The sequence below is a fragment of the Camelus dromedarius genome, chromosome X (assembly GCF_036321535.1).
Source record: "Camelus dromedarius isolate mCamDro1 chromosome X, mCamDro1.pat, whole genome shotgun sequence".
Taxonomy (NCBI): Eukaryota; Metazoa; Chordata; class Mammalia; order Artiodactyla; family Camelidae; genus Camelus; species Camelus dromedarius.
This window is the reverse complement of record NC_087472.1, coordinates 25423668-25542583: the sequence shown is the minus strand read 5'-3', so window position 1 is coordinate 25542583 and position 118916 is coordinate 25423668. Positions and strand designations below refer to the sequence as shown.

Genomic DNA, 118916 nt, shown 5'->3' with positions numbered 1-118916 from the left:
GCGGTTCTGATTTTTCATGTACTCATCAATAATTATTTTTGCCTTTTTATCATAGCCATCCTGGTAAGTGTGAAGTGATATCTCATTGTGATTTTGATTTGCCTTTCTCTGATGGCTAATGATACTGAATACCTTTTCACATTCTTATTGGTCATTTATATACCTTCTTTGGAGAAATGTCTATTCCAATCCTTTGCCATTTTTAATTGGGTTATTTGTCATTATATTGTTGAATTGTGAGAGTTTGTCATATATTTTGGATTCTAGAACCTAATCACGTAAATGATTTGCAAACAGGGGGCATCTTAATGATCCTGTTTGCCATAAGTATTGAAAACATCTTTCACCTTTCCTTCCCCAACCCAGAAACTCTCCCAGAATGCTCTTTGTAGGGGACAGGAGCCTGGGGCAATCTAGAATAAGGACATTGAGACAGTTTACATTGGATAATTTCAAGTGATGACACCAAAATAGTGGCTTTTTAACAGAGAACTTACTGAGGAAAGCAGGACCAGAAAATTGACAGGTTGGCTGGAAGAAATGTAGTGTTCAAGATACACAAGATGTAAACCAATGGGAATTTAAAGCAATCTGCTAGCCCCCAAATGAACATGACTTAAATAAAGTATAAAAGAAATACCAATTCAAGTCCTAAAGAATTAGTGTTTGCTCTTAGGTCTTAGTCCAATGTCATCCCTATGATTCTGTGTTATTCAGTATTTATTGAGCTGTGTGTCAGGCACTGTGCTATATACTGGTTGCATAGTGATCAATTAGAAATAGTCTCACTCCCTCATGTGGCTTAGTCTAGTGCAGTGGTGGATAAAGGGCTAGAGAGTAAATATCTCTGGCTTGGAAGGCCAAGAGGCAAAATCAAGAACATCATGTAGGTACTGATATAACAAGAGAAAACAAATTTCCACAAATGTTTTCTTGATGAAATTCAAACCATAATAATAATTTAGTATAATTTTTTGTAGTATAGATCTACTAATGAGAAGAATGGCATTCTTTTATGGAGAGGATAATATTTCACTTAATTAGAGTTCATAGTGAGTGTTTCCTGTCATTAAAATCAATTGCAATATCAATACACCTTTAAAAGTTTTTAAATTGTTTCAATTGGTCAAGTTGAGATTTTTAAGAACCTCATTTTTAATCTGTAATAAAAGTTTACGACTTAAGTTTTTCAAGAGTTAAGAAACTGCAAGCACCTGTTAATAAAGGTCATAATAAAAAATCAGTTACAAATATTTCTGTTAATGCTTATCTGTAATGAGATTTTATGTATTTCATCTTTGAAGAAAACCTTAACACAAAGTACTGCCATGTACTGATATCAATCCACGAGCATCTGAGTTTTAATTGAGCATATTCATCTCTTAAACAGCACTCACCAAATTCTATCAGATTCTTCTCTTATTATTTGCCTTTTAGCATGTTGAGTAATCACTTCCAATTGAAGTTTCAGTGGAAACTTTCAACTGCACAATTAAATTGGTTTTTTTAATTGAAATATAGTCAGTTATAATGTGTCAATTTCTGGTATACAGCATAATGTTTCAGTCATACGTATACATACATATATTCGTTTTCATATCCTTTTCCATTATAGGTTACTACAATATATTGAATATAGTTTCCTGTGCTATACAGAAGAAATTTGTTTTTTAACCTATTTCAAACATAGTAGTTTTGTTTTTGAAATATAGAAATTTCCTTTGCACTTGCATCAATGTCCAAAAAACACCACTGGACCTATAATCTGATCTTAGAAAATATATCCACTGCAAATTTGTGTGGGAATGCAAATCTTTATTTTTGTTTTAACTTTTGACAGACAGGAAGTGATTAAGTGTCATTACTTTTGATTCAAAAAATGTTTGTTGTCATTGAAATGTAAAATCTGTAGTATAAGTTTCACATATAAGCAGCATTTTGCTTTGTAATTTTAGGTTAAATTTATTAAGTAACATTATTAAGTCTGCAGCAAAAGCTAATTCCATTCAGTATTCAGTTATAGTGGTTGGGGGTGGTTCTTCTGGTTCAGAAAATTTTCAGTCCCAGCCATGAGCTATAAAACTAAACAAAACAAAACAAAACAAAAACCTCCCCAAAAAATCCCTTTACCACTGCTAAGCTATTGAACTGCTGTTGGTAGGGCAAGTCAGAATATTCAGCTTCTATTTCTGACAAAAATTCATGAAACTGGCAATGGTTTAGTCCATAAGATTGAATGAAGTTCACCGTTGACACGAATGGTTAAATAACACAGGATAGATTCAAATATTTTCCTGCAGAGTACCTGCTGTTTAATAGTACAACAAATAGCTACAGGATTTAAACAACTTAGATTTTCACAAACTTCGTACATTAAGCCTTTTTCTGCTTCATATTTATTTGTAATGCATCTTAGCAGACTCTACTTCAGGTTGTATTGAATTAGTGGTTTCTTGACTTTTTTAAAAATATTCTCATCTGCAGTCATCTATAGAATATCCATACAGGCTAATTCTTCCGTCACACTAAACTCAACGTGGACTCTTTGAGTAAACAACAACTAAGCGGTATTAAGATCTGTTAACTTATCAAAAACCAAGGAAAACCACTTGAAAATCATTTGCCCTGTTTTTTAAATGACTTGATGTTATTTCCAATGTCCTCAGCTTTTTGAGCCAGTGTTCTTGCTGAAAGCCTAACAGTCTTTTTAAAAGTTTTATTTATTTTGTTTATTTTTATTTGGGGGGGGTGTAATTAGGTTTACTTTTTTGTTTTTAGAGAAGGTACTGGTGATTGAACTCAGAACCTTGTATATGCTAAGCATGCATGCTATCACTTGAGCTATACCCTCCCCCACAACAGTCTTCAAAAAGTTGATATTCCCCAGGACACATGTCTTTGGCTTCTGCAATCAAACATGATTTAATTAACTCACCATCAGTAGATGGCTTTCCTTGCTTGGCTAACAAATGAGCCACTCAGAAATTTACTTTGGCTGCAATCACATTTTCATTTTTTTTTTTGTCTTTGTGAAGAATTCTGCTATGATAAGATATTCTATTTTAAACTTTCTAATTTTTCTAACCATTGCTTTCCTGTGAGCCAGGAAGATTGTGATGAGTGCTTATTATGGTGATGTCAATGTATATTGTATTTTTTAGCAAAGCTATAGTGTCATTGTGTAATAAACACAATGTTTGACATCTAAATTGATGACCAAGTAATCTACACTCCACTGTACCTTAAAAGTACAACATTCAAAATCCACTTTTATTTTCTTGATTTGACGTGATAGGTATGCATTTGTGATAAAAAAAAATTATTCCACAACATGGTGATACAAGTAGCACCCAAAACTTTGTCGAGTTATAACTGCATCACTGTGATTTGTAGTGTACCGGCCAACAATGGGAAGTGATGAGGGCACCACCAACAGTTTCTGTCACAGCTTTGCAACTCTGCCATTACAGCACAAAAACAGCCACAGAGCATGGCTGTGTCCCAGTGAAACTTTATTTATGGTGATTGAAATTTGAATTTCATATCATCTTCATGTGTCATGACATATGATGAAATACTATTCTTCTTTTGACTTTTTTTAAAAATTTAAAAATACAGGAAACCATTCTTAGCTTGCAGGCCATAGGGGAAAAGCTGCCAGGCTGGATTCATTTGTAGTTTGCTGGTGAATGTAGCTGGTTTGATTGAATTCCCACGTGCAACACCATAGCCATATATATTGGTTTCCTATTGCTGTTGTGACAAACTACTGCAAAGTTAGTGGTCTAAGAAAACCCAGATTTATTACCTTATATTTCTGGAGATCAGAAGTCCAAAATCAATCTCACTGGTCTAAAGTCAATTATGTCAGCCGGGCTGGTTGCTCCTAGAGGCTCTAGGGGGAAAGCCATTCTCTGTCTCTTCCAGCTTCTAGAGGCTGCCAGCATCCCCTAGCTCCTCAGCTGGTGGCTGCATCACTCCAGTCTCTGCTTCCATCATCAGATGGCCTTCTCTCTCTGAATCTGAACTCCTTCCCTCTTCTAAAGACCCATATGATTACATCAGGGCCACCAGTTGAACCCCGGATAATCTCCTTATCTCAAGATTCTAAATGTAACCACATCTGCAAAGTTCCTTTTGCTATATAAGGTAACATGTTCACAGGTTTAGGACATGGAGATTAGGACATGGAGCTCTTGGGGAGGGGGTGCATTATTCAGCCTACCACACTATGCCTTTGTTTTCCTTGATTCAGCTGTTCAGCATGAAGTGAATTCCTATGTTCATGGCCCTAATTTCCCCATTTCTCTAAGCTTCATCATTTCTCTCTCCTCTCTCCCTCTCTCTTTCTCTCTTTGTGTCCTAGAGGCTATAGATGGACAGCATACTACTACCTCTACTGCCAAGAACACACTGTGACAACTGTGGTTTTCTCTAACTGATTCTCTTGACTTCCAAGATTATTGGAGTCAAAAAAGCCTTTTGATTTTATTTCCTGTTGTTCCTTGGTCCTTTTCATTTGTACTAAATTTTCTCAATAGAAATGGAAACTACAGCAAAATAAAATTCCTTGCCTTCACTGGCTATCAGAAATACAAACTCACAGCCTCATAGGGCAGGAAATGCTATTTTATTTGGTCTCTCTCATCAACTCAAAATTGTTCAGGAAAAATCACAATCTATTCTGCATTTTGAAAGCATGAATGAAATGCCACAATTTCCCTAGTCATATAGTCCCATATTTTCACAGTCCTCCCTTTTAGGAAAAATTCTCACATCCTTGCCTATGAACAATTTGGAATTTTTTTTAATCTTCTCTGCAGTGGCATTGCTAACACACTTTTCTTTATATTGAAAAGGACTTCTAGTTTCTTGACCCCTGTTCTTGAGGGGAAGGGAGGATGCTTGCCTGTGAAGAGGATATTTCTTCTAGATGTCAAGGTGAGAAGGGGGTGGGAGGAATGCTTGGCCAGCTCCGCTCTAGTTAGTATATTCTAGCCCTATAATCGTCTGTGCTGGAGAACAATCTTCTGTGTGCCGCTTGCTATGACAACCCTGCTTCTGATGAGGAATGTGGGGGCACAGTGTTCCTGCAATGCAGTTGCACCATGCAGTCAGGGAATGCTCTCCCCAGACCCTGGTGCCACGGGGCTTCCAGACAGCTTTGGTTCACATCCCTGAGTTTTCCTCATTAGGTAGTCAAAGAGCTACTCCTTAGCCATAGAGCAAAGGCGTTTCAGAAACCAGACAAGCCCACAACGAGCTCAAATACATGTCTAGCCTTCAGTGAGTTTCAGACATTTCTATTCAGTCTCTTATATCTGGTATCTTATATCCCTTATATCCCAGACCCTTCCCTTCACTCTGGTACATTGTATACCACTTCTCAGTAGGCTGTCTTCAATACACATCTCTCAGGTTCAAACACCTATAAAAGCTGCCTATCATGCCTAAATTCCTCATCCTCACATCTAGGGGCATTGAATCAACTTCTGTCATCCTCACTTTTCCAAGCTGAGGTCCCATTAATCTCCATTAGCCACTTTAATCGACCCACTATCCCCAGATCCTGGTTAAGCTCCATGTCCATGTTCGCACTGTTGCCCTCACAGAAACTGCTTGAGTTCTTTTCTCCCAAGCCCTGCTTTCATCTCTTCTGAAACAACATTGAAATAGACCTATTCTAGGAAGCTTGTTCTAACCCCACCGGAAAGACGATTCCCCTGCTATGCAGACCCTCAACATTTGTGGATTCATGTGCTTCTGCTGCGTCTCTTGCTGCTACTCTGGAGGCAGAATTCTAAGAGGCCACCTCCTTTCTCAAGATTTCTGGTCACTTCTTCCAGGTATCTAGTCAAACACTAATCTAGGTTCTGCTATGAGGGAATTTTTCAGATATAATTAAAGTCCCAAACCAAATGATTTTAAGATCAGATTACCCGGGGTGGGCCTGACCTAATCAGATAAGCCTTTAAAGTGACCTGAGCTCTTCCTGAAGAGAGATTCAAAGTGTGAGAGGGATTTGATGGAAGAGAAGTTCTCTGTTGCTGGCTTTGAAGATGCAGTAAGCCACACAGCAAGGAATATGAGTGACCTCTAGGATCTGAGAATAATCTCCAGCTGGCAGCCAGTGAGAGAATGGGGCCTTCAGTCCTACATCCACAAGAAACTGAAGCTGGCTAATAGCTTGTGGTAATTTGTTAAACAGCAGTAGAAAACTAATGCATTTGCTTTCAGAGAACTTGCTTTTGTTGATTTCATATGTGTGCATACGTAGACTGGAAGTTCCTAGAAGAGAGGAAAAAAGAAGTTTTAAATTTATTTTTGTACCCTCTTCCAACCACAGCCATAATGGGATGCTATTAGGGAGCCTTGCCTTAACTGATATGTTGGAGTTAATGGGAGATATAAATCCTTGGCTATGGAGGTATCTGCTGTTAAGCAACATCTAGAATCATTACCATTTTCAAGTGCCTCCTGCCTCCCAGGTTAGAAACAAATTTCTGCACATCTAATATCTTCTGGACATCTTCACATGGATGTCTCACCAGTCCCATGAACTCAGTAAATCCCCAAACTGCCCCTCCCCAAACTGCCCCTCCCTCTCTATTCCCTAATTCGCTTAATGGCACCTTCAAACCCCCAGTTATCTTGGGGGTTAGAACTCAAGCTATTGTTGACTCCTTCCTCTCTCTTGCCCCCAAATTGTCTGTTGCCAGGTCCTCTCCATTCATCATTTCCTCTCCATTTTTATTGTCATTGCCTAGATTCAGTATCTCTCACCTGGAATACTTCAAGAGTCTCTTAGTTGCTATCCTGGGACCTATCTCTGATAAGCACAGCTCTGATACAGTCGCTTTTACTGCTCAACCACCTTCCAAGAAAGCCATGAGCCTGGCATTCAAAATGCTCCATGACTGAACCCAAACCTACATTTCTCATATTTTCAAAGGTTCTTAATATGATTATTTTGCCTGCCTTCTAAGTTATTTTGGGTTGACCTTTAAAAATTATTCTTTAAAACTGTTATTGCTTTTGCAGGTCCACATACTAACTGTGACTCTTCCCTGCAACCTGCAGCTTTTTCGCGTGCATCTTACTTTTACTTCAGACTCACTGCTCTTCCAATTCTCTGCAGTCGGATATTCTCATACCTTGGACTCTTCTGAACACATAGTAGCCGCTTGGCTTGTTGAACTGCCAAGGGGAAATGTGGTTCCAGAGCCAAATTGTGAGTGCCCAGAGCTAAAGCCTCATTCTGCTTGCCTCCAGCTCTCATTCCCTCCCTCAGGACAAGCAACACCATTTCCTTCTGCTTTGGGGGTGATCATTGGCCTAAATGTTGGGTTCCAATCCCTTACAGTTATCCCATAGAAAAGGGACCCACAGCCAGCCCCCCTTCATAGTCAAGGTCGATATTCTTTGGATTTTCAGTGATTTTAACGAGTCACACACCCTCCTCCCCAGCCTCCCGAGTCCGCAGGGGGTGTGCCCCCTAGAGTTCCGGCTTTTGGAGAACCGGTTTTGCCTCCGCCCACTCCCTCCTAGTCGAGTTCGGGACTTCCATCCTTCTTCTCTCCCTCAGCCACAGTGAGCACTTTAATAAGGGATCTGATCTCAAAAAAAAAAAGGATAGAAAAAGGAAAACAGAAAAGAGCTTCCCAGGGTTCGTCTTAAAATTGGCAGGTGGGGGTGGACCCCGTTCCACCACCCAATCCTAGTGAGTTACAGTCTATTTCCGATTCGGCCAGTACCTCTCCTCTCACCCCACTCAGTCCTCCCGCCGGCCGCCCGCTGCCCGTCTCCCGCCTCCCGCGGGGGTTTAATGACCTAAGCAACTTTCCTCCTCCCCCCTCCTCCGCCCCGTCTTGGTACGGCCTGTCCGGCTTTCGACGTTCCACCCCCGCCCTTTCCTTCCAGGTTGGTTCAGCCCCCGTCTACTCTGGGGTGGTGCTTAGCCGGCGCCAGACAGACCCTCGACTTCGGAGAGGCAGTGCTGTTCCTCTGGGCGCTTCCCCCTCGGTTTCTTCAGCTTCTTCAGCCTCCTCGGCCGCCTTACCGCCCGCGGGGACCCGAGAGCTCGGTGTATGCCCCACCCCTGACCCCGCTAGAGACATGTCCACCCCGGCTCGGCGGCGCCTCATGAGGGACTTCAAGAGGTAACCCGCCCGGGACTCCGGGGGCCGGGGGCTGCGATCGCAGGGCGGGGCCGGCGGCGGGCCGGGCGGGCGGCTGGGCTACCGACAGCGGGCGCGGGTGCTGGATCGCGGGGGCCCTTGTCTGTTTCCCTGAAGGTTGCAGGAGGATCCTCCAGCCGGAGTCAGCGGGGCTCCGTCCGAGAACAACATCATGGTTTGGAACGCGGTCATTTTTGGGTGAGTCTGCGTTCCGGGTGGTGGCGAGAGCTGGGGGACGGGTGTGCCCTCCGGGACCGGCCCTGTGTGGAGGCGGGGGGAGAGGGAAAGGGTTTGGGGCTGACTGGGCCTAGGCGCCTCCCCGGAGCCTGTGCCTCGATTAGCTCGGTTCCCGCTGCCAGGGGAACCGTTTGGGGTTCTAAGGGGGGCGGGGCGGGGACTGGTGGCGCTTCGGCGCGGCGGCCTGCCCGAGGTTTCTGAGCCCCAAACCTCTACGTGTAGTGGCTTTGCGACCCGGGAAGCGGTGGTTTACCAGAGATGGAGTGGGCAGAGCTCAGAATAGCCATCTCCTCAGATGAACCGGTGTGAAGGGAGCCCCTGCAGCAGGGACTGACTGGGTTTTCTCTGTGTTGCAGGCCTGAAGGAACCCCGTTTGAGGATGGTAAGAGAGTTTCTTTACCCACCTTTCAGGAGCCTGATCATCTGGGGAAAGGGTTCCCAGCCATCCTAGAAGTCCCTCCTACTTAGAAACCCGCTTCTCCCCAGCCTCTGCCTACTAAAGGCTTGAGTGGAATCCAGTATGTGGCATGTTGTGCTGGCTATTGTCCGCTTGACTAGAACTACACCTTTTCCCTTGCTTCTTTGAAAAAAAATCTGGGTAAGGCAGTCACTTTTTAAAAGGAGCATCGTACCACTGCTGCTAAGGGTTTGTGAGGTTTGGGTTTTGATTCTCATAAATTTAGCCGCCATCGAGATACTGAGTTACTATCAACCCAACCACTTGCTGATAGACTCAGAGACCCCAGGGACCATCTGGTTCAGAATTCTGGTACAAGGGCAGGAACTGTTTGTGGGATGGTGAATGGATGCAAGAATCCCTTGCACACAACTGCCTGCTTTCTACAACCTGGCACTGGATACCTGTCAGCCTCACTGCTTTAATGGCACCTTTAATGGCCAGTTTGAATATAATATTGTTTCTTATTTTTAAATGAGTTTTCAGCATGTACTTTTATCAGGACTTTATGGTCAGTAATCTCAAGGCAGCTTCAGAATTGAGGGTAGCCTTAATGTACTCTCTTGACCAGTGTCCAACCTCCTTGAAGGTACTACATGTACTTACAGGTACATGATTTTTAATGGGTTTAGGTTTGACTTTTAAAGAAACACATGTTAATGCTTTTTAAGGATTTTTTGGAAAAAAAAGCCCCTCCTATTTTGAGATAATTATAGATTCATGTGCAGTTGTAATAAATAATAATACGGGGGGACCTTGTATACACTTCACCTACCCCCCTACCTTTGGTAACATCTTAAATGACTGTGCTACAATATCACAACCAGGAAATTGACACTGACATAGTTTTATGTGCACTTGTGTGTGTGTGGAATTAATTGTTTTTGAAACTTTCATACACTTAAAAGATGATTAAAAGTATTTGAACTACTGATTGACATCTTTAATATTTGAGGTGTTTTAAAAAAGAAAACTATCTTTCTGGTTTATTGTCAATGATTTATCTTCCTTTGGTCACATAGCATTTGAGATATATATATATACAGATACACACACACACACACACACACACACACACATATATACATACATACACATATGCACATAACTCAGTTTGAAGGTGGAAAAAAACATTTCTGCAAACTGCTAGGTACATACTTATTTATGTTACCAAGTTGGATTGCTTTTGGATGCTACCAACCACAAGATAGTGTGAGGTAGGTCAATATCAACCAGTTTTATAGTTTGTCTCAAGTACTGAAATTTCCCTAGTAGACTAGACTTTTAGCTTCCTCTCTCCTTCACCCCCTGGGTAAACATCATGGCTCTTCAGTGCCACAATAAAAAGAAATGACAGCAGGAGAGTGTGATCCTGAAGGCATACTACTTTAGTGCAGTAAAGAATTTGAACTGATCTGTAGCAAGAGCTAGCTAGGCCCAATTTTTCTCTACTAGGTAGATTGGTGCTAGTTCTTCATACTTAAGCTTTATGTGCAGATTAACTGTGTATTTGCTTTAGCTCCAGCAGGCTTCATTTTCATTGGCTTCTTTTTTCCTCCTGATTTTACTCAGACTGCTTTATGCTGGGCACAGCTTTATTAATAGTACATCACTTTGCTGGGGGTAGGCAACTTTAAATATTTCAAAGGTAATTCTCTTGTTTTAAGTGGTATAAGCTGAAAAGGTACTTGTGTAATCCATTATCTACCTTTGACATGACTGGTTCTGTTTTTGATGATGTGTATCTCCACCCTGGCATTACTGAGAGGAATTACTCAGGCTACATGACAGTACCCTTTTCTGTTGATTCTGCTGAGCAGTCTGCTATCCATGGATGCTTCCTCAGGTGATGAGAACACTGACCGTGGCTGGAAAAAAAATTTTTTTTTCACCATTTAAAAGTGACTCTTATTTTACAGTGAGGGAATTTACTGGAAAAGCCTGATTAGGGACCAGTGGCATAGTTGATATTGCTGTTGCCAATGTATTGTATAAATCAACAGCCCCCAAACTACTTTTGTTGCTTCCTTGTAAACCAGTTGTAGTGCGAGTTTCTGGAACAGCCAGGCCCTAGTTAAAGAGATGAAATTTTAAGAAAAGGAACTCTTAAAGGTATTTTGATTTAACTTCACACACTTGAAGTAAGAGGACTGTGTTCCCAAGAGCTTACACTACCAAATAAGACAATACTTCCTCATAAAAATATATTGGTATGTATGCTGAATACAAAGGCTAAGGAACAAGGTATTCTCCATCACATCATCAGAAAATTGTTAATAGATGCAGTAAGATACTAGGGTTGGATTTTCATAATAGATAATATTCTTCAGAATTTCATGTCTTTTTAAAAATGAATCACATAAAACCCACTAGGGGTGTTCTTAAGGTAGATGAGTCCTATGATGAAGAACATTTGGGTATTACCTTAAAAATTAGACTTTTCCATCATCAAAAAAATTTTTTAAGTGCATGTACTTTGCTTTCTCCTCAGGGTTCACAAACTGGTAGCCTAGTGGCAGAAAACACCTGCAGGGGTGTTTTCTTTGGCCAACACAACATTTTCAAAAAACTGAACTTGTGACAGTCTTCAGCCATAATATACACTCTCTAGTTTAACCATGTCACTCCCTGTTGCCATACACCAGCCATTTCACACATTTACATAATTTTCCTGGTCCCTATGTATAAATGGATTAATTGATACTTTCCTTACAATGTTTTGGTCTCTTCAGGAGGATGAACAAAATCAGTACAGATTGTGTACAATAATGGTGAGGCTTAAGTTTTCAGTTATTTTAAAGCCTACCCTTCTAAATATTCAGAGGATGCCTTCTAGTCTCATTTGTGTCATACTAGTTCTGGGATTTTGAATTTCGTTAACATTTGTTTTAGATCTCAGAAATTGCATTGAGGGTTGTACTAAAGAGGTTCTCACTGTTTAAGGTAGCTAAAAGTATGAAATATCCCTTTAAATGTGTACTTTGAGTAAGATTTAGGTAAGTCCTAATTTATATTCAAGTAGACATAAGCAGGTTGTTTCACTCCTCAAGATATTAAATGAGCTGTTCCAAAAGACTTGATTAACTTCTTTAGTAGCTAGGTAACCACCTTGTTGAACTTTTGGGCAAGCAGTAGGCAGAAAGCTCACGTCAAGGGTTTTGTGAGCCACCAGCATATGTACTGAACTTGCATTTCACTGTGGTTGTTTGATGTAGGTCAGGAAGAAAAAGAACTATTTAATTATGAATTAATTAATTATAAATTCTGGACTGATAGTGAAGTTTGGATTTTTGGTTTTTGTCTCCTTCAGCTGGGTCTAGAGATGTGAAACTGTAGAATTATTGTAGCCAAAATATTTATGAAGACTTATTTTGTATCACTGTGCATCTTTCCCTCATTGAAACCTCACAGCAGTGTTATGTAGCAGGTGCTATTATAAACCCCATTTTACTGATGAGGAACTTGAGGTTTAGTCAAGTTTAGCAGCTTCCCCAAAGGTTTCACAACTAGCAAGTAGCAAAGCAAGGATTTGAACCCAGGTCTATCTGACTGCAAAGCTCTTCCCCATGGTGCTCCACTGTTTCCACTTATGTATGACTTTACCACCTTTATGTATCAAATGTAATGACGATTTTAATTTAAAGTACCTGGGAGCTTCAATTGCTATTAAATCTGACCAATTTTAGAGCAATTTTTTGATGATAAATCTCTAGGCTCTAATTTAAGTGGAATTCAACACTGAGTCAAATGTGTTTATACTTGAAATATATAAAGAAGCTCAAAGTTTTGAACTAACACTCATTCCTACTTTTTCTTGCATATTATAATATCAGTAAAACTGGAAAGGAAGAACTATGATTTCTTCCTCAAAAATAGGAAGAGTTATGACCAGGTGGTGATAAAGGTGAAGTGTGTTCTGATGGACTATAGCATGTTTTTCAGTTCCAAAATGTTTTTCTTGTCCTTAGTTGTAATACGTGGTATCTTTAGATCTGACTTTCAAGTTTAGGAAGTAACAATAGTTTGGGGAATGTAATATGTCTCTATATGCTGCATTTTAAATTATTCTTGAAATTTTGGAACACATTTTCATACCAGGGGCAACTTTGTTAACAAATTGTTTCCCATGAGCTTGCTGGTAGAAAACAAACTTTTTGGTACTGTTATATGTGACAGATCTAGCAGGAGAATGATTGTAGTCTTCTCTTTTTTTCTTAAATGAAAAGGAGGAATGGAAGTAAGGAGGAAATAAATTGCTAACTCTGATGGAACCAGTAACAAATTATACTCTGTGGTCTGTTGTATTAGAATAAGTAATTTATTAAGTGGACCAGAGTAATGTAATATAACATGCATCATTTTATACCTGATAGTAACTGATTCCTTAAGTATACTTGAAGTTTCAGTTAGGAAAAAACAATTGTCCAGTTGTTTTCTTGAATTTATTAAACCCAATGAAAAATGACATTTTGAAGAAAATTATCTCCCCAAATCATAACATCCAACAATTCTTGAATGAGATCCAGTTTGTCCATTTCTTAAAATAAGTCTATAACCTAGTGTGCTTTAGGGCCTCCTGCTACCTTAGTTGGCACATATTCAAGAAAAGGAATTCATTTCAGTAGTAACGTAAATAAACATCATTAGAAAGAAATTTACTGGAGACATGAATGCAATGTAATGTGATTTTAAAATTATTTCTGCCATTAATTCCATCCATTAGTGTGAATAATTGAGTTGGTTTTACACTGAAGTACCTTGTGAGTCATACTTAAGGGTTTTGAAGAGACTGAAGTTTTTTCTGGCTTACATTCAATTATGTTTTCATTATAGATTTGCTATCACATGAAAAGGAGCCAGTGAACACTTTTGTACTTATTCCTTGCTATTTTAAAAATAATTTGATTATTGATGTGTATTTCTAGCATTGCTTTTTGAACCTTTGTGCTCTCATTCTTTCTAGTCCATTTTAAAAATCACTGGATAGTTGAGGATAGCAGCTGATCAAAACAGGCCTTTATCATGGTCTTTTAGTTTTTCTATAGGAGGAAGGCCAAACTTTGGCTCTAGATGCTTGTCATTTTAAGGATGTCTTCTAAATGTACAGTGGCTAAAGTTATCCTGCAGGCAGTAATTTTGAGTTTAAGATAGCTGTATTTAACTTTGGGGGAGAATACTGGAAAAACAAAAAAGCAGTCACCTTTGGGTGGTGGTTCTTACGATGTTCATTTTTAGAGCAAACCCTGGAGCTGTATCTCTTACCTGGTCTCTTTCCTCTCTACCCTATATCTTTGCATTATGTTATTTAATACTCTTAAAAAAAAGTCATGTAGCATTAAAAACAAAGTACTATGGACAAAGTGATAAGTATGTTTTCTTAAACCTTTCTTTTCTAACTACAGGAACTTTTAAGCTTACAATAGAATTCACTGAAGAATATCCAAATAAGCCACCTACGGTTAGATTTGTCTCTAAGATGTTTCATCCAAATGGCAAGTATCACTTTTAATATAGTATTTTAAACTACTACACTGCTTATTTTGGAGATATTCCACATTTCCTATTTATTTGTCTGTAGTACCTGAGTGTTTGGGCCTCTTGCTGTTTCCTGAAAGCTGAACTTGTTCATGGTGGTCTGTTACTGTCTTGGTCTGCAGTCCGAGAACTGAAGCAGTGAAGGGACTTTGCCTTTGTGGGAGTCTCAAAGCCTCCTGGTTTTGATGATTTTATCATTTACTTATTAAACAAAAATAAGGATGCTCTTGAGGCTTCCTTTTAATGTAAGGCCAGATTGGGGTAGTTTTGTGTTGTAATTATTTTCACTAGCATTTAGAACAATAGTTTTCAGCTTTGGATGCAGACAAGCACTAGCACAGAACATCTAAAAGATACAGATGCCCTGGCCCCACTCCAGGCCTACTGACTGTCAGAGGCTGTGGTTGCGGCCCAGGTGTAGAGTAGAGTGGAAAAGTGCCACAGGTGATTCTAACTTACCAAATTGCTTTTTCGCTCTCTCTCTAGTAGTAGACCTACAACAGCTTGCCTTTTATTCAGGTTAATCAAGTATTTTCCAGGGTATCAGATCTTTTTATCTACATGCCAAAATGAAACCTTGTGAACTCTGAGCTATCTTCTGTTATTTCAGATAGGAGATAGAGTTTACAGATTTGGTGGAATGAATTTCCCAAAGTCTATGGATGACTCAGGACCCTGTTAGAAATGTGTGTGTTTTCCTGGATAGTAGGGCTATCTTTTCAGAAGAACAAGAACTAAGTATCTTCCAGTTTTATGCCAATTACATTTGACATTCTTCAATCATCCTGATGGTTTCACTAGTAATGATTATGACTCTTCTTTTAGGAAGGTAACTGAGAAGCATCTTAGGAATCTTTTTAAGCCTCAAAAGCAGTGTTCTTGACTATACTTGTGTTGACTGTGATGTTAAAACCTTAATGGTTTTATTATGTTTAACATACCTACTTCTATGCTCTTAAGTCTATGCAGATGGTAGTATATGTCTGGACATACTTCAGAACCGTTGGAGTCCAACCTATGATGTGTCTTCCATTTTAACATCCATACAGGTGAATTTTCCTCAATGTGACTATGGCCTTTGATATGTTTATATTAGCAATTGAATTGTTTTTGAAGTCGTAAGTTAAGTGAAAGGTAGGTCATTAAGACCTAAGCCACCAGAAAACATATTTATTTGCCTAGCTACTAGCAGATTAATGTAACTCTGGGTTATTATGCTAAGAGAGCAAATGTAGCTGCTGCTTAGGACAACTCAAGTGAGTGCTTTGAATATACATATAGTTTTATTTTTTGCATTGAGGAACTGACCTTTTACAAATTGTCTCTATAGTCTCTATTGGATGAACCCAATCCCAATAGTCCAGCAAACAGCCAGGCTGCTCAGCTGTACCAGGAGAACAAACGGGAATATGAAAAACGTGTTTCTGCGATAGTAGAACAGAGCTGGCGTGACTGTTGACCCGGGTGCAGGAAAAGCAGCAGCTGGTCATAAGAAAAATATATATTGATGTGTTTGTCACCTTCCTATTCTTCAGTGTCATTACATTTACTTTATTAAAAGCAAAATAGCTGTTGTGCTGTTTCCATCTTCCCTTGCCAAGGTTTTCCTACCCCTTCTACCCTCTCCTTAAACATCAGAAAACACCCTCTATGAGATCAAATGTACTGTACCTGGGTTACGTGCAAAAATTACTAATGCTTAATTCCTTTTCTGTTGTATCTCATTTCCAGTTGTAGGGCAGTATTGTGTTACTGTACTGTACACTAAGCTTTTTAAATGAATTGTTTTACAAGTGGTGCTTATGCATAGCTTGATGACCAGAATGTTATTTTTAACAGAATGATTGCTGAAGTGTTTCATCCTGGCTGGTCCTTCACTTGTGTTGGATTTAGAAGTGAATTTTTGGAATAAGGCCTATGGAAAACAGGAGAACAAATTCATATAAACATCCATTTTGAAAGAGCAGTGGAAGCTAAAAATGCTATGCTACTAAGATCTAACCAACACAGCTTACAAGACATTTTTTACTGGTAGGAAGGAGAATGAGAAAGGACTCAGCCAAAGGAGTGCATCAGTTGTAACTGACACATCCTTTCCTTGCAAGGTATTCACTGGACACAGCCATGCTAAGTTTCAGAATACTGAAGTCGTCTCTGGGTTTTCAATTTTTAAAGAGGTGTGGGAGCAGAGGAATGGAAACAATCAGTTTTTGACCTAGGGAGGGTTGGAAAATCCTTTAATCTTTTTAAAGGAGCAGTGCTACCCTAGATTAACAAATTTATAATCCCCCATCATGTTTTAGAGTTTTAATTAATCCAAGGAAGGGAACATATCTATAGCAAACTATTTTCCACTCAAATCCTCAGTTAAAGCTGCATGCTTTAGTTTCTTCCTCCCTTTCAGTATTATAAGAACCTTAAAGTCAAAGTTTGCAATCTTTCTTTGGATATTTATACTTTTAGATAGACAATACCTTTAAGTAGCAGTGTGGGACAAGGCTTGTAAATGTTTTTGTCTAATGTTCCATTGTTACCTTTTGTGCATTTATCACTCTTCTAAATCTAACTTTGCACAAGTAACCCATGTAAAAAATGTACATTTTTCAAAACTTGTAAATAAAAATAACCTTAAAATTTTGTAGTCAAGGTATAATTATATTTTAGCTCAATATGAACTTTTAGTATTAATTTGTGGGACTCTCATATCTACTCATTCCCCATCTTAAAACAAAAATTATGGTAGAAGCAAAAAATATAGATTCTGGGAGAGGGAGAAGAGTAGATACTGCTGGAGAGGACCTTTTTTTTCCTTTTCAGTCATAGCGTTTAATGCTTTTTAAAACATTCTAATCGACTGTAAAGCTACTAAATAAAGTTACTTCAGCACATATTATAGCCATTCAAGAGAATGAAATTGTGGTAAGGGGGAACAATTAACCTGGAGATTTACCAGCACTCTCAGAGAACCAAGCTCTAATCTGATGTTTCACCTCTTAAAAAAGCCCGAACTTAAAAAACAAACAGTGCCAAACTCCTATAAAAGATTTTAAGTAAGTCCCATGTAAAGTCTGGGGGTACAGGTATCCTCATTGTAACCTTGTTTAAACAAAACTCTGCTTTCTTCTGAGGAGCAACCTATCTCATTTTAAGGTGACAAGGACAGTGACTTTGGGGAAACACTTCTTTACTTGGGGAGGGGGGCGGTGCTAAATGAAATTAAGTCCTTAGTGTATGAACCCACTCATCTTTTAAGACATGGCACTTAAAGAAGCCTCAAGATTCTACACTGAACCACATGAATGGGTTAGTTTCACCTAGCAGCAACATCCTTAAATGTGCTTAATACTTTCACTTAAGTCCATTTCTGCTTCAAAGTAGAACCACATTAAATTGGTCTTTATTTGGTAGGTTAGCTTTACATAATTTTTTTCACCCTACTGTGGCTGGGTACCTTAAATATTGACAGTTAATCATACTTAAAAAGATTAAGGTGAGATTGGGAATGTGCAAATTTATTATTTTTTTCTTTTGTACACCTCCTGAGAAACACTATTCCCAATCTCTTTCACGGGATAATCCTTTTAAAACCTTACAGTAGTCAACAAGCTGACCTCCAAAGCAATATAGCCATGGTCAAAGGCACCACAAACCATTCATTCCAAAGTTTAATGCTAATTTGCCTTTTCCTTTACAATTTTTTGAAACAAATGCCACAGGATGCCTCTGCATATTCATAATTTATAACAATAATTACATAAAACAGATTTGCAAGGTCCCCTTTCAAATGGCAGATTTGAACTTCAATCTTCAATTCTGCACTTGCTGGTGTGGAGAAGAGGGTCTGATGAAGAACCAAAGTTGTAATTAAGAGTCCTTTATTTAGGAACCATCTCTAGCTTCAGGAGTTACTCATAGCAAAGTGAATACGCTGTATACTATTTAAAAAAGAGTCCCAACAGAATGCATGAAATTTCCATTCATTTTGTAATCAAAGGGGAGGGAAAAAATCTAGAAAGATCTGTGAGCCTCAATGCTATATATATATATATATATATATATATAGATATAGATATAGATATAGATATATATATATCTGAAGGCAGAGTTAGTTCTTCAGTGTAATATACTTAAGTAATTCAAATAAAACTTGAAACTGCTCATGTACCTGTGCAGGTTTGATGGCAAGGTTACTGGCTTAAAATGACTGCTGTTTCAAAGAAAGGGAAAATACGGGAACCAACAAAAAGGGTACAAAGTAGGACAGCAAGGTTGTTAGTAGTTCATTCTTGCCAAACCCATTTCTCAACATATTTTATTCTCAAGCAGAGTTAAGTGACTTCACCCTAATGCCACATCAATACTGAGGCTGATCTAAGAAGTTAGGAAATCTAAGCCTGGAAATCGAGAACCAAACATACACTTGGCCCAATTATTTGGGAGCCTTAACTGTAACTACATTATTCTGTTCGGTTGAACCTATTAGATAAACCAAATTTATGTAACATTTCCCTACTCCACTGACCCTAAATCATTTTGGGAGGAGGAAAGAAATGTGAAGAGAGAAATGAGATTTCATACCAAAGCCACTCTTACTCAAGAGACTTGAAGGCTGGCTTTTCTAATGCATTAATTGAATCATAGCTTCTCAAAGTTGGGATGAGCCTTGTATGTTAAAAAAAATCCTATAAAATCTATAAACATTTTAGCTTAGTTTCCTTTGTCATTGTTAAAATATTAAGTGCCAAAATAAAATACACACCTCATTTCTCTTCCTACCAACACTAGGAAAGGCCACACACTGTAGGAAGAAAAAGTTAGTGGAAAGCAAATATCACAAACTGTGTTAATCACTGTAAATCACTAAAAGTTACAGAGATCCAGGTATAAAAGTTAATCCCTTTACATTTTAAACATCAATTTAACTACAATGCCCAGCTTCTTAAAGTAAAATATAAAAAAGGGGAAAGCAAATTGTTCATTGTTCATTACATGTCAAGTGTGGTGCTAAATGCTTTAAGACACTGCAAACAACCTAATTGTTCTAAATATCAATTCATTAGAGGTGTTTAACTATCAATATTAATATTCATCTCTATTTATATTTGATTTATCTGTGATACAAAACCAAAATCATGTAAAAGCAAACAGCCTGGGATTTGGTTGCAGCCAGCATGTTGGTCCATAGGAAAAACGTGATGGGTGGCTGACTGGCCGTTCCCATCTGCTAAGTCATCATGTCCATCCACATGTGCTCTGATGTTGAAATATTTTGTGCAAACACCACTTCCCCTCTCCAAAGGCCCAAAGTGTCACTACTAGGCTGCTGCTCAGAAATAAGCACACTACCATTTTGATCAACTTTGGCTCCTTTTTATTCAGGAAGCATACACTAAGTCTTTTTATACGTTTTTTTTACATTCCAGAAATAAGCGAAAATAGCAGTTTTAAATATGTTACAAAGTTGGCTTTTTGGGCTAAATAAGTTTTCTGAGAGAGGGACCAGCCAACTGACCTTTTCATCAAAGCACCAGTGTATGCTCAGTCTTTTACCAAGCTCCACCACAGCTGTGGCTGCCTTGGATGTGCTGTACATCCAAACCATGTGAAAGCTATAATGGAGAGTTGCTGTGAGTCTCTCTGCAAGGCACCAAGAACAGACAGTTCCAGCTTCCTTTCTTCAGATTGAATCAAAGTTTGGGAAACTTTTCAATTGCTCTCTCAAACAGTGCTCTCTCAGCATGAAGACTAGAATTTGTTAAAACTCATATATCACAAGATACAGTAAATCACTTCCAATATTCTGGAAACCACATGGTAGAAGTTATAAATAAATGAACACTAAAATTACTTTAAGAAAGTTTTACATCATTTAGTTGGTAAGGACATTTACACGTACAGCACAATTTACTGTTAAACATTCTATAACTGGCTTCACAGAAAGATGAAAATAGATAATACAAAATGATCTGACATTTTCAGTTAAGTCTGGAATTAAGATTGTAGTTTTATTGTAGTCAGTATCAACTTTATATATTGTTGCAGATTGCTGTGATATGCCCTTTAAAATGGGAATTTCTTTTTGGGGTGAAATTCCATTTAGATATATGTTCTTGCTTTGTACAAACTACTAAAATCTGAGGGACACAGCAATATCAAAGACACAAACAGTAACTGCACAATATCATCTGCTGGATTAACCTAATACAAGTGGACAGGATTCTTCAGGTTCCAATATCTAATAAAGCACTATATGAAATGAACAAGGTGAAACATCTTATGAATGAATATACTCTGCAACCAGAACATGTATTATTTCTTTAATTCACAATCTGCCTCATTGGGCATTTACAAAACAAGTTAGTAAGGTCTCAATTTGCTTGAGGCATCACAAGCTCATAATGCCCCACTTGGCCTTCCTGTTTGAGCTGATCTAGTAAGTCTTCCTTCCGTCTTTTTCTACCCACCACCAGGTACCTATCATGGCCGACCCCATGAGACTTACTCTTAAGACCATACTTCTGGGCAATCTGATGTATTTGCTTCCGCTCATCATTAGTCAGCTCTGTAGAGAAAGTTAAATCCGTGTGGCTCTCGGAGCGGGCATAGTTTCTGATGATCTGTTCAATATCTCTCTTGGCAATTTTATTTACCCTCTCTACATCAAGACCGAGCCCTTCCCGCTTATGCTGCTCTTTGACAGAGATTGGCTCCCGAATGCCCTCACCAGACTTACCTAAACCCCCACCCGTCCAACCCATCTTTCTCAGCAGCTGATTTCCAATGTTATCTTCTTTGATTTGTTGTTTATAAGCCTCCTCTGCTGAGCGGCCCTGAATTTCATTTCTTGAAATCACATCTTCAATAGCTCCTTTCTTCAAGTTGTTAATGACAGTCGGCTGGGTCTTTTTGAGGGTTTTCACAGCTTCCCCAGCAGCTTCATATTTGACAGTTTTCTTCACTCCAACTGCTTCTGCAATTACTTCACTCTCTAGAATTACCTTACATTTCCATCGGAGGCCTGTCATTCTTTCATACACATATTCAACTGTCATTCGGTTAAACTGAGCTGTGTCGTTCAGCGTGCACACAGGATTCGAAGAATTCTCGTAAACTACGAGATCCTTTATATCTTTCTTCTTTCCAGATCCCCTGGGTGAAGAGCCTGTTTGGCATTGTGAACTTTTGACTGATGGGTAAGTGGGTTGTGTTTTTTGAAGGATTTTCAAAGCCTCATCAGCAGCTGCATGTTTACTTGTTTTTTTGGTTCCATAACCTTCAGCTAAGCAGTGGTCTTGCAAAAACACTCGACAACGCCATGTACGATTTGGCATCATCTCATATTTGTATTCAACAGACATTTTGTTGTATGAGGCAGAATTGTTAAGGATACCAATTGCATCGTTTGCATTTTCCGTAAGGATAAAATTGGTCCAGTGTTTGGCGGAAGCATTAAAAATCGGCTGCCCAGAAGCATCTTTAGCCAGCACCACCAGCTCTTCTGGTGGTTTCAGAGCCGGAGGAAATTCATATGAAGGCATGCCAACCTGACATACCACAAGGTCCTCTCCAATCGTGTGCTTGAATTTCCGTCGGACAACCCTAACTTCAATACGTTTCTGCAAGAGTTTCACAGCTAGCTCAGTAGCTCGATCCCTGGACCCATTCTTGCTGCCAGCATAACCTGTAGTTAAGTAGATATTTTGACATCTAACTTCACAAGCATAACCATCTGTTAGAAGTTTCTTATTTTTGGGGATGTCAGCAGGAGAGATTTCTTTTAAAGGAGCGTATATATATTCAGGATTTGTCTTACATGCCTGAATACAACGAGTTAACATGTATGTATAATTAATTTTATCAGATCCAGAAGTCATCTCTGGATTAGAAAGGTTCTTCCAGATAGTTGCTGTTAATTTTTCAATAAAATACTGCTTCTCAGCCACCACTGACTCAGGAAATGTCTGTGATGGTGAAGGCTCAGGAGCTGACTGAGAGTTTGCCTGCTGTGATGTGCTGCTGGGGGCAGGGTTCCCACTGTCAAAATACATGTTGGCTGTTACAGGCTGGTCTTTTGTGAAAATAAATCCTGATGAATCACAGTACTGAGAATTCCCATCTTGTATACTGAAAGAGTCTTGAGTATAATCTTGGTAGATGTCTCTTGGCATGCTGGCAAAATGTGTTTGTTCATTTGCCTCTTTTGTTTGAGGGCCATAAGGATCTTCCTGTCTTTCATCTTTTGAACTACTAGCTACAAAATGTACAGGCTCAAAACGAGGTCTCACATGGCATTTGGAACCGGCTTGCTTTTTAGGAGGATTTTGACCTATAGAATGAGTGAAATTTACAATTCATTAAAAAGGGAATATTTCAAAAGAACCAAGCAGGAAAATAGTACCAACCATATTATTTTTGCAAGCTGTATTGTTGGTACAAGATACTTCCCATCACAAAAAACTTCAGGTCATTTAGGTGAAGGGACTCAAATATCAATGGAAGATTCCAGCATAAGGAGGGTTGCTCCCTGTCCTTCCACATGTAGGGGAAGAGACTTGATAGAAAATATGTCACTGACTCAAGTATGCAGGTCACCACCACGCATGACTGATAGATGCTTCTGCATCTAATGAGTTAAAGCAAGGTGAAGTGTACTGAGTAAGAAGTGGTTCCACTACATCTCATACCACCTGTGCTGAACAGCTCCCTTCTTAAGGACTACAAATGGAACAGATGGCTCTAATGCAACAGAGGTGATGACCAGAGGCATTTACAAAGCTTTTTTTCTCTTTTGTATCAAAAGTGAGTGATTCTGTGATGGTGCTTTACATGGTTGTGACTAAAAAATCAAATAAAAACAATTGTCAAAAGATGCCAAAGGTTTTCAACTCCAAAATCTTAGTTCTGACCTATTCTACACAAAAAGGTATCTGCTGTATTTTATTTCTAGAACAAACAACAGCTGGAAACTAATGATTTATGATGGGTATCAGATTTAAAGCTATGGAAGAACCCTCAGTTGAGGCTATACCAGACACTAGAGCTTTCTCCCTTTTACACTGTTTAGTAGAAAGCTGGTCCATCTTGGACCCATCCAACAGCATTTAGTTACTTAGATGCTCAAATGATCAGAGTATAAGGTTGTTCTATTTAGAGGGAGGTTCCATGGCATGGACTTCAAGGATAGCATTAGAATGTGAGTTCAGTATTCTTAGTTTTCAGTTCTATTTAGCATCCTCAAAAAAAAAAAAACTATCCATAACTAAAAGTTAAAACTCTTTTACATCTGTGTAAGATCCAATGTTACCAATGTTGTTTAAAATCATACACCACACTCAAATCTTTTAATAAAAGCCACATTTTCTCTTTAAACCCCACCTTCCAGAAACAAGTATACTCACCATCACATGTTGAGAGGTGACGTTTTTGACCTTTGGAAGGTTTGGACAGCATCAAGTCATATGATGGCATCTCCCCAATATCAATACCTTCAGCCATTTGGAGAATTTTTTCCATCAAGCGTGGGCTGTACCTATTTAAATTAATATAATCTACAGTTAAAACAGATAAGAATGCAGTTTTTGAAAAAGCTTCTAAATGAGCCACCTTATAGTTACTCCCACAGGACTTTATCAACAGAGTATCTTGGCTATAAAACTGGAGAATCTACCCTAAAATACTTACCTATCAAATGAGTAATTATGTTACTGTCATTAGAAGACATACAAACATAAAAATCAAGAAGTTTAAGTGAAGATCTTATCTTTAATTTGAATTGAAAGTAGCCATACAAACTTATAATTTGTTTTTCTCTATCATATATGTATATTATATATAAATAATTATATTAATATACTTATAGAAGTATTAAGAATGTTAAGAGCTACTGGGTTGTTAACATCCAGATTTTGGTTTCTATCATTTCCCACAAAAAGGAATCAGGGTCCTGAGAGACATGGTTGGATCCAAGTCTGGGGAAAGAAATGTACAAGGTGCACCTGGGAGATATTTTTGTGCCTGGAAACAAGGAAGCTATCAAAGACCTCAGGGGTTGTGTCAAATGGACTCAGAAGCCAGTCTGAATAGATTTCTACTGGCAAAGTGAGCCACCTTGAGTATCAACAAGAACAATAACCACAGTGGACTGAGACACATCAAATAAGTTAACACTCCATTAGTTCATAATGATAGTTACAAACTCATTATTGATTACCTTTGGAGGATGGCAGGGAATCAACTCATTATTCAAAAAACAGGTAATATTAAAGGAAGAAACCAAGCACTCATCCAGCATTTTCCTGTACAAAATGTACCTCAGAGCAGCTAAAGAGTTGATAAGGAAAATCTCTTTTATAGAAGTATTCCAGCTAATAAATGAAGGAATGATAGACTACTGCCATTCTGCAACCCATAATGCAGCAATAAATGATCATCAATGGCTGCTGAAGCTATCAAGTGAAAAGTTGATGGGAAAGAACCCAGAAATAGACCCACACAGACATACTCAACCATTGACAAAGTTGCAAAAGCAATTCAATGGCAGGACAGCCTTTTTCAACAAATGGTGCTGGAGCAAGTGGGCATCCATAGGCCAAACAACCAACCAACCTCAACCTCACACCTTACAGAAAAATTAACCTGAAATGCATCACAAACTTATATGTAAAATGCAAAACTAAGAAGCTTTTATTTAAAAAAAGAACAGGAGAAAACCTTCAAGATCTAGGGCTAGGCAAAGAGTTCTTACACTTGATGCCAAAAGCATGATCCATAAAAGCAAAAATTAATAAAATAGATGCCATCAAAATTAAAAACTTTTGTTCTCAAAAGACCTTGTGAAGATGAAAAGACAAGCTACAGACAAGAACAAAAGATATGAACAGAACATTTCACCAAAGAGGATACACAGATTGCAAATAAGCACACAAAAAGATGTTCAACATCGTAAGTCAACAGAGAAATGCAGTTTAAAACCACAATGAGATATCACTACATACCTCTCAGAATGGCTAAAGTGAAGAATAGTGACAACACCAAATGCTTACAAGGATGTAGAGAAACTGGGTCACTTACACGTTGCCAGTGGGAATGTAAAATGGTATAGCCACTCTGGAAACAACTTGGAAGTTTCTCATAAAATTAAATGTGCAATTACCACACAACCTTGCAACTGCACTTCTGGGCATTTAGCTCAGAGAAATAAAAACTTATATTCACACAAAAACCTGTACACAAATGTTCATAACAGCTTTATTTGTAATAGACAAAAACTGCAATCAGCCCAGATGTCCTTCAACAGGTGGCTAAACTCTGGTACTATATACACCATGGAACACTTCTCAGCAATAAAAAGGAATAAACTATGATACAATATTGTGTACGAATGGGAAGGAGAGGATGTAGTTATAAAGGGGCAACGTGAGGGATTCTTGTACTGGAACTTCAATATCTTGATTGTGGTAGTGGATACACAAATCTACACATTTGATAAACTGTATAGAATACATACACACACACACACAGACACACAGACACACACGAGTACTACTAAAACTAGGGGAAACTGCGTATTATCAATGGATTGTAACAATGTTATTATCTTGGTTGTGATATTATACAATAACTTTGCAAAATGTTGTCACTGGAGGAATCTATAATTATTGCAATAAAAATTTCAATTAAAAAAAGTTGGTGGGGAACTTATAATCTTATCACTAAAAATGGACATGTGTCCCTGATGTGATATGATAGGATAGAGATCTATAAGGTGTTCCTGCCCACCAAATAATTGAACCCAAACTTAATCAAGCCCCTAACTCCTAGAAACACATTAAACACCACAAGAACATAGCCAGCCAAATCCAGAATGAAGGAAACACTATGTGACAAACCAATTTCTTCATCAAATAAACAGCATGAAAATAAAAGGAGAAGGGAACAATTATAGGTTAAAGGAGACAGGTCAACAAAATATAATGTGAATCAAACAAACCAACTGCAAAAAGACATCCTGAGACAAATGGAGAAAGCTGAACATGGTGTAGGCATTGGATGATTTTAAGAAATTATTGTTAATTTTGTTGATTATAAATAATGGTATTATGACTCTATTTTTAAAAATTCTTACTGGTACAGACATATACTGAGGTATTTGCAGGACAAATGATGTCAAGATTTCCTTTTTTTTTAAGTGATGCTTTTTTTTCTGGTTGAAAAATTTAAATTTTTTTTTCTTTTTTAAGTGATACTTTCTTTTTTTAAAAAAAATTGCGGGGTAATTAGGTTTATTTATTTTATTTATTTATCTCTTGGTAGAGGTACTGGGGATTGAATCCAGGACCTTGTGCACACTAAGCAGGCACTCTACCACTAAGCTACACCCTCCTCCACAAGATTTTCTTTAATATACTCCAGACTACCTCCCACAAAAAACTAGGGGCAGAATAAATTAATGAGAAAGGTAGCATGACAGACTGTTGATAATTGCTGAAGTTGGGTGACGGCACATGGGTGTTCAGTAAACTCTTCTACTTTTCTGTGTATTTGATTTTTCCATAATAAAAAGCTTTAAAATACACAATTTTAAAAAGTGCCCCTTATGAAGTAGATTGGCTGCTTGATAGAATATCAATTTCCTTCAGAGAAACAAAAATATGAGCTCAAGTGAAGTTTTGATTATCATGGGGATCTACTCACCCTTCCTACCTTCAGAGCCTTTCTCGGCCTATAACAAAAAAAGACTCTGGGTGGCTTTTGGGATGAAAGTTCTAAAAATGAGTAACTGTCACACCTCTTAGTGAATGGGTTCTGAACTTGGAGGATAATATTTTCCATTTTCAGCACGATAGAAGCATGATAGTTTCCACACCTATCAGATGTCTTTCCTTGCAAAACAGAGAAGTCAAGACATGGTGGCCTTCATGACAGATCACCTGGAAGCTAGCCCAGTTGTAACCCACACTTCCTGCTGATAATTGCTGCTGCCAACACCAGTATTTAAATGCCAAGAGTACTTTTATTTTCATTTACTCTTATCTAAACATTGAAAAGTACAGCCTAAAATGTCACACTTTCTATCACTTCCATTCAGATCTGGGAGTCCAGTTTCCAAGGTATGAGATGAAAACAACAGATTATGAAAATGAGATGAAGTCTTAAATCTCAAACTGGTAGTGCCACTTTTGCTACCAAAATTGGTACGACAACCATGCCACTCACCTTGAATTGTGGTCAGAATTCTCCAGACCTTCAATTATAGCCTGATCCCAAATATGGTGAACAGCTTTTAATGATAAGAGCTGCCATAAATTGTGTACCCATAACGTGCGCAGCATGTGCCACCCCCCACCATGACTATCTTTCAGTATAGGTTTACTATACCCATTTTACAGATGTAGAATTTAAGATTCACAGAGGTTAAGGGTCAAACTCATGATTACACTGCTAGTAAGTAGCTCTGCTATTTTCCTGATTGTAAAGCTTAAATTTTTTAACAGCTTTATTGAGATATCACTGTCATATAAAAAAGTGTATTATATATTTAAGACGTGCAACTTGATACTGTTGTGAAGTCCAAACTCACTCTGATCACTGTATGAAAAGCCAATAAATTAGGAGATGAGGTGTTGGGCATGTGGGCCATACAGTGTGCTCGAACACCGCATCCGGGGCCCACTTCATTCATGCTCACTTTTCTCTCAGGTTTCTTCCAGTGTTAGTAATGATTATATCTACTTACTGTTCCCTATTCATTACATCTGCCACAAAATTCAACATCACCCATAGGCTATAAAAATAAACTTTTGTGGAGGTTGCCAACACAGTCATCTTCTCAGTCCTTTAATAGAAAGTCATAATACCGAAGAAGCCCAACCAGCTCAAACAATAATGAAAAAGACTATATAGTGCCTAACACTTGACTATTCAAAGAACAATGCAAATATTAATCTTTTTTATGAGTCTCTATTTTTTATTGCAGTATAGTCAGTTTACAATGTTGTGTCAATTTCCAGTGTACAGCTGCAAATATTCATCTTTGCATCAATCTTTAATACAAAGACCACTAGGATTTTAGCCTCATTTCTAAAATTCTCCAGAGAGTAGCTTTCCAGGGATAAAGAAGTGTTTCCACAAATTTGATATAAGCCAAGGCAGTAAAGCTTTCATTACAGTTCTCCATAGTATATTTTTTTGTAGTAGAATTAAAACACCTTTACTCCAGACACTTTAGAGAATCCACCAAGAAAAGCACCTACAAACCCAACCACTGATAACTTCATTAACAATTAATATTTGGGGGTTTACTTTTTATTCCTTTTCCTATGCTTTCCATACCACCTCCCTCCTAAAAAAAATACTAACAGGTTATCTATATTGTTTTGTAATCTGCTGGGGGTTTTGTTGTTGTTTTTCTTAATTTACTATGTCATAAGCTTTTTCTCCATGTCATTACCACATGAGTTTTAATGGCTGTGTAGTTTCTATCTTATGGGAGACCATGATGTAAAGTACTATTATGGCAAGTCTAATATAGTAACTTTAAGATACATGTATATTATATAGTTAAGTCTGTTAATTAACCCATTTGGTTATAAATGCTTAAAAGAAAACCAAAAGGCCCAGCAGGTCTTTAAGGTTTTCAAAGGTAGCTTATTATGTACCAAGCTTTTGGAAATCAGGATGCTATTAAACTGTCCCATGATACCTAGCATACAATAAGATGAGTTCTAATGGACAAAGACATCTGACCTTGTGAATTTTACATTCTTGAACAAAGACAGGCACATTTAGATGCATTCTTATAATACACAATGACACCTGACATTTAATAAACATTCAGTTTTAGATGCTTTTGAAACATTTTAAAATTTATTAAACTGCTCTCCTAGGTCCTAATAAAAAAAAGCTTAGGTTTAAAAACTAAGCAAAGATTAAGATTTCCAAGTATAAAATTATTTACACACAACTATTCATAAACTCCTAACATCATAAGTGAATACCATACAACCAAGATTATTGATTCATCTTTCAAAAGCTCCCACTCATACTTCATTAGCTGGTGACTGATGCAGTCTACCTACTAAGTGTAAAGCTGGTTTCACAACATGAGCCCAGCCAGCATCTACCTTCCAAACACCAGTCTCATATCAACAAGGAAGAGACAAATAATCAAGGTGGCAAAGCCAGTTTCATTTTAGGATATATTTTCTCTATTAATTAGTATCTCATCAAAGGTCAATAGGCCAGGTTTTCCGTTTCTAATACCATTGATGAAGAATGATTTGAAAACTGAATGCTCCAGTTAAAGAAACATTCTGCTATATTAAAAATATATATACATTATCGGCAATTTCAAGTAAAGATTGCACAGCTCCCTCAGCATTCATATGAATGATTATGCTATAGGTGTAGTTGATCAGAAGACTGTACTAACTTTTCATTAGCCACAAGATATATCTTAGAAATTGCCTGCAGAAAACAATCTTGACAGGTTGTTTACTTTTATGAAACAGGAAAAAAAGAGAAGAGAAATAATTTCAGCTTTTTGAGTTTCCTGGTTGCCTGGACTATGAGGATTAAAAAAATGGTCAAAAAGCAGATTGGAAAACATTGTTTTATTTTATCCTATAAGGTAATGGTTATATAGCCCCTGGATCAGCATTTCTTGATCACCGGTATTGCCTGGAACTTGTTAGAAAAGCAAATTCTGGAGTTCTACCTCACACCTATAGAATCAGAAACCGTGGGGGTGGAGCCCAGCAATCTGTGTTTTGACAAGCCTAATATGTGATTCTGATGCTTACTTAAATCTGAGAAACACAGAGTCAGGAAGATATTCAAACAAGTTCAGTGAAAATCACCACTATCACCAAAAGGAATGAAACATGGTTTGCCTCCCTGCACATTTGAGCTCCTCCTGGCCTGGTCTTATTTATAATCAAGCAGTTTTCAAATATATCCTTGAGCTAGGAGTTATTTCAGCCCCAGCTAAATCAGAACACAGAAAAGTCCTGCGAGTGGGAAACAAAGTACAGAGTTCCCTTCTTGCTACTATTTACAATCTGTTCTAAAAGTTAAGGGACAAACTTTGAACAACAAATTGATAATTTGAGTTTAGAATGGGCTGTGTCACCATGTATTCTGCAGTTCCCTTGTGAGAAAAGAAGAGTCTTCTGTCACAGAAGAATAGACCAGAAAACAAGAGCTCTGCCAACATCAACATTGACAAGTATTGGAATATAGATTTTATCCACCTGAAGACAACTAACATAAAGCCTGCTTAAAGTGGAAGACTGCACTTGGCCCCTAGCTTCCAAGATTCTTTATTGTCCCTTCCTTTTCTCTTACATGGAGGTTATCAGATATAATGCAAACATCACTCTTCATTTAAGCTAGTTGATAATGCTATAGCAATTCTTGAATTGACTGAAACTGCAATGTAACATGACAAGTGCATGCACACATACACAATGCCCTGGATGCCTGAGCTTTTAACACCAACTACCACTGGCTTGTGTTTTTTAATGCCCTTGTTATGCACAAGGCTGCTGTTTTTGGAATGAAATCCTGAGGTATATATAATGATGTGGTTTGTGTCTGTTACTTGCTTCACTCCTGGTCCGTCCTTCCCAAACACAGCAGCTGTCTCAGTGGGAAGAGCATCAGAAGACCTGGGTCCTGGCCCCAACTGCGGGACTTTGGAAAAGTCACTTAACTTCTTGGCCTCCATTGATTCAGCTGTAAAAATGAGACACCACCCAATTCCCAAGGTTGTTGTATTAAGTGAGAGACATAAATATTTTAAGTATTTTGTACATTACAAAGCTATATTCATCTGTTTACTCCACACATATTTCCTGAGTGGCTGTTATGAAGAAGGCACTCTTCTAGGCACTGAAGATAAAGGCAGGAACAAGAAGCAAAAGCCCTTCCCCCATTCTAGTGGGAAAGTAAGATTTATCATTAACACAAAGGAGAGTTATTCTCCTTCCCCATGTAACTCTTTTTTTTAAGGGTTCAGATTCCCCCATGGCCTTCTTAAGATTAAGGAGACCTATGATTACAGGATAAAGGTACCTTTTCAACTGCCAGAACAATATCGTTAAGTGAAGGTCAATTAGATTTATCTGACTTGATTAATTACTGAGGCTTCCCCAGTTGTAACCAGTTCCTCCAGTGAAATAATCATTATCTAACTAATCTAGAGAAGACAGAAAAAATAATGTGTTATGAAAGCAAAACAAAGTGTCACACTGGATGCTGTGCTCAACAATTAAGCATTAACGGTAGATAATTCAATTTTTCTGTATCTGTTACAGTCATTCCTGGAACTGAACTGGCTGAATTTTATCTGATCATTTTCCAGAATTTCTCATCCTTCCTAATAAAAAATTCACCGTGAGGCAACTGTCAAAAGAAAAAAGAGGAGGAGGAGGAGAAGGAGAAGAAGCAGAAGCAGAAGAAGCAGAAGCAGCAGCAGCAGCAGCAGCTTCTCAGTCTATCAAACGAATGATTAGTCTGGTGTAGGACCCATTTGGGGGTTCTGAAGGACAGTGGTCCAAGTAGTCTCTTTTAAAAAAAAAATGCGTTGAAATCATACTGCGGTCTCCGTTGAATGCAAAGAGCTTTCAAAGAGGCCTGTTCAGAACACGCACCAGGTTCTACGAAAGGGGTGGAAAACAAACACACGCACACCTAAAACCTCACGCAGATGTCAAATGTTAATCCTTCTGATCACATTTAAGGCGAAAGGAGGGCAGTCTGTTTTTATAGTAGATATATCCATTTCTTTGTTTGCATCCAGACACATTATGCGCAAATCTACAAGCCAGGCGGACCCTGCGGCTGAGAGACCTCTTACAAACGGCCTCCCCAGAAGACAGTAAAACCGAGCTGGGGGCTGGTGTTGTTTAATTTAATGAGGATGGAAACAGAGAACAGTCAGGAGACCACTAGAATTAGAACCGCAGAGTCCCCTTCTTCTCCCCTCAACAGACCCTCGAAGCCCCGACTGTCTAATATTCTCTGCGAATACCGCATCCTTAGACGGTCCTACGCAGGTCCGAGGTTCTGCTGTTCATTTCCCACGCCCTCCAAAACCACCATCACAATGACTACCTCTCAACAATCCTATCCCTGGCGGTGCTTTATCTCCAACACTGGTCCTGAAGGGGCCGCTCCCCCGATCCCCGCACCCTTCTAGCTGTTTGATCATCCCCTTCCACCTCGCTTGGCCAACCCCCACCCCTCCCCGGGCCAATAGTGAGCCCTCTGGAGTCCTCCAGCATCTCCAAATCTCCAGCCTCTAAGCCCTCATCATACCCCGCCTCTGTCCCTATCCCGACCCCTATCACCGATCCCTCTACCCAGGTCCCTACCCCGACCCTCACACCTTACTCACCTGCAGCCCAGGAAAACGTGGTTGGTCCAGGCAGCCGAGAGCGCAAGGAGCTGGTCTAGGGCAGCCCCGGGATAGCTGTGCAGGTGCCGACAGATGAAGCTGCGCCGCAGAGCCCACTGCCAGTCACTTTCGTGGCTATAGCGCCACTGCTCCAGCACTGGCTCGGGCGGGGGCGGCGGGAGCGGCGGCAGCGGCGGCGGCGGGAGGGGGGGCAGCGGCGGCGGCGACAGGAAGTCGCCCCCCAACAGCAGACGTCCGCCAGCCATCTCCGCCCCCAAACAGGGACCCCAGGGATGAAGCCGACTCCAGACCAGGAGCTAGAGGGAACAGGGGTCGGTGGGAGTGGCCGGGTGAGGAGGGGCACGCCGAAGCGCGAAGACCAACTCTCAGGGGACTGGAGTGTGTGCGTGAGGGGCGACCGTTAAAAAGGAAAAGGCGAGCACAAGCCCACGTCCCGGCAACCGGGGCGCACGCCCGCTACACTCCTCCAACTCGTGGAGGAGCAGGAGGAGGGCGCCCACCGCAGTCACACGCGCGCCAGGGAGGCCAAGCCAAGCCCTGAGCGCCGCACCTCCAGCGAACCGCAGACTCACGCGCTGCGCGGGGAAGGAAAAAAAAAAAAAAAAAAGACACCAGCACGCTCTGCTCCCCCTCCTCTGAGCTCTAGCCTACCTACCCGCGTGCCACCCCGAGGTTGTGAGGCCAGTGCGCGTGCGTCGCGGCTGTTCCCTAACTTCAAAATCCCGTCGCCGGATCTCGCGCGACGTACATCTTTTCCCCCGTCTATGACGATTACGGCCTTTGACGCACTATCGTAACAAGCGGGGGGCGGGGCTCCGGGAAGGGAATTTGGGAAGATTCTCAGAGGTTCGGGAACATGGTTCTGTTAAGTCCCTGAAAGGCTCCCTCAGGTGATTGTTGGCAGCAATGGCTCGCCTGACGCTTTTCCCTGGGTTTCTGAGCGTTGCAATAGTGGGACCGTGTCTTTTGGGAGGGTCTTGGGTTTGAAATGGATTTTACACATTTTTTTTAATGTCAGCTCTGTGAGGCGCCTTTTCTTCAGAGGACAGCTTGAAAAGCTCTGTGCGTCTTGCATTATTAGCTTTGTTTTTTACTGTGAAGTAATAAAAGTGAAATACTTGTAAAGAAAATCATTCAGAGCGCCACTTCTCATATCGTCCATACACCATCCCAATTGCTGACAAACACAGACATCGTGTTTACACAGTTCTGATCGTGATTTCAAATAATTCTGTATTAACTATTAATTTAAAACGTGTAGAATATTACAAAATACAAAAGCCCCCCCCCCGAAAGAGGGTTAAAAGGCTGCACAGGAGCAAATGGCTCAGTTACACTGTAGGCAAACGTTACTACTCCACCCGTGGATCTGCTCCAGCCTGATCCCTCAATCTGTGTCTGCCAATCTGTGCTGTGAAAGTAGTTAATGAATGAGTGTCGGGGAATTTACACAGCACCTACTGTGTGCTCAAAATAGTCAATACAAGGGAAAAAGAAACTGGGTTTTCTTTGTAGTCCTAGAGCTGATTAGTGTTGTTGGGGAGAAATAGTCCTGCATACAACTCAACGTCCCAGGGCAGCAGGACAATTGGATGAGGTGGCTTTGACCCATTGTCCTCTTTTAACTCTTTAATGACATAGTTCTCATTATGTGACACATCTTATGTGTAGGGATGTGTTGGGCTGAGAAGAGCAGAAGATTAAAGCATTTTCCACAGTTTTAAAATGATTTATTTCCATGCCTGTCTCTCCCATTCCATAGGGAGGACATTGTCTCTGACTCTGTAGTAGGTATGTTTATTGAAGTAATGACAGTCTTTGAACTATCAGATCAAAGAACATGATACTAGAAGGGAAGCTTAGAGACTATAAATTCAAGTCATCCTTGTGCGAGTGAGAAAAATAAGGCCAGAGAGGTGTAGTGACTAGCTGAAGGCTGTAGAGACTGTTTGTGGCAGAGCTGATATCGGAATCTAGGTCCCCTGAATCCTCATCCAGTGTTCCCCCAGTCATTTGCCATTGCATTGCTCTGGTTTTTTTCTCCTCTTCCTCTTCACAGCATGTACTACCTTTTGAACTTTTTAAAAAATTTGACTGCCCCCTTCCCCTCCTCCCCCATCAGCTCCATGAGAACAAGGAATCATCTGTCTTGGTTTTAGCACCTACATCTGGCTCCTGTAGGAACTTCATAGATATTTGTTGAATTAAATGGATGATTGAATGAATGACGACTCATCATGTTGTCCCAAACTTGTGAAATTCATTTTCTTGGGGCCTACATTTTAAGCTGATTTCTTATTTTGCAGTTAGATTAATTGCAGCCTAAGCTGCTAACCTTCATCAAAATCATCATTGCAATCAATACACATCTTTCTTAGAAAAAGAGCTGAGAAAATAAAAATAAACTTCTCTCAGCTTGGATGAAAATCCTTCCATCATATAGGAACAAATAATTGCAATCTGACATATGAATTTGGATTACAAAGTGAAAGGCAATGAAATTGATGTTAGAGGCCATTTGCTCTGAAACAGCCATAACTGGAGTCCATTTGTAATTTCTTCTACGGGATAAGCAGTTTCACCTCTAGTAAATAAAACAAAAATTTGCATGATTCTCCATGACCTTCTTTCCCTGGTAATCCTTCTAATAAAAAAAAAAAATCCTTCAGCCAACCTATCTCATCCCATTCCCTTCTCACAAGCCACAGATGTTTTCTCAATGAGCAGGAATTGAAAACCCTAAGCAGAAGTAGATTATCTGAATAATGGTTGAAGAGAGGTGTAGGAGGGAGCTCTGATAACGGCAGCCGTTGCCATCCTAAAACCTCCTGTAATCATCCATCCTCCTCTCCGCCATCATCTATCTCCATTCTAACACAGGCTCCTGCCACTCTTCTTTACGCGAAACATACACACAGGCTGACAGCTTCTAGCTTCCTTCCCTGCCCTTTCCTGTGGGGGGAGCCAGTGAGTGATGAGAGGAGGGAAACCTGGAACCTGGTTAAGCACCACCCTCATAAATTATCCCAGAAATTTGATCACCAAAAGTTCCTGACTAGAGTATTCTGCACTACAATATCCTCTTGAGGAATGGCTACTAATGGATTAAAAGCAATAACTAGGAGCTGGCCAAATCTTGGTAATTTGAGCACTAAAATTATTGAGGACAATAATGAGCCATTGAAAAAATAGGAGGCCATAAGTCCACAGTGATATCAAGTAGATAAAAAATGATGAGAGATTAATGAAAAAGAATATGAAAATGAATATATGTATGTATATGCATGACTGGGACATTGTGCTGTACACCAGAAACTGACACATTATAACTGACTGTATTTTAAATTTTTAAAAATGAAGGAGAAAGGAGAGCCTTTGCTTACAATAGAATACCATGTGCCGATTGGTAAATCTGCAGGGAATAATGGAGTTGGAAAATCATCATTTTGTAGATAGCTTCAGGCAAGAATTACCAATAGATGCTAAATCTAGGGGGAAATTTTTTGATAAGGAGTAGGATATTTGCATGGATTTATAGTTTCTCCTCACAGATTGTTTATTAGTAACAAAAAAGGAAGGGAAACAGCAATTATATAGTAGAGATATTGGGCAATACCTTAACTCATTGTTAAAATGAGAACACTTTTTTAAAAAAAAATGGGGCTTGAAAAATATCAATGTCATAAAAGACAAAAAAAAAAAGCTGTTTCAGATTAAAAGAGACTAAAGAAACAGGACACAATGGGTGATCCTAGACCCAATCTTACATGAGAAGAAAAAATTGCTATACAGTATACTATTCGATAGATTAAAGTTGTGTAAAAGTGTTAAATTTACTGAAGTTGGTAGCTGTGGCTATGTAAGAGAATATCCTGATTGTTAGGAAATACTCACTGGAATATTTAGGGGTAAAGGGCCATGAAACATGTAAATTACTTTCAAATGGTTCAGAAAAAAATGTTATGTACCTCTATCTATCTATCTATTTAGATACAGAGAGGTGGCAGGGGGAGAGAGAAAGAGAGAGAGTTTGAGCATAAATGATAAAGGAAAAGGGGTAAAATATTAATTGGTACGTCTGGGTCAAGAACATGTGGGTATATATTGTACTATTCTTGTGACTTAATTTCAAAATCAGGTATCTCAAAAGTACAATAGCTCCCTGCATTGGTAAAGAATCTCAATCTAGCTACCACTTAGTCACTTTTTATTGTGTGTCCAGTGCTTTCCTGGGCCCCCTGGAGGGCTCTAAATGATGTTCCTACCCTTAGGAAGCTTAATATCTTTGGAGGAGTGATGTCCCTTAAGCAAGAAGCAGAGAAGATTATAAAATTTCAGCCAAGAAGTTCGAAAATGGAGAAGAGATCAGGAGAGGTGGATGGGGTCAAGAAAGGCCTCAAGGAGAAGGTAGGCCTGAACCTCGAAGGCAGAATTTAACTCAGTAGAGGCTATTTCAGACAATGTCAACAACTAGTTTGTGTAACTTAGGGAGAGGCCTATGCAGAGACTGAATGGGCCAGAATGGAGACTGGGTATTAGGAAGTACTGGAAAATATGGTTGAGTAGATAAGATAGGGCCAGTGTGTAAGCTCCTTAAGAGCAATGTCTAACTGATTTCATGCAAAGTACCCCACGTAGCAGAGGGGACTTGGCCAAACCCATGGGAGGTGTTCAATACACTCTTACCATTTGATTAAGAAAATAATTTCATTAAGCCCCGAACCAAGACAAGGAGTTTGTCCCCAATCCTATACATAATAAATATTCATATAATTTTTATGGGTATTAAGCTGAGGGGCAGGGATCTTCTAAAGCCGAAGCCAAAGAAGCTAAGCGGTATTGCAGGACCTGGCTGGACATTGATGGAAAGTAGTAGGTCTGGGTGGCAAAACCACTGTGAGGCATTACTGTTCGAATGCAGAACTCTTTCAAGGGGTGTCCCCATTTTAGAAGAATGACCTTGCAAGAAAGGTGTCCTTTTAGCAAAGGGATGAATCTCCCAGAGTAGAGCATTTCAGACACAAAAGGATGCTTAACCTCAGTGCTTGCAACTGGAGTCCAAGTTGCTCAGCCATTTTGAGGGTATTAGAGGCTCGGTTCTCTCCCTAGAGGCAGTTAGCAACCTCACTGCTCAGGACCACCCCAGGAACAGGCTCTCAGCTCCTCAGCACACCCCTGCCCCCATCTGTGCTCTAGCAAAACTATATGCAAATTTTAATCAAACCCATCTCCCCACTAACTTGAATTAAAGTATCAGCCATTTGTCTTCATTTCTTTTGACCAGCCGGTCACTTCTAATACCTTTAGGCTCAATGATGCATCAACAAGCACCAAAATGCATTAGAGGTGGAGTTGGCAAACGGTGGCCCAGAGGCCAAATCTGGTCCCTCTGCCTGTGTTTGTATGACCCTCATGCTGAGTGGTCTTTACATTTTAATGGTTGGGGGAAAAATCAAAATAATAATAATTCAGGACATGAGAAAATGAAACTCACGTATGAATTCAAATTTCAGTGTCCATAAGTAAAGTTTTGGTGCACAGTCACACTCATTCTTTTATATATTATCAGTGGCTGGTTTTGTGCTGTAGTAACAGTTGAATAGTTGCAGAGGCCATGTAGCCTGCAAAGCCTGAAATATTTACCAGCTGGCCATTTAGAGAAAAAGTTTGCTGACCCTTGGCCTAGAGCAGTGGTTCTCAACTTGGGGCGATTTTGCTCTCCAGGGGGCTTTTGGCATTGTCTGGCGACGGTTTTGGTTGTGGCAAATGGGGATGGGGAGGTGTGGTGTGCTATTGACATCTAGTGGGTAGGGATGCTGCTAAACATGCTACAACGCGCAGGACAGACTCCACAACAGAGAATTACCTGGCCTCAGATGACAATACTGATGAGGTTGCCAAACAGTAGACTGGAAGAACCTAAGATAATTCTAGTGAAGGGGAAACGCCATCCTTAATAAGGATTCCGTTTACTGAACACCCAGATCTTTAGCTCATGGAACCTTCGCAATCACCCTGCAAGGGAGTTACTGCCACTCTCGTTTTACGGGGAGGTTTTGAACACAACTTCTCCCAGAGCACACACAGCGAGCAAGTCGGCCTCGCTCCACACCTCAGTGTCCGCCCGGCTCGGTGACGTCACAGGCAAGCGTTATCGCGCTCGGCTGCCCCCTAGTGTGCGAGCTGCGCAGACGCAGGCCAGTGTCGTTTCCCGGTACTCTTTCAGAGAGGATCTCCAGCATCTGGCCACCCGGGAAATGAAGCCGAGGAAAGGAAACCCCATCTCGACTGTGACCAGAATTATGAAAACCGACCACTCTGTCTTACCAACTTTAATGCTAGGAGGGACAAGGAGGCTTCCCTCCCTAGTAGGCCCAGGACACAAAGTAAAGGCTTTTCAAGTCATAAAGGACAGTCATATCCATGAATTTTCAGGATGCTCACATCATAGTATTAAATAAGAGAAGACATGCAGCGCAGAGTTCTTTTCCTTCTGGAATTAAAACTCACCCGAATCTTGTTCTGTAGGGTCTAGCACTCCACTTTCACCATCCTAGATGATAATGAGCTCGACGGATGGGTTAAATCTATACTACGTAAGGAAAACTAAAGAACTTCCTGCTCAGCCCCACCTCACCCCGTGGGATTTGCAAGCCCAGATGGAGGGAATGACAGAGCAGCCCACCCAGGAAGGTTGCAAACCAGCCAATGGTGCCTCCCTGAGCCCAGCAAGTTACCCCCTTGAAAGGCAGCCACCCACTCCTAAGGCCAACAATGATGGGCGCATCACCTAATGACTTCAGATCACACAGCCGTTGAGCATTTCTTTGAATTTTATTGAAAATTGACATGGACATTAGAAAGGTATCAAGCTAAACAGTGCTGGTTTCATGATGTTTCTCCTGGTGAATGAAAGCCCCAGAGGGGCAGTGATTGGTCACACCTTGAGCAAAAAGAACAAAGGAGAAGGAAAAACGAACACAGGTTCTGGAAAACATGCAAAGAGGCTCTCTTAAGAGACACTGGACAGTGGAATGGCCATGGTTGTAGGGATATATGTGAATGAGCACACTCACATGGTATTTTGATGCAAGTTAAACCAATGAATTCAAGGCAGATTTATCAACATCAAAGCTCTCCCTCCAGATCCCAGGGTGAGTAGAAACCTCTCAAAACCCCAACTGGCCTTGGAAGTTTGAATGGAGTAATTTTGCTCTCACTAAGCTCAAACTCCCTCCTGTCTCTCCCTTCTCCATCTGAGTGTTAGTAGGTCCATTTTCCCCCCTTGCTTGGAGTCTGCAGAAGGTCTGCAAACGCTGAAGAAGATATGAATGTCGCTTGACTTTCTCTTCCATATTCAGAAATGCTTAATAATGGCCGTAGACAGTCAACTCATTGAACCAGAGAATTGGCATTTAAAAAGAAAATCAGAAAACTTGTGAATAGTACTTGCACACCCACAGCTGAGGTTTCCTGCCCCAGTCACTTACACTTGGGTGAGTCATCCTGTAGGTGTCTCTCTGAGGTTACATTTGGTCCATTCTCCAGCTCTGACGGTTCTTTTCCTGCCTTAAGTTAGGACAAGACACTTCCATTTAAAATACCATGTAAGTCAGGAGAGAGCCTCTTGCCTGGTGACACAGGGACACATGAACACTTGTTGAGTGTGTGGTGTGTGTGTGTGCGCAGTTTGGGGAGAGAGGGAATTGGTTGGTTTCTGGTTTGCAACACTATGGAACCCTAACTCTTCTATAATGGCAGTCTTCTCCTTTAGACTTAGTGCAGCTGCTGAAGACAAGATTAAAAAAAGCTGGAGAGGGAGAGAGAAAGAGAAAGAAAACATGAGATTAGCCAAAGAAAAGGGACATTCAAAGTAAGACAGGGTGAGGGGAGTGGGCAGTGTGAGGTAGCACAGATGAAACTTGGGGAAGGCAGGATAGAATGGGGTCACCGATGGACCATCACCACCGGGAAATCTGCTGAGAAGGTTTTAAGAACACCACACACCAGTTGAAAGCTTCTTGTTTTAATTAAAAAAAAAAAGCACATATTAACAGCCACATGTGAATGTCAAATGATTAAAACAAAAAACATGAACAAAGACAAAAGCGACCTGTAAGGCAGCTAGGAAAAGCAAATTTCTTGGCTTAAGAGAAATGAGGGGTGTGTGTGTGTGTGTGTCTATACACAGGGGTATTTTTCAGGAAGGCCATTCCATTCCAGTCTGGGCAGGCGGGACACAGACCATTTCTAATAACTGGGTTTGTTTCACCAGAAGTAAACAGAGTACTTAGGGTACTTTTTAAAATGGTAACAATTGTACTAAGTAAAAAGCCTTTTCACTGAAGGAAAAAAACCTTTCTGTCTACAGTGAGAAAAGCTGCCCAATAAAATAAACATTTAAATTATTTTCATAGCTTTGGTTGACTTTCTAAAGGTCTCATGTTCACGGACAGGTTAGGGTTTTGTTTACCACACTTCCTTGATTACAAGGACCATCTAGAGCACCTGTTAAACATACACAGCCTGGGCTCCATTCCAGACTTCCAGGAAAGCTGAACAGTTAACGGATGGTGCCCCGAGACTTCTATCATCAGCGGAAGAACTCGGTTCGGGAGCTGGCCTTGAGTCCTCTGCTTTGCCTGGATATTTTTCTATAGGGAAGAAGAAACCTCAAAGGCCCTCTCATAGTAACTGTTCGTTTTCTCCTGAATGTCTAAAGACTCATCTCCAGGAACATCCATGAACAGATTGAATCCATTTTTGAAGTGGATTGGGAATCAGGAGACACTAAAGTTAGCCTGCTTCTGCCACAAAACAGCGCTGGGACCTCTGGCAAGTCCTTCATTTCTCTGGCCCTCAATTTCCTCTCAAAAAAAAAAGTGGGTCATATCTGTCTTCCAGACCAGAATATCTCCCTTCATACAAAATTCCTGCCTAGTCTCTGAAGGTCTCTCAAAGGCTGGGTGGCTCTAATACCTTTTGAAGTTTTCAGAGCTCCTCAAGCCTCCAGTAGTAAACCTGTAAACAAATGCAAATAACAGGGGCCTCCTATTTGTAATGCAAATAATTAACCCGAGGATGGAGACCGGTTGGTTGTTTAAGTTTGGGATTCTTGGGAAGCAGCTGTGAAACTGGTCACAGAAACATCAAAGCTGTAAATAAGAAGCCTTTCCCTAGGAGACCTGACAGCACTAACTTAGCATCTCCCAGAGGTACCGGCTAAGTATACAAACTTCTTTGTTTCTTAAATCGCCAAGCATAGGGTCTCCGAAAATACTCCACTGTGCGACTTGGATTTTCTCAAGAAACTAGCGTGGGCGTTGGCAGCATCACTTTCCTATTGCTTCTGGCCACCCACCAATCAGTGACTCACCAAACAATCCGTATCCAAACTGTACTCCTGCTTTGCCAACAAGAGAAAGTGTGTGTATTCCTCTGCTTTTCATTTTTTCTACTTTTCAATCCCTGTTCTTATCTGTTATTGAAGAAAGAACACTCCCTCCCCAGTCTCAACACTTCAAAAAGACCTGAAAATGTAGCATAGCCTTACTTGACTGTGTTTTGAAAGAAAGTGACAAAAAAAAAAAACCCTCCAAAAAATGAAAATAAAAAAGGTGGTCATGGTCAGGTGCCGGCGGGACTGAGGCAGAACTCAAAAGAAGAGGTGGGGCTTGAAGTGGAGGTACATGGCAGAAGCAGGGGGCCCAGCTGCCTGGCACCTCAAAGGAAATCTGTCAGTTACAATGGGAACCTTGGCTTAAAAGGTTAAATGGAGTCCAGTCCAGCTGTAGCAGGGAATACTATTCAGTACACAGCCATGGATTACTGCAAAGGAAGGGTAGAGAAACGGCGTGTTAGCCACAGATCATCGCCAGGTCACCTCCAGCTCTCACTCTCTCCCTGGCCAAACATCAAAGGCCACTGACACCACCTCGTGGCCCTGACAATGGAGGGCTCTCTACTTCAAAGGAATTCCCAAAGCCGCTATCAGATGGGCCCCATTATAAAAAATTAGGGCTCAAAGATTTTTTAAATATCCAATCAAAACTGGAGATAAAGTTAGGGACCACTTCTTTTCTCCTGTCCAGCTGGTAGCCTCACCTCTTCTTACTGGGGGACGTGTGCAAAATACCGATTGAAAGTCATCACATTCACCAAATAGTTTGGAGGACTCATCATAGCAAAACTGAAAACACTGATTCTTTGACTGCTCAGTTTGGCAGCTGACAACATCGGATGATACCTGCCACTGGCTCTGCCTTGTTGGGATGGTGTGGCATCCTAAGGGAAATTACAGAGGAGATGCTGAGACACCTCAGAACAATTCCATAAGACACTAGGCTGGTAATAATATTCAGGTTTATTCTCCCTTCTGCACCTGTGGGGTACCCAGAATTATAGAGAGGGAAAATTTATGCTACTTTCTTCAGCAGTTGTGTTGTCGGGGAAGGGCTGGGTATAAGTATAAACTTGTTCTGGATTTTTAACGCAGCTTGAGTGCGGTTACTTTGAGTGAATCAAAACTGGAAAGGCTGGGGTGACAGGCCCAAAGGAAAAGATGCCAAAAGATCTCCTTTTGGAGCTTTCCGAGAAGGGGCTGTGGCTCCTACTGGGGGCTAAGGAATGGTCGGGGAAGCTCAGTGACTGGGGTACTGACCAGAGCTCACCCAGCCATGGTGGATGCAAATACCTTGGGGAAACAAGCAGCAGTTGGAAGAGGGAAGCTGGTGGTGGAGAGGAACAGCTGGGACCCCCAAACACGGTACAGTCTGGCAAAGATGGGGTGGGGAATGGCCAGCTGGGGGCGCTGGGAGGGGCACTGGGATGCAGGATGCATCTCCAAGCCACGTGACTGCTGGCTTCTTGACCAGAGGCCAGACACGGTCCTCAGGCTCTCAGGCTTCTATAAACCTTGGCAGGAAGAGAGGGGAGGGCACGGGTGTGTGCCCCCCAGACGTGTTAAGGGGGAATTAGAGAAAGGGAGGCCCAGCTCTGTTGCGCAGGAAAAGGGCGTCTACAGGAAGCCCAAACTGAAAATGAAAAGAGAAGTTGGGTTAATGAATGGATGGATTAATGTACAAAAAATAAAAAGGTTAGAAGAAAATTGTCATGATGACTAATGGCTCAATTAGAATATAGCTATTGTAGATCGGCTTAAGGTCTTACTGCATCGGCTTCCGGGAACATGCTTTGGTCTCATTCACTCATACACACCTTTGAGTGGCGACCACCGTGGCATTAGCTAGCAAAATAATTATTAGCAGCCACAAGAATACTTTTTGTCTCTTCTTAATTACTGGGTCCTGATCAGCACGCTCCACCCAGGCACCGTATACAGGAATATCTTCAGCAAATCTCCAGGTGGCTTCAGGCCAGGGGACAGAGCACCAGGCTTTCAGCCAGTGATGGCCTCGTCCCATAGGGAAAGCAGAGGAGGTACAGGTTTCACATTAGGTCACCTTCGGAGAGTCCCAGTCAGCTAACTGGTACCCCGGGGCAAGATCTGCGTGAGAAGTGTCTGGGGGTGGTGGCTGGGCTCTGCATGAAGGTCCAACCAGTCACCCAACAACCTGAGCTATGGAAATGCATTATTTTTTGTGTTCACACCGCACTTTGAACTTTCTCCCATTTAAATTCATCCATGTGACATAAATGGGGCAAGTAGTATGGATCCCCATTTGACATATAAGGAAGCTAAGAAACAGCAAAGCCAAGTGACTTGCCCAAGGTCACACAGAGAGTCACAGCCAGCAGCAGAGCCTGAATCCCTTGGCTGCTTGATCAAGACTCCTTTACTTCACACCACAGTGTCCCTGAGAACTCCCTGCCTCTGGATCTCAACCCCTAGTTTTTTTGTTTTTGTTTTTGTTTTTGTTTTTCCTGAAGAACACATTTATCTCATTAAATAAAGGCTATTAGATATTGGGGAGGAACAGTTAAAAGTGTATACTGAGTATGTTTGTACAGTCACTTCCTCACAGTGAATATATCCACACACATACACACACACACACACACTTATGTGAATGGCAATTTATACCAGGAATTAGGCATTTTGCATTCTCTTTCCAGTTCTGCCACTAACTCACTGTGTGATCCTTGGTAAATCTCTTAAATTCCCCACTCCTCCATGTATTCTATCTTGTAAACTGAAGATTAGTCCCTCCTCCTCTACCTCACAGGATTGTTGTAATGTGAAAATGAGATATCATATGGAAAATCACATTGAATAGAGTTAAAATGTAATACAAATGCTCATCTCTATTTTCACTCCTTGTCTACTCCCCAGGGGAAGAGAAACCTCAACAACACTGTGACAGCCTGTGTCCTGGGTTTCATGGGAAGGCTGATGTGTTTCGATATGTGTATATTGTCTATATACTTGGCATCCCCTCCAAGGGTCAAGGGACCAGTAACCACTGAGCTATAGCATCTGCCTCTTCACGGAGGGAGAATTTCTTTCAGTTGCAGACAGCTGCCAGGAGTGCCTTAAGCAATTTCAAAACCAGCAAGGAACAGTAAGCCTCCTTCTGCCTGTGCTCCAGTTAATGAGGGGTGGCCTTTGGGACCCACCCCTAGAATGAGGGCTTTGGGGAAGGGACAGGCTACCTTTGCTGCTTTCAGACCCCAGGGAGCCAAGGTCTCCCTTCCCTATTTGGTTCGGAGCTGCTCTTGCGGTCTGCTGGGGAGAAGTATGCCAGAAAAAGCCAATCTACTTAGGGTCGGAGTTGGCTGTTCTCGCTGTTTGCCAATTGCCTCTCGCTCGTAAAGTACGGCTTTAATTATAGTTTTGCCAGAATTAATTTTAGCAATGGCCATTAACAATGATTTACTCAGGGAAAGCTGAACTAAATTGTGTCAAATCATGTTAATTCAGGTTTTATGAACTGAAATCTAAGTGACCAGGATGCATTTTTCCTGTTCTCCTCATGGAAAATGGGAGAACGAAGAAAATACACATGAAGTAAGTGCCAGGCACTTTGCTAGGCGCTGGGACTGCAGCCGTGGACAGACGCTCTCCGACTCGAGAGTCTTCTTCCACGGAAACCTGCTGTTTCATTCAAGTCAACTAGCAGGGCTCCAAGACTTGCCTTTAAGCCAGACAATAAATCATGTCATTGTTCTTTTAGGGTTGTTTCCTTTGGCCCAATTTCATGGGCCTTATGTTTCAGAAGCTTCTATGGACTTCCTCTTCGGGATTTGCTTGAAAGTAGATGTTTTGCCAGCTGCCCAAAGTCCCCAGTGCAGTAGCTGCAGCAATCAGTTTGGTGACTAACAGCAGGCTTTCCATTTAAATCATAAACTCCATGGGTGAATGGGGAGAAGTCCTCTCAATATTTTATATTCCCTGAGCCAAACAAACCAAATGTAAAAGGCATTTATGAGACAACCGGGGTATTCTGAACACTGACTAGAAATTTTATGTGAACGAATTGTTAATTTTGGAGGTGTGATAATGGTGGCATTGTGGTTATGGGTTTTTTTTTTTCTTAAAGAGTCATCTCTTAGAAATACATGCTGAAGTATTTACAGATGAAGTATGTGGGTTTTGCTTTACAATAATCCAGCCGGTTTGGGTTAACATTGGAAAGAGGATTGGCATCTGTTGACAGTTGTTTGGGGGCGGGGTTGTGGGTACACAGGGCTGCATGGTACCACTCTCTCTCTTCTTTTGTTCCTGTTTGAAAGTATCTATGGTAAAGTTTTTAAATGGTAATAAGCCTAATTATGTTCAATTAAAAATATTTATGTTCCCACCCCACTCACTACCTGTGTCTAGAAGAATAGACAGAAGGTGCTTAACCATTGCTATAATCAACCTGTAAACTATGTGAGGCCACGGGCTACTTTATTCACTCCTGTGGACATAACACCTAGCCCTTGCAATCCCTCTTACCAAAGGTTACCTGCTTACCTCCTTATCAAAGGTATTCATGAAGCTGGTACTTGTAGAATTAAATATAAGGAGTTCTCTATAATATCTGAGAACTCTTCATTTTCTTCCACTTTTCTTATGATTTTGGGGAGTTACATAGCCAAAGGAAATTGGGGAACTTAAACCTCTCGGATAAGAAACAGCCACCAGAGGGAAACAGAGAAGCAAGTTTCCGTTGGCTCGGAACAGTCCCAAACCTGGGGGGGTCAAGGCTGACCGTGACATTGCAGGACAGGGCTTGTGAACCCAACAGTTCCCCTCATCACTACAGTTTAGTTAATTTTGAGAGTAATGATGAAGGCTCTTTAAGGAAAAACAATGGCCACCTATGCTACCTAACTGTTTTGGCAGCAAAAGTCTGAAAAAACCCTCACTTTAAATCAGGAAGACAAACATTCCACAGGTACACTTGAAATCACACCAGACTATTTCTGAATATTATAAATCACAAGAGAAAACTAGCTAGGACAATGAAGTAGCTTCTTTTCTATTAGATACATGTGTTGGGCAGGGGATGAGATTTGGGGAGAGGTGTTCTAGAAGCCACTGCCAGTTCTACTTAGAGTTAATAAAGCTTACCAGGACCCTGGGTCTCATGCAGCATGCAGCAAACAGCAGAGTTAACTGTAAAACAGTAAAAGCTGATGAAGATGGAGTGAGCTTGGGGAGAAATCAAATATTATGAGTTGACACAAACAGTGAAGAGTTAGAGGTCAAAGGAGATTAGGAGGAGTGGGGAGGTGAAGGAAGAAGGGGGCTGGTAGGGAGCCCTGAAACACTGGTGCTCTTTCTTAAGCTCTTTAAGAGCAGCCAAAGGAAATCCTCCATATGTGATTCTATTAGATCAAACCACCATCTCTCAAGAAGAAATGCTACTACCACCCACCACTTCTACCCTCAACTCCCCTCCCCACCACCCACATCATCACCACGGGGACCAGAGTGACACAGGTCTAGTGATAGGTCTTCCAGAGGTTATCTAACTGTTCAGGGAATTACACAAAAAGCCCAGGTCTGGGGCCATTTATACACCTGGAAGTATGGAAGAGGACAGGCTGTTCTGTTTGGCTCTCTTGTTAATATGAGGTGCCACGTGCCAGTGAGGTGTTCGCCTATCTCAAAATTGGGAAAGGGTGCCACCACCAACTCCAAACATTCCTGGAGACTGAAGGGACATGTCTCCCTAGATAAGGTCTTCTGCCTGGGGTGGAGGTGGGGGTCAGTTAATTGAGGGCAACTAGGAGAAAGCCTGGTCTGAGAGGAACTTCCACTGAACATCTCAATAGGGACTATTTATAGTTTAGCATCAGTAGGGTCCAAACAAATGAATCTCCTAACTCCTGCCAGCAGGCTGTGAGACTGCCCCAGGGGTCGACTTAACAAACACTACAGGACTATGAAAGTAGCAGGTTAGAGTTGGAAGACAAATTTAGACTTTTCCGAACTTAAATATAGGAATCCATTCCTGCTGGTGCAACTAACACACCATGACAGATCATTTAATATACAGTGTGTCCAAGGAGGCTTTTTTTCTCACTAGGTGAACTTTGCCTATCAGGTAATATCAAAAAAAGTTAATTAGTCAGTGACTTTGACATAGATTGTTATGATTCAGTAACAAAGATCTCTGGACTAATTGGTGAAAATGTTCAAATTACACTTTTGAAAAAAGAATAATCAGATGGCAAAACCGGGTGCCTTCAAATATAAAATCTTTGACTAATGTATTTTACTGTTGTTGAAATGTTGTACTGTTTTCTTCCTAAGTGGTAAGCTGGGCACAGAGGAAAGGAAGGTGTTTCCTCTTTCCGGCAAATATCCCCTAGTTGAGTCCAGCAACCAGTGGCTAAGAACAGAAGGCAATGACCATGGACATTGTTCAGATCCTCAGGCCACTTTAGTAAGGACATTGTCTAACCCTCCAAACGAGGGCTCCTCCAGTCACACCGCACAAACAACTAGAGCACCAGGGACCACTGGTGGTTTTCCGGGCATTGTACAGGTCCCGTCAGAAATGCATTTCTTGCCTCTGGTTCTGGGGTGAAGATGGATAACTTCAGCAAGCAAGGCCTGGGGTTGGGTCAGGGTGACTGACCCACATGGTAACCAGGAGCGCGTGCTATATCCTACCTCCCCCAACACCAGGGGAGACAGATGGATTGTTCAGTCATTCTCCAGCTTGAGGATGGGGTACACGGAGGACATGAGCCTCCAAGGGCCCCCTGCCAAGTTCGTGCTTCCCCAGGCTGGGAACAACTAAGCAGCCAAGAGGGAGGGACCGCGAAGGGACGAGAAATCAGGACCACGCTGCAGCCTTCAGCAGCAGGGTTAGGCTCTCTCAGCTGTGAGAACGGAGGAGGATGAGGCTGGCCAGCTCCAACCTCCCAGGGAGAAAGAGGGTACCTGGAGGCTTCTGCTAAGGCTCTCTCCTGCTACCCTCTCTCTGCCCTTCTTTTTGTTCATCTCTTCCTGATAACTTTGCAGCCTTTCATTCCCTCCCTTCTTCCTTCTACTCTCTCACACTCCTTTTGCTTTTCCTCCCCTTTCCCTCCCTCTCCTCCTACCCAAGTGAGAGGGCGAGCAGAGGGGCTGGGCCTCTGGGGCCACAGCCCTTCCCTGCTCTCAGCTCCCCCAACTCAGGGGATCCACAGGTCCCGTGGGGACACTGAGACCAGTCACAGGGGCCCAAAGAGCCTATCAGCCCACAGTTGGCCTCTGGTCACCACCCTGAAGGGATGAGCAGGAGAAGAAAAAAGCCCTCGCCCCAGAGCACCCTACCACTTACTTTTTCTTCTCTTTGTCTCTTTTCAGAGTCTGTGAGCCTCCAGCCTGGGAGCCCTGGGACTGGAGCAGCTCAGCTGCCGTCTTTCTCTGTTTGAAAGCGTTCACTTCATCATCCAGGGATTTCTTCTTATCCTCCAGCTTCTTCTTCTCGTCCTGGTGAAGTTTCTTCAGACGGTCGAACTTCTCATGCAGCTGGCAGGGAAACACAGGAAGTTTGGGGAGAGATCCCCCGCCCCAGGAGCACAGCCCAGTGGAGCCAAACCCAGGGATGGGGTGGGGATGGGCAAGCTTGCGACCCTGCAGGACCCTGGGACCTGAGGAGACATTTCAGCCAGGGATGGCTATGATGGCAGCAAAGGGCACCATGTTCTGGAGAGTTCTCTCCTCCTGCCATTTTTCCTCCACAGTTCTGCTCCTGAATACGGTCAAGGAACTGTGCGTTCTGCTTAATCAAGCATTTTATTTAAGAGTCCCCATAGTTACTACATATGGTTAATAATAACATCAATTATAATATAGAACATTTATTGAGTGCTTATTATAGGCCAGGTACTGGCTTTTATAAGCACTTTATATGTATTAACTCATTTAATCATCACAACAACCCTCTGAGGTAGGTTCTGTTATTATCTGCCTTTTATTAGGAAACAGAAGGTAGGAGAAGTTTAAGGAATTCACCCAAGGTCAAGCCCTTCTTTAGATGATTATATAATGAGATTTCTCCATATAAAAGGGGCTCCAATCACAGAGGCTCGTCGGGGATTGCAGAGAAAACTCCTGCAACGCCGAAGCCAGTCAAAGAAAACACTTGTCCTTGGACACGGAAGGAGATAAAAGAATTTTAGAAAATGGAATGAGCACAGAAACCTCAGCTTTGAGCAAAGGGAGACTTAACTAGCCCCGAACAGAGCCACAGACCCAAAGGAAAAGAGCAAGAATATTCCAGCATGCCACTGTGTTAAGTGGATCAGGCAGCCAGGGGGGTAGGTGGTAACAAACTAGAATGTGATAAACTACCCTGAAGAGTGAGAGCCAATCAAGCATCATTCCTCTTTCTTTGGGGGATTCGGGAGAGAACTGAGGGCTCTGCAGCACTCACGGCACCCCGTGAAGGAGGCTGGGTGCCCTGCAGGTCATCCGGAACTGTCACGGAGTAAGGAGTGGTAGGTGACAGACTTGCTGAGTAAATCAGCTTTCACTGGTCACATGGGCTCGGGTGGTGGTGAAGCTCTGCTGATCAGCTGCTTTCACGTGGCTTTTGTTCACTGGCCTTTCCTTCATTTATCTGTCTTTTAGATCCCTCACCTCTCTTCCTAAAAGTACTGGGTGACATTTTTCTTTTGAAAAGTGAAACTGAAGTGAAGTCAATACTCTTGCCACACACAGGCTTTGGCAATAACCCCGGAGCGTCACAGCAGATTAAAAGAGGAAGAGACTTGGGAAGTAATTAAGTGCTTCCTTTCTTTATGGCTTTTGAGGCCCAGAGAGCTGAAGCAGTTGCTGACATGACCAAAACTGTGGCTGAAGCCAGTTAATCTGGCAGCAGTTGGGGAATCGGTAGTGGGGCCTTGGAGGCAAGGCGATGGTTACAGGACTAACTGCATTCTATTAGTCACGGCTTAAGTAATGAAATCCCCAGATAGACCATCAAGCCTTAGCTTAAAAACTCACTAGAGCCGCACAGATGTTTCTCTAACACCAGCATGAAATGGAACAGAATGTCCAAGTGGATGGGGAAGTGCTCCAGCTGTCACTGGTTTCGGATTCAGCAAGGTACCCAGGACTCACCACGACCACCTTTCCCCATGGCCGTCAGAGCAGGTAGGATGGGGCAGGACAGCCAAGAAAGTGACCAACTGTCCCTAATGAGCTCCAAACTCCCAGGAAGGGGAGAAAATTAGCCCGCACCTGGCCTTAAGGGGCCATGCCAGATCCTGACTCTTGAGCGGCGCCACCCAACAGAACTTTCTGCGAGGCTGGAAATGTTCAGTATCTGAGAGCCACTAGTCACATGAGGATTGAGCATTTGAAATGTGGCTAATGCAATGGATAAACTGAGATTTAAATTTTATTTGATTTTAGTTCATTTAAATTTAAATAGCCATGTGGGCTAGCAGCTACCATATGGGACAGTGTGGTTCTAGAGAATTAAATAACAGAGAATGAGAAAATATCCAAGCCTTGGGGAATGAGGGATTGAGAAGACACAGATCTCATAGCCTTCTCTGCGCCAGCCAAGGCAGGGCTGCAGAGGCCGTGCCCCATTCCTGCCGAGAGGCTGCAAGACTCCCTGGGCTGCTCTCTTGGGGCAGAAACCTCCGTCTTGCCCAAGTTCAGCCTCCTTTTCCTTCCCACCTGGCAAGCAGGCTCACATTTACCTCTTTCTCTGCCTCTTTAAGTTCAGCTTCTTTTTCTTTGACTCTCTGGACGAACATCTGTCTCATCTCTTCTTCTTTTTTCTGCAGCTCCCCTAGGAACTCATTCCTTTTGGCCTCATATGTCTCCTGTAAACTGAGAACATGGTCAGATTAATTCCCCTGCCTTTAGAATGGCTCCTATTTGATAAAAACTGGCCCCATTGATCCTTCCCAGGTGCCCCCATCCTCCCTTCCTCAATTCTGAGAGAGGTGCAGAAGCAGGACCACAAAGCTGTGGGCACCTGGCTTGGCACATGACAGCAGGGTCACAGGGTGCCAGGGGGGATGGGACAGCCCTGGTGAACCGGAGAGATTTGGAACTGGGAGTGACTTAGAACATTTGCTTCTATACCCTGATTTTACAGAGAAGGAAACAGGCCCAGAGAAGTGAAGTGACTTGCTCAAGATCACACAGCTATTAGAGGCAGAGCTGGGACGGGAAGCTGGCTCTCTTGTTTCATAATCTAGGTCCTTCCACTTGCCCTATGCTACCAGGTCCTGGCTTTGAAACTGACATTAATGAATGATTTCAACAAACACTTGAGACTCGACCATGTGCTGGACACAGGATTAAGTGACGGTATGCTCATGAGTCAACATCTAGAGTCAACAGCCACTGTGCCTGCCATCAAAGAATTCACAGTCTAGTTCAAGATGCTTGGGCTAAGTCTCCCTGCCCCTGGCCTGGACTTAGTCTTCAAGAAATAGGAATTAGCCTGGTAAAGAAGAAGAGGCTGTGTGCTCCACAGAGGGCAGCCTGTGAAAAGGCATATGTGGAGAAGGAATGGCACACCTGGGTAGTCAACCGGGTCCCACAGGGCTGCAGTGGTGGGAGATGAGGCTCCTGAGTAGGCAGGAGAGAGCAGGTGCTGGATGCTTTGTTAAGATGTGGATGTTTATCCACAGCAGGGTTTTAAGCAGGGCTGACTTGATCTAATTTGAAAATGGGAAAGACCATTCTGGGTGTTGTGTGAAGGACGGACTTTCTAACGATCCAAGTAAGAAATGATGAGCTCTGAATGTTAAGGGGTGGTAGGGGGTGGGGGAACAGGAGAACAGTAAGGGAAGCAGAACTCCCAAGACTTGGAAGGAGTCAAAGATGATTTTGATTTTTTACCTGGGCAACCAGGTGGATGGTGGCACCATGTACTGTGGCAGGGAACACTGGAGGAGTATGTTTAAGAGGGGAAGAGATGAATTAAATTTTAGGCAACTTGAGTTTTAGGTACATCCTCTATGAGATGTCCAAGTGAAAATTTCCAGTAAGCAGGGGGATCACTCAATTTGGAGCTCAAAAGTAAGATTTTAGCTTGGGAGTCACCTATTTCTGGGTGGTAATTAGGGCTGTGGGGGTAGAAACAACCAGCTGGAAAAAGAATTGAGAGTGAAAGGAGCAGAGGCCCTAGGAAAGAACATGCAAAGGACTACACTGAACAAAATGAACCAGCCAATAAAGCTGAGAAGGAGTTGCACATGAGAGAGGACTAAACCCAGCCAGATAAGTGCTATAAAAGCCAAAGGCAGAGAGAGTTTCAGGAAGGAGGCAGTGGGGAGGGGTATCGAACACTGTGCTGAGATCCAAAAAGATGGAACTCAGAGGCCACAGTGTAATTGGCCACGAGTATGTGGCTGCTGACCTTGGAGAGAGGCATCTCCATTCAGCAACATGGTGGGGGCAGAAGCCAAGTAATTATAGAACAATTCTTTCTCCTTCCCATAGGAGCCAAACTCCTTGACAGGGTGAAGACTGGTGACAAGGAGCAGGGTGAGGGAGTTTCTTTAGGATGAGGATGTCTGCCTGCAACATGGAAAGGAGCCAGCAGAGAAAGTGTGCAGAGGGCGAGAATGTGGGAAACAGAGGTAGTCAGGATGCAGTCAAGGAGGGGAGGGGACTAGATGACACCTCTTACCCCCTGCAGATGCAGATTAAAGCTCTCAGAGGGGAGGGAGCCAGAAAGCTAAGGGAACACACACCAGAGAGACAAGCACGTTTTCCTCCAACCCCAGGGGCTCCAGCAGCCCCTGTCCATGAACGGGAGTGAGCCCGCCCCTCCAGAACAAGGTATCCCCAAAGGACTGGCTATGCTTTGCCCCCAGGCTGGCTTTCTGCTGTGAGCAAGTCCTCTGGGATCTCAGAGGCCATTTGAAGGCCTTCTTAGCCCACAAGCATTCCCCTCACTCACTTACCAAGGCCTGACATTTCCTAAAAGGAGATGTGAGCTCCAACGAAGGGCACCACACCATCATTTACAAGGTAGGGCTTATGTCACACATCATGCATAGAGATCGGATACTTAAACATATAACTCCCATCAGCATGGTTACTTGAAAGCATTTGAAGCAATACTTTCAAAAACATTCCTCTTCTCTGAAAGCATCTTAGATTCTGATTTGAAATGTTAATGATTAGTAACATCCTGTGGTCAAAACAAAACTCACACTTGAACGCAAATACTAACAACAGCGAATGAAGAGCCAGAGGTTTGACACATTTGCAATGACTGTTGTCTGGTCCCATCTGATTTTGATATTGGGGAGGAGGGAGGTAAAGAACAGACTGGAAACCCAACAGAGCAGCCGGAGCCTGATGAAGAAAGTGGGGCAGAGGCCAGGCACAAACTGGCACGTTGAGGAAGAAGGCCCAGGCTCAGGGCTGGCAGCTGCCACACATCTACTTGTGGCAGCGAGACCATCGGCTCTGCTGGTCCCCTGGCCCCCTCCCTGGCCCTGCTCTTAGAAGCAGGGCAGCAGCGCTTATGAAGCCCGCCCTGCCACAGCTCGCCTGGCAGGTGTGCCGAGGCCAAGAAAGTACGGGCAAGCGGAACTGGCAAGTGACTTAGCCCCACAGCTCTGGGTCTGGGCACCCTTGTCTCGCTTCCCCTGTGAATTCTGCAGGGCGAGGCATCCACACCCCCTGGGTGGGCTGAGCTGGGCTGGGCTGGGCTGGGCTGGGCTGGGCTGGCGGGAGAGGTACCTGAAGGGCTTGCTATCGGGGTCGGTGTCCTTGAAGCCCATCTCCTCCAGCTTACAGCGGCGGTACAGCTCATAGTGGCGGCTGTGGGTCTGCTCCCGGAGATCCTCCATGTTGACCCGGATCAGCATTTCTCGCAGCTTCACAAAGTCGCAGTGAGCTTCATTTTCAACTGCATGGCCGGGGTGGGGGTATGGAAAGTACATTGAAAGGAAGGCCAGAAGAAGCAGAAATGGATGAAACAAGAGGTGAAATGTCTAACAGCAACCTTGACTTTTGATCTTTGTATACAGAGCTTGTGATTTTGCCTCTTAATTGGCTTTTCTACTAAAAAGACAAATGAAAAGTGCCAAGAATGACAGTAATGGGAAACTGTAGTGCCCTAAAAATATCTAAGAAGACACTCAGTAGCACCTCAACCCAAATTCACCGATCTGACACTCATAGGAGAGTTTGCTTTGCTCTGCACCACTTTCAGGATGATGGCAAATGCACATTTAGCCATCCATCCAAGAAATACTTGCAGAATCTCTGCAGGATTGTATGAGGCACTGGGAATTCAGAAACAAAGTTATGAAGTCTTGCTCATAGGGCTTCCATTTAGTGGAAGAATAGACACAAATAGACGAATAGAATACAAAGCAAAGGTTACCACCATGGAGGTATACAGCCAAGGTGCAACGAAAGCCTAGCAGAGGGGGGCCTGAGAACTCTGGGGCGAGTGAAGACTTCACCAAAAAGGCGACAGACCCCTAAGATGACTCTTTAAGGAAGACTAAGAATTCATCAGGCGGATAAGGGACTCCTTGCAAGGCTTCGATGAAGTTAGGCAAGTTTCCATAGCTAAAAAGTTGCAGTTAGGATTCCAATCCAGGTCATCTAAAGGAGAGGCCAAGGCTATGACCAGGTGCCAAAGTCCAAAGAACAAGGGGGAAGAATGAGGACATCAATAGGACAGGGACAAGGAGGGGTGTGGAGCACAGGCATGGCCCATCTAGATGACAGAAGCTTCAATGGAGGTGTTTTTAGAGGGTGGATAATAGCCTGACAGCAGCATTGGTGATCAGGACAGAATAGGCCCCACTTTCCAGCCTAAGTGAACAAGCTCCCTCCTCAAAAGAGTATGGTAAAGGTCTGCATTTGGGGCAGTGGCCAAGAAGGATGGACATGTGGCCCCAATCCCAGCAAAGGAACTTCTGGTTGGAAGATAAGGGTGTGAGCAGTGCTCCCACACGTGTCTCCAGGCATGGCTCCACCTTGCTGGGATGGGGGTGTCTAGCCTGACCACACCAGGACAGTGGCGTCTCAGATGATGAAAAGGCACAGTCAGCCCAGATTCTGCCTCACGGGTCTGGGTGAAGGTTGTGGGGGACAGGGAGGGGGTCTGGGATGACAGGGTTGGGGAAAGTTGCAGCAGACTGCCTTGTGGTCGTCAGAGCAATCTTTCCAAAGCCCAGATCAGCCTGCAGAACCCCTCTGCTTAAGACCTTTTGCCTGTGGGAGAAAGGCCCTCGCTGATATGCTGTCACAGAACAGACCAGCTTCCCAGGACCTCCTCCATCTCAGGAGAGTGGTCCTTGGCAACCAGTCAGAAGAAGTGACTCCAAGGCCCCTGCAAGGACCAGACAGTGGACAGCTTCTCTCACTCAAACAGAACAGTGAACTCAGACTTACAAGAAACACTTTCAAAAGCCCCTTTGTTGGTTAGGCTCAGGTGGTCTGAACCAGGGGGAGTCACTGGGACCACGTCTGCTAGCGTCTCCTCATTTCACCTCAACTTCCCGTCTCTCAGACTACAAGTTCATTCCCAGGGTGAGACTGTTGGTCCAGAAACCATCTGCAAATGTTCCTAGAGGAGCATCCCTGGCCCCAAGTGGTAGAGAAGATGAAAATCTAGCACAGCTCTGATAAGCAGTGCTGTCATACCGGTGGAAAAGCCAGCTACCACCAGAGTGTCTCTGGTGTGTCCTAGAACATGTCAGCCTTTGATGCGACATGGACAACCTCCCACCTGCTTTTGGGTGCTTGCTCAGTGGCAGGGATGAGTTGGTGGGGAACCAGCCACCCTCTCACACACAATGCCCCTGCCATCTGCCACCCAGCATATAGCTGGAGACTAAGAGAACCAGACTCCTCTTCTACTCATGGCAATGTCTTGGGCCTGGGTTTATCCACTGAACTGACTACTACCAAGGGTAACTTACTTAACACGTGTCAGGCAGACTACAAAAGGAACTTTCTTGAGCCTGTAGACAATACGTCTGTTCTTAAATCGCAAAATAATCATACATATAAAAGAGTGCTTGAAAGGTGTGATCTAATGAATTTTTTTAAATGAATAGCAGTGTATCCACGGCCCAGGTGAAACATCACCAAGTGCCCTAGAAGTCCCTTTGTGTCCCTTCCTGATCGCACACCTCTCCGTCCCTGCAACAAGACTTAACCACTCTCCAGACTTTGGAGGCGAGCCTTCCTTTGTTTTTCTTTATAGTTTTACCACTTATGCATGAATTCCTCAAGGTATATATCTTGTTTAGTCTTGTCGACTTTTGGAATTCATATAATAGATTCATACAGCCTGTATTCTATGATTTACTTAGCTCAATGTTATGTTTCTGAGATGCTTTCCTGTAGATGTAACCATAGTACATTCATTTTTGCTACTGTATAATATCCCATTATATGAACATTCTGCAATTCATCTAATCTATCACTAATGGAGATCTGGGTTGTTTCTAAGTATTTGCTATTATGAACAACACTGCTGTGGACATTCTTGTACATCTCCGGATACACTCTGGTGGGTACACATGCTTGCTCGCACACTCTTTCCTACTTTCCTATGACTACATTTGTTTTTGTCTTAAGAATGCTTTCTCCGTTGGAGACAAAGAGAGCCTGCTAGCTGCAGAGAATCCAGGTACAGAGCCAGAGTTTGCTGGCTGGCAACCCCCATGAGGGGGTCAAAGGGCCCAAGCTGAATCAGTAAAGATCAGGGACAAGTTAGGGTCACACAGTCACATAGTGGCTAGGGACAATCAAAGAGACAGATCAAGGGAATCCCTGAGAGCAGCCCGTCTCCTGGAGACTCACTCACCTTGCACCGTGCCCCAGGGGTACTGCCGTGCCTTCATCATCTTGTTGCCTATCTTCAGTTCTTCTGTGCTGCCAATGACAGCAAACGGCAGGTGGGCCTGAAACAGGAGGCAGACAGAAGCTCAGAACTCCAGGGGAAAGGTGCTGAGCATCCCCCGGTACAACTGCTGCTCATCGCCGGGGCCTTGGTCCTCCCACCGCGGTGTCCCTCGCTGTTGTCATCATCAAGTGGCATTTCTTAAGCTCCCGAGCTGTGTGGGGAGACGAGGCCTAGTCCAAGCTTCTGCCATTCAGAAATTCACAGTAGAAGGTAACAGGACACGGCCAAGTGCAGAGGGAACAAAGACAGAAAATACGCAGAATAATAAGCAGATACCCAGACGAGCAAGCTATTCAGTCTCTCTTCCAGGTGCACAGAGACTAAAGGAGAACCGAGGTGGCTGGGATCAGTGCCCCTCTTCCTGGAGTGTGAGAGCCCCGAGAATAGGCACATACTGAGACCACACTGCTGACTGCGATGCACACTCCTGGTTCTCATCCTTCCCCAGAGCAAGAGCTTGCATTGAACTCTTGAGCCAAGAAGTCAAGTCCCTAAGGATTTACCCATGTGCCCATCACTTGCTGGGCTCTATTTCAGGTGCTGTAAGGGAAAAAAAGGAAAAGAAGATGCACTCCCTTGCCCTCTGGGAGCTTACAATCTGGATTGGGGGAAGACTGAATCATATACCCCAAATCACCTAAGACAGAATATGCCTAAGGACTCAAGTGTATGGTCTGATGCCCTGTGCACAGTTGGTGCTTAATAAATACTCCTTGAACGGTAGTGGCACAGCCACGGGAGTAGGAGAGGAAAGAAAAGTACAAACGGGAGTATGAGCTTGGTGCTCACAGGGGAGAGGGTGATGAGGAGCAGGGCCCGGCTGATGAGGCTGGCTTCGTGCAGCAGAGAAGACGCAGCTGCCCCGAGTGGGTAGCGTGGGGTGTGGGAAGCACTCACGGCCCCTCTTCCGCAGGGAGCTGGCCAGGTTCTATGTGCTGAGTCACCACTGGCCAAGTGGAAGCACTGAATAAATACTGTGTTTACAAGCCAGGTGATCCCAGGTGGGGCTTTACCGCAAAGGGCTTTACATGGATGAGCCAAAAGTCCACTGGAGCAGGCTTTCTTAGCCTGCTTGGAGAAACAGGCCTTGATCTCAGATATGACCCACTTGCTCACTCATCCATTCTACACATATTTACTGAGCTCCTACTATGTGCCAGGCATTAAGAAGAATACAACATTGAAAAAGCTCAGAGCCTGCCCCTGGCGAGTGCCCTGTCTGGTAGGGGAGAGGCACGGCAACAATGATAATACAGGAGGGGCCAGACTATAAACAGAGGCTTGAGGGCTGGAGGAACTCAGAGGAAGGGGCAGCTAATTTCCTGGGAAGTCAAAGCCGGCTTCACAGAGTGGGTAGTAGCGATCGTACTAATGGGATCAGGAGCTACAGTTGCTATTAGCAGCAGTTCCGTATACCACAAACCAGGTGCTCTTTGTTGCATTATCAGGTTGAATCTTTACAACAACACTATGAGGTAGGTATTCTCATTATCCTCATTTTATAGAAGAGGAAATTGAGGTCCAGAGAGGCAGAGCTAGGGGTGGAATCTAAGTTTCTCTGACTTCAAAGCCCACCCTTGCTGGTCTGCCCCTCCTCTTTGGCGGGTTTGGGCAACAGATGAGGAAAGAGCTCTAAACCCAGGGGTGAACTGGCCATGCAAGGCCAGGTCGTAAGAGGCAGTTCAAATCTACACGCTGATCTCACAGCTAATCCTTCCTCTTCGTTCTCCTCTAGCTCAGCACCCAGGAATGTTCTTCAAAATGGAAGAACACAGGAGTTAATCGAGAGCTCAGCTCTAGGACATCTGCTCACCTCCGCCTCCCCAAGGTGCTTGGCCATCCAACTGAAGGGGCTCTTCCTTCACCCTCCCTCAGCTGCTCTCTGTGATCATCTCAGGTGTTCCCCCACCCCTTCCCACTCTGCTGACGGTCCCTGAAATCAGAAATCAGATGGTCCCTGAAAACAGAGGAAAGAGGGAAAGAGGTTATGGATATGGAAGATGGGAAAGGAGTGGAGGTGGGAAATGTTTCACCAGTCCTAGTAGGGGAATGATCAAGAGGGTCATTAGGCATGCAACACAGGGAGCAGGGTGGGAGGAGCAATGAATTCCTGAAAACCTTGCCTAAGGGCTGGGGCATCTCTGACCTCTGCCAGCTGGCTTTACTGGGGGGTAACCTGGGCACAATTCATTGCACCTCAGGGACCCAAGACATGTCAGGAGCCTCAAAACCACACCCAAGCTTTCTGGGAAAACGTTGCCCCTCATGCAGAGACTCCAAAGCTTCGGTCACACAACATAAAGAGCGAAGGAGCAGTGATGGCAGAGGGCTAGACCAAGGGAGGAGGTGAGAAAGAGAGCCAGGCGTGTATCATTCTCAAGCATTCTTGCATCTTAGCTGAAAGTGATAGAGGAGGGCATGTGAAGTGAGAAGTAACTCTCTAGGCTCAAGAGCAAAAAAAAAAAAAAAAAAAAAACAAACCCAAGAAGAGAATAAAGGCATTAAAAAAAAGTCAGTACTCCCTTGGGTCTGTTATTTTTAGCTGCAAAAGACATTGTTAGTTAGAATGACAGGGTCACTTGCTTCCCCTCTTCCTTAAACTGCTGTCATTTTATCCCTCCCTGCTCTAAAACACACAGCCCCCACGAAGGCAGCTTCAGAGAGCTCCCAAGACCTCCCACAGCACACTCCTTTGCAACTGGCATCAAAGTCTGTTCTGATAAGTATATCCAAGGATATCATTTCCAAGTGCTCCCAAGGAGATTCCATTTGATTCTACAACAGCCTTACAAGGCAGTTATTATAAAGCTCATTCGTGATTTGGAAAACCGGTGCACAGAAAAGTTAACCGAGGTGCCCAGATCCCTGATTCCTGTGCGCAAATCTTCCCAGGGAGCAGCAAGGACACTGCGATGCAGGTGCCAGCCTCTCCCAGCCACCCGAGGCAGCCTCATGGCTAAATGACGTCTGCTGGAAGCCAGCTAATCCTGAAGGGCAGGAAATCACGGGGCCAGCCCTTGCCCTCTTTCTGCTGCTTTTGAGAGACTGATGGCTCTGACAGCCAGAATAGAGTCCAGCAAAGCAGGGAGAAGGCAAACCCTCCAACCAACCCCGCCCATGAGGGTGACAGTTTGTCTGTGTGGGCCCAGGGAGGATACTGGCAGATGCAAGACAGTGCGCTGCTGCTGAAACACGGCCAGGTTCCTAAGGGGACTGTGTCTGACTTTTTCTTACCTTTGATGCCCCAGTCTCAAAAAACTCCAACAAGATGTAGTCCCAAGCAGTGGAGGGAAGGGTAAATTAGGAGTTTGGGATAAACAGATGCACACTACTGTATATAAAATAGACAGCAAGGACCTATTGTATAGCACAAGGAACTATATTCAATTCCTTGTAATAAGCTATAATGGAAAAGAATCTGAATATATATATATAAAACTGAACCACTTTGCTCTACACCTGAAACTAACACTGTAAATCAACAAATCAACTACATTTCAATAAAAAATAAAATTAAAAAAATGACAGTCCCAAGCCCCCTCTTGGGAGTCTGTTCCCAGATTCACTGTCTTTACAGCCTTGTGTGTACCTTAAGTTCCTCTTGGTACATTTTAAGGTGGTTGATGATCCAAGTGGCATGAATTATTCTATTCTGGTTCCACTACCCACGTTATAATAGGGAGGTTAGATGACCATTCCCCTTAGCCAGTGAAATAGGCTGTCAGGAGCTTTTATTCCTCATCTGATACATCCTGAGTGGGCATGGTTTCCTCCTCCCCAGTCATGCTGCTGGTTATGCTGCCTCCATTCCAGGCTCCTACCGGTGACTGAGCAAATCAGACTGAGCATTGTCTGATTCACTCTCAAGTCAACCCTTGGTGGTGATTTGCACAAAAGGATGTGCAAACAATGGAAATGGTACTGCTGCCTCAGGAGGAGGGACAGGCTTGGCCTAGGGGTCTCCCTGTGACCTTATTGGTCACCCATGTGCTCTCACTGGGCCCAAATGTGTGGGAAAACCAAAGACTTCACAGGCGGCCAACCGACTAAGCTGAGTCAAGTAACCGGGCCTATTCCCTGGGTCCCTGACCATGGTTTGAACCATTCAAAGAACAACATTTGACTTGAACAACACAGTAATCTTCAGCATTAAAGTCTACAACCTTGAGAGCTATTAGAGCAGAGGCTGAAAGTGGCATGCAACCAAACCTCTCCCTCCCTTTGCTCGCCCCTTCAAGCCGAAATAAGTGTTTTCAGAGCCACTCAGAAGCCAAGGGGGTGGCCGAGACCTCAAGACTCTCATTTTCTGCCATGAAAATCCCTAATGGGGAGCCGTGAGAGGACTGTCCGGTCTTCTCCACTTGGGCAAGAGGCTTCTTCCACTCTTCCAATCCGGTTCCCATGACAATTGGCTGGGGTGGCTGAGGCTGTGGGGCTGGAGTCAAATCCAGAATTGAAAGGCCAGCACCCATTCCTCCTACCACCCAAGCCCAGGTCTCTGATGATGCAGCTTCATAGGCCACGGCTTGTTCGAAGACCCAGTTTGACACAGTTGTTCCAGTGGCAGGCAGGCTGAGCAATCCTGGGTATGTATTTGATAGTAGCGACTCCCCACCCTTTCCCCCATCACAACACACAGAACACACAGCATTCACATGCACACCCTGCTCCCTCATGCATGCCCAGTCCCAGGCGCACTAGCCGTGAGCCATCCATCTTTCCTGCTCAAAAAAGCATGGTGGAACGCAAGGGAATGTGTGCTGAGCGATGCTATTGTAGGGGTAACCCTGAAGCCACCCAAATTTAGTTTTACAAAGTGAAACACTGGCAAACTTTGGATTATTGTAAGAAAAGACCCAGAGCCCCTTCACAGCCAGAACAGCAGAGCTGAGCACTGTTGCTTCGTAGCATAGGAATTTTCTGACCTTGAGGCTGAGCCTGCCCAAGCTTCCAGTAAGGGGCCAGAGCCCAGCCAAGGGCAGAGCTGCAAATATTTGTCACTCCTGATCCACGATGCAGTGAGAGGTTGTTTTGTGTGACGCCCTGAGGTTGCTAAGGACTCTTTGCCCCTGTCTACTCTTAGTAAAGCAAGCCACAAGCCTGAAGGCTGCCTAAGGACTTGGGGAATCAGAGTTTGGAAGTTATCTATGGAGCCCGATGTTCTGAGGTGACTAGGTGCTCCCAGACATCAGTGCCAGCGACACCTGATGAGACTTCTCTCTAGGCTCCAATTTTTCTGCAAACTAGGCACCCGTTCGGGTTTTCTCATCATGACAGAAGCTAGTTTCCATCAAAACACCCTGAGTGCTGGAGAGGATAAGTACTAATTTTTTTTTTCAGTTTTTTAATGCTCACAACCAGTCAGAGAGGCTACAACTCCACCTGCCACAGTCCACACAGCTCTATCCCGGGCCAGATATGTCAAAGATGATGAGGGACTTCTAAACACAAACATATCTCGGGTGTACTGATGAGCAGGAAGTCAGGCGAGACAATGACTTGCTGCCCCGCTATGCTAATTTGTTGGCCAATTCATAGGAAGTGACAGCTGATGCTATAATGATAACTTAGAGGGCGGTGGCAGCAGGAAAGTTTTCTAAAAATGGCTTTTATTACAAGGCTTTCCTGAGTTTGGCTATACCCAGGCATTATGTCATTAGGAAAAACTGATGCCTCTCGATAGAGAAGAAGAAATCTGTTCCCAAAGCAGAGGCTTTCTGTAAGCTATTAGCTGTCTCCTTGAAATCACAACATTGAAGATTTCACAGCAACAGCATCAACACATTGTAAAGACGCATGAGGAGATGTTTGACTCTCTGCCTTCTTCATTACTCACTCCTCTAGGAGGGGAAGTGGGGGAGGCGAGGAAAGATGGCAAGTGGTTAGGGTTTTTTTTTCCCCCCGATTCATTCACACACACATCTAATAAAGCAAAGCATAAGCTTGAAACTTAAAAATAACATTTCTCTAGTCACCAGAAAAATGGGAGGCTACATGTCATTTTCCTCCCAGGGGCAGAGGAAAAATGATTGATGATCTGAGTACAGATTCTCAAGTCTCTGAAACCAGCCAACTTTTTCAGCCTTTCCTTCTTTCGCCACATCAATCGTTGCAGCACTGTTTTGGTCAGAGACAAAGACTGTTTGCCTTTCCAGCAGTCCCCTGGGGACGGCCTAGCCGAGACCAGAGGGGCAGCAAAGAGGAGGATAGAAGGAGAGGTCTGAATCCCCTGCTCTAGCCGCTCCTTGGAGTCAGCCTTTCCCTTTCTCAGTCTCTGGCTATCAATCTCTGCATCTCTGAAGCTTTGAACTACCCACTGCTGGGAGAGAGGAGTTATTTGCTTCTGGATTTTTTCTCATGAATACCTGAGACTCAAATAATCAAGAGTTGACTACCCTAAGATGGATGGTGATGTTTGACTGCTGTTTGGTAACTATCATCATCCTCATCATAAAGAGCAAATGGACAGAAAGTTGAACCCATGTGCTCCCACTCACGTTCATGGTTCCGTTGATCTCTGCCACCGACTCATCATCTGTAGGAAACTGGTAGATCTGGACTCCGTTGCTGACCAGTTCGCTAGTGATTTTGATTTTGAACTTCGTTAGCTCACTCTTAGAAATGGCATCTGATTTGGCAATGATGGGGATGATGTTCACCTAGGGAAGGGAAGAGCAAAGTGGCATCATTGTTGGTCATCTGCGGCCGATGGCATGAACTAGGACTTCTACCAGCTGCCAGCGGGAGCAGCTCAACCCAGTGATCCAGGACTGGCCACCTCTGTAGCCAAATAGCAATATAATAAACGACAATGTGCTGGGCACTGAACCCAGTGCTTTACATGGATTAACACAATTAACCCTGACAAATAAGCCTCCCAGGAGGTATTAGTACCACTATTTTACCAATGAGGAACTGAGGCACAGAGAGGCTAAGTAGCTTGTCCAAGGCTACAGAACAGGTAAGTAGCAGAACAGGGATCCAGATCCAAGTTTAGTCTTCTTCCTAAGTCCAGAGTCTTAACCATGAGCTACCTACCAGTTCAGATCCAAATGGATGGGCTGCATGATATCTAAATATCAAGGTCACTGCTTGGGTGGTTCGAAGCAGAAAGATGATGGGAATCTGCGGTGACAAAGGAAGAGGTAGCCACTCCTTGCTAACAGTAAACTGTCCCAACCCATCTGGCACAAGCTAGCCCTAGCCAGTGTGAAAGACACCACAAGGGCGATGGCAGGGCAGGGCTCTGTGAAGAGCCATACCCGGTCCTCTTTCTGGCAGCAAACACCAATGAACTCACCTGCTGAGGTGAAGATGACCCTCTGTTACCAATTTGATCTGAGACTTAGACAAAAAGAGTTATAATGCCAGAATCTTGTGATTAATTTCTGCATAAAGAAAGCAGGTATAAATGCCCAATTTTGGACAGCAGGAGAAAGGCCTAATGTCACCCCAAAGTTCAGTACACCTGAACGTTGATCCTTGAAATTCCTTGAAGAAGGGACAAGGCTTTTACTGCCGGAAGGTAAAGAAATTTGAAATGCACACGCCCTAGTGAGACAGCACAGCTAAGCTCAGGTTCACACAGACAGCACAGTCAGTCCTGCCAGCAGACTCCAAGGGGCTGGCATGGGTGGTACCTGGGCCCCAAAAGGAGCTCTAGGCTTAACACAAATCCTGCCTCCTTTGCACTATCTTAGGAGTGCCTCAAAAGGCTGACACCACAGCTTCTTGTGCTGGTCAGAGAAAGACTGGACCTTGGAGGCACCTCCCTTGAAGTCTTTAGGGGGTGGGGGGGTCAAAGCCCTTGCCAAGGTGAAACAGCAGGCAGAGCCAGCTCTTGTCACTTCTCACCTCGTCCCTCCTCGTATGCCGAAGCCTGCCTACCTGACTCAGCCCACCCACCTACCAGCCAGGCCACCAGCCGCGTGGCTCTCTGCTGCCCTATTCAAGATGTGTGTGGCATGGCGACATTTCCCAAGCGGCCTGTGACTCATGGACAGTGAACTCATTGCTGTGAAAAATGAAAGACAGCTCCTACTTTGATGATAGCTGTAACTCAGTTTTTAGAGTGGATGTGCTACTCAACAACTGCAAATGAAGTAGAATTTTTTATAAAATACAATACCCTGGAGTCAGAGAGCTCAGTCTGAGTCCCAGAATCACGACAATTTGTCTGACCTTGAGCAAGCTACCCGACTGTGCCTCAGTTTCCCCATGTGAAAAATGGGAAAAATAAGAGTACCCTGCACACTGGATTATTGGAAGGATGAAATAAAAATAATGCATGTAAAATACTCATCACAGTGCCAGGCACATAAGCAATGTTCGGGGGGAAATATACCAGTAATTAGGCTTTTTTTAAAAGAGAATCCTGTGGTCAATTTTTCTGCACAACCAATAATCCTTTAACATGAAGAATCACTGTCTAATTTACTTCTGATGTGGGACTTGCATTTTTCAGTTTCTCTTAAAGCAGGACATGCCTGCTTCCCACCGCCGTCTCTCCTGAGTATGGAGGCCCAAGGTCTGGTGCCGCAGATCTGAGTTCCAATCTAGGTGCTGCCAGAAGCTATATGACAATGAGCATGTCACTTAACCTCTGAGAGCCTCAGTTTCCTCTTCCATAAAATAGGAGATAATGACAGTGTTTACCCTACAGGGTTGTTGTAAGGATTCAGTGAGATACTCCATGAGGTACTTGGACAGTGATGACATATGATGAGGGTTTAACAAATGTTAGCTGCTATGATAAATATGAATATTGAAAATAAGAATAATAACTTTCAAAATCAAGCTTGCATGTCTGATTCTAGCACAGGCCAGTTAACACTAGGACAAAGGGAAAACACGTTTCCATTGCCAAAGCCTGACCCTTAGATGGGGACAGCTGTCTTGTCTGCATCCACCTTTATTCCCAAGAGGGATCAGGGCAGAAAGACAGCTCAGGGCAGACCATGTCCAGGGCTGGGAAGACATCACAAAGCATCTAATGTAGGTGCTGGAACCATAAGACCATCTTTACGGAGAGACAGGGAATGAAGGTTAGGAGGAGGAAGCCGCAGAACCTCTGCTGGAATCTGGCAGCTCTGTTGCACAAGAGACCAGGAAGAGGGAGCCCAACTGGCCCCGCCTCCCGCCTGCCTCCGTACCTTACTGTCCAGCTTCTTCATGGTCACTAGGTCCAGAGACTTCAAGGAATGACCCGTGGGGGCAATGAAGTACAAGCAGGCGTGGATGCGGGAGTCATGGTAGGTGTGCAGTACCCTGCGGATCTTCAGCTCCTCCTGTAGGTAGGCCTCGAATTGGGCATCGATGAATTCCACAATGGGCTTGTAGCTAAAAGGGAGAGTAGGGAAATGGCCAGACCACTTCAAAAACCTGGATTCTGATACCGTTTCTTTTAGAAATTTAAAATGCCCTCTGGTAATCCAATTCCCTAACCAGCTGGATTTCTCCATCTCTGCTCAGGGGGCTCCGATCCCGTCAGGCCGGCCACCTCTTCGGTCCCCACATGAGCCAAACGTGTGCCCATTGGCGTGTTTTCTCTCTGGAATGCCCGCTTCTCTCTCCTCATCCAAAGCCTGCCCTCCCCGACCTCAAAGCTTGGATGAATGCCCACCTCTCCATGTTTCCCCAATTATGCTAGAAATCCCTTCTGTGACCGAGGAGCATAAAAAGAATTATGCTATTGGATTGCTTACCGTTGCTTCCCAAGGATTAGTGTTCCCTCAGATGGACTGTGTCCTTGTGAAGGGCAGGGATGGTGAAGGGCACTTTTCTGTCCCCCGGGCCCCCATGCAGTATGGAACCCATTGGCAGTACCTGTGGATGGGCTGATTGCCCTCCAGGCTGGACCCCTGTCTTTGCTTCCTGCATCTCCCCCACAGTGCCTAAATACACGAGTGGGATACACGGTGGTGGTCAGGACCTCTCCTTGACCCGCTACTGGGGAATCCGATCAGAACGTGCTGGGTTCTGCTCAGTCTTGCTGGGTTCAGGGCGCTCCCCACTTGACTCCCCTAAGGTACAGATATTTTTCCAGTTCTCGTTTCCTTTAAGGTTGTGACTTTAAAATCTAAGTATTCATATAAAAGTTGGTAAAGCTAGTCCTGCCCACACACCCTCAACAGACGGACACATACACCTGGCTCACTGAGTCTCCACACACAGCTCCCCTTTGTGGCTCCAAGTCTTGCAGGGAGTCTCAGCCAAGAGTCAGTCCTCGGCTCACTCCTCCCTGTTCTGGGAAGCTTCTCACTTCTCTCCCGGGCCATTCCTGCCCCCCTGCAGCCCCTTTCTGCTCTAACTAGGTCAGCTTAGCTTCAGCCTTGCCTCTGTTCTCATCTCCCTGTCTGTCCACTGCCTCTCCATCTGGGGCTTCCTCCCTTCAAGCTAGAAGAGGTTTGTTATCTGGCCCGGGGCCGTGGGTTTGCAGATACCACTGCCAGATGGGAAGGGAACATGATCGAAGGAGGGGCTGGGCTCAGCCAATGCCTCTCACTTGCAGGAGCCTTCAACCTGCGTCTTTTTGAAAGATCCCCTGAGTAGAGGAGGGAAAAATAACTTTTTAAAAAAGAATCACACAATTCTAGATTCTGAGAGCTACATACAGAGGAGAGAGCCGGGTACCTCTAGAGCCCCAGGGAAAAATCTAAAAATATAGTCCTTTCTTTCTTCCTTTGATCCTTCTGAGCCAAACATTGTTCTGAAGGGTCGTAGCATCAAAGAATCTCTTGGTTGCAGAGATCATTAGAAGGTTCTTGAAAAATTAGGAGTAGGGGCGGAGGGATGCATCCCTTAGGTTTATCTAATTAATTTTGGATGATTGGCTCATTTGAATGATCTAATCACGGCACTGCTACATTTTTTTCCCCCTCCATTACACTAATCTTTTTTTTTAACTTCAGTTTTTTGCTCTACAAAAGGGATGAAAGGAGGAAAGAAAACAATGCACTTTTAGCTTTTTTCCGCTGAATCTGTAGTGATACCCTGGGCCTATCTTCCTGCTAATGTCTCTGGCTCTTGGGGTCTCTGAAGAGGTGCATTGATCAGACCAGCCAAACCAGCCAACCAACAAACAGTATTTGGTTTAGACTAATCCTAAATGGGTGATTCATCTTTGTCTTTTTCATTTTTTCCCCTTTTTCCTGCATTTTCTTTTTTCCTTCCAGTTTATTGAAACATAATTGACATACAGCACTGTATAAGTTTAAGGTATACAGCATAGCGATTTGATTTACATACATCATGAAGTGATTATCACATTAAGGTTGGTAGACATCTGTCATCTCATATAGGTTATAAAATAAAGGAAATAGAAATTTTTTTTCCTTGTGATGAGAACTCTTAAGATTTACTCTCTTTACAATTTTTCTATACAACATACAGCAGTGTTTGTTATATTTGTCATGTTGTACATTACAACCCTCATACGTATTTATCCTATAACTGGAGTCTTATTTGTGGAGCTGGCTGGCACTCTTTGGAGTCATAAAACCCCCACCCCTGGGTTCTCTGTGTGCCTGGAGCCTAGTGACACTTTAACCCCCACTCCTCCCTGCAGGACCCTTCACATACCTGCATTTCTGCAAGATATAAAACATCTTCCCTGGATATGTGTTTACCCTAACAAAACTCATCGCCCCAGGAGATAGCATCTCACAATACCCTAGGTGGACAGGCCTCACATCCTGCCCTTATCAAAGTCCTAAAACCTATTGTTCAGAGAAATCCCTGACAGATCAGGGACCTGTGCATGAATTGATCATGCAGCCCCTATTCCTTGTGTGCACAGCCCCCTTCCCTCAATAAAAGACCCTGCACGGCTACCCTCAGGCACCTCTCGCCTGTGTAGCCCCCTGTTACCTAAAGCAGCATGCCTATTAAACTTTCCTAAACTCTTCTCAGTCCCTGGTAATTCTTTACCAACCCGCATGTCACTGTCACCATGTTGTGTGTGTGCCCACATTATCTATCTTTATATCCTCAGTGTCCGACATGGTATCTGGAATACAGTGAGAGTCACAACCCATTCCCAATGGCTCATCCTCCCATGGTGGCCATCTCCCCCATCCTACTCTGTTGTGCTCACTGGACCCCAGTCCATGGTAAACAAAACCCCTTACTCCCATAGGCAACCTCCTCACAAAATGCTCCCTTCCTTTAAGTGACACCTGACTTCCCTTCAAAGATGCTGTTTCTCTCATACCCTTCTCAACTGAAAACTTCTCTATCTCTCACACCCAAAAGCAGCTTTTTTCCAGCTCATTTCCCGCAGCTTACTATGGTCTATTCCATCTCTTACAAAACCCAGCTCCAACATACTCTATCTATGCCTCCTCATCACGGCTGTTTATCTTTTACTTTTCAGGGTAGGAGTTCATAACCTGGGATCCACAGACCTCCAAGGGGGTCTATCTATGGATGGAATTTATAGGATCCATGAACTTAGATAGAAAAACACACACATACACCCCCATCTTTTTCACTAAGCTCTAACTGAGGTTTTAGCAGTCTCTTCAGGTACAAAAGTAGGTAACAGCTTACGATAATTTCAGCAGTGCCCATGATTTCATAACCAATAGAAATCACCAATATTTTTGTTTCCTATTACAGTTGTTGCAAATATCTCAAAATAGCATTTATAATCATCACAACTTCTAAATTATAATAGCTATTAGACCTGCATATAGATATTCTTAATTCAGGGATTAATAGAAAAGCACATAGATTAACTAAATCACAATTTTTAAAATATTTTGGTGACTGTATTTTTTGGTATCACTGGTGTTTTCAGGCGCTTAAAAATGTTATTCTGAGCCCATAGGCCTCATTGGATTGCATAAGGGGCCAAAGCTACAAAACAGCCCCAGGTCTAGGCACTATTTCTTATTCATTTCAGATAGCAATGTGTGTGAAGACAATAAAATAGGGTAACGGGATAAAAAGTGGCTGAGAGTTCAACTACTTTAAACACAGTGATCAGGGAAGGCTTCTCTGAGGATGTGACATTGGAGCTGCAAGGATGAGAATCACAGTGTCATGGAGAATCTGGGAGGAAAGTATCCCAGGCAGCGAGAGTAACAAATGTCATGGTGCTGAGGCAGAAACAAGCTTGACAGGTTTGAGCCATTGAATTAGTGAATGAAGGCAAAACAATAAACTATTCATAATTGCCCAAAGGTGGAAACAACTCAAAGGTCCATCAACTAATAAACCAAGTGTGGAATATCTACACAATGGAACACCACTCAGCCATTAAAAGGAAGAAAATTCGGATACAGGCTGCCACAGGATGAACCTTGAAAACATCATTACTCCTCTACCTCAGGGCAAAACCCTTTCTCCATTTGAGACCTATTTCATCCTCTCCTAGGGGCGCCTAACCCCCAGTATTTCTCCCCATTCGGAGTGACTGCCACGTGCTTGTGGACAACCCATCAACCTTCAGCCTCATTATTTCTCCATTGCCTCAACTTCCCCAACCCTCAGCTCCCTCTGCTTCAGTCACCTCCACACCTTACCTCTAGCCAGACCAGCTTCACCCCAGAATCCTCTAATGTCCTACTCTCTGACCACAGCCTCACAATTTTCCAGCTCTCTTCTGCCTTCAATCTTCCTAAACCTGATCTTTAACCTCATAGAATCCTTTGGTACCTTGACCTCTCCATTATCTCACAGGGTATCAGCCCCTTCCTGGCCTCACCTCCTTCTCAGCCCAGGCTGACCCCCAGCATTGACTCCCCAAGCCGTTCTTTTATCAGCTCACCTCCCACTGCACCCCTGCCTTCTACCCTCCTTGCCTAGCAAAACTGCTGGGCTGAACACATTTCAGGATCTGCTCCCTGCTCCTACAGCACTGCGGCTGAAGTTGGCTAGAAGCAATCACAAAACTTGGGGTCTTGGCACCCAAATTCATGGCCTCCAACCTCATGTAAGCCTTTAAAACAACATGACAATCCCTTTGCTCAGCCTTGATTGACTCCTCTCCCACTGCCTTCATTGACCACGTCAAACTTTCACCACCTTCCTCAAGGTCCAAAACTCATTCACAACCCCTTCCCTCTCACAAGATGCTCTTACCTTCTACTTTATCAACAAAATCAAGGCCACCAGGTTCACACCACCCTGACCTGCCTTACTCCCTCCCTTCTAAAAAGAAATCAACTCTTTCCTGTTTCCCCCTAGTCTCTGAGGATGAGGGGTCTCTCATCCTGTTCCAGGTCCATCACCCCTTGTGTACTTGACCTCATTCCTTTCAGGCTCTTTGAGAACCTTGCTTTATCTATCAGCTCCTCACCTCCTACTGACCACTCCCTCCCCTCAATCAATGAACAGGCTTGAGTCTTCCCTCACTTCAAAAAAAAGTCTTTTCACAGCCCAAACCTTCTCAACCACACATTTCTCCCCAGCTACTACCCTGTGTCTTTTCTTTCCTTAGCAGTCAAGTTTGGTTTTTGGCACCTACTACAGGGTCTGGCATATAATATGTGCCCAATGAATATTTAAATGGATGGATGGAGATTTTTTTGAAAGAATAATCTATTCATTTAGTTATTTATTTTTACTTCTTGTTCATTCCTCAACACACTGTAGACTGTTTTCTACCCTCACCAGCATCCTAGTTACTACATTCAATGGATAGTTTGGGATATTTTTTTGAAGTATAGTTGGTTTACAATGTTGTGTTAGTTTCAGGTATACAGCAAAGTGATTCAGCTATATATATAAATATAAATAATAATATAATATAATTACATGTTATAACATTACATATAACAATATATGCTATATTAAATATATATTTATATATAAATGTATATATATTCTTTCTCAGATTCTTCTCCATTATAGTGTTGCTGGTGATTAGGTTCTTGTCTCATCGCAGAAAGAATTCAGAGACGAGACAGGGAGGTTAAGAAAGTAAAGTGAGGATTTAGTAACGGGTAGATAGTCCACTCTCAAGGGGAGAGCAGGCAGGCTCAGGTGAGCAGCTGCACTGGGTTTCTTTGGCAAGTTGGTTACATAAGGTGTGAAAATGAATGGGCAGAATATTCATTGAGGACGGAAGGGTTTCCCTCCTTTTTGCCCAATTCCTGACATCTGGCCTGGGTCCCCCTTTCTCTGCTCATATCTAACTATCTGCCTGCTCTAACAATGGGTTATTATAAGGAATTGAATATAGTTCCCTATGCTATACCATAAGTCCTTGCTGTATCTATTTTATATACGGTAGTGTGAATCTGTTAATCCCAGACTCCTAATTTACCCCTCCCCCCTTCCCTCTTTGGTAACCATAAGTTTGTTTTCTATGTCTGTGAGCTGGATACTTTTGTTTTTAAATGATGAAAAGTTAGAGATGTTTATTTTATTTTTCCCATCAGTGTGTATATCATTCATTCATTCATTCAACAAATGTGCCCTGAATACCCACTGTAAGCCAACTGGCTAACTTGTACTCATCCTAAAAAACTTCAAGTCTTAGCTCAGCCATTCCTGGTCACCTCTTCTCCCCTTTCAGCAACTCACCCCACCTATATTCCCACCACCAGATCGCTACTCTTCCTGTTCCCACAGTCCCTCTCCACATACCTCTGTTATTGTACTTACCACATTATGTAGAATTTGTGTACATGTTTGTCCCCTCCTCTAAACTGTGAGCTCCTTAACTAAAGACTGTGCCTTATTTCTTAGTACCTCTGGTGAAAAGGAACAGAACTCAGTGGGGACTCCCCAAGTACAAAGTCTCCTCCATGTCCCATGCCTCTTGTTTGTAGAAAAGCTGAAGTTTCCCAGGCCTCCCTAAGTCACAAAAGAGCAGGTTCAAGTAGGTAATGATTAGGATAATAGAGTCACAGAATTTTCAGTGTCTGATGCACATTCTTGAGCTGTTTATAGATAGATACTATAACTGCCTCCAGAGGGAAAACACTAACTGCATGATGACCAAACTGCAGCCATGACATAAGCTGCTCCGTCTTGAGCAGTACTGAGTCTATGGCTAGCACAATTCTAAGATCTGGCCTCAAAAGAATGGGATTAACACTATTGCTCATCATAATCTATATTTTTGAGGGGATCAAAATAATTGTAGCTTGCTCTGCTCTTATACGTAAGCGGGCAACTAAAACTGTCAGCAAAGAGATATTACAAACCCATGTTGACATCTTCCACTCTAAGAATATGGCCACTATGTCAGCCATATAGAAGACGGACCTTCGCCCCAATCCCATAGAAATGGAATGACATCTGGCAAGTGGGGATTTGTAAACAGCTCTTTTGCCTCTTTCCTGCTTGCCTATTTCTGTTCCCCTTAAACTCTAATTATAAAAATGAGATCACTGGGTAACATTTAACCTAACTTCTGACTTCTCTACTGAAGGTACGCAATGCCTTGCCTAACCTGTTGATTCCTTTCCTGGATTAAAAGGAGTAAGAATGAAGAATTAAGTTGTTAAAGAATGACTGACTTTCTAATGGACCTGAACATTGTCATTTTAAATGAAATAAGCCAGAAAGAGAAAGAAAAATACTATATATCACTTATATGTGGAATCTAAAAAAAAAAAAGACAAATGAACTTGCTTACAAAACAGAAATAGACTCACAGACATAGAAAACAAACTTATGGTTACCAGAGGAGGAAGGGAGTGGAAACGGATAAATTGGGAGTTCGAAATTTGCAGATACTAACTAACATATTTAAGATAGATAAACAACAAGTTCATAATGTATAGCACAGGGAACTATATTCAATATCTTGTAGTAACTTATGGTGAAAGAGAATATGAAAGTGAATATATGTATGTCCATGTATGACTGAAGTATGGTGCTGTACACCAGAAACTGACACAACACTGTAAACTGACTATACTTCAATGAAAAATATATATACAAGGAGAGGGGTGGGAAGCGACAGACTGGGAGTTCAAAATTTATAGATACTGACAGGCATATGTAGAACAGATAAACAAGATTATACTGTATAGCACAGGGAAATATATACAAGATCTTGTGGTAGCTCACAGCGAAAAAAAAATGTGACAATGAATATATGTATGTTCATGTATAACTGAAAAATTTTGCTCTATACTGGAATTTGACACAACATTGTAAAATGACTATAACTCAATAAAAAATGTTTAAATAAATAAATAAATATTTTGTATATATATGTATATATATTTATACACACACACACACACACACACAAAAGAAAAAGAATGACTGAATTTCTACCCTCAACTTCCTCCCTCAGCAAATTTGCAGGTGGATAACATGGGCAGGATAGCATCCAATTGCAAGCAGACCACATGGGTAAATAGCATTCTAAAGGAAGATCAGAAGTCAGCAGGTATGCACACAATGGAAAAATGACGAAAAATCTGACCTCCTACCTTAATGATTAACTGAGATTGTTTCCCCTTTTTCCCTTTAAAAATTGTCATGGCTGAGCAGAATCTTCGAAGTTGGCCTCAGGACATGAATCCACCTTCTTCCCAGATTGCCGGCTTTTCTGATTAAAGCAACTTTCTTTTCTCCCAACATTTGCCTCTCAATTATTGGCTTTTGAGCAGTGAGTAGCCAAACCTGAGTTCAGTAACACTGGCATCTCACATTGTACCTAGCACACAGTAGACATTTAGTATTTTATAAACTGAACTAGATCCCTCCATATCAATTTGGTTACATGTCATGTGGATATTTTTCTCTCACATCTGCCCCCTCTTGTATATCCATGAAGCATATGCTCCTGTTCAAGCCCTCATCATCTCTCCCATCCTCACAAAAGTCACCCCTGACCTCCTTGCCTCCCTCTAGACACCGCTTTATCTTTTTCCCAGCTCAGAAAAGCTTTTTAAGTGAGCAGTCTACACCCACTTTATCTGCTTCCTTTCAATTTTTTAAAATTTGTTTTTAATTATGCAAGTAGTATCCGTACTTAATCTCCCCTCCTCAAAAGTAAGTACTATTTTTCAGTTTGTTGATTATCCTTACAGACCTTCTTCTATGCCTCTATAAGCAGAGAGACAGACAAATGTTTGTTTTATTGGAAAGGGACAGATTTACACAAATGGCATCATGATCTGTGTATCATTCTGCAACCTCTTTTTTCACTTAACAACATCTTTATGTGAGTATGTATAGATCTAATTCATTCTTTTACACTGCCAAATACAATTCCATGGTATGGTTGTACAATAGCTCATTAAGTTGCTCTGTTGGTGGAAATTTAGACTGTTAAAAAATTTCTTTATTCCATAATGAATGCTACAGTGAACATCCTTGCTTTTTATGAACTTGTGCAATTGTTTCTCTAAAGTATATGCCTAAAGGTGGACCTGCCGGCTCATAAAACAGTCACATTTAAATTTTTAACAGATACCATCAAATTTGCCCTTTAAAAAAATCTTTATCAATTTACACTCACAGCAACATGAATGAAAGTACTCGATGTTGGTGGATAGGATATTTTTATCTTTTATTTTTACCAATCTGATAGATTAAAAAATACTTCATTTTTCATTTTGCATTTCCCTAATCCCTGATGAAGTTGAATGACCATCATTTCATATGTTGATGGACCATTTACATTTTCCTTTCTGTCAATTGCCTGTTTATTTCTCATTGAATTGTAGAAGATCTTTTTGCATTTTAGAAAAAAATCCTTTGTCTGGTTTATAGGTTGCAAATATTTTCTCCCCATCTGTAGTTTATTTTTACTTTTGTTTATGGTATCTTTCAATAGACTGTCGACTGGAAAAAATGCAGACCTAAAAGTTGAGAATTACATTTTATTTGGTGGACAAAACTGAGGACTTAAGCCCGGAAGACAGCCTCTCAGATAGCACTGAGGGACTCCTTACAAGAGGTAAGGGAGAGGGGGAGGGCATATAGCTTAAGTGGTAGAGTACATGCTTAGCATGCACAAGGTCCTAGGTTCAATCCCCAGTACTCCCTCTAAAAACATAAATAAATAAACCTAATTACCTCCCCCCCAAATAAATAAATAAAATTTAAAAAAAAAGAAGAGGTAAGGGAGGAGCCAGTATATATAGGGGATTTTGCAACAAAAACCAGGTAGTTAGAACATCAAAAGATTATTATTAAAGAAAACCAGACATCTCAAGTTAATGAATTTAGCACTTTTCTGTGTATGGAGAGATGCAAGAGCCTGGGCTCACTGAAATCATTCCTTTGATTTGCATCTTAACTATCCAGGACCAGTATCCTGTTTTTCTCCATCCTGAATCCCCTCAGGGTCCACAGTTGGGGGCGGCTGCCGTGGCTGTTGGCTTGATGGCCACAACATCCTTTGTGTACTGATACGAGAGGCAACATCTTTCCGTTCACAATACAAAGGGTTTTTTTTTTTCATTTTAATGAATTTAAATCTGTCAGTGTTTTTGACTTTTGGATTTTGTGTCACAATTAGAAAAGCCTTCTCTACTTCCAAAGTGATAAAAATCTTCTATATTTTCCCCTCATATTTTTAGAATTTGTTTTTAATCCAACTGGAATCTATTTTTGTGAATAGTGTTTGTGTGGGAGGGTCTCATCTTATTTCTTCCTAGTGGATGGCCTATTTCCCAGCACATTTTCTTGAATAGTCCATTCTTCCCCTGCTAACTTACATACACTAAATTGCCATATAAACATGAATATGATCTTGGACTCATTTTTCTGTTCAGTCGCTCCTTTTGCCATTCTAATGCCTTTACTTCCTTACCTGCCATTCACTCACAGCAATCTAGTTTCTACCCGTAATTTATCTGTAATTATTATTCCTAAGTGTATTAATGACCTTCATGTTTTCAAACCCAATAGATAGTTTTCAGTTTTTATCTTCCTGGACACCATTTATCATTCCCTCCCATATGCTACATGATACAACTCTCCCTCGATTCTTCTACCAATAAAACTCATGATCATCATGATATCTTCTGTTCATTGGTTACCCTGTGCCAGGCACTATTTAAGCATTTCCTGTGCTATACATGTTGAGTCCGCCTCACCACAAGCCTCCGGGCAGATATTAGTATGATCATCATCCCCACTTGACAGAAGACTGGGGTATAGAGAATGTAAGTGCCTAGTTGTGGTATCAGCCCTGACAGTTGTAACTTGCATTTTTGTAATGCAAGTGCCTGGTTTCAGCTTTGATTTCAGAGACATCCACTTCAAAAAGGCAAGCGCTTCAAGGTCAGCTATATCTCGAGTAAACACACTGCCAGCCACCTAAAGATAAGGAACCAGCCCCTCCGACCCCCTACCTTAGGCTTTGTTTTAAAGAGCTTGGTTGATTTCCATCACTGACCATTTAGGCTGCTTGTTTTTTCTCTCCCAATGTTTTAAATTCCTGCTCTTATGTTTTAAATTCACCAATAAAGAGCAAGCCCGCAAAACTATAGGCCTCCCACTCCCAACCCGAATGAAAGCAGAACCCGAATGAGGCCCTGTGCGCAGGTTTTTTCTCTACCCATGACCTCCCTGTGTAGCCCCAGGTGTGCCTTGTCCTTTCCAGGACCTGTCAGTAACACATCTCCCCCCCCACCCATGGTTTCCCGATGGTTATTGCTGAGGGCGTCTTGCAATGATGATAAGAACCACAAGGGCTGGTCCAGTCACAACACTGGTTATGGATAAGATGAGACCAGCACAAAACACTTGTCCAAGATCCTTGGGCTAATAAGTGGCAAGATGGGATTTGAACCCAGGTCTGTCTGAGACCAAAGCCTACGTTACTAAGGACACCTCCTTCCAGCCTGTCCTGTCTTCCTCTTGAGTTCCTTTTGGTCCAGCATCTTTCCAAGGGTGGCTTTCCCCGGGATATGGCCTTTGTCACTGCTTGTCTCAGTTTGGCCCTGCGCCCTAGGTAAAGCAGGGCCTCCTCAGGCTCTATGTCAATGTGGCTGCACTGACAGAACTATGCCCACATGGCTCTGTCAGAATGGAGAAAATATGGCTTTTTATTGCAAATCCCTGGCGCTGACTCCACCTTGCTCCCCAGCCCAATTCTAAGGAGGCTTCTCATTTCTTTTTGCAGTTTGTATTATTTGATTGTGTATGAGTATGTATCATATTTATAATCAGGAAAAACAATGAAGATATTACACATATAATAGAAGTAGATTAGCCTCTAAGGGGCTGTATCAGTTGGGCCCTCCTAAACCATAATTATCAAGTCATTTTCCAGTGTTAGACATGTTGAATGTATGTTACTGAGAACCAGGAGAAATTTAATTGAGATGCTGAGCAATCTGCAGCTGAGATGAATCACTCGTATTGTGACCCAAATATCCCCTTTCCCCAGGGTCTAATTTATTCTCCACCAAACAAGATTAGCACAATAAGCAAGCCTACAAAAAACCGAGGTGTCCTTTGTCTGGAATTTCAAATGGAAAACAGAAGTCAGTTCAATTAAGGAGCTAAATATATTTCTTCATTATAAGGAAATGAATATGGCTGTTGTAACTTTAAGGGAGAAAGAGGAGAATTTGGGATACAGTTCATCTAAGAAGCAAGAGCATCCTCAAAGGATGAGCAGACACTTTGCTCAAAATGATGAATGGCCTTTTCTGCAAAGAGCACGTGTGATAACCATGTGACTTTTAGTTAAATGCAGATAGGTGCCTGACCCCCCCCCCTCCCTCAACCCAGCCCTCATCACATCCTCAGTTGAGCCTCACCCCTACCCTCACTGGAACACCATTCTCAACCACCCACAGTCTCTCCTCCTACCTCTCTGCTTACTCCCCGTTCAGTCTCTTTCCAGGATGTCTTTTCCTCCATCTGCTGATTTAACAATCCCAAGGTTTTTGTCTGTGACCCAGTGTTAATCTCACTCAACTCTGATCCCTGGATGAGCTTGTGTATGCCTGCAGCTGGAACATATCACCTATACCTTGATAACCCAAGTCTCTATTTCCAGCACAGACCCTCCCCTGACTTCTAACCCTGCCTATGCAGCTGCCCACCGAGAAAGGTCATCACGTCTCTCGATGGTCCACGGGCAGCTCAAACCCAGCGTGTCCAAAACAGAGCTGATTCTTTTAAAACCTGGTTCTGTCGGATGACCTCACTTACTGACTGCTGCCACCATCTGTCCACTCTCCAAAGCCAGAAACCTAGGCCTCATTCTAGGTTCTTCTTTTGCTTTCACATTACTACATCGAGTCTCTACCAAGTCCTGTTGGCTCTACCTACTCAACAGTTATCAAATGTGTCTGCCCGTCCCTATCTCAGCACTTGTTTCACCGCTGCCTTGATGGAATTGGTCCAACAGTCTCCTAATTGGTCTTCCTGCCTTCCAGCCCATCTCCATCCTACCCCAAACCCCTTCAATCAGACTACATCATTCTACTTCATAAAGCCTTTCAATGGCTCTATATCCACACATGCTAGAAACCCCTCCATAATCTGGCCCCTACTGACCTCTTCAGGCTCATCTCCCCCCCACTTTTCCCCCAGCTCATGCCAAGTGCCAGGCCAGGGGCAGACCAGTGTCATGGGGCCTTAAGCTCATAGGATTTGAAGGGCCCTTCAAGAAAAAAGAAACCAACATTATGACTAGAAATTAGTTCCAGGGCCTTGCAGGGGTCTGGGTAAGTGAGGGCCTGAAACAAGCTTCAGTGGCTTCACAGTAACTCTGCCCCTGGTCTCACCAAACAGAGCAAGCGCAGTTCCCCAGAGCATGCCACAGACTTCCACATCTCTTTGCCTTTGTATCAGCCATTGCCCCTGCCTGAAATGCCCTTTCCAACCTTCCTTTGTCTGTCTTACAAAATCATTCACCCTTCAAGGGTCAGCTCAGGGGGCACCTCCTCTGTGCAGGCCTCTCTGACCTCCCCGCGTGGAGCTGACCGTTCTCTCCTTCGTGTTCTCATTATAACGTGTCCTTTACCTCTGTGTGCCCTGTCCTTACCAGAGCATACCACACTCCAGAGAACTCATTTGTTTAAAACCAGGCTTCCCCGTGAGTGCCTCAAGGGCAGAGACAAAGTCATTCCTTCTTAGATCGTCAGAGCATGTCAGGCCGGAGCTCCATAAACGTCTGCTGAATGGAATGGAAAGCGCGTGGAGTAAACAGACAGGGATCCTGGGCAGAGGCGGCGCTAGTGAGGTACCTGCTCCCTGCCTGCGTCAGCTGAGCGGAGGTCCAGGAGGACCCCCGTGGTGAGCTCCTCCCCGTGGCCTCCCACCAGCCTCCCCACCCCACTGCCTTCCTTACCTGTCCTCCTTGTTGATCTGGTCCCCGAAGCCCACTGTGCTAACGATTGTGAGCTTTAGCCCCACGTTGCTCTCTTGAAGGTCGTAAGTATTGGACCGGAGCTGGACACCCGGCTGTGTGTGGGTGGCTGGCTCCCCCTCGAACTTGGTGTTGAACAGGGTGTCCATGAGGGTGGACTTGCCCAAACCTGTCTCTCCTGAGAAATGAAAGGATAAATTATAATCCATTCACACAGTGACCATGCGGCCATTACACATCATGTTTGGGGTGCATATTCATTAACATGGGAAAAAGTACATTCAATAAGACACTAAGTGAAGAGCACAGAGAACTATACGAACTGTTTGAACTCCGTTAAGTGAAAAGGACTATAAGGAACTACAACAACATATTAGCAATAGTCATCTCAGGACAGTAGAATTGGCGTAGTTTTCCTTTTAGTCTTCATATTTGTTGTTATTTGAAAATTGAGTATGCACTATTTTGATAGTCAGAAAAAGAAACTGGGTTCAAGGCAGTGATAGAGAGGTAAGAGTCATGCCCAGAAAAAGACTGGAAGGATATACGAGATACTCTTACCAATGGTCATGTCTGGGTGGTGGGGTTATGTGTGGTTTTCATTTCTTCCTTTATGCTTTTCTCTATTTTCCTAGTTTTCTACAAGGAACATGTGTAGCTTTAACAATAAAAATTGAAGGACTATTTTCAAGTTTAAAAGACAGGGACAGTGGTCCCTCATCAAATAAATATCCTCTCCTCTCAGTCCCCCCCCCCCCCCGTGTCTCCCTGCCAGGCCCAAACAGCACTCTGCAGATGCTCAGATGTGTATCCCAGTGGGGAGACCATTTTTAGCTAATGGGGAGGGAATTTAGCAGGCCACAAATTATTCTTCCTTTTACATTTCAAACAAACCAGTCATTTGTTTGTTTAACTAACAGACTGCAGGATACTAATAAATTAAACCACTGGAATTTCAAAAGTCTTGACTTTCACACCAGGGAGACAAGGAGAGGAAGGGCTGTGGGGACTGGTGAAGGTTTTGGAAGGTTATTCCTGAGAGGCAGAGGACATCAAACCCCTGCCAGAAGCCAAGGACTGCGCTTTGAAGACCTGGGCCATCCTGCTGTTCTGCTATCATCACCTCTCTTTTCCCCTTCCCTGCTCCAACCCCTTTAGATGTGAGAATGACAAGTCTTCCTAGATTGCCCTGGGCAAATCCTGGCCTGGCAAGTCCCCGCCCCCGTGACCAACAGCACCTATCTGCAGGGCAGTCCAGGGCTGGGGGTAGAGCTGCCCACCCCATAACTGTAAATGGTCCCTCTCCCCTCCACCTTCTGGGTGTGTCTAGCTTTGCATCTTGCACGCCTCTTTCATCCCAAATAATGAGCTATGAATGCAGGAGGTGCTTTTAAAAATATCTGTCTAGGCTGAGAGCTTTCTGTGCATGGAGAGCTTGGTGAGAGAGAGACAGAGAACAAGGAGAACATTCAACTCAGCCTGGCTACCCAGCCCCCCAGCCCAGTTTCATAGTCATGGCTGGTTAATGGAGTTGATTGCCAGGGTGCAGGGAAATGGTTCCTCCCACAGATCGTGTTTCCAGCCAGGGTCTGCTGTACCTATTAGCACCAAAAACTATCCCAGAAGAGGCCCTTTTTCCCCTCCCTAAAGGAATAGGAAGTATTTGGATTCCCAGAAAAAAATCTGGTGAGGTGGGAGCCTTTGCCATGGGAGGTGGTAGACTTGGCCAAGCAAAGGAACACATCGCCCCCTCCCTGCCCAGGTCGGGGTGCAGCTCTATGGCAAAGGGCCAGCACCTCTGAGATGGGAACACCGGGTGGCTCCCTCCCCCAACTCGCCTTCCCTCTGGGCGCTGAGGTTCAAGCTACATTCTAACCTGCCTCTGTATGTGCATTTTCCACTCACATCCTCACCTCCAGGCCCTCTCTTCTGTTCCCTGAGCTCTTTGCTGAATGCCCCGCAGCTCCTAGGGGGTGGTGGGCCCTGACTCCCCAACACCCGGAGCTGGCGCCCTGACTCCCTGATCCTAAGAATTCTCAGACCGCAGGATGGGCAACTTCTGACAGTCCCCAGAGTGCTTAGCCCAACGCTCACCCAGAGGCCTCAGGAGCAGTGCCAGAGGGAGGGGCCCCGCCCTGTTTGTGCAGCTGGAGAAAAGGAGGCCTGGCAGGTAGGGCAGGGCAGGGCAACAGGGAAAATGACCACCCAGATGCCTGCCAGCACAAGGGGGCTGTGGAAATTAGACGCTCAGTGATGAGTGTCTGGAAGAAAAGACCCGGCGGGTGTCTAGGGAATCGTGATAAATGCAACCTAAGAAGAGGGCAGGAAACCAGTGCGCTCACCCCATTGCTATCTAGCTCCCGTTCCAGTTTTCCATCAATGTGGAGCCTAGAGGTGGGGTCTCTCACGATGGCTGTCACAGACCCAGCTTGAGCCTGGGTTGCTGTCCCCTCCTACACTGCCCTGGGCCCAGCATTGAGGCGGGGAGGGGAGCCACTTGCAGCCTAACCCGGATCAGGTCAGCACATTCCGACACCCCCGGCAGGAAGGTGGGGCCCTGGCAATTAGATTCCAGCAGGAAACCTGAGGAGTCCCAAGGGGTCCATTTCTCTCTCCTCCTCCCTCCTCAGAGTGGACAGCAGGGTTTCTTAACCCCTTTTAAGTCATCTCCACCGGGCCAAGAGGATTTCCTCTCACTTGGCTTAACATAGATAGGATCCTGGAAACACCAGGGTTTTAAAAACGAATTTCAGTTTACAATGTGGAATATGACATATGCTTTTACAAACTATACTTCCTGGGATAGTCTGACGTTGACCTCTCTATCCTGAGTTCAAAACCGCTGTAATAAAGCTTAGGCCTTTTCTTCATCTGCTGTGAACATTTGCATCCTCTGGTATCTTGTGCAGTTAAGTCTTTGCAAGTGATGAAATGCAGAGTCCCAGGCAGATTATCACTAAACAACTGTGTGACACAAGCTGAGCCCTTCCCCTTCTCTGGACCCCAGTCTCCTTTTCCATAAAATGAGCATGTTAGAGTAGTAATAATAATAACTGTCATTTCTGGAGCACTTACTATGTGGGTACCACTGTAAGTACTCTACATATATTTTCTTACTCATTCCCCACAATAAGCTTACGGATGAGGTACTACTATTTGTCCTCAATTTACAGATGGGTTAACCAGGCCACTTCCTAGCTGTGTGAATTTGCCCCTGCTCTTCAGTCTCTCTGCACCTGACCTTCCTTGTCTATAAAATGTGGAGGAGAACTGGCCCAGGGTCACAAAAGTAGTATGCGGTGATGCTGGTGTTTGAGTCCAGGCAGTCTGACACAGGAGCCTGTGCTTATAACCAGCATGCTCTAGTGTGGCCCACAGACGTGGGAGGCTGGTTCATTCAGTTATTCAACAAATATTGACAGAGCCTCCAACAGGAGCCAGGAACAGGTTTAGAGGCCAGGAATACAGCAACGAACAGGACAGCCATAATCCCTGTTCGCGTGGAACTCTGTCACACAGAGCTTGTCTCTTCCAGCTCCGAATGTGGGAATAAGCCAAGATAAATGTCTTGGAGTTCAATAAGGAGGTGTTCAAAAGGAAACTCCCCAAGGAACTCCTGTTGGCCAAGGGAGCCTATGGATGGGGACAAGGTCTTGCCTGGCGCTGTGACCTTGCCCTCTACTCCTTCCTGATCTTGAAGAGGCCAGGCTGGGCTGGAGCTGGCTCGCAGGGCTCCCTGCAGCTCTTCCCAATCCCACATGCTGTGACATCTTGTCTGCAGCTCAAAACCAGCTCTGGTAGAAACAATGACATCATGGAAATCGGCAAAGGCTACTTTTCTCCTGAGAGTGGGTTGTTAGAGGCTGACCAGCACACCCCCACCGGCAGCCTGTCTGAGACAGGTGGGCAACTGCTTCTCCCAGAGACGGAGGGATGAAACAGTCGTACCCTGACCTTGAGAATATGCTAGCTGCCCTTCCCCTCCTCCTGTGCTGAGCTGCAATCCTGCTTCTCTTGTATGTGTTTTTTTTTCCCCCGAGTTCAACAGAGCCCAGTGGAGCCTGGAATCTTGAGCAGCTTCAAAGTAAATATCATTATGACCCTTTGTGCTCGTCCCAGGCATTCTCTGTTGCTGGCCCATTAGGAGGGCTGAGTCTTCTTGGGGCTCTTTCCCAGCAGAACATTTGCACGGCTGACTCTGGTGGTTCCTCTGAAGCCTCCTGAACTATATCCAGAATCATGGGATCCTAGTGATTCCCAAAGCTAAGGAACTAGGAGATTTTTACTAGGGGAGGAGAACTTCACCCCACTTGGTCATTGTTGTTAACCGTAGAGAATCTGTTGGAGAGGAGCCATGGGCCTAGTCACGCCCATGTGCCTATCCCTCTAAAAAGTTTATCATTTATTGATGCCCCTATGTATGGGTTATGCTCTGGATTCTTTCTCAAGCCCAGCATGCACATGCGCACATACTCTGCCAGGCTGGGGCCTCTGATCAGTGGCCCAGCACCAAGATACATGATGCTGTGATAAAAAATATCCTAGGTCTCTGTTAATAACCAAAGCTAGTGTTACCATAATTTTACACTTAAAATGCCCTATCAATGAAAAAAAAAACCCTTTGGGGAAACACAGTCTATGCCCAAACACAATTGTTTTATAACAGTCATTAAGGAAGTAAACCTGATCATTATGCACAGATGGTAGGCGTCAGAGTATGCTCACTAAAGGTCCTGAGAGAGAAAAGGTCGCCTTCAACAGCCAAGCTATGGGCCCTTCATGAAGTCAGTGACAGTACCCAGCCCCCTGGCTGGGCTGAGATTGCAGTCTTAACACCACTGTAAGCAGCTCATGACTTTGGCCCAAATTGAGTATTCTCAGAGCAATGACAGGGTTGTGGGCCCAGCCAGAGAGCAGGATACATGAGTTTCTAGCTTTTTTTGGATCAAGGATGGGGAACGAAATTAATCCAGTCCATCCAAGGGGTGCACCTGCAGGGCTAAGAGGAGAGCTATTAGGGCAGCCATTTCCTGAAACTTAATAAGCGGGGAGAGTTGGAGAAGGGGTGACTCCTTGGGTGCGAAGGTCTCCTTCCCAGCCCTCCCCTCTTGGAGGGTCTGTCCCAGGCAGTCAAGCGATTCCATCCCAGCAGGTGCACACTGTGTGGGTAGGGGTTTACTATTTCTCCCACTCACTTTGCCTTGAGCTTGGCTTCTTATTCCTCTGGGCCCTAGGGGAGCCTGTGGTCCACATGTCCCATTACCCTACACTTCCACCCTCAAAGAGCCATTCTGACCTACATGTATTCCCTAAAGCTTTACTAGCCCCGCCCCAGGCTGCACTTGGTTGAAAGGTTGATTAGAGTGGGCCTGTCATTCCACTTCTTAGCCACTCAACTTTAGTACAGGTCACACAGAGCTCTAGGAGGAATGCCGAGGAAATCCAATGTTTGTGCGGAAGTTTTTCAGTAATCAAATATTATGTGAAGTAAGTTGGCCATTAGCCAAAGATGGAAGAGATTTGGCAGTCCTAATATTGGATGTGATAGTAGTTGGTCTTGATGTCCGTCACTATGACTTCTGTTTCTTTTGCATCCCTCTCCTAAGAGCGCCTCGCCACAACCGTGAGTAGACTTACAGCATGTGAAGAATTAACAGCCTAGATGTGGACTCCCAGGCCCATGATCTGTAAATCTGTGAAGCACATATTTTCATCACATATGTTCCAAAGCTAGTGTGAGGGAGTAAGTCATTTCACTAGTGAGTGAGCCTAGCTGACCTCCTGTCACCCATATTTAGAAGTGGCTTTGTTTTCTCTACTTGTCCTTGAGTGTACTCAAGGATCCAAGGAAGAGTGCTGGGGAGGAGAAGAAAAAAAAAAAGAGTCCAAGAAAATGAATGACCTTTGTTAGAAAACAGAACTTTAAGCTACATTAGAAAGTAGAATATGCAATTCAGTAATGTTCAGACCCTCAACATGAATGAATTCCCCATCCGCTCTCTGTGAAAATAAGAAAAAGCTATTAGCCAAAGAGTGTGAGTGTTCCAACTGGCGTGAAAACTGCTGTCATTATGGTATTTAGACAATCATTAAGGTTTGGAGGTAGGTCACCGAAAATATGTAGGTATGCTTTATGGCACTGTACGGTGAAAATTATATGCTGTGATTGTGTTTGCAAACTTGGGATTATTGAAGGTCTAAGGAGAGATTCTTAAAGAATGTCAAGGAACTGCTGTTTCTCAGATTTGTCTGTCTGGTGCCTAACAGTTTCCAAAGTGCTTTGGCATTCTCAAGAGATGTTGCTGGCAGCGGTTAGAGAAGCAGTGGCAGGGACAAAGGGTCAGGCAGACCTGGGTCCTTGTCCTGGCTTTGCCACTTATTCTGTGTTGCCTCAGATAAGTCCCTTATCCTCCCAGGTTTCTTGGCTCTGTCTGCTCCATGAGGATATGAATGCCACACGCTCTGTTCACTCCACAGAGCCCTGTAAGGACCCAAATTGCTGATATGGGAAAGTGTTTGAGAAGTATAGTGAGTGGCTCCCGTGGGGTTAATTCATTCATCCATTTCACATACATTATTGAACTCTGTGTGCTGCGATTAGTACCTTAGAGGTGACTCAGACATGGTTCCCACACTTGAGACTTAAGGGCCAGACAGAGATATATTTGAGGGGAATAAAAGAACTTTGCACACAGCTGTGTGGTGCCCGTGCTTGAGCTCAAACTGTAACAAGCTCAGCAGGGCTGCAGAGGAAACAGACAGACCCAACCCCAACCCACTGGCCATAGCTGGTAGGCAGGCATCTTTCCACGGCCATTGCCTCCCTCCCAGGCCTGCCCTGGCTCCTGTTTTCTGCAGTCAGAACAAACCTGACTAGAGTAGCTGAGCCGGCCAGCTCTCTTACAAAATTTCCACTGGATGTCACACAGCTCAGTCTCCCCCAAGGTATGGCTGCATAGGGAAAAATGTAATTATAGTCAGCTGCTTACAAAAATAAGCAGAGGGATAAAAGGGGGGGGGACACTCTTGTAAATAGACCAGAATGACACACTATTTAACCTAATTACCTGCAAAGCCACATCCAGCCATTAAGGATCCATATTCTGTAATAGAATTTCCTGCAATGGAAATACTCACCCACGCACAGGATGTTGAAGCAGAAGCCCTGGCTGACTGACTTATTCACCAGCTGGTCAGGCAAGCTGTCAAACCCCACATGTCCAGCCAGGGGGACGGTTCGGCAACCTTCACCCTAATTTGGAAGGGGAGGGAGGGAAGAAAAGGAAAATATTCTTAAAAGCAATCTAGGTCTCACTCCCCATCCAAATGCCCTCTGTGCTGATAAGTAACACCTGTCTGGGGCCCATCTCTTCCCTTAGCTAGTCCCTGATCCAAAGCAAAATGACCTATCGGCTTAGAAATGATGGATTCTTGGGGACAGGCATCCTCAAGGCTCCACAATGAATATCACCACAGTGCCAGACAGAGAAAACTACAAAGGGGGCTTCTAGGGGCGGGAAAGGAGGGTTAGGAGATGAGAATGCTGGGGCCGGAAGTTCCCAGGCTTGAGTTAACTCTCGACTCAATCACATACAAGCTGGGTAACCTCTTGGAGACTCAGTTTTCCTCCAGGTCTGTCATAGGAGATACACCTTACAGGTGATTGGGTGACTCATATATGCTAATACATGTAATGAGCTTAGCATCATGCCTGGAACAGGCACAAGTGTTCAGTAAATATGACATAGGGACTTCAAAAAAGCAAGGGCATTCTGAGGATCTAACCAAGGTGGCATGGCAGAAAGGGTAAGAGAACAGGCCTTGGGAGCAGGCAGATCCGAGTTAGAGTCCCACGTCCTTTGCCTCTGGACATCGGACAAATTACTTGACTTCTCAGAGTTTCCCCCTCTGTAAAATCGGGAACTAGTAGTTACTACCTCACAGGATGGGTGTGAGGATTAGACAAGATACTGCCCCTGAGGGTGAGCACGGGGCCTAGTGTGTGACGAGCATCCCTGGACTGTAGCCGCTGTTCTTACTGCACCGTGACGTTATCCCGCCCCGCAGACCCCCGGACGACACGTGAGGCCAGGGAACACTTTTGGCTCCCTGCCCTCATGCTTCTTCCTGTTCCTTTGTCTCCATAGGGGGCAGGCAAGTCATTCGCAGCCTCGGAAAGCAGGGGGCCTTGGCTTTGCCTGCAGGTTCCAAAGCTTCCTATTGTTAATGGTTTTACAAAACAGGGAGAACCTCAAACAGGCTTCCAAGGAGCCAGGTAGACAGACCAAAGGGCCTGCATATACTCAAGAAGCGTGCTAAGGGCAGAGAGCCACAAGGGAGGGGCGCAGGGCCTAGGGGAAGCTGGAGGCAGCCGAGCTGGACAGGAGAGGCAGGCTGTGCAGGGAGTCAGGGCTTCTGTTGGGTGGGGCCCCACCAAGATTCCTGTCACCAGAAAGGCACCAAGAGCAATTCAAGAAGGGCGTGGCTAGTGCCAGGAGGCCTGCGCCAGCATCCCAAGCTGTGCAGCTGGCAGCTCTTAGGGTGAACAGGATCACTTCTAGACTAGGCCCCTGAGGGTATGCCTCCACACTGAGAGGGAGGAAGGGGCGGCATTGGTGGGGGAGCCCCTCAGCAGCTGGCATTGTCAGAACTGGTTCCCAGATAGCCCTGCACCCAGCTTGGGATCCCACTCCCACTGGTGTCATCAGATCCTCCAAGAGCGAGAGACAGGGCCGGTGCCAGTGACTGCCATCTGGCAAGATCGTTACCCCCACACATCTCACCCCACACACTCCCAGTGGAGTATTCTCGACAGACAACCATATGCCATCATTCCGCCCTGGTTGGTGCATTCTGGGCCCCAGAGGGGTACCTGAAGACAGCTGGGTTTCATGAGTGGCCCGCGTCACTCAGGGCTTGTTCTGCATTCACCCCCTTTTTGCTTCCCCTCACCCCTTTCGCCTTATTTTTATCAAAGCAAACAAAGAAAGATGTGAGTTTTTGCTACTGTTCGAACACTGCAGGGGAGACAGAGACAGGAGAGCCAATATGCTTTCTCAGTAGAGCCTCCTACATAGCAGGCATCGGAAACTGGGGCAGACTCAGAGTGGAGGTTTCCTGAGCCACATTCTATCGCCCCTGGCTGCCTCTTCTGTCTCCAAATTCAGCACCAGGAAACTTCAAGTGCTCCAAGGCCTCTGGTCCAAGTGCCAAAAGGTAAGGAAAGGGAATGTTCAAACTCAAGACAGCGGAGGGCAGTGGGGAGGACTCCACGTCTTACTCTTAAAGATTTATTTCATTGTCAAAGACTCACCAAGCCCCTCTGTGTGCCCACAGTTATCTCCCACCTAGCACAGCGCTGTAAGAGCCCTAAAGAGCGGAAGAAAGAGTATGGCCTTTATTCCCTAGGCCACAGGCTTTGAAAGGGGCATCTTGAGTGTTTTGAGCATGGAGGACCATGAAACAAGTAGTGTTTTGAAAAGATCATTGCAGCTGCAGGGCGCTTGACTGATGGGAGGAGAGAGGGAGTAGGGGCAGGAAGACATATTAGGAGACACCTCCAATAACGTTGAGCTGGTAGAGGGACAGTCAGACATTGTGACAATGCTGGTTGAAGTAAACTGATCTGTCTTGGGACTCAGGAGGGAAGAACAAATCTGAGAGCCTTCCTAAAGAAGGGAGGAGACAGTGAGTGATGGGGCAGAGGGAGTCGGGGAAGGGTGGTGAAAACTGTAAGGCTGCAGGGTCCAAAGCCTGGGAGCTTTGATGGACCAAGAACAGAAAGAGGGAAGCCAGGAAAGGGTGCTTTAGTGGAAAAGTCGAGGATTCTGGTTTTAAACACCTAAATTATTTTAAAATTACATTTATCAGGTTTTTTAAAAGAGTAATCAATGCTCACTATAGAAATTTTAGAACATATGGAAAATTATAAAGAAAAAAAATCACCCATAATATCACATCATTCTCCAATGATAATCACTGTTAATAATTATATGTATTTCCCCACAGTCTGTATACTTTTTTCTAACAAAATAGGGATAATCCTGTATATTCCTTTCCATTACCTGGCTTAATAACATGACACTTCATATGGTATGGATGTTTTCTTAAGTAATTTAGCATACTTCTAAAACATTACTTTTTTGGCCACATAGCATTCCATTGTAGGAATTCACCACATTTTCTTAACCAATCTTCCACTGCTAGACGTTATCATGTTTCCAAGTTTTTAACATTATAAATAATAATTCTTATTCTTACAAGTTTGCATAGTCTCTGATTATTTCCTTCAGGTGAATTCCTAGAATTAAAGCCTGCTGGGTCCAAGGGTACACACATTGGAGAGACTTTGGTACACACTGAGAATCAACAGAGAATAGTACAAATGTTTATTTCCAACACAGGATGCGAATGTCTGTTTACCCATACTTTAACCAGCACTGAATTTCTGAGGCTTTTTAATCATTTTGAATTGAATCACTGAAAAATGATACCATGTCACTTAATTTGCATTTTATTATTTAGAGTAAATTTGTTTTATTGTTTAACTATGTATGTGTATTGTGCGTATGTACATGTGAGTTACCAATCATGTCTTTGCCTGTTTTTTAAAAAATAGGTGCTTATCTTTCTCTTCTGGGTTTGTAAAAAGCATTTTATATATTAAGGAAAATGAGATAGTTTTGATTTTACGGTGAGATATCCAGGAAATGAAACCCAGTAAGCACTTAGCAACATGGGATTGTAGCCTCAGGGAGAATTTGGGACTGAGATATAAATTTAGGAGTGAGAGGTATGAAACCAGATATGTTCTCCAAGAGATAACACAGGGAGAAAAGAACTAAAGATTGAATATAAGAAATGACCACAAGTAAGGAATGTAAAGATGAAGAGAATTCTCCCAAGAAGGGGAAATGATCAGAAAAGTAAAAGATGACCCAACAGTTTTCTAACACCAGAGGCCAAGGTTGAAGTCAGGAAGAATTACGGAGAAATGACCATGATCTGGATTTGGTGAAGGCCATTAGTAAGTTTTAGAATCCATTTTTTTTTCTGTATCTTTTTACTCGGTGTCCAATACACCAAAATTAACTGGATGGTTTGGGGACTCGGGGACATGGGAGCTGGGTAATGTGTTTTCCTTGCTAACGAAGACTTAAGCAGCAAACTTTATGTCTCAATCCTGGTAGTTGAGAAAGCTTCAAAAATGAATTTGTATATGCAGTTCCTGCTTTAGGAAATCCTGTCTTAGCGAGCACCATTCACTCCCGCTTTGATGAATCTTAGATGTCAGGGTCATAATTATGAATATCAGTCCTCATTGTTCAGAAGTAAATATGTAGAGGTGAAAAGGACAGGACATTGGACTGAATGTACACTGACCCCAGGACAGCCCCTGGAAGTTTCTTCCCTCCTCCCTCTCTAAACCTCTGATAGCTTATCTCTTTCCTCTTTCTTTTAAGGTGGCCTGATTAATTGAGGTCCTGATTACTCTGATTGCAGTTAAGTGTACGTTCCCTGGATTATAAAGTGCACAAGAGGAAATGGAATTGGCAACTTGGCCCAGCACATCTGACACTAAAACCTCAAGTTATCTTGAGTAGAAAGTGGTGCCACGTTCCACGCTTTGAACCGAGATGCTAGAAAGGCCACAGCCACCAAAATGTTAAATGGCCCAACTTCCATGACCCAGCAACCTCCCCTCAGAATCTGTTCTACAGAAACTCACATGTCTGTACAAAGATCCATGTACAGTACAAGGAAATTCATCATAGCATTCTTTATGCTGAAAAACTCAAAAAACCTACATGTCAGACAATGGGAAAATACTTAACTAAATTATAGTACATGCATATTCTGGAATATTCTGCAGCCATTAAGAAGAATGCAGGAGGTCTATAGGTACTGATGGGAATATCTCCAAGACATATTATAATGTAGAAAAAAGAAGCTGCAGAACGATAAGCGCTGTATAAGCCCATATCTGCAAAAAAGCTTTGTATGTGTGTATTTGCACATAAACGTGTGTGAGTGCAGGGAGGGGACTGAAACGACACCCCCTCAAACCAAGAACTGTGGCTACCTCGGGGGAGGGGACTGGGACGAGGAGCTGACTCGGGGGCGAGTCAGTATGCTTCTGCACTGTTTGATTCTTTTACAGCATGAATGTATTCACACATTACCTGTGTCATTTAAAAACATTTTTAACACACAAAAAGAGCATTCTCACTCAGCTTTGCAGCAGGGGTAATTGGGAGGCAGAGTCTGAGAGGAGCTAAAAAGAAGGCAAAATGAAAGCGGGCTCAGGAGAACTGGGAGAGCCCCCCCCCTCCCCACCCCAATTACACTTCCTGTTTTCTGCTCATCTGCAGTCACCTGCGGTTTGGAAATACGTTATACCACATTTTGTATCACAGGCAGAAACATCGCTCTTTCTCTTCCGCCTCCTCCCCTGAGGACACACCAATTTTGTGTTTTAACTGAATATTCGAAGGTTCGTGTTATGAAGAAGGGGTGAGAGCGGTTACAGCTGCACATCTTTCTCCCACTGTTGTTATTCTGAAAATAAAGTGTCCCATATGCACCCAAGTGTGCAAGTCCCCCTACCTCCTTTCCAACTTCTGTGGTATAGGAAGCCAGCCGGACATGAGGCCTCTGGGACCTGACGGTGCCTCTGTGTCAATGGAGAATTTCCTGCCTCCATTGAAAACTGGGGTGGCCAGGTTAGTAGCTGTCATTCCGAAGGGCAAGACCAAAGAAAAAAGTTTGGAACTCACGGCCAGTGACCAGGCTTACCCTAAACTTGCTGCTCTGGCCTTGGCACGGAGATGCTAGGAAAGGACCAAAATACTGAAATGGGATTCTCTCTGGCAGCCTCCTGTGTCACTTGCTGGTGGGTCTGATCTCCCACACCTTCCCACTCTCCATCTCCACCCCCAGCTCTGAATACTGGTCTCTGAGAGACCCTGCAAATCTTCAGGATGTTCAAACTCAATGAATAGTTCAATGATGCACAATGAAATATTAAGTGGCTGATAAAAAATATATTCTAAGACTATTTAATGGCATGGGAAAATGATCACCAAATACAGTTAGACAAAAAAAAAAGCCTGTATATACAGGACCATCCCAATCATGGGGGAAAAAAGTATATATGCATTTTTAAAAGCTTGGAAGAATATATACCAATATGGTGACAATAGTTACTTTTGGGTGGAGGGGCTGCAGGGGTTGCTGCTTATCTGTTTTCCAAATTTTCTACAGTAAGCGTATTTTATTTTTATAATCAGAATTCAAACATTATTTTAAAACGATTCTATGATGATACTTTCTGAGGCAGGAAAGTGGCCTCAGATATTTTAGCAAAATCTTCAGTTATGACCATAAACGTGCCTTTACATACAGATAATCAGAAAATGCAGTTAAGTAGTCAACTTTCAGGCAGTTTTATTATATACAAAACATTTATTTTACAGATAGTATAATAAAACCTTATTATTCTCTTCATTATGACATTTATGTGTAAAAAGACATATAACATTATTGTACAGTACACCTTCCATGTGAACCAGAAGGCAAATCACATATCCTGAAACATGTAGCAAAAAGTCTTGAAACAATCAGGTGGGTGATAGCTCTATCGGCTGCTTCCAGTGTTGTCAAGAGAGTGGATGCCACTCATTATCCTGTATTATTAGTCGTAAGAACCACAAAAGCACTGACAAGTTCTCAGAGGTTAAAAAAAAAACCTCCAATATGTCTAACACATCAAATGTCAGGATTTCCTTCATGCTGATTCAGCAGGGCTGAGAGGAAACTGACAGTAGTAGCGATGCCCTGAACTGGGAGAGAAAAAGCAGGGGGTCTTTCCAAGGAGAAACAAAGCCTGCAAAAGCTAGCAGCACTCCTTAGGGGCCCCAGAAATGCCTTTCAGTGGGGGAGCAGTTTAGGGGAGCAGTTTAGGGGACCCTGGGGAAGCATAAAGGAAACCATCCTCACCATACACAGAGAAGGTCCGTTTTTGGCAAATCAATCAGATGGAACTCTGGATTTTAATACATCAGATCAATTCCAGAGTGGCCTTCCATTATATAAAAGGATTCACAGCAGGATTCTATTAAATAGCCAGCTCTCCTAGTGCATTTAAAAGGGGCTTCACAGGTAACTATATTCAATATCTTGTAGAAACCTATAATGAAAAAGAATATGAAAAGGAATATATGTATGTATATATATGACTGAAACACGATGCTGTCCACCAGAAATGGAACAACATTGTAAACTGACTACTTCTATAAAAAAATAAAAATAAAAAGGGGATTCAATTCAATAAAAAATAAAATAAAATAAACAAAAGGGGGTTCAACAGACAAAAATCTGGCAGTTATGTACCTGTACAGGTAGACAGTAGCTCTATACACCTACACGGACAGACAGGCAATCTCTGAAGGGTTTTCTCTCCCAGTTACTGAGACCCTGCTGAGCTTAAAATACAGACTTGCCTTCTCTGCAACTCTCTCCCCACCCAGCTCAAGAAGTCAAAGCAGGGAAGGGGTGGAGTTAAATTCTGCCACCTCATTCGGAAGCAGAAGCAGTCAAGGACCTAAAAGAAATTAGGCTGACGACAAGGAAACGTAAGAACCGCACAATGTTCAAGCTGTAAACGCCCTTAAAGATCACCTAATCCACTCTGCTCGTTTTACAAAAGGGGAAACAGACTCAGAGGGAGGAAGTGACTTGTCCCGAGTCACAGAGTGATTTAGTGGCAGAGAGTGGTGCTGGGATCCAGGGCCTGGTCAAGCAGACTGCTGCTCTCAAATGGAAAAGCTGACTCAAGTGGCAGAGAGAATTCTTTCTGCTGCTAGAATTCAGGAACACTGGGCTTGTGGCTGATGCTGGTCGGAGGGAGAAGGGTCGTGGGGCCTGAGTCTGAAGCCCGTGGGCTCACCGAGGTGGCTCTGGCCCACGGAAGGCAACTGAAGCAGACGAGGCCAGGAGAGGCTGGCGCCGGCTTCCGCACCCTCTCCCCACCCCGGCTCATCTCCCTCTCCTCTCACTCAGCCTGGCCTCTGCTTAAGCGCCCCAGGGTTACATCCGACCGGCCAGATTCTAGGTAAAATATCTCCACCTCAGGGCAGGGGTGACCCCTGCTCAGGGTGAATCAACTTTCCCACAAAAGCCAGACAGATCCCCTCCAAATCAGGCCATTTGACACAGAGTTTTCTAGGTGTTCTGGCCATTGTTATCTCCAATCTGTTCAAAAGAGAAAAAAGGTTTACTCACAGGCCTTTGGATGCGTGCCCAACTGTCCTCTGGGGAGCCTGAATTTGCCTCTGCCTCCATCTGGTCTCATTTAAAGGGGATCTGAAAAAACCCAGTTCCTGCCTCAGCGCCAGGGCTCAGCGCTGGGGCCTCTGCGGTGAAAAAACCAAATGCTACCTCACACTTCATCAGGGCCGTGAAAGCAGAGCTCTGCTCCTGTTACCCCAGCGCCTCTAGGAGGGGTCAGAGAGGGCCCTGGTGGGAGAAACCCGAGCCCTGGGTCCTGTCCCCAAGAAGGCCTGCAGATCTGTTCCTGGTCACCTTTAAGTGAGTGGCAGGGATGACCCCACTCCAGGGCCAGCGGAGGGCGTGCTACAGAATTCAGCAGATGGCTGCCTCAATGAGAAGACACCGCAGAAGCAGTAACATTATTTCTCTCCCTCCGGAGCATGTGGCCTCCTTCCTCTGTGCACGCAGCAGAGAAACCCACGGTTTCAAATCCCGGCAGCAGAAGCCTCCTCCTGCCAAACCGAGGAGGAAGGGTCTGTGTTTCTAATTTATTCTGCTCCCCCTCTCCAGTTGTTACTTAAAATAATCCATCATTACATGCTTGGTGGCTCCAAGATTTTTATTTAAAGCAATATGGGAAAAAAAAAACCAGAAAAAGCAAGGAAGCCCACACGTAGCCATGACTGTGCTATCTGGGATTCAAGTTAAGGATCTTTTTAACATCAGAGAGTCTGCAAAGCACCCAGGTAGACTCTTCTCTACCCCATGAGTGTACTGGGGGTGGGGGTGCAGTCAAAAGAGGGGAGAGGGGACGTGGCAGGATTTTTATTTCTCAGAAACATCAAGAAAAGGCCAGAGTTTTTGTTGTTGTTTTTAATGTATCTATATCATCTGCTAGGTGTTTCATTGCTTCATCCACTGACCAGCAATAACACTTTGGACGAAGCAACTTGGTCTCCTTGAACCCATAAAATGAAAAGAATAATAATAGTTGTCCAGGAAGCTGTTGGGGAAAATGAAATCATACAGATGGAAGTGTTTTGCCATCGTTGAAAGAGACATGTTGTACTTATTCATGGTATTCTTTTTCCTTTCTTTTCTTTCCTTTCCTTCTTTCTCTCTTTCTCCAATGTGGTTTTAATGTACACGCAACTGAAAGTGCCTCCCAATTGTTCATGCTAATGGCAAGCCATGGCTCTGATAATCCAGAAACCCAGGCAAGTCCAGAAATCAGTCCTCTTTAATTCTGGAATACCTTTTTCCAGAGGGCTTATCTTCCTAATTAGTTTTGCTCAGGCTAATGTAACGGGTTCGCTCCCTTACAGCACACAAAGGGAGGGGCCATTCTGGGTAACAAAGCCAGCAATTAATACAAAATTTACAGCAGAGACTCTACAAAGTAAATGCTGTGCACATGACTGCAGATCAAAATCTCATTATACTATACAGACAAATCGCTTGGCTGCAATGCAGTTTTGTAATAAGAACGTCGCTAACACTCACATTTCCAGGATTTAGGATATGAAGAGGAAACGGGGCGGGGGCGGGATGGGGGGGCTCTCATCTGAAAGCTCTGAGAGGGCTGAGTCTTGTGTGCCTTGGCCACCACTATATCCCCAGCGCCTGGCACAGGGCCTGGCAGAGTGGTGTCCAATAAGCCCATGTTGGGAGTAAATGAAAATAAAAGCGCGTGAATTAACAAATGAAATGTTTCCAGCCCAGTAGCAGAAGGGACATCTCACCCATTTTCACACCTACCTTTCTCTTACTTGAAGCCCCCACGAAGCCTTTCCTGTCACCCACCGCCCCCCTCCACTGCTGGCTTAGGTCCCCTTGTAATAAATTCTCCTAGCAGTCAGTAGCTCTCCTGTACAGCACTTAGCACAAGGATAATTACACACTTATTTGTGTCTGCCTCCACTACTAGATTGTAAACTCCCTGAGGGCATGGGCCAGGTGCATTGGCAGGGGACGGGGTCAGGCATTGTGATTTCCTCACCCAATTTTTTTATTTTGAAAAGTCTCAAACACACAGAAAAGTTGGAAAATAGTACAATGATCATCCATATACCCTCGACTTGGAGTCAAGAATGTTTCATATTTGGGGCCATGTAAATTTTCTTTAGTGTTGTATCCCCACTAGATGTATGGGTGAATATTGGGGTTCTGCTCTGTGCTTCGGGTATAATATGACTTTTAGTATGAGGTGGTGGAGATGCTGAGGCAGGGCACCCAAGGAGAATCAAGGGTTAAGTGCCACCTGTTGGCAGTGGCTCTGGGAAAGTTGCCCCAGGCCCACACGAGCTAGGGCAGAGTTAGGCCCTTCAAGCTCTTTATTTAGGAAGAAAGACCATTATCCAGCTGCCAACGGAGGAAAGCATCATTGTCCACATTGTAGGATGGGTTCAAACCAGAATCAATGAGCCCTTCGTTCTATGGGTCAGCACTTACCAATCTGGACCCCAAGATGCAACACTGAAAGAAACAGCTCAATGCATAAGCCAGGAGCTGCAGCCTCTGGGGCCTACACTGTGCTTTGCTAGGTTACCTTGGACAAGCCATGGAACCTCTCAGAGTATATGTTAATAGCAGCCCACGCCACCTCACAGGCAGGGATTCGGGATGGGAACACCCCAAGAATCTTCTGTAGTTCTCTAATTATTTCAGTGTCCACAATTTGTCTCTCCAAGGAGACTGTGGTAAGCTTAAAAGCCAGGAACTGTGTCTACTACTTTTTTTGTATAGATGACCAGGGCTAGCCATGGTGCTGGACACTTATCAGTCAATCAAATAAACACTTGTAGACACAATGAGAAAATAGTTTTGTCATAAAGAATCTTTGTGTTCATTTAAGCGGGATGGGATTGTATCATGTATACAAAAGCTGAACTTCCAGGTTCGATGCATGCTCAAATAAGGGCCCTACTCAGCAACTGTAAGGCCTGTTTTGGTCACTAATAATGTTACCTTACAAGCCTGAGTGACCCTCTAGTGACTCTGGAAATGACAACCCCCCCATCCCTCACACACATACCAGAGCACCACTTGCACGGCACCATGTCTTAGAGCTCATTAAAAAGAACTCCTAAACTAGGCACACTCAGGTTTCGTCTCCAGGCTTCTCTTCCCAAACCCTGGATACACGTTCCAGGGGAAGAAACGACAGCAACCAGCCGTCCAAGGTCTCCTGAGTTAATTCCATCTTCCCCTAGTGAATTACAACTTCTTTGCAGACATAAAGGCAAGCAGAGAGACAAATGACACATAAACAGGAGCTTCCCTGGCTGGGGGAGGGGGACCCGGAGAGTGACATCAATTTTCCCAGAAACCCATTTATCACAGGAACAAGGTCTCAAGTGCTCAGGCTGCTATCTCAGCTTCAGAATCCGGCCCGACAATTATGTTCATCACACAGTACGGCCAAGGCCAGCCAGAGCAAACTGGAACCCAGCAAAGCAAACCAAGTGGCCCTAAACCGCCCCCACCTCCATTTGCAGAACAAAGAGGATCTCTGGGTTATCCAAGGTGCAACACAACCTTCTGGAATGTTCCATTTTGCATCATCTGCCCTACAATCCTAATCCAGGGAAGGGGGAATTGATGAGAGAGTGTGTGCAGGTCGATGAAAATTAATTAGCTGACAGGAAAAATCATTAGGGGCCTTTTTGGTCACTAAGGATGGAGGAAGTGTAATCCAGGAAACTAATTCCTCTACTTAAGCCATGCCATCTCCAAAATGCAGGTAATACAAGGAGAAGAAAGGGACTCTGGGAACCCTCAAAACACTAAAGCAATACATATTACACAGCCAATCTTAGGGAGAAAAGAATTCTCTCAAATTCCATTATCACAGAGCATTGTCTCCTATCTACACCTGGTCCTTCCACATCATGACTGCATAAAGAGCCCCATGCTGGGGTCTTGCAGGGGGTGGGGGAAGATTTCCAAAGAAATCACCTCACCCTTCCAAACTGGGACCAGAGGGTGGAATAAATTTAACCATATCCTGTAGAGAAAATACTACCAGATTCTGGATTCAGATCTTGAAAACAAATCAATTTCAATTACACCAAATACCTAGAGGCTATAATATATATACATACATATATATATATATTTGCACTGTAATTGCATTGCATGGACTATTTCTCTAAATAAGTAATCCACAAGGTTTAAAAATATTGTGTGTGTGTGTGTGTGTGTGCGTGCACATACGTTTCAGAGATTTTCATCAAGCAGTATTTAGTGTCATGAGATCTGACCTACCTCTACTCTCCTTCCTCACCTCAGGGTGCTGGTAATTGTGGTCTTCTTTAAAATCCCAGATACCCATGGATGAATAGAAAGGTTGTTCCCCGAAATGGAACCATCCCCTCCCTTTCCCTGAAAAAACAAACATGGAGCCTCGGGTCATTTCAGTATGATTTCTCTGCACATCCCAGGCTGGAAAACTTCAGTTTTTTAAATGAAGATTTTTTCCCCCAGAGTCGGCTGCCAACAAAAAGAGAGACGGCACCGCTTTTGCAAGCCTCACACTTATTTTCCTGAGCCCCCATATAAAGAAGCCAGCTCCACAGGTTTTGGCTCACAAGCCCAGTTACACTGAACACGCACCAGAAACAGACTCCCAGAGGCCCGCAAAACCCGGGTCAGGTGCTCAGAAACACGCCAAAATAAGCAGCCAGCCACCTACAGGCCAGCAGACTGCACCTCACATGGATGCACAAATGGGACCCAGAGGCACATGGCACGAGCAGACGAGGGGAGAGGCGTCCGGACACACAGACACACACCAGAGAGGTGAGCACACTCTGAGAAACAGGCGGAATCATCTTGGGTCACAGACAAGCCGGGCACCGCCGCCCGCCCGGAGAGGCACGAGTGCGCGCGCGTGCACTCACACGCACACAGTGATATACACACACACACACACACACACACAGAGACGCAGTCACATATGTAATGCATATGGAGAAACCCTACCCCAGCCGGTCACCTCCCCGCCCCCCTCACCACTCGCCGTCTCCTGCCCCAGGCTCACCCCAGCCCCGCGCCCCTCTTCCTGAGGGGCCCCGGGTCCTGGCGGCCGGCAGGGAGCAGAGGTGAGGCCGGGTGGTCCCAGGGAGCGAAGCCAGGGTGCTGGGGACCCGGAGGGCTCGGCGGCCCGTGCGGCCATTCATTCGGCAACGCCCCAGCGGCGGCGCCGCAGCTGCAGCGAGGGAGGCGGCAGTGCTGACTACAGCTCTTGGGCAACGCAAGTTCAGCTGCCGGCTCGCAACCTGGACCAGGCCCCCCACCCGCCCGCCACCACCGTTCTCGGAGACGGGAGGCTGGAAGATTGAGCCGCTGACCCCGGGAGCAGAAGTCCCGCCGAGCCTTGGCTCCTAGATACTGCCCACTGCCCTCTTCGCCGTGGCGGTGGCGGCGGCCAAGTCCCTTCGGCCCTTCCCAGGCCCCCGGCCCCAGTGCTGGCGCCCAAGCCCCGCACTCACCACCTGGCGAGCTATATCGGTCGCTGCCATCGCTCCTGCGTCCGCCAGGGCTGCCACGGGCGCCGCCGCAACCCGAGCTACAGCACAGGAAACAGCGGAGCTCCTCCGACAAAGAGAAAGTGTTACACTTCGGGCGCGACCAAGTCCGGTGGGGGGAGGTGCAAGGGAGGGGCCCCCTAGCCGCTGCTCCAACCCCAACCTCCCCTCCAACGCCCACCCCCTCGGAAATGGGGTGGGGGGGATTTAAAGCTCCTCTTCCCCCTACCACCAGCCCAGTTCCAGCTCTCTCTGCAACCCCAGTTGTAGGCCTTTGCGAAGGGGGGCGGGGGCTCCCCTCGGTGACCACGTCCTCTGCCCCCCCGTCACTGGGTTCCGTGGTACGTCCCGACCTCTGCTGAATTGTCACACCCCCCTGCTCTCGCCTTACATCCCTGAGTCCCCAGACCCTGGAGGCTGGAAGGGAGCCCCCCGCCCTTCCTGCCGTGCACAGCTCGGCGGCTGAGCCCTGCGATCCTCCTCTCCCTCCTTCCCGCCCCCTGTAGCCCCTCTTCCGATATCTCGGGGTGCTTGGGTGGGAGCGTCTGCCACTGGAGTCTCGCTGCTCCACCACACCTCCCCTCACCCTGGCCCGGGAGTGCTGCTGAGACCGGAGGTTGGGGCGGGGGAAAACTGCAGCACCTGCCGCTCCACAGTGGCGCTTAGAAAGGGGGCGGTTGGGGGAAGCCGCACTGCGGGGCCCCGCAACTGAGCTGTGACATGCGGAGTCCGAAGCCAGAGGTCCTGAGACTAGGCGTTCCTTCTGACCTGGGGTTTCCAAGCCTCAGGTGCTGTGGGCTGTCATTTCCGAGCTCACCACCGTTGGATACTTAATACAGACGAACCCCACGCCTCCTCTCCCCACCGAACCCTAGACCCTCAACCGTGTGAGCGGAGGCTCGGACAACCCACCCTCTTCTAGTGCTTGGACCTCCGGGGAGTCTCAGAGGAGGGGCTTGGGGCTGGAGGCTCCCAGCTCTGCTGGGAGCAATGCTGGGGAGGGACGCAGAGTGACCTCCGGTGCCTCTGTCCCGCCCCCTAGTTTCCCCTTAACCTTGGGTCAGCCGGACTCGGCGGCCGCGGTGCGCGGAGAGAGAACCTCCGCAGGCAGAGGCTCTGCGGGTCTGCTTTCCTTTTCCTCCCCGCCAACCGCCGCCGCGGGCCCCCTCCCTTGACCTCGGCACCTCTCCACCTCTCGGGCCCTGACGCCCTCCCACCCCCTCTCCCGGGAGTGGCTCCCTGCTAGCTCCCTGTGACCGGCGTACCCTGGCAGGTTTGGCGTGCCTGAGGCCCGAGCGGGCGGGACACTTCACTCCACTCCTTAAAAGGGCAGGAGCCCTGGTCTCGGAGAGGGACTCAGACCCTCGAGTGAAGGAACCTGGGACCGCGGGGGGAGACAGACACATGGGTGGAAGCCCCGCCCGCGAGGAGGCCCAGATGCGGCGTGGGAGATGGCCCAAGGCGGGAGCAGCTGAGACGGAGGGAGGCAGGAGGGAGGAAAGACGAAAAACGGGAACCAAAGAGAGAGAGGGAGAAGGGACCCGATCCAGCGGTCTGGGCGCGGGGAGGAGGGAAGGCAGAGAAATTGGGGTGGCCATATGAAGCGCTTCCCTGGCACTTGATTCCACCTGCCAGGATAGTGCTTCTCACACTGTCTCAGGGAGCTCTGTATGTGCTGTATGAATCTGGAGAACAAGGACTCGGCAAAATGCATCCCTAGTGCCTAGTTCGGGGCCTGGCATCCACGAAGCGCCCAACTAAGCCTTTTCTGAACAAGAGGGCAGAGGATTTGGATTGGGGGAGGGGCACAGAAGAAAGAAGAGACCCAATTAGGGGGTAGCTGTAGCGACAGAAGAGACAAGTATTGGAAGTGCCTGCTATGCTGGAGACCCAGGAGGGGCTGAAAGAGAAGAGCCTGGCACAATCAGGGAGCAGTATAGGGGAGTTCTGGGAACAGACAGCACAGACCCGCAGGACAGATGGTGGTGGCAGAGAAGGGGAGTGGCCGTTGTCTCCGAGGCCCGCCAGGGCGCTGGGGCAGGGCCTGGGAGAGGCGCCAGGCCCTGGATTGGGGTGGCAGCGACGTGAGGGACCAAGGCTGTACAGAGGAACCGCTGTAAGGCTGGGCCTGGACCGGATGGGGGCGGGGAGTCAGAGGTGACTGGCAGCTTCCAGGCTGAGAATCTGGGAAGGAGACGGGTCTTCGCTGCAAAGGCTGGAGCATGGAGAACGGGGAAGGGTGGGAGGTCACTAGCTCCGACCTGGACTTGAGTTTGAGTGGTAGCGGGACGAGAAGCGCACATTTATAAACCAGAGCTGACAGCTGATAACGCGAAGGGCGAGCCAGCGGAGGGCCAGTCGGAGCTGCACTGGCTGACTGCGGGCTCCCCGGGAATCCTGCCTGCCTCCCGGAGCGCTGCCCTCCCGCCTTCATGCTCTGCGCGGACCAAAACTCCGTGCATCTCGGTTCAGCGTTGGTGTAACTTGGTACCCCGCCCGTTTGCCCCACTCCTCCCGCCTGTCCCCAGGGGCCTTCAGAGCCTCGCGGTGGCCTCCGCCTCCAAAACGCTGGACCTTGCAGACTGGAACCAAGTGTGTAATTCAAGTCTCCCTCAACCCTGTGGTCCCTCCAGGATCTCTCACCTGCGGCTGCAAGTCCTTCCTGGGGCTTGGGCTTCCCAGTTTCCATGGGGTGTAGGTTGGCGTTGATGTGTGAGTTGGTGTGCATTTGTATGTGTCAGCGTGTGCATCAGCTGTGTCTGTGTGTTTCAGTGTGTGTTGTCAGTGTGTATGTGTGCTGGCATGTGTTTACTCCTATGTTTGTATTTGTTTTTGTGTATCTACCTGTGTGTGTGTTTCAGTGTGGTTGTGTGTAGGTGTAGAGAGGTTTTAGCTCACTTGTTCTGGGCTTTATATACCTTACCTCACTCAATGCAGGGGGCCAATAACTGAGAGATGTGGATTATTATACTTATTTCAACAAAGAGGTCTGGAAACTCACTGGGTTCGTATTTCCTAGTCTTTGATCCTGAGTCACCTTCCCAGGCACGGAGCAGACACGGGAAGATCGAGGCAAGAGCTGTCAGTTTCTTCCTTGAATGTCTGTCCCCATTGATGAGATCCCCTTCCTGAAGAGGTGTTGTGGACCTTTAGACACTGCCGTGAACATGTCTTCATGTTTGTGGTGCCCTGGTTGGATCCCCTGGGCCAAGCACAGTGTCTGGCAGGGGCTCAATCAATGTTTGTTGAGTGAATGAATAAACGGAAGCATGTAAATGTGGTATTTTCAGTGTTTCCACTGTCCTTAAGGAAGCTGGAACGAGCAGACTTCCCAGGGCCAGCAGGTGACTGTCATTAACTTGCTAATGTTGTTTGTGGAACCAGACTCCTCAGGGAGGGGAAATGGCTCTCCCTGCTAGATAGGAGGGGGCCCTAATTAAAGCCAAGCTTCAGAAAAGTCACTCTGATGGCTGGGTAGGAGGTGCTCAGACTGGATGGGAGAAGGGGGACAGGGAGGGGGAAGAAGGCAATGAAATGGAGCCAAGAGCTCAGGAAGGGTTTTGTCCTGAAACTGTGGCTTTATGAAAAAGAGAAAGAGGATAATCAAGTTGGTCTAAGGAGAGACGCTCAGAGAACAATCTGAAAAGTAAGATCGAAAGTTGGAGGAAGAGGACAAGGTGAAGCAGAGGGAAACTGATCTGAGATGAACCAAATCCAGACAGTGCTGATAGGATCAGAAACTCAGGGAAGGGGCTGAGTCAAGATGAAGTAAGGATTCCTTTGTGCATTATTTCCTGCAGCCCCTGGTTTTATGTTAGTTTATTCCAGTGATTCTCAAAATGTGGTCTTTGCCTAGCAGTCTCAGCATCACCTGGAAAGTTAGAAATGCAAGTTTTCAGGCCCCACCCCAGACAGACCTACTGAATCAGAAACTCAAGGACTGAGACCCAGCAATCTGTGTTTGAACAAGTCCTCCAGGGGATTCTAATTTATTCTGAAGTTTGAGAACCACTGGCTTATCTGAAATCCAGCCAGGGAAAGACATGACTGGGTAACGTTTGGCAGGCTATTGAGAGAAAGTTCTGAAGCCTGGGTTGTGGCAATAATGGCAGATCCTGGATTCTACGCTGGGCAGCATGAGAGTGTAGACTGCCTAGGGTTGGGAAAGGGGTGTCAAAAAAGTGGAGAGGGGACCCCTGTAGGGAGCTGGAAGCTTCTAAAGATAAACTTTGCTTCCTTTGAAATTTTAATCTTCATTCCACAAATATGCATTGAGCCCCCACTGCGCATCAGCCACCCTGCTCAGTGCCAGAGGACTCAAGAAAAAATGGGTGATGAGAACCCCTACTGTGATCTGAGGGAGGGCCCAGGCCAGTTGCCAGATAGCGCCACAAACAACCAGTAGCGTGATATGTGATATAATCAGTCAGGAGCAAGACCTTGGGAGGCAGAGACACAGTGAGGTGAGGGAAGACACCTCAAAGAAGAGCCATTGGATTGAGTCTTGAAGAAAGAGTTGTAGATTATCTGGCCATCAAGAAGGCTGGGTGGTGATAGAAGAACAGTATGTGTAAAAACACAGAAAAAAGGACAGAGAACATTAGGGAATTCTGAGTCTCGGCCAGAGGGAATGGTGGAGGAGAAGACAGTGATTGTAAATGGGGCTGAAAGATAAGATGGGGTCAGATCTAGAAGGATCACATTGGCCATGCCAAAGAGCTTAGCCTTTTTGCTCCAGAGTAGGGATTCTCGAACTGTGCTCTCCAAGGACAATGCCTGCTCATTCTGGAACCATGCCCATTGCAAATGGGATGGAAGCTCAGAGTGAAAAAAAAAAATCAGTTAAGGAGTAGAAATTTCTCTATTTTAACTTTTTTAACTGTAAATTTTCCCTAAATCTTTGACATGCTCCTACTTATCTGCTAGCAAACAACAAAACGAATGAACATGTAGCAAAGGAATATTAAACAGACAATCCCAGGACCGATCATGCTTAATTCAACAGTTGATTTTTTTTTTTCATGGACATCTGTGCTTGTGGCTCTTATTTTATATTGCACACACATAACATAGACATGTTTTCTACTAGAAGAAGTGTTCTTTTGAAAAGTGCTTTATTTCGCATGGTGTGATTTGATACATCCATTATTTCCTGGCCTTCTGGAAAGAACACCTTGACTTCCAGCTGCTGTGCCACCTGACTCAGTTGGAGAAACCACTTAGATAGTGAGGAGCCATGAAAGGATTTCCAGCAAGGGAACAATATGAACGTATCTGCAATTTTGAAAGGTCACTCTGGCTCCAGCCTGGGGAGAAAATTGGAGCAGAGAGCAATTAAAGCAGTTAGGACTCAGGAGTCAGAACAGTGTTGTAGCAGTTCAGGCGAGAAATGATGGTGACAGTTACGTGGCATTAGAATGGCATGGAGGGGACAGAGTCAGCTTTAAAAGCGGCCACCCATTAAGGGCCTCTGTGCCATGCTAAGGACGCTGAGGCTCCACTCTGTAGGGGATAAAGAGCCTCTGAAGCAATGTTTCTTAATGAATGGTACCTGAACCAGCTACATCAGACTCACCCGGAGTGCTTCTTATAGATGCAGAAGCCTGGACTCCACCTCAGACTTGCTGAATCAGAATCTTTGTATGGAACAAGTAGGGGGTTGCAACAAGCTTTCCAGGTGGTTCTGAGGTGCACTGCAGCTGGAGAACCACTGCATGAATGGTTACGAGGCAGAGGCCTGACCAGGAGATCTCTGTTGACACAGCTCACTCGAGTCAGCACACGAAGAACTGATTGAATGAGGCCAAGACTAGAGACAAGGAGACCACTTTGGAGGCTGCTGCTATAGTCCTGGGCTGGCTTTCTACACTGGGCAAGAGCCAGAACTCAAGAGAAGGCTGGGCTCAGCGCCCACATCATGACATGCCAGTTATTCTCATACCCTGATTTGTACACACTGATTTAGACAGATGATACAATTTTCTACGTCCTCAAACAATTCTCGTATGCCACAATTAGTCCTTGGTGGTCTTCCCAGAGGCACAGAGTTAATCTAAGATGTATAATCATGTAAAATGCATTATGTACCTTGTAGGGCACTGCACTAGGCACTGGGAGAGGTATAAAGAAATATAAAATATGGGAAAAGCAAGATGGTGAAGTAGAAGGACGCTTGTAGCTCACCCTCTCCCACAAATATACCAAAACTCACATCTATGGACCTACTCAGCCAACCAGAGCACCTGCCGAATCCGACAGAACGTTGCCCTCTTCGAAAGACAAAGATGCCAAAAATCTGGTAGGAGAAAAGGAAAAAAGAAAGAAGAAAAAGAAAAACAGTGCGGGACCAATTCCGAGGGGAGGGAGCAGCAAAGGAGGAACAGCGCTCATTCGCTGGGTCTCCCCCCTCCAACGGAGAGGCCAGCGGGATGGAGGGGGAGCCTCTGAGGCTCAGATCTGTCCCGAGCACCCCTTGACTGATGGAACTGAGCTAAATGGGCACAAAGGGTCCCCGCAACACCCAGCCCGAGACACGAACCGACAGCTGGGGCCGGGACAGGCCGCCCGAGCCAGACGGAGGACTGGGGCGGCTGCACTGAGGCAGCCCGGGGAGACTGCAGGGGGCTGCGTGCTGTGGCTGGGAGGGGATATGGAGCAGAACGACCTCAGTCCCCCATAAGTTGTGAAAAAAGCAAAGCAACAGGGCTGGTGTGCCCTGGGGGGAGGGACACCATAGCCTTTTTCTCCAGACCTGTGCCGCCATTACTGGCGCTTCTTGCGAGAAGAGAGGCGGGGTGCAGCGACAGCTGCCATACCCTCCAGTGCCCAGCGCTGGGCAGGGCCGAGGCCTGAATCCGCACCCCGGGGCTCCGTAACCTCCTAGACAGGACTGAAACTTGTTTACAGCCTGAGGCAGATAGGATCTTTCTGCCCTGGCACCTCAGAGAACTCGCTCCACGTGGCACGGAGCAGGGGCGGGGCCTTTTCATGGTCTTCCCCGAGCCCACCTTCAGAGCGCCAACCCGAGGCAGAGCAGGCAGCTGCACAGAGCAGCAGAGCGACCAGCGCTGGGAGAGGGCGGGCAGCCACCCGCCTTCCTGGCAGGAACACAGCACCTGACTGTGGTGCTGGGAGGGGGCACGATCCGTACACCTGCCTCGCCCGCCTGAGCACAGCATCTGACTGCGGCGTCGGGAGGGGGAGTGACCCGCCCGCCCACCAAGTAAGAGCTCAGTACCTGACCCAGTGTTAGGAGGGGTCATGATCTGCTAGCCAACAGCCACTGGGAGCAGCACAGACGAGGGCGCCAACAGAGGGCTTCGGGAAACAGCAAGCTGAGTTCATGAAACAAGGCAAAGACACAAAGACCTCTCGATAAAATCATTAAGAGTACACCATCTCCAGGAGAAATAGGTAACTGATACTTCTTAAGCCACAGTGCCAGAGAGATATGAGCAATATGAAGAAGCAGAGGAACCACTCCCAATTAAAAGATCAAGAGAAATCCCCTGAAAGCATGATCAAGGAAATAGACATTGATGGCCTACTAGATCAAGATTTCAAAAAAGGAGTGATCAAAGTACTGCAGGAACTAAAGGAAATAATGTTTAGAGATATAAAATATGTCAAAAATGAAATAGAAGCTATAAAGAAGAACCAAGTAGAATTAGTAAACTCATTTGCTGAGATGAGAGCTGACCTAAAGGCTGTACAAAGCAGGCTACATAATGCAGAAGAACAAATAAGTGAGCTAGAAGACAGGACAACAGAAAGCACCCAATCAGAACAGCTGAGAGAAAAACAAATAAAAAACAATGAAACAAGATAAGGGACCTATGGGATAATACAAAGCATGCCAATCTACGCATAATAGGGGTTCCAGAAGGGGAAGAAAGAACCAAGGGGATTGAAAAGGTATTTGAAGAAATCATGACTGAAAACTTCCCAAACCTAAAGAAGGGATCAGATATCCAAGTACAGGAGGCTCAGAAGGTCCCAAACAGGAAGAACCCAAACAGACCCACACCAAGACCTATCATCATCAAGATGGCCAGAGTCAAGGATAAAGAAATGATCCTAAAGGCAGCAAGAGAAAAACAAAGAGTGAGTTACAAAGGAACCCCCAAAAGGCTCTCAGCTGATTTCTCTACACAAACACTACAGGCCATAAGGGAGTGGCAAGATGTGGGAGATGAGGAAAACAGGGATGCCAAAGTTGACTGTTAAGTTTCTGGCTTATAAGGTGGTGCATGTTATTGAGATGGGGAACAGTGGAGAATCTTTGGTTTGAGGAAGAGAGAGAGGAAGTTTTTGGCTCCAGTTTGGGATTATGTTGAGTTTGAGATGCTTTTGAGATCGAGTAGGCAATTGGAGCTCACAGGAGAGGCCAGGGCTGGAGCTATAAATCTAGAAGTCATTGGTGCAAAGGTAGTGTTTAAAACCATGGGAATAAATGAAAATACCTAGGGAAAGAGTAAAGAAGAAGACCCAAGACTAATCCCTAGAAAACACCAACATTTCAAGGTGGGAAATGAGAAGAACCTGAGACGGAAACTGAAAATGAGAAGCTAGAGAGGCTGGAGGAGAACCAGGGTCATGTGCTGCCAAAGCCCAAGAACAAGAGGATTTCAAGAAGGTGAAGGTCAACAGCATTGAGTACGGCCAAGAGGTCAAAGAAAGTAAGGGGATACTGTTCATAGAATTTAGGGTTTACAGAGATCACTGAGCTCAGCAAGAATTTCAAGGGAGTGGTGGTGGCCAAAAAAAATGGCTTGAGTGTGTTGAAGAGTGATTGGGAAATGACTAAATGGATTCAGGAAACATAGTCCAGTCTTTGGAGAAGTTGGGCTGTGAGGAAAAACAGAGATGGTATGGTTAGCGGAGAAGGATGTAGGGGTTGAGGTTTCTTTAAAGATGGCAGAGAAGACTTGAGAACATTTCAGAGTAGTTGGAAAGGATCCAGGTGAGAGAGAGTGATTGAATGTATACGGTAGTGTGCTGGTAAAAGTTTAATAACTGGTTCTCGGAGAAAAAAAAAAGCGACTCTGACATGCAGCGCTTGCTGATTTCCATGGTGTAGTCTCACCGTGTCTGATTTCAAGCTGTCAGTATGAGGTCTCCAGCCCTGCAAGTAGACTCCAGCATACCACTGATGGCAGAAGGGATTGAAATGTTCACTTACCAGTTATCTTTTTCCTTTTATGAATTTCCTGTACATGTCCTTTGCCTGCTTTTATATTTTGGCGGGGGGGGGGGGATAATTAGATTAATTAATTAATTAATTTACTTTTTAAATTTATTTACTGGAGGTACTGAGGATTGAACCCAGGACCTCATGCATGCTAAGCTCACAGTCTACCACTGAGCTATACCCTCCCCGCATGCCTGCTTTTATACAGAAACACTTTTTTTCCTTGGTAATTCATATGAGCTCTTTATATAGTATGGATGTTAATGTTTTGTTATTAATTTTATTTGCAGTGGATTTTTTGTGTAAAGAAGTTTAAAATATTTATATAGTCAAAATCTATCAATATTTCCCTTTGTGATTTTTCCCTTGGTGTTCTGCATTTCTTTGTAAAGTAATGAATTGGCACTCTGCTTTGATTTATGCAAATTTGGCTATTATAAATTAGCTTGCCTGAGGCTGAGGTGTTTTATTTATTTTTTTGTGGGGGGAGGTAATTAGGTTTGTTTATTTATTAATTTATTTAATGGAAGTTCTGGAGACTGAACCCAGGACCTCATGCATGTTAAGTGGGCACTCTGCCACTGAGCTATACCTTTCCTCTCAAAAGGCTGAGGTGTTTTAAATCACAAAGGTGATGAACAGAATATGGCTCTTAGTGAATTCACCAAGGTACTACCATCTTGTGAGATCTCCTGGTGGCAAGGTAACACCTCTAACGTCATCTTTTCAATTAATTATTTCAAATATAGGACAGAGGGTACTTGCCAAGTGTCTGCCCTTCCTCTTTTAAAATTTCTACTCCAATCATTTGAATCTGCATTTCAAGTACCTGCACAGATATTCTCCCCACCATGGCAAGTAAGACATTCAGGACCTTGAGTAAGCTGGTGACATGATTCTACCATCACCTGCCAAGAAGGACCTCACCAGATAATCAGACGTAGTATTTTGCTCCTATTAGAAGTAATTAAGCTAAAATTGTAACCATTGACTTTAGCATATATTTTCCATACTCAATTGTTCAATATTAAATAACTTTATAAAGGAGGTTCATTCACCTAGGGACACATTGACTTGCAGCTAATTCAACCAAGCCCACTCATGGGGAATTCATGTTACTTAAAATCAGACATTCCATACTGTCAACCTCCAGCTGAGGAGCAAGTCAAAGACATAGACAGGGTTTAAAGGGGTGGGTAAGCCAGTGGAATGAATTCACTTATTGGTTTATTCAGTAAAGATTTACAGAGCACTGCTGGGCACTGTACAGGATGTTGGGGAAACAGCAGTGAACAAGTGCTATTATGGAACTTACACACTAGATGGGAGTGGAGGGGGAGAAAGACACACAAGCTGTTATAATCCAAAGTGAGAAGAGGACAGTGGGATGCTCCAGGATCCTCAGGGGATGGGTACCTAATTTAGGTAGTTAAGTAAGGCTTTCCAGAAGCAGTCATCACTAAGTTGAGGCCTGAAAGGCAGTAGGAGTTGGTTGGGTGAACAAGACAAAGGAAATGATTATCGCATCAGGTTGAAGTCTGAGAATAAAACACTAGTAACCAGAGTGGGTGGAGAAATGCCAGCTGGTCAACAAAGGTTCAGAGGTGGGTTCCAGTGGTGTGAGTCCATTACCTTGAGCTGGAGAAAACCTGAGGGTGAGCATGGGTGTGTATATGGTAAGTGGGGGAGTAGCTTCCAGAATTAAGAACTTTCTGTTCTCCCTGCAGAGACATGGGGTATGGGGACTTCGAAGAGAATTACTTTTTTAAAGTAAGCAGGGCCAAAGTAAGCATGCCTCAAGTGCCAGTGGGATCTTGTCAGAAAGGACAAACACCCGTTATGGAAGCTTGCTTTTATATGGCATGTGCAGCCCCGATCCTCAAAGGGGGCCTAAGTGACCTTTGCAAAGATGGAATAGTACTGAGGTTTTTCTAGGATCGTGGCAGGTTCTTGGTTAATGTCATGCTCCGTATTATGGAACTTGGGGACTGAACAGAGTGTTTTTTGACCTGTTGGCAAATAGTCAAAGCTGCTTCCTGAGGAAGATCTGTACTTCGCTGGAAGTAGCTTCATGGCTCACCTCCAGACGTCCTATGACCTTCCATTTGGGTGAGACCACAGGTCCAGCTTCTCAACTTTCATAACAGAATATCTACCAACCACCTCCTCTATTGGTTTCCAAAATAAGTGGATCAGTCCTCAATAAACAACAGAGATAACATACTAGCTCTCTAAGCCCTTATCAGAGATTACAGGTTTAAAAGACCTGCCATGTGGTTCTTTTTGTGTGTGTGTTGGGGGGATTAATTAGGTTTGCTTGTTTGTTTGTTTGTTTGTTTGTTTTAACAGAGGTACTGGGGATTGAACCCAGGACCTAGTGCATGTTAAGCCCATGCTCTATCACTCAGCTGTACCCTACTCCCTGCCATATGGTTCTGATCACAAATCTACACAAGAGATCTGAAATTTTAGGAAAGTTTGCTTAAGGTGGGACATCCACATTTTTTCCATTGTCGGTCCCATAATAAAAGATGCAGATATGTACAGACTGCATAAATTGATAATAATAATGAAATGTGGCTTGTTGGCTGTTCAACAATATGAATTGCAGAGACAATAATACAAAAGCACACCCCTCCCAAAGTTTAATCAACTATATTCACTCAAAAGTGCTCATTTGTAGGTCTGTTGTTGGTCATTGGTCAATTTTGATTGAGTCAATAAAAAGAGTAGAACACTAAAACCTAACAAAATGAACTGGAACAGTGGGGATTATTCAGTCTGGGTCTGTCTCATGCTGACTCCAGAGACAGACTCCCAGTGAGGGCTTTAATTTTGGCAGTTTTAAGAAAGAGAACACACTCTCAGCCGCATCAGGAAGACCTGAACCTTGTCTAGAGCTTGGCCATCTGACCCGAGAGGTTGGGAAAATGTTCACCTGCAAAACTCCTGGTGGATCCAGTTCACCAAGCTGAACGTTGATGCACACTAGTAATGGGTTTGATAATTTACTTGTAAGTTGAGTATAAATAAATAAATGACAACCTACTATCTGAACTCTCAAGACAGTCATAAAAATGTCTTTTAAATTATATTTTCTTTGTTTATGAAAATGAAAGACTGTCTGTGCTCACCAAAACCAACAAGATGAATTGTGCAGTATGTGAATTATATCTCAATAAAACTTTTTTTTTTTTTTTAAAACCAAAACCTATTAACCTTTTCTGACCATCCCATCACTGTGCCTTAAACTCAGCTGGGCCTTCCGCACCATACTGAGGCTGCATGAAATACAGGACAATCAGGCATTCCTGGCACCTGCCAGGTACAGCCCAGGCCTGGAGGTTGGCTCTGACCCTGATATTGCTGTGGTCTTTTTGGCTTACAGATTCCTGACTCTGCATGTCTGGACTAAGGTAAGATTCCCTTACCCAGTCCTGGGCTCTCAGGATCCTGTGGTCTAAACTCTCCTCTGCACCCCTCCCCCTGCATCCAGGGGAAAGGAATCTTCACACAATTGTGACTTATTTTCCACCAAATATAGTGCAGAATTCTTCCAAGTCTATGAATGCATTGAACTCAAGACAGTTCAGCAATGAGAAATGAGGGGTTTCTGGTCACCATCTGCCCAATCCACATATCCAGTTGGAGCCTGCATTTCCTTGAACAAATCAACAGAGCTTTTGTTTGTCCCTTGCAGTTTCAAGTTCAATGTGCTCAGATGTCTTGTCACATCCATAAGAAAATATAATCTTATGAATCACTGGAGGTCTAACAAATTGGATTCGGGGACTCTTATTCCAAAAAGCCCTTGATTGGAAATGGCAGCTCAGTAAATCTCCATATTTGGGATCAGTCTCCTCTAAATAGCTCATAAACTGCTCATGATTAAAGGCATGGGCACAGAAGAAATTCTTAATCTTCATTGCTCTCTCCATCACATTGTGTAGTGAACTGGACTTGCAAAATTCATGGCACAAGGCATGAAGCAATGACAGCTGAGCCCACCGAATTTCTCTTGGCTCAAATACATTGTTTAAATCTTATTTGCCTTTCAAAGCAGATGCTCCATGTATAGCAAGTGAACTATTCCATGTTTAGAACTTTTTAAAGTCCTTACTTCAGGTTGGTTAGAACCTCCTAATTCACATGGGTTGGCATAAAAAGAAAAAAAAAAAACCCACGGACTCTGGAGCCAGACCCTTTAGGTTTAAATCTCAGTATGCCTCTTGCTAGCTATGTGATCTTAGGCAAAATGATTAACCTCTTTGTGCCTCAGTTTCTTTCCCTGTAAAATTCAGATAATGATAATAAGAGTACCTATGCTGGGGGGTTGTTATGAAGATTTAATATGTTGAAATTTGTAAAATGCTTAGAACAGTACTGGCATATCATAAGTGCTGTAACTATTAATCATTAAGTAAATTAGATTAGTTAATTTTCCTAAAAATCTCAGGCAGGCACAAACAACAACTCCCCCTTTGCCAGACCATGTTTGGGTCTGCAAGCTTCATGTCAGACACCTTGGATAAGGGACATCCAGTCCATTCTTCTCCTGGGTACACTAAGTTCTATTCTTCAGTCAAATGAGACCACTGGAAACCTGTGTATTTGGTCACCTTTGCAGGATCACCTTCCCCACAGTTTACTTCTAATGCTATGCCTTCAAATTTTGATCACGACAATAAAGAGCCATGGAAAATGCTTTTCTGCTGGCTATTTTAAAATATTGTTGAGGACAATGTCCAATACAGTACATATTTGCACCTCCAGCCCAAAGTATCCAGCTCCAGCCTCTTGTATCCAGCTGTCCATCTAGCATCTCCACTGGGATATTTCAAAAGAAACAAACTCAACAGATTCAAGAACAAGTTCATCATCTCCTCCCTCTTCTTGACCCTCAACCTGATTTTCCTGTGTCCCACCTCTCAGAGAATGGCACTGCCATTTATCCTGTCGCACAGGTCAGAATCATAGGAGTCATCCTTGACATGTCCTCCTTCCTCAACCCTCCTATAAATCTGTTACCAAAACCAATCTATTTCACCTCCTAAATATATGTCAAATTTTCAAAGCCCACACATCTGTTTTTATAGCGTTATGACCAGTGCATACAAACTCTTCCCTTGCCTTTTCATTTAATGGTGTCACAAATCCACTGGCTGGTGCATCAGTGGATGTTTGTTTGTTTATTCAATAAAACATGACACTCTTCTCTTTGCTCAGCCCAATCTGTGATGGGTGCTGGAGAAATAGAGATGACCTAGACCTATTCCTGCCCTCAGGGAGTGTCCAGTCTGGTGAGGGAGACACACAAATTTCTAATTGTTTTTTCGAGGAAGTGCTGTGCAGTAAGCACAGGTCAGTAAGCACAGGGTACTGAGAGACCACAAAAGAGTAGCAAGTTAGTCAGATGTGAGTTTGGAAAGAATTTCTAGGCTTTGAACCATGAGTAAAAGTTAGCTGGGAAAGGGCGAGTTGAGATTAGAGATAGTCAAGGCAAAAATAATACTGCAAACAAAGACCAGAAAGAAGATCATTGTGGGTTTAGGGAACTCTTAGGTATTCATTGTGGCTGGAAGTCAGAATTTGAGAAGATCGAGAATTACCAGTAGCCAGATTATTGCCTTGAGTGCCCTACTGAGCAGTTTTCTCTCTCCTGTGGTAGCCAAGAAGCCAAAGTATCCAAACAGAGGAGTAAAAGAATCAGATCTGGATGTTAAAAAGATCTTTGTGTGTACTTAATAACAAATCGCCAAAATGGATAAAATAAACAGGAAAAAGATTTTTTTAAAGGAAATATAAGGCTTGAACAACACTATAAACTGACTAGACCTAACAGATACCTATAGAACACTCCACCCAATAAAAGCAGAATGCACCTTCTTCTCAAGTGACCATAGAACATTTTACAGGATAGGCCATATGCTAGGCCATAAAACAAGCCTCAGTAAATGTTAAAGGATCCAAATCTTATAAAATATGTTCTCTGATCACAATGGAGTAACATTAGAAATAAATACAAAAAATGGGGAAATTCACAAATATGTAGAAATTAGACAACACACTCATTTATAACCATGGGTCAAAGAAGAAATAACAAGAGAAACTAGAAAATGCTTTTAAATGAATAAAAATGGTGACACAACATACCAAGATTTGTGGGATAAAGTCAAAGCAGTGGTATTTGGTATCAAAGACAGTTATAAGGAAAAAAATCCGAATATCTCTTATGAATAAAGATGTAAGAATCATCAACAAAATACTAGCAAGCCAAATGCATCAACATTTAAAAAGGGTTACACTCCAAGACAAAGTAGAATTTATCCCAAGGATGCAAGGTTGTTTAACATCCAAAAATTAATGATGTAATACACCATATCAATAGAATTAAAAAAAAGTTCATTTCAATAGATGCAGAAAAAGCATTTCAAAAATTTAATATTCCTTTATGATAAAATAAACTAGGAATTGAAGGGAACTTTCTCAATCTGATGAAGGGCATCTGTGAAAAGTGCACAGCTAACAGCATAGTTAATAGTGAAAGACTTCATGCTTACCCTGGACGATTAGGAACAAGATAAAAATGTCCACTCCCACCACTTCTATTCAACATTGTACTGGAAGCTCTAGCCAGAGCAATTAAGCAAGAAAATAAATCAAAGATATACCGATTAGAAAGGAAAAAAGTAAAACCATCTCTGTTTGCGGATAACATGATCTCATATGTAGAAAATCCCAAAGAATCCACTGTAAACTATTAGAGCTACTAAATGAGTTAAGTGAAGTTGCAGAATACAAGATGAACACACAAGAATCAGTGTTTCTATATACTTGCAGTGAACATTCAAAAATGAACTTAAGAAAACAATTCCATTTTGCAATACGTGTTAGTCAAACCATTATGCTGTACATCTTAAACTTATACAGTGACATATGTCAATTATATGTCAATAAAACTGGGAAAATAAATAAATGATGCTGGGACAACAGGATATCACATACAAAAGAATGAAGTTGGACCCACAGACCATATATAAAAGTTAACTGAAAATGAATCAAAGACCTAAACTTAAGAACTGAAACTATAAAACTCTTAGAAGAAGACATAAGAGTAAATATTTGTGACTATGTATTAGGTAACAAATTCTTTTTGGTATGACACTAAAACCTCAAGCAAGAAAAGAAAAAACAGATAAACTGGATTTCATCAAAATTAAAAATTTTTGTGCTTTAAAGGACACCATCAAGAAAGTGAAGCGACATCCCACAGAATGGGAGAAAATATTTGCAAATCATCTATCTGATAAAAGACTTGTAACTAAAATATGTAAAGTACTCTTACAACTCAAAAAGAAAAAGAACTCAGCTTAAAAACTGGCAAAAAAATGTGTCACTATGTGTGGTGATGGATGTTAAATAGACTTATTACAGTGATCATTTCACAATATACACAAACATCAAATCACTATGTTGTATACCTAAACTAATATAATGTTATATGTCAGTTATACCTCAATAAATATAGCTCAAAAAAGGTAAAAGA

The 118916-nt window shown here is 44.1% G+C and overlaps 3 protein-coding genes across 10 annotated transcripts; 1 reads left to right on the top strand and 2 right to left on the bottom strand.

Moving 5' to 3' along the window:
* Nucleotides 1–7907: 7907 nt before the first annotated feature.
* On the top strand, nt 7908–17040 carry UBE2A (ubiquitin conjugating enzyme E2 A). The gene is made up of 6 exons (XM_031445671.2): nt 7908–8159; nt 8295–8375; nt 8771–8796; nt 14274–14363; nt 15367–15455; nt 15737–17040. The coding sequence occupies exons 1-6, from the start codon at nt 8116–8118 to the stop codon at nt 15863–15865; spliced, it is 459 nt and encodes a 152-aa protein (XP_031301531.1). The 5' UTR covers nt 7908–8115; the 3' UTR covers nt 15866–17040.
* A 3667-nt stretch (nt 17041–20707) lies between these two features.
* NKRF (NFKB repressing factor) lies at nt 20708–33499 on the bottom strand. The gene is made up of 3 exons (XM_031445670.2): nt 32804–33499; nt 23805–23935; nt 20708–22732 (listed from the first exon to the last, which is right to left on the bottom strand). The coding sequence occupies exons 1-3, from the start codon at nt 33067–33069 to the stop codon at nt 20775–20777; spliced, it is 2355 nt and encodes a 784-aa protein (XP_031301530.2). The 5' UTR covers nt 33070–33499; the 3' UTR covers nt 20708–20774.
* A 6140-nt stretch (nt 33500–39639) lies between these two features.
* On the bottom strand, nt 39640–102312 carry SEPTIN6 (septin 6). 8 transcript variants are annotated; one of them, XM_064482803.1, is made up of 11 exons: nt 96665–96813; nt 88520–88634; nt 81365–81560; nt 67284–67470; nt 64629–64790; nt 58033–58129; nt 54939–55107; nt 51926–52058; nt 49549–49739; nt 47343–47404; nt 40835–42652 (listed from the first exon to the last, which is right to left on the bottom strand). In XM_064482803.1, the coding sequence occupies exons 1-11, from the start codon at nt 96722–96724 to the stop codon at nt 42585–42587; spliced, it is 1440 nt and encodes a 479-aa protein (XP_064338873.1). In that variant the 5' UTR covers nt 96725–96813; the 3' UTR covers nt 40835–42584. The 8 variants fall into 8 exon arrangements, with proteins under 8 accessions (XP_031301437.1, XP_064338873.1, XP_031301439.1 ...); XM_031445579.2 differs by having other exon boundaries at nt 47343–47387; nt 96665–96812; XM_031445581.2 differs by lacking the exons at nt 40835–42652; nt 96665–96813 and adding exons at nt 43170–43857; nt 102145–102312 and having other exon boundaries at nt 47343–47387.
* Nucleotides 102313–118916: the final 16604 nt, after the last annotated feature.

What these genes read in the sequence shown, in the direction of transcription:
- UBE2A (XM_031445671.2), top strand. Translation starts at nt 8,116, where the DNA reads ATGTCCACCCCGGCTCGGCGGCGCCTCATGAGGGACTTCAAGAG. An exon ending in CTCATGAGGGACTTCAAGAG is followed by an intron (nt 8,160 to 8,294) that starts GTAACCCGCCCG and finishes GTTTCCCTGAAG; the next exon opens with GTTGCAGGAGGATCCTCCAG. An exon ending in TAAGATGTTTCATCCAAATG is followed by an intron (nt 14,364 to 15,366) that starts GCAAGTATCACT and finishes TATGCTCTTAAG; the next exon opens with TCTATGCAGATGGTAGTATA.
- NKRF (XM_031445670.2), bottom strand. Translation starts at nt 33,069, where the DNA reads ATGGCTGGCGGACGTCTGCTGTTGGGGGGCGACTTCCTGTCGCCGCCG. An exon ending in CACGTTTTCCTGGGCTGCAG is followed by an intron (nt 23,936 to 32,803) that starts GTGAGTAAGGTG and finishes TAATTTAAATAG; the next exon opens with GTACAGCCCACGCTTGATGG. An exon ending in TCACCTCTCAACATGTGATG is followed by an intron (nt 22,733 to 23,804) that starts GTGAGTATACTT and finishes CTCATTCTATAG; the next exon opens with GTCAAAATCCTCCTAAAAAG.
- SEPTIN6 (XM_064482802.1), bottom strand. Translation starts at nt 96,724, where the DNA reads ATGGAGGCAGAGGCAAATTCAGGCTCCCCAGAGGACAGTTGGGCACGC. An exon ending in CTTCAACATCCTGTGCGTGG is followed by an intron (nt 81,561 to 88,519) that starts GTGAGTATTTCC and finishes TTCATTTCTCAG; the next exon opens with GAGAGACAGGTTTGGGCAAG. An exon ending in CCCGATAGCAAGCCCTTCAG is followed by an intron (nt 52,059 to 54,938) that starts GTACCTCTCCCG and finishes CCATGTTCTCAG; the next exon opens with TTTACAGGAGACATATGAGG.